We start from the raw sequence: 136,804 nt of genomic DNA, 5'->3' as shown, positions 1-136,804 counted from the left end.
TTTCTGTTATTCAATATCTTGAATTTCTCATCTGTTTGATTATAGAAAAAGATTTGGAGTAGTCATGTTCCTTTTCTACTGTTACATGTTATCACCCCTCCCTTCTTGCAGCATGTTAAGTTTGTTCCTTATGTATATTTTGTAAAATTTATCTTAATTATTTTTATTATAAAATATTGGGTGTGAAATTTGTTTTTTTATCATAAAATGTAAAATTTTTTAATATGTAACCCAGATGAAATAACGATTAAATCCCAAAACCAAATAATCATAAAAATAAATTTTTAATATGAATATTTTGAACTGTAGCTCAGTCAGACTGTTTGCCTAGTGAATATTTTCTCTTTATTATAGTATTTTCCTATATCGGTTTCTTTCAGGATATTTGACTTCATATGTTAGCGTACTTAAATGCCTAAATTTAAAGTTGAGAGATTATTTTTTATTGTTTATTTAACTGTTTTGTTTAATAATTGTTTATATAGAAGATTTTTGTTTAACCTTAAATCCAATGAATAATTATAAATATTGAAAGAAAACTAAATTTATAAAAGCAACTGGTCGCATTAATAAAAAATTAACAATTTTGAACAAGTTACTTAACAAAATAAGCACAGAGTAAATATATCTTATAAAGGCTAATGACATGAAATACCAAGCATTTCTGTAACATAAACTGGGTAGTAACCTAAAATTCACACCTTTTTATAGGAACTCATAATTACCCATTCACATAATAAAATTAGTAATAAAACATTAATAATTAATTATATTTTATACTTACATGTTTAATATTAATACGAGTTAACACATTCTTACTTTAAGAGGATGTATTGTTAAGGATTTAAACTTTTTAATATTATTTACATCGACAAGGAATCCAAGTTATCAATATATTTTCTTAAAATGTTAGGGGAAAGATTTGAGTAGTATTAGCATAATGATATAAAATAGTCTAATTCTTCATACTTTTTATTTAATTATTTTAAAAAATACAGTACATATATTATTTTCCCATGTATATTTGTATTGGTGTGTGAGTGTGTATATATATATGTATGTATGTTTTTATGTGTGTGTGTTAATTAACTGTATCACTTTTTTTCTGGGCAGTAATACTGGAATGGTAACCATAACTGCTTTTCAGAAAAAATGTAAAAGATAAGGGATTTTTTTAATTTATTTTCGATTAGACTATTAAATTTGGCATTGTGGAATTTATGTCTTATAACAGCAAATGACAGTGGAATTCGATTCCACTATTGCCAAAATTATACAAACAATAATTTAATTTGTCATACAGCATGTTATATTTTCTCAAAAATAATATGTACGATTAATTTTCATGTCTTCTACACATAATGAAATACTTACAAGTCAGCAGGTTATTTGGGCCCAGAGGACAGTATTCTCGTCTTCCATAGGTTTTTCAACATTCATAAGTCATCACTAATTTGTAGAGGCCTTTTTTATGCATTATAATCTTTAACTTGTTTCCAGTCAGTTCTTGTTCTCTGCATTGTTCCTCCATTTTCTTGATCTACCTATTTTACTGTAATCATTCTCCTACTGAAGACATTTTTTCTTCCTTATTGCGTGATGGTATTATTGCATCTTATTTAACTAGATTTTATACGGTATCGCCATATTTTAATAGTTCCTTTTGTCCTTTCTTGTATAATTCTTTTTATTAATCCAGACATACTCGGCTTAACACTATCCATTTTCTTTTCTTGGAAATGTGAGATTTCTGCTCATTTGTCATTGCCTACTGGATTATAATTTATAGTATATTCTTTCTTTCCATTTTGCAGTACTCTCTTGCCAAATAAAAAATGATAATACATTTTTTCAATTCTGTCAGTTATTTTATTAGCTATCCTCATGATAAGTGGATTGAAATATATCTAATTTTTTTTTTTACATCGTCTCCCCCCTCACAGAATGACTTCTGTTTTCTGTTTTGTATTAACCCATTCATTCAACTTGTTTCTTCCTATTGTTCTTTCACTCACAGTATTCTGGTATCACTGTCCCTTCCAGTTTTCTCTCTTCAGCATCTATGTAAATAAGTTCAGTCAAGTGCTTTACCTTCACCTTAATAACTTGGGCTGAATACCTGTAATCAATTTGGATTAGTAGGAACTAACTGAGGATCTTATGTAAAATCCTATTGTCACATGAAGAGCTTTTTCATTAATTAATATATTTCTTTACCTAGGTACGGGTTCTTCACATGTCTAATTTTTCAGATATGTTCCTTAGACCCATTTTTATTGAGTCTCTATACCGCTTTAGTCCATAAGGGACTATAAGTCTGATAACTGTTATCAAGTTGTGTTGAAATTAGGCACACTTTTTATTTTTTCACTGTTTCTGTTACTTGAGTTTCATTTCTATTACCTGTTGGTGGTTACAAAATACCATCATTTATAAGATTATTTTTTTAAATTAATTTTGCTTAAATAGATAGGGTGGTTTAATTAAAGGATGATCACCTAATCTGAATGTTTTGTCTTTAACATATTTTCTTATTTAAGCTAACTGCCTATTTTTAACTTAATTTCAGAGAAATACTATTTTATTCAATACCTAAAACTTTATGTTCAGGGAGTTTAAGAACCAATATGTTTTAAAAAAATTGTTTCAATGTACTATTTATGAAAACGTATGATATAAAGGGTTTAATTCCCAAATTTATATTGTATAGAATTTTGTTTTAGAGTTCTTGTACCATACATTTTTCTCCTCAGAAAAAATTCCCTGATTTTTATATAATTTCAAAGTATTAAATATTTTAAAATTATATCTAGTATTCTTGCCTAACTATTCTTATTATTTTTAAGAATAAACTCAATGATTGCAATATTACAATTTACTTTAGTTATTATTATTATTAATATTTTATATAACATAATTTATTGTAAATATAACATATATAGATATGTACGTATGTAATATTATTTTAGTGTTTGTAATTAACATAGCATAATATTTATTATTATTATTATGGTATGATTTTATTAATAATAATGATGATAATAGTAATTATTATTTTAGTTTATTATCGTTCTCTTTTTAACATAAATCAACATGTCATTAGGATATTTGTCATAATTTTTAATCATGTCACAATATTATTATTATTGTTGTTGTATTTATAATTATTGTCTAGTCTGTTTGATTAAATATTGTAATTGAAAAATGATTTAATTATGAATCTTAGATATGTGTATTATTAGTTATTTGATTAAGTTTGTTGCTATTTTATTTATTATTGTTTTTACTAATATAATGAACCTGTCCGTAACAAAAGTTTAAAAAAGTTTTTCTTCATATACTTGTTCAAGAATAAAAATTGTTAATTTTGTTACCTGAGAAAAGAACAGTTTTATTATGTTAAGAGATAATTTTTTATTCCGGCTATAAATCACAAGATGTTATATACAAGTTTACATGTCACAAAAAATTGAATAATGAATAGTGGAAAATAGAAAAAACAATTATAATCGGGTATAAAAAAATTATAAGCCTATGTTAATTTTCATTCAATCTATACTTTCTAGATTCATCTTGATGGTGTTTAGTAACAGCAATTATATTCTTACTATTGACTTGGCAGCAATTTAGTCTTATAGCAGTTGCTTGAAGTAACAACGACATTTTCATTTAAGTCAAAATGACTCCTTTCTGACAATTATATATCATGACCGTTAAACATTGACTATATCATTTTACTTATTAATACTAAATTTGAGTTCATTATATTTATTTCATGAACCATGCCTGGATTGCATTACTATATATATTTATTTCCTAGTAAATGTTTTATAAAATAAATATATAACTTAGACAAAAATAAATAATAGTATTTTAAGGTACACAAAAAAATTGTTTGCAGTTTATTTTTTCTCCTTCTTACAAAATTTTTATGTTAAGCTTAATTAATATCACCAGGAAATTACTACACGCAAAGGAACAAAGAAAGAATTCTAAATACACATATAGTATTCATCTTCTTTACATATTGTATCCATTATTGATTTTGGTGGCCATCCGGACAACTATAACTTTGTCTACAGCTGACCAGAATAAAGATCTAATTAACTGAGAAGAGCACTGCCTTCAATTCTTCAGTCATGAAATTCTCTATCAACCTGGATCTCAGTTTCCTGTGATTTTATTTTGAAGTTTGAGACTGTAACCAATACCTCTCTGGATGTCTCATCACTTGCAGAAAGTAGTCCAGCTTTTTTCCTCTTAACAGTCTTAATTATTTCTGGATTGATATCCAGCCTTTTGAGTACATCCTCATCGTTAACCTTATGATTAATTTTAAGTGATCATTGGTAGACTAACATCTCAAAGGCATCAATCTTATAAACAGCGGTTTTGATAAAGTCCAGGACTCAACACTGTATTACAGCAAGAAGGTATAGTGCTTAATCATTCTCTTCCTCTTCCTAAATATAAATCATGATGGCTAGATAGGACATTCCTCATTATTCTGGTCTTTATTTCTTGGAAGTTATCTCTATAATCATACAAGCAGTATCTCAAGTATACAAAACTAAATACTTATACTGAAGGAATTTTACAAATGTAAAAGCCATCATTGGTATTTTGTTTACTTAGTGCCATGCATTTTATCTTATAAGTGTTCAGTAGTAATCCATTGCAGCCACTCGCATCTTTCCCTGAGTTCAATTTCAACTGAAATCTTAATTTATCAGTCAGTTATACTGTGTCTACACCTTATATTATTACCAATAATAACATTCACTCTGAAACATCATCGACTTTTCCTGATTGTAATATAAGGAGTAGATACTCCACATTAAGTAGAAACCTTAATTGTGGAAAAAGATTTATTCCTTATTATTGGTGTGAATTTGATTTTCATGCTGTATGATAACATTGATGTTTTAGAACTTATGGACTTGCTGTTGATTGAAAGAACACCAATGATCTCAAATATTTTTTTTTTAAATTCAATCTTATACTTTTTAAATATTAATCGATTAATTTCATATGTCTAATCTATCAATTATGTGGTGTGGTAATGTGTGAGAATTTAGTACAGTATAATAAAGTAATATAATGATCCTGTATACATACCACCTACTAAAAATCAAAGGAAGTTCATATAAGAGATCCATTGTGAAGGCATTTAAAAGTTTTTTTTTTACCACTAATAATATCAGGATGCCTCAAAGCTGTACTGGATACCTTTCAGTTTAAAATTTGTTAACATTTTCACAAATAAAATTTTCATAACTTGATTTTTGCCTTTAAAGTTTTAAAATTAATTTTTTCTACTATCCTTTTAGCATCTGTCTGTGGTTCTGTGTTGCTTGCATTTATTTCACATACTTGTTTTTAATTAATAACTTAAAAACAGCTTCTTGAACATCCTTCAGTTGCACTGAATGAATTTTTGATTTGGTTGCACCCAGCCATTTGAATAAACTGTGAAAACTGATTTTTCACCAAAGTGGATATCAGAGATTTTTAAATAATTTTTTTGATTTAATGCCAACCTTTTTCGTTTTACTTTCAGTAGAGGGAATCATTGTATAGTAATCACGTAAAAATCATGCTTTTCTTTAAATGCTAAAACAGCAACTGCATAATTAATAAACTGTGTTTTTTCCTGTTATGTTGTATTGAAATTTCAGGAAAGTGTCATAGTGTGAATTTAAAGTTATAAAATACATCAACTGAAAGGGGTTTAGTTATTATTTTCTTAAGTTATAAGACCCATTTATATTTTTATGATATTTATGTCGGATTAATAAACTTTATTCATACTGATAATTGATCTCAGTCAGTGCCATTATTGCAGGTTTGGAAATTTATTTTGAAATCAGTAATATTGGTTATTCATCTGAAGTGGAAATTGATTTTTCCATCTATGACAAGAGGTATAATTATAATACTGTCATTGAATCAGAATATCATATCTTGGGATTTTATATGAAGATGTTTCTGACTGTATTAATAATTAATGATTTCTATTTTTTTTTTTTGCAATTTCATAAAAGTTTACTAACTAAACAGTTAACTTGCGTTTTCAGTTAAATAAAAAAATCTGTTAGTTTGTTAAACCTGTTTAAAATACTTTTAACCTCATCAAGTATGATGGAGTTAAGTGAATCTTAGTTATGCAAATTTTAAAGAAATAAGATTATTGACTATACTGCATATAAAAATGATGAGGTCTGGCTTCAGAACCTTTTTACTTGTCAGTGCAAAGCCTCTGCTTATTTTAAAACTTTCTTTATATGAATTTTTCAGTCTTCCATATATTTCATAAGATAATTTTGAACTTAATAAAGGTAAAAGTACCCAATTTATACTTATTTTCAAGTAAGGTGTCTGTAAGACTTTGTAGTGTAGAAAGTGCAATTCCAAAACAGAAAATTGCCCCTTTGGAGAGATATTCTTACATTTTTTTTGGCATCAATTTTTAATCCGTTAAATATAAAAAGGTTCAGGAGTTTTAGAAATAAACAAAATTCATTGCAGATACAGTTAAAAAATAATTTTCTACTCATCTTATATCAATAAAGAAGAATGATAAATGAGTAAGTGTGAAGATTTTTCCATAATTACTCATGGAATATTGAGGAAAGTAATCCAGAAAATGTATTAAAATATGTTTGAAGAGATGGTAGATATAGAACCTTTCATGAACTGACAGATTACCAGTCTAGATATATTGCTATTTGTGCCTACATCAAACAGTTTCTTTTACAATGTCAAATAATATAAAATTAACAACTTAATTTCTCTTATGTGTGTGTGTGTGTGTATAATATATATATATATATTATTTAGCCGATAAGGATATTTATTAATTGTTATATTGTTCATAATTTCACTGAAGACAAAAAATTAGTTTTTTTCAAGTAAGAAAATAAATGCAATTGACTAATTAGTATGTAATACTGTATTATCTTTGGGGCACACCCATAAACCAAAAATATCTGTTTGAAAAGACAGCTAAAAATGTGACAGTTCTTTTTCTACTGACAACTGAAAAGTTTCCAAATAACTTACAATTCATATGGTTTATTATTAAATTCAGAAAAGAACAAGCTTTAAAAGAAGTCTTGTATCAATTATTTATAACTTGACTGATAAGTACGTGGTTCTAAATTCAGGCTTCATTTTTCTTTTGAGCTGATTGTAATAGAAAAAAGAAGTTTTATAAAATTTAATCATAAATATTCTTAAGACACTTACATCCCTTTGTATAATCTTTCCATCTTATATCTGTATCAGAACAGTTCTTTTCACTTCTGGTAAATTTATCCTTTTTTCAAGGGATCAGAAAGAAATTCTGCCATAAACAGATTTTAATTCGGATTTATAAACCAATTAGAGCACAATTTTACAGTGCTGTGTAAATGAACTTCATAATTATATCTAACTGCACGAGTTGTTATTTAAATATAAATAAAGATGTTAAAGTGTTTCCAAAATAAAATTAGTTTTAATGAAGTAATTTTCATTGTACCATGTAAAATCATGTTATGTAAAAAACACTAAAATATATATTTAAAAATTTTTTTTTTTTTTAGGTTTTTTGGTCATTTTTACTCTTAAACAAAAGTGATTAAATGATGATTTTTTTTAATTCTGCCTTTTCTTTGCATAGGTTGTAAAGTTGCTAAATTTGGCAAGAGAGTTTGGGAAGAAAAGGATGAGCTATCAGAATCTCTAACAATAAAAAAATACAAAATTTAATAAATATTTTTTTTTATGTTAGACACATTGGAAACATACCTTTTGTTTTTTATCTTTCTTGTACCTTGATAAAACATACATTACAGTGATGCATTTCAGAGCATTTGTTCATCAAACATAGAATTATTTCTCTAAAGGTCGATACAGATCTACAGAAAAATGAATAAATTTGCGTTATATATCCTAAGACTGTCTGCCATAAAGTTAGTTACATTGAATAAAAAATATTCTCTGCCTCTTCATTTTAAATAAATATAATACTGATTTTAAATGCTTGCACGTATGTAATAAAGATTACTACATAAATACTGTAGAAAAATTTTAAACTTACAGAGCTAGTATAAACAAACTTAATCAATGTCCAGTTGATATTGATTAAGATGACATCCTCTTATCATATCTTACGAGAGCCTTTTGTCACAAAACTAAAAAAAAATACATAGCCACATCATCAGTGCTCTCTAGGTGTTTCTAAAGTATGATGTGTTTATTTCAATTTTGGTATGGAACAACCTCCATGGAATAATTGTTTCAAAGTAACTCCAGGCATGTCTGATGACGTTTTTATTATGTAATTATTGTCAGAATTATAAGATAAGTAATAAAAGATCTATAAAAATAAATGAGAAGGTAAATCAACATCTAACTCCACAATGCAAAATATTCTTATTTGAACATTTGACAGGTTTCATTATGTTGTCACTATATCATTATTATTGTTATTATTATTATTTGCTGAATGTACACCTCATAATTTGTAGAAGATTAGATTGTCTATTGGTATATTTTACTATTAAAAATTGTATTTAATTTCTACTGGCCCCAACTGTTCTTTCGTGTGAAAATTTCAGCATAGTTGTACTTATCTTTTAATGCTTAATATTAAAATATTTCAGAAATTATTGTTAACCACTTTTCTTCTGAGAGTATATTACATATTTTTCCAAAACAATTTCTACCTTACAGTTTCTGTTATAAATGAGAGAAAGTTACTATATTTTGATTTGAATATTAATATATGAAGTAATAAAACAAAACTTTTATTTGTAATTGATTTTTTGTATGTTTTTAAATAAGCTCTAACAAAAGTTGCCAGTGCATTCAATAAAAACTGAATATAAAAGATTGTATACTGTGATAAATTTTAATATAAAGGTTTCACAGTAAAAAGCATTGTGGTTAATTCAGTAATTTAAAGATCCATGTTACGCTTCTTTCTTGCCATTAGTTTCATACACTTGATAATGAATATAAGATTCTGTTCTTATTTATACTAATACTCCTCGGTTATATTATTATAATTTTATGTTGTGCATCTATTTCTTTGACAACCTGTTATGTATTTTTTTAAATCTAAAAATGTATTAACTGCATAAATGATTTATTTTATTAGCATTATTGTTTTTACATCAGCAATGCAACAGTTTTGTCGTGGGAATTACAGTTGTTTCTGTGTTGATAATAAAACTAAGTAAAATTAATACTAAATAAGTTTTTTTTTAAGTTTGTTTTGCTTGTTTAAATAGATTATTAAAAACTGTTTATTGTATTTGCTTATTAAAAATAGAACTTTTTCAAAATTTAAAAATATTATTTGTAAATAGATTTACTCTAATTGTTGAGACCTTGTAGACATTTTAAAATATACAAAACCATCTATTAGTAAGTTTACTGCATGGGGAATTTTTAACTAATGAAATTCTAAATATTTATTGACATGCATTATTAAAAAAAAAACTGATGTTGAAAGGAGTACTATATCCTGGAAAAATTGTATGAATTGTTATGAAAAAAATTGTGTATGAATGGGTTAAACTGTATTGCAGGTTATATGATGAATGGAAAACATTTCCTTAGGTGTGCTTAAAAATCTAAATTTTTATTTTAGAAGTTGGCAGGTATAAATTCATATCAAAACAAAAGTCACACACACTTACATCAACTCAAAGCCAGGTCCTAAACATTGTAAATCAAGCATTCAAGGCTGCTGATCGACAGTAAAGTTAACTTAGAAATCTTTTGTTTCATCTTTATAATTTTTAATCTTTTGTTTACATTTACTTTAAAAAAGGAAAAAATTAAATTAAGGTTGGAATCTGTATTGTTTAATGATTTTTTTGCACCTTGACAATTCACAAGATTTTTTAATAACTAAAGTTAGTTATGTTTTCCTAAATGGAATGTAAATAAATTTACACACAATAATAAAGCTCAGGATTTGAAACCACATCGAATAAGAGTTAACAAAAAACATATTAGGGAAAAATTTGTATTAGAATAGTTTTGGTAGAGTGAATTTCAATTAATATTTGTTAATGTTGAAAAACACTGTTATAATATTAAATAAACCATTGAATTCACAATTCCTTGAGTCATAATATTACATCATCCTTGTAAAATATATTTAGATGTAAATCTTTGGCATTAATGATGTAGAAAATTCACTGAAAGCAAATGTGTAGAATGAAATATAGATAGATTGAATGATAGAGAAATAGTCTTAACTGTTGAGCAAATATTGTACAGGGCAATCAAATCTTATAAAAATGTAAATAGAATGTATGGAGTAGTAATTAATAAAAAAAAGAAAAATTATTTTAAAAACTACTAAATAAGTGTATTCTGTGAAAATTAATAAACATGATGATGTGTTTCGTAGAACATGAGTTGTTTTATACTGTTTTATTGATTTTTTTTCAGTTTTATAGTTGAAAGTTCATTTATATATCTTGCTATGAATGTAAGTGTTTTATAAATATAATATCAATAAAAATCTGTGCAGAATTATTAATTACAGGAATTTATAACTTAACACAGTTCTGCTTTGTAATTTCAATCCTACTGCTATTCTATAATATTATAACTTTTAATTATTTGAATTTTTCCAGGTTTTTCGTGAGATTTAGTCAGACGGCCTTCCTGAAGTTCACTTACAAGTTGCCTGTAAGAAATGCTGTAAACAGATCACATCCATCATCAATAAATGATCCTTGATCCTATAATGGTGACTAATATTTGAGCAATGTTTCGTAGTACCAACTTACACAGGTTTAAATATTTAGCATTGTTAACAACTAAATAACTCTTATAGATAAAAGTACATATCACAGCGCTTTGTTAAATCATTTTATTGCACAATATGACACTACTATTAAGTTCTTCAATGCTTTGCGTGTACCTGCATTAGGGATCAGGGAAATTATGGCGATCATTTGCAAAGGTTTTTGTGTAAAAAAAGTTGCTTTCAATTTGGCTATCTTGTATTTTTCCCCTTGAATTGTATATTTGTAATAAACTTGTGATAATTTTTCTTTGATTATTACCATTAAAATACAAATTAGATGATTGGGTACTTATGTCAAAAATATTCAGAGATTCAACAGTCAGTGCTACCCGGTTATATATACCACAGCTAAAGAGGAACATGACAAGACCGATAATATAACAGTGGATGACTTCGCCTGCCATTTAAATGATTTTTCTCATTTTGTAATGAATAAATATACATTATTTTTTAATGTTAAATTTCAGATGCTGCTTGGAAATGTTATACCTCAAATCACTTTTAGATTAAAAAAAGATTAAATCTCTTTTTATAAATTAATTTCTAATTCTTGTGTAATCATAAATAATTTTTTGTGAAGTCTGTTATTGAGTTGGGCTGTTTGTCAAGTGTTACTTAGACAAGATCTAGACTATTCATTATGATTGAAATAATCACATTATGACTGCCTTCATTTAGAAATAATTGTACCATCTGGAGATTCATGATTTGAAATTTTATCATTTTAGAATTTGCATGAACTTCTACAAAAATTATTTTCTATTTTTACATACATTACTGACTAAGTGTGCCTTTTATTTTAACAAAGTAAAAATTATTTTTAAAAAAGCGAAAAGAAGACTTATTGCATAACACTACATGAAATCAATTGTACCAAAATTGACCTGATATGGGGTGGAATGTTGAAAAGTACATTACTGGCTTTGTTCAGGTATATGACAATGCCACTATTGACAAATGTAGTATTATTGTTCTTCACATAAATAAATAAATATTGCAGTCAGACCTGAAACTTCATATGTATGATAAAGAGACTAGAATTTATATTATATTGCCTGAGAGGTTACTCTATTATTTGCTACAGGGGTACACGGAAAACACTGAAAAACTACAATTGATGGATTTGGCAATGAAGTGTATCTCTTCATTTAATACTCAATCAAGCCTGTAATTTTCAATGATCTCTTGTAACTTGTCTCAAATTTACTAAAAATGGAATTGAAAGCATAATAAGGTCCTTTCTTGTATGCCCAAGTTTTGCACAGAGTTAAATAGAATTAGTTCTATTACCTTGCTTAATGGAACAGAGCAGAATGCAAGGGTAGCAGGGGATAAATATCCTTCTGTTTATTGCAGAACCTAGACAACAGTCCGTTGCTGATGGGTCTTTCTTATTATTGGGCGGTTATTGCTTGTTTAATGTTTTTGGTTATGGATGGAATTGTGGATTGCGTTCCAGTCCTTATAGATCAGTTTGAGATCATTACTTGGGTTAACCTTGGGAGACTGGCTGCATCTTTCTCCCAGCGCAATTCCCCTTCAGTCCATCCACTGAAGGCCTTTCAGTCTAGCAGGAATGGGCCTGGTGGGACCCTCATTTTTGGAGGATACTCCATTCGCCGGTAGACCAAAATTATAAGATGGAGGAAAGCAGGATGGTTGTGAATTTAGGTTTTCTTACCATCTTCTTCATTTTGCACCAGTTTAATGGAGATGAATAGCAAATAAGTTACTTTTTTATAGCAAAGAGGCTTGCATCCACTTCTGTAAACCTATGCATTTGCTGCGATTAATAGTAAGAATACTGGTTGACATCTACAGACAAGTGTAAAAGTTTGTATGCTACAATGCAGAGCAATGATTCTCAAAACTTTGGACTGCAACCTGTAAGGCAAGTGTTGAATAGTTGTGCAGTTCAGCACAATAGGTGAAAATTTTGTCTGATGACCTTTGTATTCTGAATCTGTAATTATTGCAAAGTTACTGTGAATCCTGTACCATAGATGATTACTGCAACCAGTTGTGAGAAGAACTTAAAAGTAGACTATATTTTTTTTTGTTTTCTTACATTATATGATTCAGCATCATTAGAATGTATTGTACTATAAATGATGTATGTTACATACTCTTGTATCATTTTTGTTAACCAATTGTGTTAGAAGGGAGAATGATAAAAAATGGTATTTCAGTTTTTGTAAATTTTTCATTTGGAAAAGCTAATTCTAAATATATGAATATGCTATTAGAAACTTCTTAAATCTTTCTATTATAATCTGTAATTTGTTACTGACCTCAAACAGTTGAAAATTTTTTTGTGTAAGATTTTGATTAAAATTTAGATAAGCGTACAATAAGAAAAATGCCCTAGTATGCAAAGAAAGCCGCTCACAAGAAAATTGTAAGGGTGAAACCCTGCGTTTTGATAAAAATAAAAAACGGAATTTACAGAAGAAAAATAAATTTGTAACCGATTTGTGTAAGCAATATTTAACTTACAACGGGAACTTCATCCACGCAATAAAAAAAATATCATCGAAATCGGCGCATTTAGTGAAAAGTAACCCTTAAAACGGACATTAAAAAATATTATTGTTATATGCATTATTAAAATACCCAATTATTTAGGTATTTACTTTGTTACGATAATATTAACCGTAATAATGCAAGGATCGAATTAAAAAAAGCCCTCCTTTTATTGAAGTTCTGGTAACAAAGAGCAAAAGAACAGTCGACGTAATACTTTTTAAACAAAAATTTTCCAAATAAGAAATAATAATTTTCTGATAAATTAAGTTATTGCATTTCCTTTTAAACTATTTAATTTATGAAACTTAAATCTTTAAACATGGATGCAAGATTATGATACTGAAAAGGAATCCGCGAAACTTGTAGGATCGAACAGATGGAAAAAGGTTGAATTTGAAAACTCCGGGTCTGATCGTAGAACGACTTTCATACTCGACAAGTGACTCGTGTTTTGTGGGTGACCTTGTTCGCCAAAGGTAATCTCGTATATTTGTACCTTTTTCCATTTGTTTATGTCGTTGAATAATACCTTATTTAAAAAAGAATATCATCTTTCTACTTGACAGAGTGAAGAACCATGTGACCCTGAGGCAGCTCTTAATCTCGCTTAACCTCTATTCATGATCGTGGTCGACTAATAATAACTATTAATAGCATATGAAATAGTCGATTCAGTTTTTTACATAAACTCATCTATTGTATTGCAATATAATCAATTGGTAATGTATGTTTCTCTGATAGAAAGAATTGGCTTCTATCCTGTATCACTCGTTCTAGTTTCTTTTTGTGGGGCCTCCTAAACTTTGTAAAACTACTCTCCGCACTAAAGATAATATTGCATCTTTATAAAAAAAATAATAACAATAAATCCGCAGTTAAATTATTATTGGCCTAAAAAAATTATTTAGCGGTTCTTTTTTTTAATTTATACATCCACAAATTAGAAACGGATTAAGATAAAAATATAAAATTTTATGTTCTTGTTTGTCAAAACATTCTTTACGTCTCTCAAACACAGTCTCCCGCTGGAGACTGTTATGTTTATGGCGGGTCCGGTCTTCGGGTGTCGTAGAGGAGAGGGAGTTTTATTCGATGATAGCCCGACATTACTATCTACGCAGGCGGATGATGTCTGTTTGAAATTTCCCCGCCTTCGACGTAAAAAAAATTAAGAGTAGGAAAATAAAAATAATTTTTTCAGTTCTTTAAGTTTTGACTTTTTTGAGGACAGATTGAAATTAAACTTTAAGAACTGAAAAAACTGTATTTTTTAATGTTTATTGTAGGTTTTAAGTTAGTTCTGCCTTTTTTTTTTTTTTTTTTTTTTTTTTTTTTTATGTTATTAAAATACGGACAGGCGTTCAATACATCCTGCTCGAATGGAAAAAATCCCTTTCGGCACGCCGGAAAACGGAGGTAGATTTTTCACCGTTGTTAAGTAGGGGATAAAAACGATTTCCACCTTACAGTTAAGAAAAACTTCAAATTTACTCGATGCAGTAATGGTTGCGTGTGAAAAAAGTTTCACATATTTAGCATACGACAAGCTCCATCTTACAGTTCCAGCAACGTTTTGGTCATCCCTTGCCGTTAGGTTTGGTCATATCAAAAACTGATTCCGACAATCGTTTTAGGTAATGTTTAGAGGACTGACGACCACTTTAAACCGATTCGATACTGTGTCTATTAAGATAAGTAGCATTTTTTTTGTCTTCAAAACCCCATTTTTCCCATCCCCTGGGCCAGTGGTTGGTGATATCAAAACACTTTATTTACATAAGTTTTAGGTCCTTGTCTAAAGAATAGTAGGAAGATTAAACGAATTCTATATTTTACTTAATAAGAAAGTTATGGGGATATTTTGTTTTTTCGAAAAAGCCCCACCACCATGGTCCGAGTTTGGTCGTTAACGAACTCTACCTAGATTTTGAGACGAGTTATTTATAAGGAAGAATTTGAAAGTGTTGGCGCAAAATTACGGCAGTTATCGTGTCCACAAGAAAGTGAAATATATAAATAAACTTTTGAGCTGACGGTGGTTTTGGGATCTGGGGGATGTGAAACGCGAAGATATGTCGAAATTTTCCGGAAGTCGAATCATGGTACCATTAAAATAGGTAGTTTTCTTATGAAATCTATCTAAAGCCATTCGCAAGAAGCGCTAAGATAGTCCTAATAAAAATTAGGTAGGCACTACGGACTTGGGAGAAAGGACGAAAAGATATACGGTCAAGCTCGAGTTTAAGATCTCTGAATGCAATAATGTTTTTTTTTATCATCCCAAGTCTTCCAGTTAAAAATTTCGCCCGAATATGCTTTGAATATTAGAAGATGACATCAGATTATGTTTAATTACGCTGTAACAATTCAATAGAAACCAATGATGACATCAAGCGATGAAGAGTATCTTAAAATCGTATGTAACGACTATATAATTTCTCATTTAAAAATCTTATACTAAATTTGTATAGGAAAATTTACATTAGGACCACCAAAGGAACTTTCTGTAAAATATAAAAAAATAATCAAAATCAGCCTATTTAGTAAAGAGTAACGTTTGAGTGTACGTTAAAAAATTATGCATATATATATTAATTTATTTAGATTAAATTTTTTATAGTCCATTTTTTCCTCTGTACGTTAAATAACTATATATAATATAACATAATAATAATTTTTCAGCCTCTGTAAAGTACAGAATTAGAGAACGCTCGTACCTTTATTTTTTAAGTTCATAGAAACGTTTTTGGGCCCAAGCCCATCTTCAGTGATATTTTTATTTAAATAAATTCTTCTTTGTTTACACTTACACATTAATTTGAGCTTTTTACATTTTATTTTGTAAAAATTGTTTGTGAACAAAATTGAAAAATTTCAGAACAAATATTTGTTCAGCCAAGAGAATGAAAAAGTATTGCATCATTCATTTTCATTCTCTTGACTGAACAAATATTTGTTCTGAAATTTTTCAATTTTGTTCACAAACAATTTTTACAAAATAAAATGTAAAAAGCTAAAATTAATGTGTAAATGTAAACAAAGAAGAATTTATTTAAATAAAAATATCACTGAAGATGGGCTTGGGCCCGAAAACGTTTTTATGAACTTAAAAAAGTAAAGGTAAGAGCGTTCTCTAATTCTGTACTTTGTGGAGGCTAAAAAAATATTATGTTATATATATTGAATGGAGATCTTCCTTCTCTTTTTGAATTCATTTAAAAATAAATTAAAATCCAGTGGTGTTCTATGACGTTGCACTGGATCAGAAAACTGTTATAATTTTTTAATATTGTTTGTTAATTCTAAATACATTTATATTTTTCATTTACTCGTTTATTATAAATAATTTATAATCTCACCTTAATAGATAAAGAAATTTATATATATAGCAACTTAAGATGCTAATTTACCCTTTCTTTCTTTTTCCTGTTTAGCCTCCGGTAACTACCGTTTAGATAATACTTCAGAGGATGATATGTATGAGTGTAAATGAAGTGTAGTCTTGTACATACTCAGTTCGACTATTCCTGAGATGTGTGGTTAATTGAAACCCAACCATCAAAGAACACCGGTATCCACGATCTAGTATTCAAATCCGTGTAAAAATAATTGGCTTTACTAGGACTTGAACGCTGGAACTCTCGACTTCCAAATCAGCTGATTTGGGAAGACGCGTTCACCACTAGACCAATCCGATGGGTTGCTAATTTACCCTATACTTCAACTTTTTTACCCCTCCCCTCGCTCATGTATAGCAGTGTACAGTCGCCGCCAAGTAACTGCGAGCTTGGAGTGGCGATTATTACTACCCAACGTAGAAACATGTTCCTCGCTCTTAGTAATCCCCCTTACCAAATTGTTATATTTTTAACAAATGAATGCAACAACTTTGAAAAGAAATACAGTCGGCTAATTCTTTACTGCACATTGCAAACTAATAACGGATGACAAAATATTATCTATTACTAATTACACGGTAAATATTGATATAGACGGTTATTACTGTAACTTTAATTACTTACTGGAAAATTAATTATCAGTTTAATTCATTTTCCTTATTAAGCATGACTTGTGAAGGTTATTATTATTCTTAAGAATGGTTATATAATTTTTGGGAGCGATTTGTGACTCTTGTCAGATGTCTATAACCATTACGATTGTGATACTAAACCTTTATGCGATTTTACTTTACATATTTTCGTTGAACCCACCTTATCAGAGCTATTTATTCGACGATTAAAAATCCAATACTTAAAGATTTATGGAAAATTATTATAAAAAAGAAAACTTCGGGAAGCTGGTAACACCCTTTTTACTTTGTATTCGTACGGTGAAAATAGCTGGAAAAAAATTGCTTTATAAGCATAGATTTAACATGATCACTGGTATTAACTAACAAAAAATCAAAACTAGAAACACTACCACCAACTTCAGAAATAGATGTACGACTGAGTGTGTTTTTTTTTAAATAGTCAAATTTTATTTGGAAATTAAAATTTTATCTGTGGTCTGAGATAGAATAAAACCAGTAGTTTTTTTCACCCTATAAAAAACAATTCTATACCTACACCTGAAGAAATTTTAAATTCACTGTCTTGCGGTTAATCTGGACAGTATCAATAAAATGTAATAATCGCAGAGAAGGTTTAAAATGCACAAGCATCTGAATATCTGAAAAAATTTCAAGGAACGAAATTTTCGGTTGTGAAAAGGAATGTTTCTTGAAGCTGAATATCAAAGATTCCGATTTTCTTACAGGTAGCGCCATTCAACGGCTAATAGGAAGTTAAATGTTGAATGAATTTTAAAATTGATAATAGTGACAGTTATCAAATTCCGATTTGACATCAGATTTTAATTCATAGACTTCCAAAACATTATAGCTACCTCGATATTAGATAGATTTTTATGACGTTAACGTAACAATTGATAGTTGTTAACTATCAAACTCTTGTTTTGATTCCATATTTCATCTTCAACGAATCAAAAAAAACAAAAAACATGGGGATATAAATCTTTATTAATTTTAATTAAGCCGAAAAAAATTTCTCTGCTGTGTTAAGTATTTATATTTTATAATCGTATACTTCTCGACATTTAATAACATTGAAAATATATCTATGCATTTAACTCATTTTTTCCAATGTAATTGTGGATAAAGGTGAGATATTTTGTTAAGAGTGATATATATATATTACGTAAAGCACATTCAAATTAAAAATAATTTTAAAATTGTTAAATATTTTAACAGTGTGAAAAGAACTAAACTTCATCAATCCTTCTGTCATGAAATGTCACAACCAGTTAGGTTTTCTAATTTGAATTGTTCTGGTTAAGAATTCTCGTTAACGCTCAGTACTTTTTTATTGTTTGTGTTATACGTAAACAAATCTTTTAGGAGATTCATTTTCACCAAACATGAATATTTTTTAAGTTATATGCAAATTTATTTTTCAAGTTTACGCAAATTTTAATTAACTAGTGAGTTTGCTTCTTGTTTTAATTAATCTTTTTGGCTATTTTTCCTGTACTGTTAATGCAGTCGGTATCTATCTGTATTATTTATTTATTATTTAAGTGAAAAAAAAATGTAAATTACGGTTGATGCGTATTAAGAATAATTAATCATAATTCTATCAGACAGAGAACAGTAACATTATTTAGTAGAACCGAACTGAAAAGATTAAACATGTTACGTTTAATAAATGTAATGTATTACAAAAACCTACTGTTCGTTCTTATAAATTATATTTTAACTGTTTTCTGACATAAGCACAAAAGATTCATTGTTAGTTTATTTTAAAATTAACTTCAAGCTGTAATGTTCGTTGCCAATAAAGAATACTTAAAGTAATTTTACAATAATACAATTAAATCAATAAAAGTGAAAACAATTATTATAAATTACGATTTCCCAGTTACGATGTATAAAATAACTACTGACAAACGCGATTTATAGAGAGCGTATTGCAGTGTAATAGTCCCTGCAGTAGTACTTGTATTTTCTTTTACGGTAAACGCCGCGTCCGTTTTTACATTAGTTTTTTCTACAATCCTTCACATGATACTCGTTATTAAAACTGTAAATTGTTTTAGTTCAAATATAAATCTTAAAACGGTTAAGCTGAATTCGGTACAAAACGTTTTTTCTTTATTGACAAACCTAAAATTCTATTATCTTCACTGATTTACATTCACAAAAAACTGCCAACTTTTTCTACTATTATTTGCAATTTTCTTCTTCTTTATCTTCCCGTAGTAGTAGTAATTGATTAACGAATGTTAACAAAAATTACTTTATGTGTTTTATATAGAAATAATTGGATTTTTTTTATTAACCATTTTTTTTCATAAAATTACAATAGTTCAAACAAAAACGTCTTCTTATAATGAGATGGAATCTTTATTTAGTGTATATGAACAGAGTGTTTCACGAAGTTCTCCCGCAACTTTCATAACCTATTCTGCTCGTGAAAATAATGGAAAAAGTTCATATAAGCATATGTCCTAAAATGCTTCGTTTGCTTACGGCCAATGAAAGATTTCGTTCGAATATCAGCCACCCCAGTAAATGAGGTTGAAATAAAATTTTTAGAACGTTAATTGAGAGGCAGAATTAGTGATTTATTGTGGTTTTTGACCTGAAAAATCGAATAAAATAGGTCCCAGAACCGTTGCAGTAGGGTTTGAGAAATCGTAGTGAAAACCAATAAACAGGGGTAAAAAACTGTTTTTATTTATTTATTTTTTTATGAACATAACTTTGTTAAATGGATAATAAATACATAAAACTTTTAAAAAAGACCTGTAGAAAATTTAATTTTGAACAAAATGGTGTAAGATAAGTTGAATAAAACAAAGAAAAGTAAGAAAAATTCTAATTTTATTTATAAACAATACACTAGACCAAAGTGCATTATACATACCAGTTTATAATATATGTTCAAAACTGAGCCCGCCGTTTTCAACAAATTTCTTCGCTCGCTTCTGTACTGCTTTTGTTGCTATTTTTAGTTCTTCAGGAGTGTCCTTAATTCGCTCATCCGCATCCATAATGCGGGCGATTAATTCCTCACAAGAATGTATTTTTGTTTTGTATAAAATATTTTTCATCCATCCCCAGACGCAAAAATCTAAAGGTTTTAGATCAGGTGATCTAGGTGGCCAGAATGTGGATCTCACGACCGATCCATTTCTCAGGGAAATGACGATTTAAGCGAGTGGAATCGGCACAAGAGAAGTGGGGAAGCGCCCCATTGTGCAAGAAGTATACTTTGCGTCTCAGCGCTAGAGGAACATCTTCAAGCAACTGCGGCAATTCTTCTTGAAGAAAGTGTAAGTACACCTCAGCATTAAAGCGGCCAGGTATTATGAACGGTTCAAACAGCTGTTTGTGAAGAAGGCCGTACCATACATTGACGCTAAATCGGTGTTGAGAATTGCTTTCCACCGTTTCATGAGGATTTACTTCTGTCCATGTATGCTCATTGCGTAAATTGTTGACGCCATCTTGAGTGAAATTTTCCTCGTCTATAAACAAAATATACTTGTAGAGTTGTCGATTTGTATTCCACCAATTACAAAACTCCAAAAGAGCCGTCTCCTGGGTGTAGATGTTGTAATGGCTGTTTTATAATAAGGATAAAACTTGTTTATGTGTCCTCCAAACCATCGAATACGAAACTCCGATCTGCTTAGAAAGACGTCGTGTGCTACTCCTGGAATGCATTTAACTGCATCGGTAATAGATTTCATTAATAACAGCTTCGTATTGGACAGATCGTTCCTAGTTGGTACGAATAATAGGTATTGAACCTCTTTCCCGAACATTGCGAAAAGTTGCACTAATTGTTTCGGGATGTGGAATTCTGCAATTCGGAAAACGTATTCCACATTCTATTGCAGCAGCTGTAGCATTACGATTATACACACTCAAAATGAATATCACATCAGCGTATTCTTCTGTTTTAAATAAGTACGGCATTACTTCAATGGTAAACCGATTATGTTCAAACTAAAATTGTCAGAAAACCTTCGCTAATGACAGCACAGTTCACAATACCCGATATACTTAATGTACCTTACAAAATGATTTAAACACTAATGCAGTATTGCGCATTGTTGATCAGCTACTGTTATTTTATTGCCAACTTGAAATAATAATTTTTCAAATAATTTATTGTATTTCCGTCATCAACAAAAATTATTATCTAAGTAATTTTTATTTTACAATTGTGTAATTTTCAGTTTTTTTCAACAAAAGAAAATTTGGTTTTTGTTTGAGATAGATAAATACGTTTCTGACAAATTTAGTAGTTACACACTGATTCTAAATAAAATTAAAATTTTTCTAATTTTTCTTTGTTTTATTCTATTTATCTTGCACCATTCTGTTCAGAATTAAATTCGCTACAAGTTTTGTTTAAAAGTTTCGTCTTTTACCCGTTTAACAAAATTATTTACGTCAAACATAAAAAACAGGGGTTTTTACCCTAGATTTGTTTCAAAACTACTGCAGATACGGTTCTGGGACCTGTTTTATTCGATTTTCACATTAAACGGTCTTTATTCCCATTTGAAACAAGCAAAAAGATGTGCATAAAAAATATAATCATAAGAAATCAGATGGGATTCTCGGACCTATTTTATTCGATTTTCAGCTTAAAAACCTTAAGAAATCATCAATAATTCTTCCCCTTAATCAACATCCTAAAAATTTCAGTACGATCTCATTTCAGCGGGTTAAGCTGAAATCCGAGAGAAATTTTTACTAGCCGTAACTTGCAAACGAAACATTTTAGGGCTTATATTTTTATGGTTTTTTCCATTATTTAACGAATAAAATATGTTATGAAAGCCGGGGAGAATTTTGTGATACAGTTTGTAGGTATATATATATTTTACAGAGTTTGCTTATTTTAGATTAAGATCAGATGTTTTACTGATTTCATTTTGAATTTTAATTTTTGATGATCAGGTAAACGATTTTTTGATTGAAGTTAAAAAAAGAAAACGATGATTTTTTTACGAAAATTTAAGCTAATAATAACTAAACTTCCGTGAAATATTTGAGTTTTTGTATAATTGTTTAAAAGCACAACGCGTGAAATAAATTATGAGAAAATAATTTTGTTTTCCCATAATACTTTAATCTTCACAGAAATTAAGAGTTTTTTCTTAACAGTATTTTACATAAAGCTAAATGAACATGAAATCAATGTATCTTTAATCTTTCCATAATTTTTTCTTAGTAAAGAAATCGTTTTTACGGTTAAATTAATTTCGTTGTGTACTTTCAAAATTATCTACGCTAAACGGCGATGATTGAATAATGTTACTGACAATGCTTGAAAAAGGGTAGCTTTAACTTAGCCTGAATATGTTGCATCGTTACTGAAGCTAATCCGCTCGTAAATGAATAAGTACTCACAGTTCTTATCCCACAATAGGTAAAAAATGACGACTGAATTGACACTAGAGATTCTTTTTAATTTCTCGCCTGCATGTCCATTGATGCATAAGGAAAGTATTAGTGGTCGGCCAAAATTTTGGGAATCGGGGTTTTTGCAAACGTCAATGTTTGCAAAACGTCTGCGAAGCGAGAACTGACCGCCTTGTTATTAATAAATAATAATGATTAAGGTCATTAACTACTTACTTTTAAAGTCCAATGCCTACTTATGCTTACAAAATACTTACTTATCTAATAAATAATATTAAAAAGTTTTATTTTCATTTATTTTATTTAATTAAATGCCTCTAAATATTGTTTGATTTTTGTATTCATAAAAGCTGAATACTACTAGTAATATTTAGAATTTTTATTTAAAATTAAATAAATATTACTCAACAACTTAATTTTATTGTATTATTTCATTTAAGACATTTTTTAAACGTAAGGGACAGTGCCGGGAAAGGTTAGCAATCTTTTGCCGGTTTCTTTTTACTTCAGTTGAAAGAATAATAAGAAAATTCAAAAACTAGAATTTGGCAAAGTAAAAATATTTTTTTTAATGTTCGTAATGTATAAATTTATTATTAATATTATTATTACTTTACTTTCCTTAAGACATAGGCGGTACCAATTTTCATCGGAATTAAAAAAAAAACTGCGTTTGGTAAATGAAGAGAATTGAAGGATTTTCTTACTCCTTAGCAACTGTTTGTGGTAACTGATTTTATGAATTTCTATAAATATTTTCGGGTTAAAGTTAAAACTCAATACTAGATAAATTCACATCTTTGCCGATAAGTAGAAGTCTATAATTCGTTTCAATATATCGGCTAAAAATCGAGGGTAATAAAAAACAACTTAGCTCAGTTTCATTCCCATTTGAAACACGCAAAAAGATGTACATAAAAAAATATATCATCTATCTTTCTAATTTTTTTTCTTCTATTGAGATCTCTTTTAACCAACATTCAGGTAACAGCTATAATAAAGTCGGGTGTTTAAAAAAATAGTTTTGTTATTTCAGATTAGGTGTTTAGGAAAACGTGTATAATACTTTTTAATTACTCGTATTATTACGGTAACGAATTAGTTAAGTTAGATTAATAAGCATAACAAATAGGTAATTTTAAAAATATTTAATTCAGATTTCATTAATCAAATAATGTTAGGTTCATAAACAGAAAAGTGACTGGGAAATGAGAAAAGGTCACCCGCGATGGTTCACTACTATATTCAAGTTGTAATTGAAGTCGTAATTGTAATATTGACGAGTTGGTGTTATTGTTTTAAAATGGCTCTTACATTTTTAATGATAATATCATTTCTTAGTGATGGATTGGCGAATCGAGAATTCATTAAATACCCGATAATAACACGATAAATTGTTGAAAAACAGGCCAGATTGTCTCCTCAGATCACACTAAAAAAAAAAACAAAAACAAAACGTCTTCACATGAATGTACCCTAAGGATTTTGGATTTGAAGAGCAGTAGTTTCCGGGCTGGTTTTATTCCCTTTGTTACTGAGTTTTCCTATTTAGAAAAAAAATGTTTTGCAGATATAAAATTATTACACATTTTCAACGCCCGAATGTTGATAAGACTGGAGATCTTCTGATAAAAGACTTATGTTGAAGAAGGTCCGCTCTGTGTTTCTATTTATTTTATTTCCGTTTACGTTAGTAAATTATAAATGTGTTAGTATAGAGTAGATTATATTTATACACTCATCAATAATTCTTTTGTACATTTTCTTATCGCTGTTAGATAAGTAATGTTTGTTATGCGTCTAAACACAGTTAAGTAAACTACACTAATATTTTTAGTAAATACAAACTAAAACTGAAAATAGAATGGGCTAGAGATTATTATTTATATAACTCATCAATATTGTTATTTTTCTGAATATTGAAAATTCCTATCCGACCTTAATTTTGAAAAAATGTAGTTTTGTAAAAAGTAAGAGTATTAAAATAGCCTAGCCTAACTCGGCGTGCCTCTATTTTTACAGGTTTCCTTTCGCCAATTCCCCTTCCACACAGCGGCCTTGGAAAGGTATTATTGTTTTCCTGGCTAGTTATTACACGGAATTAGCGTTCAGAAACTTTATTATATTCAACATGTTGGAATGACTTTCAGTGTTTATTCGCTTGATGGCAAAAATTCTATCCTATAAGGTTAGAAACCTTATAGTTCAGGACCTATTTTGTTTTCAACTACCCAAAACTGATGGGAAAATTTATAATTCAGAGTACAGCTGCCCCAGATTACAGTCTCCACAAACATATTATCTTTAATTACAACGAGGCTTTGGAAAAACATAATGCGAGAAACTTTGTGTCGGACATTTCTTGTCGCTTTCGAAACCTTCGGTCAAGTCAGTTTGCACCTTTCCACGTGGAAACGTAGACCGAAAAAAATATTTTTTTTCAGCCAAAGTAATATAAAACATAAGAACTTAAAAAAAAGTTATATCACAGCATACGTCTGGACGAAAGAAGAGAGTAGACTATTACTCAGAATTTGTTTTTTACTTGTAAAAAGAGATCTTAAATTAAAAGGATTTTTTGATTCGATTTGTGTTGAAATTCATGTAACCGTTAACAAAATCGGGCTATACCTACACCCTACCTTGGCGCAGTCCCAAAAAACGTTTTTCACTAAAGTAGCCATTCCACCTCAAAAATTATGCATTCCACTATTTATGCAGATGGGTGAAATGTACAGATAGACTTCCACAGTTTGTATCAGAAACATTTAAAGACGCAAATCCCAATAAGGTTTTATTCAATAAAAAGGTAGCTTGAACAGGACAATGATGAGGACTTTTTCTCATCAGGTGGTGCTATCCAAAAACATTTTTGAAAAGTGACAGTACATATGATGTATACGAAACCTACAATTTAGGCTTCGGAACCGAAAAAACTTTAAGTTTATCCCGACTAAACTTAAAAATTTGTGGTAGGATCTCCAAATTATAGTTAAAATTAGCAGGGTCGTAGCTATAAAGAAGTATTTCTGTTAAATAATAAAAAGTAACAATCCTTATGATCAAAGTTACCAAATGAAACCTAGAAGCGATTTTATTAAAGTTAGTGTACAAGCCAAGCCTTGCAGGCGTAAACCCTGCAAATTTTAATACCTATAGATTGAGACCTTGGAGAACTAAGTAAATAGAATATTAATTTATTGATCATTTTAATGAATGTTTCTACAGAGTTCAAACAAAATTAAAAGGAAGGAAAGGAACGTGGATTCTGGAGTTCATCCCTATTCCTGAAGGATTGTTAAGGATAATCTTTGTTCCTCACTATCCGCAACTGATATGAACGTTAACTTTTCCCCAGAGAATTTCTTGCACGTATAAACAACTTTCTTCCTCTTATATTCCTTCTCGGATTCTGTAGGGGGCGCCGATCGCAAAGTTTTACTCAAAAAGTAGATAGCCTCGCACAAAAATAAATACAAGGAGCTTTTTCGTTCTCAACCTTTTGAAACTGACAGGAAAAAACAAAAACGAATATTCTCTGTATTGTTAATGAAATCGGGCAATGTCACCTGCAAGAAGGCTAAAAAGTGTTTTCAGAACGAAGTGATTTTATCAAGTTACTGTTCAAGCATTTGAATGAAAATGAGAGAATTTACACCAACTGGGGTTAAACTGTTGATGGGCTCAACCCCTAACAAATATTTAGGAAATTGTTAGACATTAGGAAACGAACAATTAGAACCATTTTTGTTCCCGTCATCCAGACCAACGGGAACATTTATTAATTCGAAGACTGATCCCATACAGTATTACAGTAACTACAGAAATTCTTCTGCACGTAGAAAACGTCTCGTAGCGAAAAATTCGTTGAACTGTTTCGTGTTCTATTTGCTGTGCGTTGTGTTAGTACATATCTTAATGCTCTCATTATTGTTGGCTAAATCGAGCGAATCCGTCGAGGAAAGCTTAACTACAAAAAATAAATTTTTCATCTAAGGGATCAAATACTTTTAACACAAAACTATAACATGACAACTTGTTTTACTTTGTGAAGATTTTTAACAATCATTCCTTAAAGTGAGTTCTTTGAACTGAAAGACAGTAAGTTTTTTTTTCTTTTCACGATTTAAACCCCAAGGGGTTATTTAAAACCTCCCTAAAATATAAGGAAAGTACAAGTAACATTTTTGTAAAAATTGTAATATTCTAGGTATAGAATATGTAGCCTAATTCAGGCTACACTGTATTTTGCGAAAGGGTATAATCTCATCAGAACTCTTTTCACTGAAGTAGCGTACATTTTAGTATACCTAGGAAGAACCTCAGACCGAAAAATATGGTACACTGCCTTCTTTCAGATACAATCAATATCTTAGTACGGTAGGGAAAGTCGGGGTAAGCCTCAAGCACGATTTATTGAGAAAAAGAGTAAGGACGAATTGAGGAAATCCCGATAACATCTATCGACCGCTAGTCACCTTGTAAATTCTGTTGACGAATTGTACGGTCTACGTAATAAATTCTAAAAACGTAAATCCCCGTAAATTGTTATGCAAAGAGATAAACAGCGACCACGGAGTGCAAATACGATGAGAATCTTTTTGATATGTAATAGGAAAAACAAAAGAACAAATTTCAAACGTTTTCGTACGGGGAAGCACAGTATCAAAAACGTTTCAAGTAATGTTAAGTGAGTATAATAGATATAAATTCTAAAACATAAAGAGGCGGTTATTGCTTGAAAACGATATGTCCTTTATTAGATAACATTTTAATTTGCAATGAGTGTATACTTTTAATGACATTTACGCAGTGCCTCCTAAAGAACATAAAGAATTTCAAGGCATTTCTACAAGTGAAAATAAAGAAAAATTCACACAAACACGGTCTGTGAACATTTCGTGTTTGAACTGTAGCTTACGTAAACGTTTTTTCTGACTTCTGCTCCAAGTATGAAGCCATATTGAAAATCTTAGAACATAAATTCAGGAGTAAATTTAATGGTTTCATTAGATTTTCAGCTGGAAAATTACAGCACAGTATTTTTCTGCTACGCTTCCGTCTGTTTTGTTTTTAATAAATCTAAAATTTCTTCTTCACGTCCAGAGTTGACGTAACTTACATAAATTTCTCAGAATTAAATTCTTTATAAAATTATAATATAAATTTTGTATATCATTTTATTCTATGTAATGTTTTTCTTTACTTTGACTTGTAGAACATGTCCCAAAATTCTTTTCGTTTGTAGTTAGGTATTTTATATTTTGTAATTCTGTACTTCAAAACTGAGTAAAACTAACGTAAAATCGTTAAAATCACTATCTTGCTATTAAGTTGTCAATCTCTACAATTGCATCGTAAAAAGGTTTACGCGCTTTATAAAAATTCTACAAATAATTTTAGGGAAGCATAAATAAGGTTGCGTGGACGAATACTAATAAAGACTATTATGAAACCCACTTCCTTAATTAATTAAGGAAATAGATTTTGTATTTTCCTTATTTAATTACCTGGAATCGAACGACTTTCTTCTATCACCTCTTTAGTTTAAATTTTGATCAAACAATCAAATTCATAGTTTCACATCCGTCTTCATGTTTTCATTTCGTTCTTAAGCGAAATTTATTTTTTCCTTAAATTTGTTTCGATTAAATAATTTTCTTTCTTATTTTAAAAACGAAACTAAAGATATTAATTAATATTCAGGAATAATTGCACTCATTAAAAAGAAAAAATATTCATAACGGTGTTCGTACAGGCATACAAATGCAAGTTCGATGTACGTAAGATTATGTTATTGTAATTTTGAATGATAATGAATATTAATAAACCGTATAAAAGTTAAATTGTGTAGACGCGATAATAAAAATAAATAAATTTCAAGTATAACAAAGTTTGTGAATTGATGTCCGGCCCGAAAAATAAAAAAGCAGTCTACTTTCTTATATTCAGGCATCAACAGATTATATAACTTGTAGCGATTTACCGGCGAATACAGCTAGAATAGTTATTTTATAGGGAAAAGTATGGTGATCGTTCAAAAATGGGGTATCGGGGTTTTTTTTTGCAGATGTATACATTTTAGAGTCCAACTAGTTCATTTAGACCAAAATATGGTTATGGTATGTGTATCGCACTGCTTTTGGCCTTATGTGGCAGGATTGACTGAACCGATTTTCTTCAAATTTAGCCCAAATATTTCTATATACGGAGTCATGTTAATTATCTGATCATGTTAATTTTTTTCAAAATTCGTTCAGGGGTGTGAGGATATCGCGAAAAAAAATTTCAATTTTTTTCAGACACTTTAGAAAAAAAAGCTTTAAATTTTTTTACATTACATTTATAAATATAAAAAAAATCTTTTAAAAAATCAACTTCCACAATATTAAAATTGAAATAAATATTTTTCAATTTTTTTTTTATTTCGCTCTATCTCCCTTCGGTTTTAAATTTACATTTTTTTGGTTATTTTATACATTATATATAGGACCATAAAAAAATGTCTACAATTTTCCAAAATTATATACTCCGGGGACCTTAAACACAGAAAAGTCTTTCCGAAAATTTTTACTTTCTTGTTTTCGCCTTAGAGGGTATTAGATTTAGAGAAAACTGTACTTAAGCAAATTCGTTCGGCTTAACGTATATATGAATGTTTTTAGACAAAAATTATTAAAATTTATTCCCCGTTTCTAAATAACATAATATTTTGTTTCTTATCTCTAACTCAATTTTTACTATTAAAGAGAAACAAAATATTTTTCTTTGCAATTTTAAGGCCAATTAAAATTTAAGTAGTTTTGGTTCCTATAATTTACTCCGGACCTAAAATAAGAAGGAATTTTTTTCAATTACTATTATAAAAGTTATACTCTATTTTTTCAATATTTTTAAACCAATTCTTTTTTATTTTATTTTTTTTTAAGGTTCACTTTCTAAAAAAAAACTTTACTAAACTGTTCCCACAGAGTAAGAGAGCCCCGAAAATTAAAAATACTTTTATTTGAAATCTAGAAATCGTATTTTTATAATTATTATAATCAATTAAAAAAACCATCGATATGGGGGCCCAAAAATTTGAAAAAAAATCGGAAATTTTTTTGTTACTTATATTTTAACGTTTATTATAAAAATAAAATTTCATAATTTACTTTTAATGATTAATTTGCAAAAACCTCCCGGCTTCGCCGGGAAGGTTCACACTTATACTTTTCTGCATTCAAATGGTATAATATTTAGTCAAATCTTGCTAATAAAAGAGTATTCAGAATATTTTTATTTCAAATATAAATATTACGTTTCACAATATCATAAACATGATCGCCAAGAATATTCTTCAATAGTTATATATTTATTTAATACCGATCATTCGGTATACGAATAGTTGGTTGTTAGTACCGATGGTTATATTAGTAATATAGTGCGTGTTGTTACTGCACGTGCATGTAGTTAACACGTTCGTGCAGTTTCATCGGTAGGTTATTTTACGATATATGAACAATGGTGGTTGAATTCCTTACTGTTTTACTTTTAACGCTGACGTTAGCATTAAAGTCGACATTATTCTATCCACTACTTATGCGGTTTGAACTCCAGTTAACAACGTAATTATTAACGGGTGGGGATGAGTATTTTGCACTGTACGGAATAAAATGTGAATAAACGTATTTCATAAAATTTAAGTTTCCTTTTTACTCTGCTTACAGAACATATTCTTTTCGATAAAAATGAAACAAATCGGTCGGTCATACATTTAACTCAATTTCTATCTTCGGGATACAGAGTGACCGAAATGATTTCCAAAACCCTTAATCGTGATCAAAATACAGCGTGCATCTTTAAAAATTGCAATGGAGTTTGACCCTGACCTGGCGATGGTTTAAATTGATTTTTTTTTAGGATGTATTAAACAAGAAAGGGGAAAAGATTAAACCGTTTTTAATTTTTAACATATTGTGTAGGGTTTTAAATAAAGCAATTTAAAAAAAATTAACAACAGAATTTGGAACAAATTTTTTTAGCGATGTGTTTAAAATTTTTATCGGGATCTTCCTTGCGTAAGGATGCTTAGTAAGATACTAAAAATGTGTTTTCGATCGGTCAGGTTCTGTAAAATGTTTAATGGAGATATTAATAGCGCCTGGTAGACGTACTAATGCGATCAAATTCTGCAACCGAGCGAAACTGAGTACAGATAAAACTACAACAAATCACGAATAATAATAAGAATTTTTTTTGGAATTCACTTTTAGGCAGAAGGTTGGATAAAGCGATATTTTCTATAAAATTGCATTCCCTTACTTCCTTAGTAAGACTGCAATGGGAGTGTTAAGTTGCTTATAAACGTTATGTGTACGGAATCTAACACACACACACAAAACAGGATAATTTTTCTTCGACACTTAAGTTTGAACTACATCCATAATTTTAACTAGTAAAGATTCTTTCTGGTAATTCCTTTAGTCATTATCCTAGATCTTGTCATTTAAAAAGCGAGAAATATATATCTTCCTTTCTTGGATGTTGAAGGAACTGATAATATATTTCGATGTAAAGGACAGATGCTTGTGAAGTATCAGGACCGCTACTTTGAACTAAATTGCCATAAAAACCAGATCCTTCGAACGACTTAACGTAACAGTTCCCTCAAGCTCAAAGAAAAATCTTTTGAAGGCTGGAATGGAAGCCTAATGAAGCACAAGGATTACGAAGAAACGGGAGAAGTTGCAGTACGTGTTTTAAAAAAGTGAAATGTTCCTTCTTTCAAAAAAGGAAGTTTTAAGCTTAATTCTAAACTTGACTTAAAGATTAGGACCGCGAAGTCAAATTATTCCATTGAAGTTCCATTGAGTAAAATTACTTCCCAATTGTCCAAATTAAAAAGACTTTTCCCTTGTCTATAACAGTATTTCCAGTTATAATCATAAATAACAAATGTCCTAATGATTTTTTTAAACAAAAAAAAATCATTTAAATGTTTTTTTTTACAGAATTTTCTGTGAAAATATTACAAGAAAAACTGATTATTAAACATCTATTGAAAAAACAACCTTGTTTAGTCACCCACCATCACTGGCCTACATGTAAAACAATTACAGTTTCATTGGCGTAAATTAATTTTTTTATTGTAACATGGCAAAAAGCAAACGAATTAAAATCAGAAAAAACGTGTAATAAAGCAGGTTTAGTACTTTAATTTTTTAAGTATTGTAAATATATAAATCACATTCATATTCTTTTTTTTGTACCAGTAACCAGAATTTTGTAGATACATCCTGGCATTGTTAAAAACACGTATTTCGTTACGTTCGAATCACAGTAGGCATTGCTATTCTTTTGCGATATCTCGCTCTATAACCTAATTGCGAGTCCGATTGGACGCGGTAAATTATTGCGGGAATGTTCATTCTTCTCCTATGGAATTCTGTGTGATTCGTTTTGTGAATGGAAACTATTTTTAAAATATCAATTTTTTTTTACTTTCGATATAAATTTTGGTAAAAATTAAATATTCTGTGGCAATAATTTATTTTTATACATTTTTGGTGTCTAGAATCTATTTTAATGGATTAATTATTATTTTAATATTAAGATCCATAAGCTTTTCGTGACATCTAGATAAATTTACTTTAAAACTTAATTACATTTCTTTATTGATATTTACGAAAATATAATATTTTTGAATTAGTAATTTTGGATAATTTTGCTTACGTTTAGATCATTTTAATCAAGGTCCGTCAAATTTAATTTAATTTAATTTAATAGTATTTTATAGGTCGACAAGTTCATTCTTTGCTTTTCCTAGACAAAACTTATTGTAAGTTTGTATTTCCGAAGTAAGTCTTTAAATACCTTTCTGTGAAATAAAGTTTTATGTTGTTACAGCGATGATATTGAAAACAATTTTTTCCAAATGATTTAAACAAATAACACAACATATTGTTAAAAAATACTGACATAGTCGAGACAATTTGAAGGAAAGAGAAGTTAGTGTAAAAGGTTCTTGTGAAGAAAAGGACGATGGAAGTACATTCTCTGTAGTGGCTAAACCAGAAACATAAAATCAAAGATCGGATTATATGAATGAGATAACTGTAAATTTAGAATGTAGGATAATCTGTCGAAGCTAAGAAATAGGCAGAAAATAAGGAATGGAGAAGTACATTAACTAGTCGAATGACTAGACAAAAAAAGACCTTTAATTGATTAATGAACGATGTGGTCAGTGAAATTCTACTTTACTGGCTACGACACAAAGAAACTATACAGTATGAAAAGATCACAATATGTGAAACGGATAATATATGAGGGTATAGAGTGTTAAGTACCTTGAGGCTGGGAATGGTAAAGAATAAAAAGGATGAAGTGCATCAACCAGTCAGTCATACGACTGATGATAGAAACAGAAGGAAAAAAGTAAACTTTATACTTTCCAATTACAACAAAGATGAGGGCCTAAAAAGGTAATTTTACGAAATTATCACTTTGTTCATCAGGTTACCGGGCATAAATAATTTGACTTGTAGCTTCAGTCAGATTTTAAAAGTTTATTAGGTTTTATGATTCAACTTCGCGAAATAATTTATCATCTAAATTAATACGTTCAATTTCATTCCTGAAAATATTTTAAAAACCGCAAAAATAAAATAAAAAATATATTTTTTGTTAATGGTGTACGACAGCTCTTGAAAATGCAGGCAGAAATAACGGAACATGAAGTTGACAACAGTAGTCTTGATCTGTGCCGGTGACTACTTCCAAAAGATTTTTCTCACTTTTGAAGGAGTAGGGGAAATTTTTACCTGTTTTCCGTTAAAAACACAATTTCTTTTTGGGTCATGTCATAGAACTTATTTATAAGCTACTTTTCCAGGACTACTATTTGTAGTAACATTAAAAAAAACTGTTTTATGTATTTTAAAAACTTGTTCGGTCGAGGTCATGAGATCAGTGTTTTTACTTTCCTCCTCGTTAGAGTATGTAAATTTTTTCCTTGTTGAAACGATTCAATAGATAAAAATCACTTTGAAACAAACGGGCAAATAATAAAAAAATATAAATAAATGGGTCCGGAGTCGAGGCAAAATCTAATTAGGTAAGGGATCTGAGTTCTTTAGTTACCGGTTCAGATTCATCTGATTTCTACGAATAGAAATCACTAGTACTTATTCGCAACGCAACGCAGCTCTGCCTTTATGAACACTGAATAAAATCTCTGCCGAACTGAAATTATTGTTGTCCACGTTAGATTGCGCTTCAAATAAGATTACCGGCTGGCACAATAATGAATGTGGCAACATAGCAACTTCGATAACGGTGTCTAGTCTGCGCTGTCTTCCAGTGAACAGCTGTATCATCACCTTCTTGTGTGTGTGTGTTATAGCCGCCGCTGCGTGTAAGGTCTTGCCCTACTCGTTCGGCCAGTCGATGCTGCGGCCGCGTTTAGTGTCTTGAGTAATTTTATTACTGTTTCGTCAAGATATAAGCTTTATTGTGTTTAGTGCGAAAAGGTTGTATAGAAAAATAGTTTTTAAGAATTAAATTATTTAAACAGAGATGGTAAATGCAGTTAATCCGTAAGAATCGGTTTTATGTATGTATTTAACATTCTTTTGTCATCTAACGTTAAACGGATTTGTTTCAAAAGTTTGCGGATGTTTAAAATGTGACGATGAGGTCACTCGTGGTTAGTTTTATTTTGTACTTTAGATTTTCATTGTTCTCTTTCAGAAAATTTTGTTGACTGTTCGTGTTTGAATAAACTGATAACGCCTGATATCTTTTGAATGACAATGCGTGTGTGCTAAGGTGCGGTCGGGCTTGACAACCGCGTTATTTTTGTCATTCGTTGTTGTTGAACTGGTTTCTCATGCGTCGGATTGCATTCCAATGTTTGTGCTGTTACCGAGTTGAAATGCAGAATTCAAAGGCTTTTTCTTACAGTTTTGTTTAGTTTTGGTCATTATAATTTTTTTTACAATGATGAAATTTAAATCCTTGTTTCGTAGAGGACATGCAGGTTCTTCGTCTAGTACTGTCAAGCGTCCACTCCGTGGGGAAAACAGTAGCAGCCATATTGGTGTATCAGCTGTTTCGAACAATAACGAATCCTTAATGCGGCCGGCGGCGTCTGTTTGCAGTCTGGACACTAAACATCACAAAATTAATTCGTTATCGCCGCAGAAACGAAAGCCTCGACCGTCTGGTGTTGCTGCGGATTCAAACTCTTTAAAAAAAATGGATGATGATGCCTTTAAAATACAGCGAGAACAGGCTGCTCAGGATAAAAAAACCGAATTGGAGGAAGAGCTTGTACGATGTCAGTGTGAAATTGAAACCCTACGAATGGAACTCGCCAAAATGAAAAAGGTATCTGTTGTTAATAGTATTATTAGTATTGAACATTAAAGTAGGCTAATGTCGCACTTGTTCATAGAATTTTTTACTAGGTTACTTATTGATTTGTAAAGGCTGTTTATGTTTTTATTTATTATTTTTTTATTGTTGTTAGTTTACTTAGAGAGTCAAATTTGTTTTTATCATTACATAGCTTTCTATTTTTAAGATTGAGATAATGTCAGTGCAATATTTTTAAAACCCTAACCTATATTATTGTTGTTTTAAAGCTATTGCTTCTGCATTGAGATGAATCTTTCTCGGTTAATGAAGTAGATTTATTTTGGTTTTATGGCTTCTTTGTAGTTATAATTTATTTTATATTTATGGTTTTCATAATAAAATGTTCACAGTATGTATTATTTGTTATTTTGAAACTTGCTTCTTGGGTTTAGTCTATCTAATATTTACAATAACAGTGAATTACTGTAATTTCTTTCTTATTAAATGTTCGGTTTCATGTTGTTGGTGTATTACTTTATAGTGAATTTTAGTGACAGTTTGTTGATAAATGTTTTTATTTCTGTTTGTAATAAATAGTTTTGTTTATAATATTGGCTTGCTTTGTTGGTTGAATTTAAATTAAAATTTTTGTGTTTGTAGAAAGGTTTGTTGTTTGTATTAGATGAGTTTGGATGTTTATTTTAATGTAAGTTTTGAATTTATTGTAATGTATTGTTCATATTAGCAGAGGATGAGTTTTAAATTTGCTAGAAAAAGAAGATATACCTTGATAAGAGTATAAGTGTGATTATTGGTTTTGAATGAATATTAGGTTTTGTGTGTTTATAGATTTGAGATCAAGTGCAAGAGCATTTATAATCATAATCTTATCCTGGAAAAAACTAACTTAAGTGCTATAACAAAGTTCTCTGTATAACTTTTTTTATTGAAGAAATTAAATTCAGAAGTCTGCTAGTAATTGTATCAGTTGAATAAAATATTTTACTTAAGTTTATTTATACTGGGGGTTACAAATTATATACTGGGGTATAGATTCAAAAGAGGATATACAAAGACTAATTTTTGTTTGAGATTATTAAATGTATGATTAATTATTTATAATTTATCATAAAGTGTTATTGACTAAACTCAACACTTTTGATAGCAACACAACACTTATATTTCACTAGATTATAACTAGTGATACTAAATAATTGTATTTATTAGTAGATAGCAATATTGTTTGGTTTATTTAAGTTGGTTCATTTATTACAGAGATATTCAATATGCCCAAGCCTAGTATTTATTTGTTAAAAAGATTTGAGGTTATGTTCTGGTTTAAACTGTTTTTGTTTCATCTGTTTTATATTGTTTGGCTTAGATAAAAATACCTTTTTATTTTTTTTGTTGCTTTTTTTGGCCAACATTTTATGCATTGATTGTTTTTTGTTTGACTTTTAAAATGAAGGATACTGTTCCGATTAAGAATTGTGAATTTTGTGGGATACTGGTTATAGAGGTCTACAATATAATGTATTGCATATTTTTTTTCCTGATTCTTGTTCATTACTTATATGAGACCAATTAATGTAAACAGAATGTTGTATAAAAAAACAAAACATTATAAATCAATTTAGTGAATCTATAGGAATTTGGTTCCAGAATCTTTTTTGAACAGTATGATGTTGATTCTTGTCATTGGTATTGCATGTCATTTGTTGTTAATGGCACTTGTTTTAAAGCAGTTAGAATTCCTATTTTAAACTACAGTTACTTCACTGAATACTATATTGGGAAAAACAGATACACACTTACCTACGGGTTTAAAATACATGTAAACGCTACATACAACATTAAATGCAATCTTTGTAACCATGTCATAGAAACAACACATATATAAAAAAAAAATTGTAATATAAAAACTTTACAATTACTTCATAAAATTCATATACCTAACTCACTTGAACTGTGTAAAATCTATAAATGGTTTGATAAAAAAACGGTGTGCTATATGAACAACACACCTTTGCCCATGTAACAAACTGATTTTCTAACCACTCCATGAAAATTTCCATCAATAACAATGCCATCTGCACCACTATTGAGGAAGTAGTTGTGAACAGATCTAGAAGAATATTTCCTTTTATTTAGAAAGTGAAGTTAATTATAATGTATTAAAAATCTTGTTTTTGATTGAATTAAGATCGTTTCATAGTATAGAATCTATAAGAAGCAGCCAAAATTAATGTAGAATAGAAAGTAATGAAGAAGTTCATCAAACCAGTTCAGTTAATGATACAAAAAGGCTGACTACATGCTATTTTTTTATTCCTGTTTTGATTTTAAAATGATGTTGATATATTCTCAAGCCTTTAATTGCACCATTTTTATTCTGTACAGTGTAGTTATGTATCTTATATTCCTTCTTCTTGTGACATATGTATAGTGTTTCTGGAAAAGAATTATCCATAACAGTTTAAAAGTCCAGTTGATAATAAAGCAGAGGGTAGTGGATTGCATTCGTAATGGGAATTTCATTGCTATTAGGCATGTAGAAAAAAATTATTTTTTCGTGCAGTTATTTAGAATATGGTAAATAACTTTTATGATTTTATTTCATGGAGCATGTTTATTCTTAATTTTTTGAACAGTATTTATTTAATGATAAACATATTAACGTATATGCTTCCTCTCCAAAAATGATAAAAAATGAAAATATTATAATTCCTGTTTGTTTTAGATTTTCTGTTTACAAAAGAAGTTTAAAAACTATTTAACCCGGTATTAATTTTTTTTTAAGTATTTTTTTATTTAATCTATTATGGTTATTGATATTAGTATTTTAATTAAATAAGCCTTTCATTATTTTCATTAAAATTGTATTATATACAAGTTTCTTTTTTAATGATGTTCTAATTAATTAACTTATTTAATTAATATTTAGTATTATCTTCTTTTTATGTATTTATACACCAAGTTAGAGGTGGGTAGTATGTGTACATTCTAGGTAGACTGCTGTGGTTGTGTTCTTGTAATTCAGGAAGAGCTGCTTTGATTTTCATTAAATAGATATCAAATAATTCACCTCGATGAAGTAAGAAAGAGTACATGGTGATTAGAAAGAAAAAAAGATGTATGATGACCATTTTTTTTAAGAGTGGAATTCCAAAAATGGTTTGAGTTTTAAACTGATTTGGTATTTCAAAGCTCAATTTCATTATCACATAAAATTTCTTGAAAGAGGATTTGAAAAATGTACGCCTACTGCATGATGAATTTTACTGAATTGTTATGAATGAAACACATTTAAAAGTTAAAAAATATTTAGTGGAATAATTGTGAAACTGTTACCAGAAGTGATTACTGTTACTTAAAGATCGTTTAATAAACAAATATGTGAATTAATTTGAAGACTGTAATTTAAAATGAATAAAGTTAAATAGCAAAAGATTTTTAGTAAAATACTTTGAAATAAGTACTGAAAATAAAGCAAAAGAAAAATATATCCTGTTGTATAAATTAAATTGCATAATAACATAATTTGCTGAACAAAATTATTATTTCATTTGCACTTCAGATATAGTTTTTTTATACCTCTTACAGAATATGCCTTTACAGACTGTGGTTTTGGTATACACAATTGTAAATATAATGTAAAACTAATAATTAGTTTCTTTCCGTAGTTATTTGTAAATTATCCTTTACTATATGACACAGAATTAATGGAAAATCCGTACATTGCATCTGCTTTGCAGATGATATTGTGGTACTGATGGAATCAGCAAGAGGAATGGAGATTATTTTTAAATTATGTATCTAAACTACTAATAAAACTTAAACTGAAAATTAATAAGGAGAAGACAAAGATTATGATTGTAGGAAAAACAAAGGAAGGTACAAAGGTTGATATTAAATTAAACGGTACTGTTGTAGAGAAGGTTGACAATTTTTCTTATTTGGGAAGCATCGTCACTAGCAATAATAAATGTGCCACAAAAGTAAAAAGAAGAATAGCGCTGGCAAAATGAGCTTTCCAGGATAAAAAGAATATACAGTTCGCTAAAACTTATGTCTGGAGTGTTGTAACTTATTGGTGTGAAACATGGATGCTTGGGAAAGCAGAAAAACGAAGACTGGAAGCAATAAAAATGTGGTTTTGGAGGAGAATAACAAGAACAAGCTGGGTGCATTGGAGAAGAAATGATCAAGTGTTAGCAGAAGTGAGTGAGAGGAGGTCTTTGCTAAATGTTATATGAAGAAGAAGAAGAGCGAAATTGATAGGACATGTAATGTGACATGACCAGTTCTTAACGAATAAATTTGAGGGAAGGTTTTGGGTAAAAAACCTAGAGTTAGACCAAGAGCAACCATCATCAATAATGTTAAAGAAGAGATGGGCCTTGGTTCATATAATGACTTGAAGAGAGAGTTGGAGATGAGAGTGACATGGCTAAATCGACAAGGCGTAGCCTTTGGTGAATGATGATGATGATATGACACATAAAAATACAGTCTGCATAGTTGCTCAGTAGTCTTGATTATTTAAGTAATGTCAGTTACATAAATTCAATGCTTGAGTTTGAAAATAAACATCTAACAACACATTATGCGGCTAAAATTTTTGAGCCATATAATCATTTTTATACTAGTATACTTAAAAATGTAACGTAATGTATACTTTAAAAGTGTGAGTTTTATACAAATTAGAGTTTATTTGTAAAAGAATTAAAATAGCATAATGGAGAGTTATATGCAAGGAAAATTAACTAAGGGATGGTTGTTAGACTGTGGCTAGTCTTACTTTTGTTTATAGTGTCTTGCTATTGTTAGTGTTGCAAAAATTTGATCATCTAATGGATTAACTGGCTTTCTTTTAAATACATTTTGAAAAATTGGCTAGCATACATTTATTAGTTCTAATTAATTTGAGTAAATATAAACTGTTGAGTTTAACAGACAAATTGTTTTATAATTTAGTTGTATATATTAGATTCATATAAAGTACTTTTTTGAATTTATTTATATAAAATAAAACATTTTATTTTACATTAGGTAAAAACGCATAAAACTATTTATAAATTTTATATTTACTTAATTATATTTCAAGACATCAATTTTATTAAAGATTACTATTATGTAAATTTACAATTTCATTAATAAAATTTGTTAGAAATATTTTGATCTAATAGAGGTAAAAAAAAATAGTAACTGAAGACAGTTTAATGCTCATGTGATATAGAACTTTGTGTGGGAGGTTGATGTTTGTAGTCTGGCTAATACAAGCGGCAATGTTGGCTTGTTTCAGCTTATGAACTGAACATACAAATTGGTGTATCTTTATTTCAGGTACTTCCTACTTGTAATTCCCTTTTGTTTTTCCAAATTCCTAAGTTTTTCTTTCCAAAGCCCAGACAGAGCAAAATCTTATTGGAAAATGAAAATAATTACAAAGATTATAATGTATTCTAAATACATAGATTAAGATCTTTGATTTGCTACTTCATTAAAGAGTCTTAAAGACAGATTTTATTTGTGAATAAAAATCAGTAATTTTTATTCAAAAATAAAATGCTCGTTTTTCTTATTTTTTTACTTTTATTGATATTTTCTAAGGTTTGAAATTCAATGAGAGAAGAAAGAGTTCTGCAGTCGTGATGCTTATAGGTTCATTTTTATGAAATATGTTACCTTTCAGCTCAGAACAGAAACTTTTAAAATTAAGTTGGTTGCAGCTGGCTGGGACACCCATATAGCAACACATTTGTCTTTGTCAAATATTTTTCCTTAACTTATATTGAAATTTTGAATTAAATATACAAGTTCGAGTATTGGTGTTCATAGTAAAAATGTTAGCATTTTAAAAGTGTAATTATAAAGAAAGAAGATATTTGCTAGTGTGTAGATTAACATTTTAAAAAAAATAATTTTTTTTTGAAACTTTAGTGTGGCATCAAATCAAATATCTTAATTTGTGTATTTAGAATATATCACAATCTTTGTAATTATTTTAATTTTATAGCTGATGTAGTATACAAAATAAACAAATATTTGTTTAAATGTAGTAAAAAAATTGTGTCTTCTCCAAAGAAATTCATCACCCCAAAAAATTAGGAAAGTTTTTCTTAACATCAGAGTAAATTTTTTCCATCAGGGATTTAAATGGGAAAGGTCAGTTTCCTTGGCAGCTTGATTGTGAGTGACCTAATTGATTTAATGAAGGTCCCAGATGTGATTTCTGGATTGACCTGGCATCTTTTTATTGCACAGCTATCATTCACATAAAATGTACATAAAAGTACATGTACATGTACATAAAAGTACCTAGGTAAAATGTAATCAAATCTACATTTTTGATTCTGTGTTCCAGGCTAAATAGCAACTCAGTTAATTTGCATATATATGTGAAATAATTACGTTTTAAAAATACTGAACACCAGATGCAGTGTAATAAGTAAACACACTTAATGTAGCATTTTCAAGAAGTCTTGTCACTAAAATTATTATAAAAAAAATTTGTTGCTAAAAGGGGGTGTTAGGAAAAGGGCAATTGGTTGAGTTTTTAATAGGAAATTTTAATTTTCTTTGTTTTTATTACAAGTTTGTATTTTAAAATAATTTTATGTTGACAGTGAAAGAATTCCTCAAAAACACTACATTGTTCTTTCTTACCTCATTATATTGTAAATTGTGTTTAATATTTTTAATGCATTATAAAAAAATTAATTTAAATGTCAGGAAAACATTTTTGAAAGTGTATTTGGAGCGTAGCTTTATGTGGAAGTGAAACTTGGATGATTGGAGTACCTGAGAAGAAAAGATTCGAAGCTTTTGAAATGTGGTGCTATAGGAGAAAGTTAAAAATCAGATGGGTGGATAAAGTGATAAATGAAGAGGTGTTGCAGCAAATTGATGAAGAAAGAAGCATTTGGAAAATATAGTTAAGAGACACACTTATAGGCCACATATTAAGGCATCCTGGAATAGTCGCTTTAATATTGGAGGGTCAGGTAGAAGGAAAAAATTTGACAGGCAGGCATTGTTTGGAATATGTGAAACAAAGAAGGATGTAGGGGGTATATCGAAATGAAATGACGGGGACTAGGTAGGGAATCTTGGAGAGCTGCATCAAACCAGTCAAATGACTGAAGACAAAAAAAAGCATAATATTACTATTTTAATATAGTGGTATAATTTTTCATAAATTATTAACATTATTATATAATTGTTTAGTTAGTTATATAAAAGAAAGCAACAGTCGCTATATTTTCCTGGAACTGAAAATTAGAAGTGAAATTTTGAAAACTGGCTTCTTGAACGATTTCAGGGTTTGACACTTAATATTGAGTAATAAAATTGAAAATTTTGGATGTATTAAATGATACATTTTTTAGGAGGGAGTGTGAATATTTTCCAAACAATGATTATTTTATCTTTACGATGATGGAACTTCTTGTTTCTGAAGTATGCATATGTAATAATTATAGTACTTTGGTGAGAGCTTGATTTTAGCAACTTTGCTTAAATTTATCACAAAATATTTGTGAGTTATGGGTAAAGTACTTAAAGGTAAAAAAAATTTCCAAATGTATATGATAAGCAATTATACTATTTATACCAACATCTTACTGATTTCCTTTATTCTTTGCGAACAACAAATTTGTGAATCCAGTTTAATAGTTTGCAATTTTATGCTGCTTAAGATATCTAAAACAATTTAAGATCAATTGGTCATATTTAATCATGCATTGAATCTTAAAGTAGCTGTTTATCATTAAATCTTCTTCCTTGCATTGCAGAACTCTTCCTATCAACCATTTGTCTCTTTTTTAATACCATATAAACTGCATTGTCTTGATTAGATTGGTTTTCATGTTCTTATTTTTATACAAATGCTTGGTTTGTGGTATGCATTTTCTTTTTGCATCCTTTATACAAAAAAAAAAAAAAAACAACAGTTCTTTGGTGCAAACATTGCCATTTTTTTCTGCCTTTTTTCGTAACTGTGTTTTAATCCATTTCTTATGATACACATTATTTAAAACTTTCTTTTAATTGCAAGTTTTCATCATATACTTTAATCTTACTAATTAATTTAATTTTTTAATTTTCTTTACAGGAACATTCCAAGGATGAAGCAGCAGTACAAAGTAGTTCTCAGTCGCAGTTAAATGAAGATGCTTACAAGGAGCAGCATCAGTTAATTGGTCTGAATGTTACTTCCAATTCAGCAGCATGTACTATGCTTCCTACTCAACAGCAGTTACCCCTGGTATGTCGATCAAACTACATTGTTCAACTTAAAAGAGGCCCCATCACTTAATCTAGTCTATAAATAATAGTTTATGCAAACGCTTACATAATAATTTATGGAAGTTGTTGAAAATGATGTCCTTCCACTTCTATGCACTTGTCAACATGTTTGACCATGTTCCTGGCTACTTTTGTTAGCTATACCCTGTCTATATCCTGGATGGCATTGATAATGTTTTTCTTAAATTCCTGCAGGGTGTGTGGATTGCACCTATAAACAATTCCTCTTAAGTAACCCCACAGAAATAAGCCTGGACTAGTCAGATCAGGGATCTTGGTGGCCACAATCCTTTAGAAATGATTCTTCCACTGAAAAAATTCTGTAGTTTCTCCCTAGTAGAGCAAGCTGTATGGCAAGTGGCACTGTTCTGTTGCAACCGGCATTCACACTCGTCCTCTGCAGTAAGGCTATGAACTGTTGGATAATTTCTTGGTAGACAGCAGCATTCACAGTTTTTTATTTTTTTAAAAACAAGGGTCCTGTTATTTGTCGCGTGGAAACCACATACCATATGCCTATTTTTTGTGGGTATAGGGGAGATTCAAAGAGAATGTGCAGGTTTTCAGTACCCCAGATCTGGTAGTTCTGACTATTAACATACTCACCAAGGTGAAAACATGCTTCATCTTTGAAAAAATACTTAATTAAAATGCCAGTGGTGCCTCTAATAAGTTCTTGAATCATTGACAGTAGTGAACCCTTTTAGCATAATCAGTATTAGTTAGATCATAGAAAACCTGCATTCAATAAGCATAACATTTTAGGATTCTCCTCACTGCAGTGTTGGCTGAGCTTAGTTAAATGTTCTTTTCCCGGCTTAGTCTCTGCAAAGTTTTATGAGGAGATTTTGTAACTTCTGCCTTAATGTCCTGCATGACCTTTTTTCTTTTTCCTGTTTAGCCTCTGGGAATTAACATTCAGAGGATGAATGGATGATATGTACGAGTGTAAATAAAGTGTAGTTTTTTACGTTCTCAGTTCGACCATTCCTGAGATGTGTGGTTAATTGAAACTCAACCACCAAAGAACACCAGTATCCACAATCTAGTATTCAAATACATATAAAAGTAACTGCCTTTACTAGGACTTACTAGGACTTGAACGCTGGAACTCTGGACTTCCAAATCAGCTGATTTGGGAAGACACGTTCACCACTAGATGAACGCAATGGGTTGTCCTGCATGATCTGCATTGTTAGAACTGACCTGTGTCTGGCATATTGGCAGAATTCTAGTGTCACACTGAACCTGTTTCACAAAAGTTTTTAACTAACTTCTGAATGAAATTTTTCACTGGGGCTTCCTTTTCAAATTTCTCCTTGAACTTTCACAGACACACAACATGAGACTTCATCTTTAAATAAGTTTCCATCGTGAATTCACATTCTTCAACAGTTAACCGCATTTTAACAAATAACGCACAATTATGCAATCTTGTTCAAAAGCCGGTACTCGACTCAGACTGGCAGTACTCAAATGTACAGACAATAAACAGTCCACCCCATTCCACCACCAGTATATCAACATCTTCCACATTATTTTACCATCTCGCATCAATATATGCATTTTAACAAAAATATGTATTTAATATAAACTACTGAATGGTGGGGGACTCTTTTAAGTTGAACATCCTGTATTATAACATTTTTAATTTTGTAAGATGTCTTTGTTGGTCAACGGTGAGGACTATATGAAAGTTAATTTTTTAATGATATCAAAATTAATGAGCATTTTTATGTACACCACAGTGATTTTGATTGCTTTTGCAGAGTCTTTTTTTGTAACGCTAATCCTGTTTTATACTACAATTCCAATTGAAATTATTACTTGTGGTTTATTTTGGCCAGGAAGACACATTTTTAGGATGTGGTTAAAAATTGTATTAAATTTTAATTATTTATTTATTTATTTAGTATACTGTATTTTAGTGTGTAAATTTCAGCCAAATGTGTTCAGATGTTTTTTTGTAGAATATCTTGGTTTTGTATGTCATTATATTGCGATTTTTGTATGAAGTAATTTGGTTATGCTAGTGTAGGATGCTGTTTTTATGATGTTTATTGTATCTTTGAAGATATAACCAACTGTCTAGAATTTAATGTAATTTAAGTGTAGTATATTTATATCTTGAGCATTGTGTTTGCTTTGTGAGTGTGTTTTTTGTACAACAGGTTTTTCTGAAAGGTACAGTGATTAATTTTTATGAGTTAAAAGAAAATTTAATTCATGGCATAAATTAATATTAATCTCATTTCTAACTTGTATGTCCTGAATTTTATAACTAGTTTAGCAAATTGCATTCTAGCAGCAGTATATAATTATCTAAAACATTAATTTTTTACATTGCTTTAGTTTTTTTTTCAATGCTAAGTACTTTTACAGAGATCTTTACATCATTCTGCTTTATCAAAATGTTTTCTTATAAAATTTATTTATTATTGTAAATAATAGTTTTATTAAATCACTAGCAGACCCGGCAACGCTTATCTGTTGCTAGATTGGAGTATATATATAAAACGAACACAATTGAAAGTTTGATAAAACTTTAACAAAATGAACATTATGGAACTTACAAAATCTACCCTTTTCCCCTTTCCTTGTCCCCATTAACATTTTTACCATATTCCTATTTTCTCTCCCCCATTTCCCCTTCCCTACCCCTTTCACAGTTTCCCCTGTTCCTCTACTTCCCTTCCCTGATTTATCTTTCCACTATTTCCATTTCCCCCATCCTCTTTTTCCCTTTTCTTTTTCCTTCCCCCTTTCCATTTCTATTATTTCCCTTTCTCTTTTTACCTTCTTCCTTTTACCTTTTTTGATTTTTCTCTTTCTCCCTTTTTCCCTGCATTTAAATCGGTCCAGTAGTTTTTTTTAGTCTATAGTGGACACACATATCAGAAACATTGAAATGGAATCATTAAATATTTAGAATAGCGTGTGTGCTTTTACATCCAACAGTTAGTGCTGTTTTTTTTTTAAAAAAAGCATGTTTTTACCTGTCACAGGTATGACATCTTAGGTATATAAATAGTAGGTATATTAAAACACGTACGTATTCGAATGCAACATTGTGTAAAAATTTCAAAGCAATTGGTGAAGAACTTTCAGAGATTTAAGATTTTGAACAAACAAACATTTACATTTTTATTTATGTAGATCTGTATATAAAACTTCTGATATAGCACAGATCTCTCCTGAAGTTCTTATTACAGAAGTAAAAACAAATATAATTGGTTAAAAGAATGTATTTATGTTGTTAGTGTGCTATATTCTTTCCTTTTGTTATTGCTATTTTTCGTTTATTGTTTATAGAAGCGATTCATTGACGACTGTATATATTAGTGTGATCTTTTCATTTTGAGTTCTTCAGGTTACAGATAAAGTTGGTCTTAAATACATTTTTATTTCTACTTTAATGTAATGTGTAACAACATTGTGGAACATTGAAGTTGCTTTACTGTGAAAATGGCCAGTAATATTTTCATCAAATTTTTTGTAAAATGTAATTTAATGTAATTGCTGTTTTCTTTTGTGCGGTGGACCATAGTATTAACAACTACTTAGATATTCTACTATCAGACAAAAAAAGAATTGCATTTTTAAACACTTTATGACATAAATCAAAATATTCAACAATAATATACTTGATGAATATGCTTTAAATTTAGTAAAGTTTACAACTGTATTCTCAATAAAGTTTCTCTTTTTAATAGCAAATTAAAAAAAACTGCCAGCAATAAATTTTGTTCAAAGTACATTGCAAACCTGCAGAGCTAGTATCAACAAGAGAGGTTGTTGAGAGTATTAAAAGTGTTTTGTAATTTAAAAAAATATATGTATATATATTTTGTATATAAATATTTGTATATATCTATATAGATCTATTTTATTTTTGTACTTACATGGCTGTCAAAAGACTACACTATTATGATGCATTTTGCATTAAAGTCACTTTGTTACAGTTTACATCCTGAAGGTTGTTTTTTTCCAGTGAGTCGGAGGATCCCCATTTATGGGCAAAGTTTCGGGCTCGCTAACAGGTTCTGCAAGGTGTTATAAGAAGTGTATGTGTGTCTGCGCCCTACAACTAAACCTCCTATCTCACCATCATATCTCTCGGGGCCGATCATATCTCTAGGTCTTTGTATGGTTAGTCTACGGTCCTAACCTTGGTCTCCTTGCAGCGAATAATACTGCAGACTAAACCAGCGATAGATTCTCGGGATCTCTCGTCCTGTAGCATCTTCCATATGATGCTGTCTGGTGTTAGTGTACCTAAGTGTCGAAGGTTGCTTCTTAGGGTTTCCATCTCAGACAGTGAAAGACTGTGTGTTCGGTGTCATCGAGATCACCACAGTATATGCACGAGTCTTCTTCCGATCTGTGCAGGTACTTACAGAAACAGCCGTGGCTCGTCAAGAATTGACTGAGCTGGTAACCGAGCTCACCAAACCCCCTCAGGAAACACGGCCTAAGCTCTCTAATCAGGTGACGAATCCATGCTCCAGTCACGGCCGCATTCCAGCATGCTTACCATCGTTGTAGGAGGTGGTCATATGCCTCTCCTCTATTAGTGTTGGAATACGTTTCACATCACATCTTGGTGAGCAGATCGATGGGTGGTGTACCTGCCAAAATAAATGCTGCCTCTGCAGAGACAGTTCTGTACGCAGAATATACCCTTAGCACCATGGGTTTCTGGACACTTTCCAGCAGGCATCTGTTCCTTGCCACACTCAAGGCTTTATGCCAAATAGGAATCCCATATAGCAGAATTGAGTCATATACATGTGAGTAAATCCTGCATTTGGAGGATTTGGGCCCTCCATTGTTGCCAAGCAGTTTACTCAGGCCCGGGACGATCCTCTCCACCCGCCTAGCGACTTGACCAATGTGTACTGTGAAGGAACGCTGCTGGTCAAGCCAGAATCCCAGATATTTCACTTCATTCTCAGGAACCACAGGATGTCCATTAACCATGAAACATATCGGCTTCAGCCGCCTTCTGCCAGCCATTACTACCACTTTGGTCTTCAAGAGGGCCAAGCTAAGGCCCTGTTTTGCAAGCCACTTGTCAGCTATGACCATTGCTCTATTCACCTTCATGACTACATTTGCCTCACTCCTGGCGACAATGACTAACGCCAGGTCGTTGGCAAGTGCAATGGGACAGACACCCTCCAGGTATGACAGACCCAACACACCGTTATATACGAGGCTCCACAGAGTAGGCCCAACAGCTAAGCCCTGCAGAACCTCGCATTGAACATCAAAAAACATCTTTTGCTTGTCCAACTCATAGACCACTTCCCTGTGTTGAAAATACCGTTGCAATATCCTCCTAAGGTAAGGTGATATTCCTTTGTTCTTAAGCGCCTCAAAAATGGCCATCCAACTCAGAGTTAAAAGCATTTTGGATGTCCAGGAGGATCACCGCAGGAATTTTCTGGACTGCCAAGTTCCGTTTGCCGCCCGCTTCGCCAAGCACATGATGTGATTGGCGGCAATCATAGAACAACCCGATTTGAATCCATATTGTCTTTCATTCAGGTCACCTCTGGCTTCCAACTCTAGCTGTAGCTTCTTGACCAGTAGCCTCTCAAACAACTTAGAAAAGTTGTTAAGCAGGCACAGCAGTCTGTAGGAGGCAGGGTCCTCAAGGCCACCAGATTTCTTGATGAAGGTGAGTCTTGAGAATTTCCACTCTCGAGGTATGTAGTCATATGCTAACATATGATTCATCGCATCCAAGATGGGAGTGGGTGCAACCCTGGCCACGATTCCAACCACCTAGACTGGAATTCTGCCTGGCCTCACAAGGCAGCAGTTCATGGAGTTAAAAAGAGGAAGCTTGTCTGCAACAATTTCCTCACAAGGGGGGTCGACTGCTCTAGAGCAAGGTACTCATGAGGTCCGTCACTTGTACCGCTGTGAGCGAAGGGAGATGATGTCCAAGATGCCCCATGATGATTCTGAAGCCATCCCTCTACAAGTTACGATCAATCTTGTTACACAGTAATCTCCATGCGTCTTGTTTTGGTCCTCTTGTTTGTTTATTTATAATGACATCAGCTGGCCATATATTCATCTTGAGCACAGTTGATATAATTTAATTGATCACGTCTGGCTGCTCTCTGGTATGCTTGGCGCAGGGCTTGGAATCTCCTAAGCGTCTTCAACTGAGGAGACCACCAGTATGAACTGTGGTTAGTAGTGCAAGATACCGTAACCCCAGCCCCTTGCACTCTTACAAAACGACCTCTGAAAGGACCCGCGGTGTCGAACACTGGTAAGACTTTCTGCCATGGATTCCTCGAGTCTGATGCAGCCAGGTTTCGAGACTCTCTTGGGTACTTGGATGGTGCCTGAAAGCTCGATCTGAATAAGTAAGTGGTCACTTAAACTCTTCGCATCCAAGGTCTGCCAAGAGGTAAAGGAATCAACAAGTGAGGAGCTCATGATGGTTAAGTCTAAGCAGGATTGAGCATTTCTCCTACAGAAGGTATATTCATCAATGTTGACACATCAGATCATGCGCATTGACCAGCTAACTAAGGTGAGCACCAAGGAGATTTCGCTGCATGCCTGCCAGGCTAGAAGATTTGGCATTAAAGTCACCCATAATGAGGAGCCTCCGCCCTTGGAAGCCAGCCACGTGATCAAACAGTAGATTTAGGAAATTCAGATAAACTTCCATATCACTATTGGGGGAGTGGTAGCATGAAAAGATTACCACTTCCCCCAGACTGGCCTATACAAAGCCCTTGCCCCGTCTGGAATCAACCAGCGAGATGCTCACCGCTGGATATTCTAGGCAGGAGTTGATAACTGTTGATGAGCCATTTGTCCCCAGAGACAAATGGCTCATCAACAGTTATCTGTGATGAGCTCATATACTGGCTATCTGTGAGCACAACAGGGGTTGTGCTCACAGATAGCCAGTTAATCAGCTCCAAGCTGCTGGGACAACTGTCAAGAATTGTCGATGACCTGTTGACACCAATTAGCATTGAGTTGGAGTATCCTCATGCTTGTTTAGTACAGGTGCCATTCAGTGACCTGTGGTCCTACGAACCGCACCATATACAAGAGATGCTTTCTCTACACTGTTGTCTCCGGTGCCCGGCTTGCTGCAGGTGAAGCACAGGCCAGAACGGTCGGTACCAGAGCATCAGCATGAAAAATGACCTCCCAGCACCTTTAGCATCTGATTTCCTCCTCTCATATGATGGCCTGACACTGCACCTACCCGATGCGTACCCTTTTTTCGATTAGTTTCCGGGCTGCACGTAGAGGCATAATCAAGGTGGCCTTCTGAGTAGCACTGAAGGTAGTGCGCAGGGAAGTTAGCCTAACCTCCTCGCCCGCTCCCAGAATAGCCATAGTACAATCCTTCACCATTTGCTTGTCGGTTGTGAATGTCTATGTCACTAACATGGACCACTGTGTGCTGATTAGATAAGTAAATATCTAAAAATCTTTATTGAAGCTTACATACTTATTAGTCTGTATGTCCTCTGTTGGTCTCACTTGCACTCATTAATATTATGTAATGAGATCTTAACGATGTCTGAAACAGCCTTGTGTTGAATTCTAAGTCATTTAACACTGCTGAGGTGAGCAAAGTTGCCTGAGGTTATTTATTTTTATTTCTCTCTTGGATTGCAATACTGCTGCGTTACAATCTTAATACTGCATGGATGATAATGAATCATCTTTGCTGCTGTGTGAACTCATTTTCTGCTTTAGTGTCACTTTTGGGCTATCTTATTTCCAATTAATAAACATTACATTATTTTCATTATCCCTAAATGTTTTGGCATGAGTCTGATCTGAGTTTGGTCGCTTGAGGGTGGGTCAGATTTATTGAATTATCATTTGCTTAGTTAGCCATCATTTACTGAAACATGCAACAGTAATTGTGTGTGTCTGTTAGTTATAGAATATAATATTACCATGACAGTATTGCTTGTCATTGGTATTGTAGATCCAGCAGTGTTTATTCTAAATGTTGCCTATTCTATAGTTTGTATATTTTGAGGTATGGTAGATTGTTAACCGATTCAGTCTGACTGATATAGTTAAAAAAAGTTTGTTAAATTGATAGGTTACTTTCAAAAAATAAGTGCAACAAGAAGCAATGTTTAATAAATTTCTAGCTCAGAAGTAAATTATAATTCAGCCGATGAAAGAACAGGTATTATGTTGTAACACTGAACTGCCAGCAAGTGAAGAAATGGTTGTGTTTGGTCCAGTGCATTGCATTCTGTAATTTTTAAATTAATTTCACTTATTTCCTGTTAATTCATCAACTTTTAATTAAGAAAGTAATTGCTAAAATAAATTAATTCAGTTTTCATATTTGGATATTATCTTATTCCGAAGCTATATATTTTTTTGTGAAGTAATATTATAAAATCATTGAAAATTAATAAATTTTTTTTTTTTTTTTTAGTAAAACTAACATTTAATATAACATAGAGGAATATTACACAAAACATGATCTTCCATTTGAATGATATGCATAATTATATTTCTTTTATTGTATAAAACTATGGTGTATGAAAAACTAAAATATTTGGATGCAACAGAGTAAGTTAATTTATTTATTTGCTTGACAATCGAAACAAAAAATAACTTTATAGATGTAGCTTTGTCTTATAAATAACTGTTATTTAAATAGAAATGTTATTAAATTCCTTTTTTTTGTTGTTGTAATATTGAGTATACGAGGACTGTAAATAAAGAAATAAGACTGGTTCAGAAAAACTTATTATTTTCAATCCTGTTATACATAGACTCTTATCACCTTTGAAACAGTTCTCTTGGGAAGCCACGCAACACTTCAAATGGTTTTCCCACCATTTATAGCAGTGCTGGAACTCAGAAACCAAATATCCTTCAGATGGTCGGTTACATTTTTTTTCATGTTTAGTACTGTTCCAAAATGGTGTCCTTTGAGGTGTTTTTTTTAGTCGGGAACAGGAAAACATTGCAGGGATTCAAGTCAGGTAAATAAGGTGGTTGAAGAACTACAGGAATGTTTTTTGTTGTTAAAAACTCATTAACTGAGAGTGCAGTGTGACAAGGTGCATTGTCATGATGCAGCATCCAGTTGTCTTTGATGGCTGGTCTCATGCAGGCAACTCTTTTCCACAGTCTTTCAAGAATTTCTTGGTAAACATGTTGATTTATAGTCTGTCCTGTAAAACTCCTTATGGACAATGCTATTACTATCGAAGAAACTAATTAGCATGGTTTTCAGTTTTGATTTGCTCATTTTTTGCTTTTTTATGATGTGGTGAGTTTGAAGTGTGCCACTCCTTGGTCTGGCGTTTTGTTTCTGGGTCATAGTTAGATTCATCACCAGTAATAATATTTTTTAGAAAATCAGGATCAGTCCCAATTAGCCTTAGAAGAACACGGCACACTTCCACCCTGTTATTTTTCTATTCAACAGTGAGGTTTTTTGGGACCAGTTTTGCACAAACATTTTTCATGTCCAATTCGTTTGTCAAAATTTGATGGACTGTGGTGCGGTTCAAATTCAATTGTTCTGCAATCATTCTGACAGTTAATTGCCAGTTGTACCGTATCAAGTCTCTGATTTGCTTAACATTGTCACTTTTTGACGTTAACTGTTTTCCAGAGCATGGATCGTCCGCAACTGATTTCCATCCAACTGAAAATGCTTTAAACTACCTAAAAACTTGGCTCCTGACCGAGCATTATCTCCATATGCCCTTTTCAGTTTTGAAAAAGTTTCAGTAGCATCTCACAGAGTTAAACACAAAATGTGATTGCACAACATTGCTCATAATTAGTATCACTCATTTTTGTAATGCACAACAAAAACTCGTTTCACAAAACGTTTGTTTACATCTCACATGACAACAATAGACTAAAAATATTAATACCTAATGCAAATCAGCTGTTCATATAACCATACGTTTACAAGTAACGTTACAGTGTTGCTACTTTGGCTGCCAAAAAAGCTAGTCTCATTACTTTATTTGCAGACCTCGCGTGTTATAGAAAACAAATGGATATTTTAACGCAAGGATAATTCATAGTATGATTACTCATAATGAAATTATTTTTATATGATTAACAGGGTTCTCAAATTATTATTATGTAAGTTAGTGAAACTACTTAAAAAAAAATTGTTGAAAAGTCCATATTATGCAACAAATATAACAGTAGCAAATTGGATTCTCTTTTAATTAAAATTGTTTTTCTTGTTTTGAAGTTTTACTCCAATCAGCAAACACATTTATCAAAATTAGAATTAAGGGTTGCAGTTGAGCATTACAATAGTGTAGACGTGTTGGCACTCTTACTGGTGGGTGATTGGGAGTGGTATCATCAATTGATATTGACATCCATTGAGCTGATTTAAACTTACTTTCGAAATGGCACTGGATATGACTGAACATACATACTAAAACTGAATGTGTAGAGAAAGTTTTGTGTTTAATTTTAACAAAATATTATTAACTATTGTCTTCATGCTTTTTATTTAAAGTTTTAAAATCGTAAAATTTTATCAGTAGAAATAACAAAACAAACTTTTTGTTGATTTTTAAAATTATAATGATCATATGTAACCCTAAAAATTTAAAATAACTAGTAAATAATATACTGATTTATTAACTTTCTGTTACATAACTATGTTTTAGTACAGTTCTTATGTAGTTTTATTGAACAGCATGACAAAACCTGTGTTATTACTTACAATAATATAATTTTAAAGTATTATTACACCTCAAAATTATTAGGTATGTAATGATTCAGTTGTAAATACTGGAGGTTTTTCTTTCAAAAAATCTTTTGAAACTAATTAGTACCATCTTCTTCAGCAGAGTTACCATATTAATGCTTAACAATAATATCTTAAAATGTTAGAATACCCTTAATTATGCAATCAAATTTATATTTGATTTGTGTTATTAGTTTGTCTAAGTAATATTTGTCCAGTTTGTCTAATGTAATATTTAGTACACTCACTGCACTTTATTATGTATGTTATGTTACTGTTCATCTTGTGTATTTTGTTGTTTAAAAAGTGACATAGAAGCCTTCTTTCCTGAAAATGTTGGTAGTGTTGTATGATTGTTGGTTGGTATATATTAGTGGTCTAGCACTAGGCATGATTTTTTTTTGTTTTAGATGAGTCTGAGAAATGCCATTTATGCACCCCCCATAAATGGGGGAGTGTCGGACTCGCACGGGTTCGGCTAGATGTTATTAAAAGCCTATGTGTACCTGCTCCCTACCGACTAAAACTCATATCTCACCTTTTCTCCTCCTCCGGGGTCGGTCCTGCAGTTTAAGCATTGCGCGGGCCCAGGAGATGCCTTTAGGGTCCAGGGGTCCAGAGACCCATGCTTCATCACCGTCGCCCATCCGCACAAGTGCAGATGCACGACGGCTCCACAGGGGGCTGTCCTTCGCCCCTTCACCTTCAAGTCACTTTCCTCGCCTGAGTCTCAGGTCTTGTGTATGGAACTCTGATTCCTTGCTGGTGATCTTCAGTCCTTTTACTGATCTGGGTCCTGAATCAGGCTCTATCCCATTCTCTAGCTTCTCTCGCTTTAGTTTTCAGGATTCTAGTAGCTAGGTGTACTACCTTGTCCCATTCCGTTCTTCCTGTCAACATGTACAGAACTGTTTCTTCCAGAGAAAGCTAGCTTAGCCCGACATCTTGTCTTACCACATCCCATCGCTGGCATTGGTAGATGGTGTGCTCAACGGTATCCTCAAGATCGCAGTACCTGCGTAGAGGAGACACTCTCCTGCCAAATTGATGCAGGTAGGCTTCAAATTCATCATGTCCAGAAAGGAGCTGGGTTATATAGAAACCTACCTCACCCAGTCCTCTCTGCACCCACACATCTATTCTAGGAATTAATTTACGTGTCCATACACTTGTAGGTGAGGTGTTCCAGGCTTCCTGCCATTCGGCCAGAAGCAAGTCCTTAGACTCAGTCTTAGTCATACCAAGATAAACCCGCCGGAGCATCAGTGCACGCAGCCGCGCTGGGGGAATCCCGGAGATGACCTCAATAGCGTTTCGCGAAACCGTCCGGTATGCGGCCGCAATCTTCAAGCGCAGCACGTCTTTGAAGTGATGATACTTTATCTGCATTCCTTTTCTTTTCAAGGGCCTCTACCCATGCAGGGATGGCATAAAATATGATAGAAGAAGCCACTGTCAGTATTACATGTCGTCTAGAAGCACGAGGACCTCTGTGGTTTACTGAGATTATTAACAACTGTCTCCGCACATGCCAAGGTCTGCTGAAGGTGGACGTTGTACTTTCGGCTCCTCTCCAACCACACACCGAGGTACTTAACGCACCCCGACGTGGGAATACTGGTCTCAGCAACATTAATTTGCATTTCTCGCAAACTTCTCCTGACCAACACTACTACGAAGGTTTTATTAGGTGCTAACTGTAGTCCTCTCACCTCAAGCCAACAACTTATTCGCCAGACTGTATTATTGGCTACCTCCTCCACTTCTGCTTCAGTGTGTCCGGCCATGCGGAGGGCCAAATCATCTGCATATGCAACAAGTTCAACGTCCTCATCAAACTCAAGTTTCAAAAGCGAGGTCCCACAGGAGTGGGTCGAGAACTGACACCTGTGGAACCTCACTAAACACGTCAAAACCAACTCACCATCTTCTGTGGGGGTTTTAAGCCTTCTGCAATGTAGGTAACTGTTAATTATGCCAAGGAGATACTCGCTTATATTCTTCTCTCTCAGGACATCAATAATCGTCAGCCACTGGAGACTACCAAAGGCGTTCCTGATATCTAGGAGGACCACTAATGGGATCCTCCGTCGACGCCCAGGGCCACTACTTCGATCTCTAGCCCATTCAGTTACACGTTTCAATGCGTCAATTGTGGACTTCCCTCTAACAAAGCCATATTGATCAGGTGAAATCCCACCCTTCGTTTCCACCTCGCACCAGAACCTATCAGCGATCAGTCTCTTCAACAGCTTACCCATGGTGCTGAGCAAGCATATTGGACGATATGAGACACCACTCCCAAGCATGTCTCTTTTCTTTGGCACCAGGATCAACCGCACTTCCTTCCAACAAGAAGGAAAGCGACAGCTCTCCAAAGCTGTATTATAGGCGCTCAATATGACCCAAGGATGTCTTGTCACCATTAATTTAATGAGCAATCCAGGGACCTCATCCAACCTCGGACTCTTATCTGCACTAATTCGCTTGGCCACCAGTCTCAGCTCCTCAATGGAGAATCTTTGCTCATGCTCCGGGGCTATCTCATTCCACGCGCCTTCAGCTACTGGGAACAGCTCCTTGACAACCCGAAGTGTTGTCTCTTGAGATAGACGGGGTATGGGAGCGCCAAATTTGTTCATGACAATTTTATATGCACCCCCCCCCCACCACAAGTATTAACGTCCAGGTCTGCTACCAGCTCCGCCCAGGCTTTCACCTTGGCCTCCTTAATGGCCGCACAAAGGGACTTTCTTGCTTGTCGGTATGCAACAAGTAACTCGTCTACATCATTAGAAGCTTTCCTTGTTGCTCTCTGAAGTTTCCTTCTAGCAGCGATTGTAGCTGCTCTCCTGGTAGCAATCTCATCTTTTCTCTTTGCCGGCTCCTCAGGTCGTCCACCTCGACTGTATTCATCACACAGTACCTCCATAAGCCCTTCAGGTGTGATCGTCCAAGCAGGGTCCAACCGATCAGCCACTCTGTCCACAATATGTTTGGCCTGAAGTTCTGAGGGCCGCCACCTTTAACTACGGACAGGAGTTCCCGACTTTCCACACTCTACCGTGAACATAATAGCCAAGTGGTCACTCGCCAGCTCTTCCTCAGAAATCCGCCAGTCCTTGATCCAATGGGCAATCCCATCAGAGGATGCGGTAACATACACAACCGAGCCTCGCCCCCTCCCAACGAAGGTGGGCGAGGACCCAATATTATGCGTCACAAGGCCAGCCGCATTAAACATAGCAGCAAGTATGTAACCTCTTGGAGTAGATCTCATACCGCCTAACTTTCGACTTTCGGAGTTATAATCTTCAGTAAGTACCACAGGTTTCCTAGAACTGTGTATACAGGTCTCCAAGTCATCAATAAATTGCTGAAACCTCTCATTTCCAGAATTTGGGGAGATGTAGCCTGAGACTAGGCTAAAGTCCGCAAGCTCTACCATCACAAAACTATTACATCTAGTAATACGAGATGTCGCATATCTACCGGACACATTGAGAATCGCCGCATCAGAATCTATGTCCACTATCCATGGTAGTGCAGCCACTCTTCTCACATTGGGTTCAGACACCGTAAGGAAATCAACATCTTCGTCTAACGCTGACCTCCAAATGAGATCGTGAGCTATTGTACTGCTGTTGGTGTTGATCTGCATTATTTTCATTTGCGAGAGTGCCGGCAGTCCCTACTCCCAATCCAATGTCTGACCACACCACAAGCAACACATCTGGAGGGCGCAGAGCAATTCACTTTTTGATGAGCCTGACCACCGAAATTATAGCAATTATTACTCCTGTCAGGCCCTTTGCACAGGCGATGTGGCCACCCTCCCAGCATCGGTAGCAATGGGTAGAAGGCCTCCGCAAATCACCTCGGCAGGACTGCCAGCCCACCAGGATACAGGAGCCGGCAGTCAGTTTGGCTGCCTCAGCAGATGACAGCATGCCAAAGGTCTCAATGAGGCAACCCTCACAGTAGTCACCACCCAATTTCTTATTCACGGCCAACAGTACTTCCTCTTCAGTCGCCTCAGCGTCCAAATCTTTTACGTGCACTATCGCCCTCCTGGTTGAGAGTCCTTTATCAATGAACTTGTCGTCACGAGTCTGAGCAGCAATCTTTTCCTTAAGTGGTAAAATGTATTCATATGGGGGGTAAAATATGCGGTCGGGTATGGATCGCGTAGATCCAAGAGGGATTTGGGATTGGGGGTACAGATATGGAGTTATAAGGAAAAGAAGTTCCCCGGCCAAATCAGTAACGCTGTGGGACTTAGAAAAAATTCTGTACTCACCAGCTCAGGAAATTTTTCAAAGTACAGTTTAACTTAGATTATAGTTTTTTAATGTATGTGAGAAATTTATGTCATCATTGTATGTTTCCTTTGCACAGGAGTATGATGTCATTGACATAGTGATACCAGTATCTTGTCTGTTCAGAATACACAAATGCTTTTGAAGTGATGTAGAAATATTTCAGCCACTCACATTAAACTCAATAATGCTGTAACTTGAAAATGAAGCATTTCTAGGCGATTGCTTATTGAAATTCTTTATTTTCACTTGAAGAACATATCCTGAATTCTTTTGTTTCCTTAGGCCATTGGCATCCTTACTTCATATATTAAGATATTCCAGGTGTTGTGAAAGTTTCAGGTTGTAAGGGAATTTTCTTTTTCATATTGCTTTTGAATTTTTTATTTGTATAATATTTGATTGTTAAGATTGGGTTGATTGGTTGAACAGATCTTTGTTTAACAAAGAGTTAGCTGTTTGTATTTTGTACTGAGGGTGTTGATTATTTGCTGTAATATCTTCCTTCCTGATTGTTAGATGCATTATCCTTTATACAATGCAGAAGTGAGAATAACAAATACTAAAATACAAATTTATTATATTTTAACCATTTCAATGGTATATATTATAGATATGGGTTTTACTTCTACAATAAAATCAATATTTTCGATATAGTATTTAAAGATTATCATTGTTTTATTTTGAAATTACTTTAATAAATTAATAGTTTTTGAGATTATTTAAAAACTTATAGCTAAATTTGTATCATAAAGTTTCTGTATGTATTTAAAAAAATTTAGGATCCAGTTGAAACTCCTGATTGGGATAAACATTCCAGTAGCAGTCTTAGTGAGGTTTCTGTTGCTTGCCTTCAAGACAGAATTATGCAAATGGAAGAAACTCATTATAGGTAATTACTTTTATTCATTATACTATTTCTTATTGTTAAATTATAGTAATTTAATCGTGGTATGTATCAAGTTTTTGATAACTAACATTTTAAGACTATTGTTCATTTATTTTTTTTTTGTTACATTTATATATAGTTTTCACAATTATGTAGGTATTTTATTCCTTAGTTGGTGTTTTGTATTTGTTTAGTAAGCAGTTTTAATTAGAAAAATTTGTTTTTTGTGTAAATGTTAATATTTTTAAGGGAATTGTACTTTTTCCTGCAGCAGTATTAATGTATTGTATTAAATTTATATATTTGGATATTTTAGAATTTAATTCATCTAAAGTTTAATAATTTAACTTACAATTTATATTTAACTCTAAAATTAACATAATTTAATGTATAATATTAGTTTGAGAAAACTATAAATGTGTTATGATAATTATTTTATTAAGTACAATAGTAAACAGATATCTTGTACAGCTGGTCTTAAATACCTGCAATGAATTTGCAAAATGGAATGAATTGAGGGAATTTTATGTGGCTTCTTTGTCAGTTTAAAGCGAAGGTATTAAAAAAATTTTAATCTGTTGATCTGTTAATGCCGATTACAGGAAAACTTACATTTTTATATCTTATATGATTTTGATATCAATATGCCCTTTGAGATGACATTTATATCTGTAGTAAATTTAATTTTTCTTGACAGTATATGAAAAACTGAGTATTATTTTACACTATGTATTTTAATAATAACAGTGGTAGTAGTATTGTTTTTTTTTTTATTGTTATTGATCTATTTTGTTGATGGTCACCTGATTGCACCTTGGGGATGTATTATGATCTGAAAAATTAATTTTTGATAAATGCTTTAAATAACTGTTATTTTAAGTCATTTGAAAGTGAATGTTTATATGACCTGTTGACATTGAAATGTTATCTACATTTTAAATGTTGACATTTTTATTGTTATAAGTAAAAATTATTATTTAAGTTTAAATAAATTAACAATTAATATAATCCACTTTACCAGCACGTTGATACGTTCTCTAGATCGCTTACTTTGATGGCTTACTTTGAAGCTATCATCAGGAGTTAAAATTAATGCATTAAAGTCGGAGTTTAAAAATAATAGTTAAATTTTTAAAATTAATTTGTATTAAAAAATAAATTTATTATATAGTAATTATTATTGCCGCCTTGTTATGCAATAATTATTGATGTCTGTAAACATAGTCTTTATCTACTGCTACTTCTACCTCATGATTACATTTGGTTGCCCTGATTTCTTCCTCTGGCTGCAGATATAGTTGAAGTTGAAGGAAATTTGTAAGGAGATTCAGTACAAATTGCTGGAGGTACTAAATATATTGATAGAATAACAGTTAAAAAATAGTTATATTGATAGAATAACAGTTAAAAAATAGTTATATTGATAGACATGTTAACAAATGAAGGATACCTGCTACTGACATTGTTTGGCCAGGCTGCAATGAATAGAGTGTCTGTGAGCCTAGTTTTTTTTTAAACATTTTCAGGAATTTTTTGGTTGCACCTTGTAGAAAGAGCACACTGTAAATAATTTATTACACTAAATTTGTATCTATCTCCTATAACTGAATAAGAAAATATAATTTGGATGTACATTAGTGTATATTTGTTTATTTTTATGACTTTATATGTCGCAGTCCGCTTTGTTAGCATCTGATGACTAAAAATAAAGATTTGGGGTGGTATTTTAAAAAAGAAAAATTCCTGAATAACTTAACACTTGCACATTGGCTGGTTAAAGTGTCGCCAAACAAATGGCAGGTTTTCAGAATTAATTCAGTAAATTTGGGCAAGGTCAATGAAATTAAGTTAGATTAATGGAGTAGGAATTGAAAAAGTCTTGAAGTGTTAAGTTTGTTACGTGCTTCTTCTGTTTATATGTGAAAAATAGACACAAAGGAAAAGAGAAAAATAAAGACTAGAGAGATATGAAGTAGCTTGAGGAAATTAAATATATGACAAATAAAGTAAAAAGTAAAGATATGAGAAAATGAAAAGTGAAAATAGAAGCTTAATCAGAATAATTCATAATAGATAAGCTAATTGGCTGGAAGATTTCATGAAAGAAGGATGCTTAAAATAATTCTAGAAAGTGCAAAAAGAGAGGCTGGAAAAAAATAAAAATGATGGACTATCTAAACACAAATGGGAACTAACAGAATCATAAAAATTTAGCTATGAATAGATGAATATGGAGGTGGACATGGATCAAAGGGACTTACCTCAGGTCAGCTAATGTGCTTGTATCGAATATAATAATTGAATAATTGTGTAAAGAAATAATGAAATGGTAATGTGTAAATAAATAAACCAAGTCAATAAAAAATAGAGTCTTGGTTAGATCTAATGAGAGTTCAGCGATTCTATTATAAATATAATTTGTTTCTGTTTTTGTGTACTTAAAAACTAGTTTTTTTGTATGAACAGTACAAATGAAGAACTTCAGGCCACTCTTCAGGAACTAGCAGATCTTCAGACACAGCTTACCGAACTTCAGACAGATAATGAACGATTAGGTGAAGAAAAAGGTGTATTGTTAGAAAGCCTTTGTAGACAGACTGAGAGGTTAGAAGATGCTAGGACTAAGGTGGACACATTACAAGGCCTTCTTTTAGAGAATCCTGCAGGCTGCCCAGCCAGTAGTTCTGAACGTGAACAGAAGTTAGTGGAATTGCTTAAGGTAATTTTAACTGTATGATAATTATTTTTTTTAATTCCATCATAACATTTTTATTGTTACACAATTGTTGATGGTGTATTTTCTGTGCTGAATATATTCTGTTTCTGTTCTCTAGTTCAGATAACACTTTTAACATGCATGTAAAGTTTTCAGATTAACATTTATTTTCTGAATAAATACATTTTTTCAGAAAGAAATTTATTTTGGTAGAAATACATGCCTACACCTTGTGCAGGTGATGTATAATACATAAAATTATTTGTTTCTGAAGTATATATTCTGGTAACTATGCTTATGTCTATGCCTTCTCCTATTGTAAAAGTTAGCTACTTTATTATAATTTTATATTGTAAGATATGTGAATGTGTTATATACGAGGGTGGGGTGAAAAGTTCTAGGCCCCACAGAGAGATGGCATTAGTACACTTAATTTCTCAATGGCGTTGCATTAGTTCACTATAAGAGTTTCAAGTTGCTGCATCACTTAATATAGTATTTGCAATCCATCAAAGTGGAGAATTAGGGGGATTTTGGAAAATGAAAGAAATAGAAATTTGTACAGTGAATAAATACTTATTTCTGAAAGGCTTAAGTGCAAAGGAAATTAAAGAAGATCTTGATATGACATTGTGGGACTCTTCTCCATCAAATATAACTGTTAATGCTGGGTCGCAGAGTTTAAAATGGGTCAATCACGCACTAGCGATGAACCACTCTGTGGATGCCCTTCTGAAGTGACTATGCCAGAAATGGTAGAAAAAGTGCATAAAATCATTTTGGCAGATCGATGAGTGACATGAATGCGTTAGCAGTCTGTAGGCATGTCAACAGAACATGTATGCAGTGATTTGTATGAATATTTGGGCATGAACAAGCTGTGCACTAGATAAGTACTTTTTTTGTTCACACCTGACCAAAACAGTGCCAGAAAAAACATCTCAAGCAATTGTCTTGAGCTCTTTCGATGCAGTCTAGAGGAATTTTTACATCGATTTAAATCAACGACTGAACCGGCATAAGCACTCTTGTGGAATGCTGGACTAAGTGTATAGACTTTATTTAATGTATACCAATGATCAACTTATCTTCCCTGAGGCTGAGCATTTCCTGTATGCGGACGACATTGCCTTGGCTGTTCAAGACCGAACTTTTCCAGAAGTTGAGAAGAGACTTACTGCAGCCCTAAATGGTTTAACTGAGTATTATAAAACAAACTCCTTAACACCAAAAACAATGAAAACAATTGTATGCACCTTCCATCTGAAAACCAGGAAAGCAAAAAGATGATTGAATGTTACATGGAACGATCAGCAGCTGGAACACTCAGAAGCGCCAAAGTACCTTGGAGTTATATTAGACAGATCACTTACATATAGGGCTCAATGTTGAAAGTAAATACGAGGAACAATCTCCTGAGGAAACTCTGAAGCAATAAGTGGGATGCTAAGCCAACTGTCCTGTTGACGACAGCTAGAGCTTTGTTCTATTCAACAAGCGAATATGCATGTCCTGTGTGGAACAGATCAACACACACCAAAAAGGTTGATATAGCGCTGAACGAGACCTGTAGTTTAATAACGGGATGTATGAAACCCACTCCTATTGCAAAGTTGCACCGAGCGGCGGGCATGGAGGAACCTGGAATACGTTGAGCTGAAGCCGAGTACATTGAACGGTTCAGACAATCTTTCGATACACGACATACAATGTACCAGATGGAATGACCACCCCCTCCAAGACTGAAATCGAGAAAGGGATTTTTGAACTCTACATCTATTGAGCTTCCTGCATGGTTCCCAAAAGGGCCCCAACACCTCCAGGACATGACCTGGACTGACAAATGTGGGTGACTTTAAACCGGCTTCGAACTGGGGTTGCGCCAACCAGAGTTAACCACGCTAGATGGCATCAAATAGAGCCTAACGACCTGAACTGTGAGTGCGGTGAGATTCAGGACTCTAAACATCTCCTAAAGTGCACCTTCTGCCCAACCAAATGCACACTAGAAGATCTGTGGCAAGGAAATGCTTCTGGTGTTTTCGGTGGCACAGTACTGGTCGCAAAGGTTTTAATGTCTCATCACTTGGACACGAAAAAGTAAAGTAAGTATTTAATGTGACTATTTGGAAAAAGTAATCAAAATCTACCCAGATAAATGTTTTTCTTTTTATCTAGGCCTGGAACTTTTCACCCCACCCTCGTAAGTGTAAGCCTATTTTTATCTTTAACATTAAAAAGCCTACCACTCATAATAAGCTTCAACTGCTCATGCATTTAATGCGTGAAAGAAATCAGAAAATTTAAAATTGCTATTCTGTAAGAAAAATCTATTTGAATTATTTTAATTTTAATACTTTTTTCTGCTATGGCAGATATTTTATCTATAAAATTTAATTAAATTTATGTATATAAATTTAATTATTAACATTTAATAAATTTTTTTGTTATTTAAATCAACACTTTTTGTTATAGATATTCTAAATTAACTATGTGAAATGATTTCTAATCTCTTAAAGTAATGATAAAAATTTGGTGAAATAAGGTATCAGAGTGGATGTAACTTAACTTAACTAAAAAAAATAAATTGCTGAGAAAGTGAAATAACTTTAAAAAAAGGGGTCCAAAAAAATGTGCTCACTGTTTGTAATTAAATAATATCTAAACAAAAAGACTTACACTCACTAATCGAATGTGTAATATAGTGTAAGGTGTTAAATTTGGTGTGGTAGGCAGAGCTGGTAATTTATGCCGCACATGCGCAGGTGGTTGGTGGTGGAACAAGCCAATCTTATTAGCCAGTGCAGCAGAAGACAGTCGAGTAACAGCAGTAGCTGAGGTTTGCTTATAGTTTGTTAAATGCAAGGCTGTACTGAAGTGGTACTGGAAGTACGTGAACATTCATGAGGTACAATGGCAGAGAGAGTTTGGAACACTGCCACCAGCATGTTGAACAACTGCTCCCATTTGCGATAAATTCTAAGCCAATGGACTGTTAAAGATGTGCACAAGGAAAGATCACTGCAAAAATCAGTGAACCAGGAAGCATGTGAACATTGGGTGAGCTGGTCAAGTAAGACACATTCTGAAGAGTGCAAAGTGGAAAGTGTACATTCCAAGACTACTACACGCAATGAATGAGGATGACCCAGATCAAAAGATGGAGTACTGTGAATGGTTTCAGCACATGGTTGGCAAGGATGAAGAATTTGCAGAGAAGTTTGTGTGCACTGACGAGGCGCAATTCAAACGTAATGGTACTGTGAGCTGTCAGAATTGTGTCTACTGGTCTCCTGAAAGTTCTCACGCTCCTGTGGGCAGGGCAGTGAATCTACCAGGTGTTGCTGTGTGGTGTGGTATATCGTGGGTGGTTTTATTGGTCCCTCTTCTTCGAGGGTGCTGTAACAGGTGAGGCGTATCTTGATATGCTTCAGACAAAGAGTTTGCCTGCCATCCAAAACCTGTATGGTGATGAACTTTTTTATGTGCAACAAGATGGCAGAACCCCACCTCACTACCATCAAGATGTCAGGTTGTACCTCGATAAAACTACCTGGACTGTGGGTGGGTCAAAGAGGTGATGTTGAGTACCCACCTTGGTTTCCTGATATGACACCTCTGGACTTCTACTTTTGGGGGACCGTCAAGAATGATGTGTATCTACAAAAACCAGCATAAATCGAGCTACATGAAAAAATCATAGAGTCAGGTGCTGCCATTACACCAGATACACTAACAGCCGTATATTGGCACCATGGGTGTTGTATAGAAGCTGCTGGTTACTTCGAATTCATACCATAATCCTCTCTCACTGCCAAAAATTGTCATGTAGAGTCAGATTTGTCACGAGGTATGGACTAGTAAACAGTGAGTACATTTTTTTGTACCCCTCTGTATATATTTAAAAAAAATCCTTACATAAATAAGAAAAATTTTGTGATACTAATAAGAATTATTTATTTGGATTTTTAAACACTAAGGTACCTAAAAAAATTAAAAAAGTAAACATTGTTATGTTTAATGCATAGAAAATTACTTTCTTTCATATATGGTGTAATTTTAATCTTTCTATATTATTATGTATACTGTATATAAATAATACAATCTACATTTTGTTGTTAAACATAGATATTATTATTTATATTATATAAATACATAATTTTAAATTTTATTGTTAAACATAGATAACAAAATAATATTACTTTTATCTTGTAAATCTAATGTAGGCCATCAAAAACCTCATTGGTTATAAATAACATTTATATTCAGGTTATTATTATTATTATTATTGAGATTCCATTCCCATCCTGATAAAATGTAATCTTTACAAGGCAATACTTGAAAATTCACATTATATATTAATTTAAATATGTATAAAATATGGATTATGTACAAAAAAAGTAAAAAAAAAAGTTAAATATATATGTAACAACATATAAGGAATATATTTATTCAAGAATTAATCAACATTTATTACCTGAATTCTATATTAGAATTTATTAAATAAAATAAAAAAGGAAATAATTTCGTAAGTAAATAATAAAAATAAAAATAATTGAAACAAATTTCACTTGTTAAAATATTGATGAAAATTCACAATTTTTATAAAAGAGTACAAAAAATTGAAAATAAACTGCTCTGTTATAATAGAAGTTATTTTGAGTGCTACATTGTGATAATGAAGCATTAAATATTTCTTGGGTCATGCAACGGTCAATAGAAATATTCTAGACTGCACCGGTTTGATTTCAGACAGTGCACTCACTACCTATGCCACCTGCATACATATGAGTGTAGGTGCAAACATATAAAAATTATGGGCTTTCTAGGCCACTAAGCCCACAGTGGGCATAATTTAAAGTTTCCCTCCTGACTGAGATTAATTCAAATTTTTCATGCTGAAAAATTTTCATTGAAAGTTTTCTTTCAATTAAATTTGTTATATCTTTCTCTATTTTCTCTGCTTTAATGTCTGTGTATAGCTCAAGTCATTATTTAAACATCTCTTAGTACCTATGGATCAGAGACTAATAAGTATTTTTTTACTCCTTTTTTAAGTCAAATAATACTGTTTGTAGGTAGTTAATCTTTTAGTCTCGTTTTATTTTTCGTTTATTTTTGATGTGAAATTTTTTGCTTAGAGTGGCCAAGAAGAGAGGGAAGCCTTGCTTTTAAAACAGGAAGAACTAGGGAATGAAGTAAGTGAGTTGCGTAGGGTAGGGGAAATGATGCGACAGGAATCCCTTCGACTCACTGAACGTGTGCGTTTATTGGAATCAACTGTTGATGCTACTCATGCTGAACGTAATCAGCTTGATCTTGAGTTGGCTCGAGCTAAAGAAGAAAGTTCATCTCGTCAAATTGAAATCAGCCGATTAACTACACTACTTGATAATGCACGCGCTAAGGTATATACAAGTATATCTATTTGTAATATTTTATGCAATGTGATTATCCTAATGTTTTTACAAATTTAATGCATCCTTGGTTTTTACAAGAAATTTCAAACTTCAAATACTTGCTTAATAAACAACTAAAATCTAATTCACTCACGATGACTCAAGCATGATATAAAAAGAAAAGTCAGAAGATAAGATTCCCAAGTGTATGCTTTTTTTAATATTTAATTTTACTAAATGACAACATGCTTTAAAAAAAAAAAAACATGCATATTAATATTTTTCAATATACAGTAGCATGCAGAGTAATCTGTATACAAGGAATTTTTATATTATCCCATTATCATAACCATTAACCATTATCCATTCATCATAAATGGTTGTGAATGATGTTGATTGTGCTAGGTATAAGAGTAAAATTTTCTTTAAAATTTTTCAGTTTTATCTGGTGAATCCTGCACAAATCCACATTAATTAAAGGAACAAGATATACTTGGGTGGAAGGATATCTGCTTTTTTCTATTTAAAAAACTTGGCTTGATGAATTTATGATATTTTTGCTCTTGTTGAACAGTCATTTAACAATTTAAAGAATTAAGAACTAATAAATTAAGAATTAATAAATAAAGAATTAAACTAATAAATTAAGAATTAATAAATAAAGAATTAAACTAATAAATTAAGAATTAATAAATAAAGAATTAAACTAATAAATTAAGAATTAATAAATAGAGAATTAAGAACAAACTTAACAATCAGAAGAAGTTCAAGTTCATGATTTATGACTGGATCTCATTATTTTGCTTAAAAAACTAATTAATTGATTGAATTTTTACTTGCGTACAAAATGAGATTGTAATAGCCATTGTAACTGCCTAGAACTTGGGTTTGATAGATCTACCTAAAAGTCAAAATCTGAACTATGTATCAGATAAGAATCATCTCCCTTCCTACAGTATGTTATTGGTAATTAAATAGAAAATTGTATTTTCTGACTTTCCCTTGTACATATATTCTTTTTTTTCACTAGCCACACTCATTATATTTAAGTGGTAAGCAAGTAAGGCATTTAATAATTGGTAGTCTCATATTAGGTAATTAAATGTGCACTGTTAATTAAAGCTAAAAACAATTGTTGCAGGGTGATAGAGTAAGGGTGTTATTCACAATAGTGATTGGTATGTTTTGCCTTGTTAAAAAAATTTTGTATCTCTTGTTTTAAGAAATACTCAAAATGTAAAAAATTTAGTTGATAAAGTGGATTTTTATTATTTAGATTTTTAAATGAAAATGCTTGGATTGAATTTTTTACTATCTAAGTAGTAAGTTTACTTACTAAGTTTGCTTTGAAGATGTGTGGTCATATTGTGACTTTTTATTTTAATTTAAGGTTAAAATAAAATTAATGCACAATTTTGATATAATTCAGGCTAATTTAAAAAAAAATTACTTTGCCAACAGATTGATGAACTGGAGGCTGCTAGAGATAAATTAGGGGATAAATCTGAATTGGATGAACTGTTAGATAATGCAAGAAAAGAGAAAGATTTATTAGAAGTTCAAGCAGCATCGTTACAAGAACAGCTTGCTCGTAGTCAGTGTGAAGTTGCTAAGCTAAAGGAGCAAGTATCTATTCTTCAAGAGGAATGTAAGGTATGTATATATAGTATGTGTATACAATATACATAATATATACAGTATATATATAAATGTACTAAGCATGATTACATTCATGGTGATACTTTTTTGCACAACTTGTGTTGTTGTTTTGTTGCTGTTTTCGTCATTTGTTAAATATTACTTATGACGCCTGTGTTACTATTATAATATCAGCAGGAGAATTTAGTGCTTAAAAAAAGGCCTAAAAACTGAAGCTTTGAATAAATTAATGATTTCAAGGGCATGCTGTAATTTCTTAAGAAAAACATACTGTAATAACGTTTATTTCATTTATTAATATACTCTGTTTTTTTTTTTTTTGTAAAATTAACAAATATTTATGTCTGAAAAACTTTCACCAAAGCTTTGGTGGATAAGCTTTATTTTGCAGGTTCATCTTATCACTTTACCTTTACTATAGTAATAAAAAAATTCCCTTATTTTTGCTTTATTTTATTTCTTTCTTTAATATAGAAAAGAAACTTAAGTACTTCCCTTCCTGTAAAAGAATGTTTAAATAAAAAAAGAATTATTAAATTTAAAAAACTGAATTGCAAAATTTTTGTGAACTGGTGTAATCACTGTGACAGTGTTTATAACTTGTGTATCGTAATACTTTAAATTGCATTCTTGATCATGGGAACAAAAAATAAAACAATTTCTATATTTTTTGTATAATTAATTAGCATATGTATCTAGATATTTCTTGAATATTGTTTTTAATTATACCTCTCCAGGATAACGTACAAACTGGTTAATGCACCTTAAAAAAATTGGGAGTTTACTTTTATTTTTTGAAAGTAAAGATACGTAGGTTAGAAAATGTTTTAAAACGTGTTAGCACTTTAAATTACATTATAATATCCTGAGAAGATCCTTTCAGTTATCGTGTGACACAGTCAGCATGGATCTTAATACAACTGGTAAGTGTGGGAAAATATTCTTGATTCTGATATATTAGAAGTTTCCTACCTGCTCTCTTATTTATATAATCACTGCCCATTAGAACATTGTCATTGTTGTTTTGGAAAGTTTTTCCAGTTGAGTGATCTTTTATTTTTATGAACAGTTGATATTTATTAAGTGCGAGTTCTGGTTAGTATGAAGGATGAGGTAAAACTTCACACTTAAATTCTGCATTGGCTTCCTTCTAATGTAAACAATATGTGGAAGGTTATCATGCAACTGGCAAACTTCTTGAATCACCATTCTTAATAATTTTATATTGCTTCTGTCTCTGCTAAGCAGAAACAATGCGTAGTTTCCTCAACAGAATGGGTATCCCAACTTGTTACTCTACACTATATGTTCGGCTTATTGAAGAAGGGAGCAGAAAACCATTTCACTTCTCACTTTCCCTTGTAAGCCGAGGTATAGTGCAGGATACTTGTTACTGATTGATACTAGTTCACTGATGGTGAATGTGTGTTATGCTTTAACTTCACATCATTGTTTGCCAACATTTTACTTATTTTAATATCTTTACTGTAAATGAAAACAGGTTGGTGATGGATTTCACCTGCAGTCATCTTTTGGAAAAAAATTTGATGACTGAGAATATACCTCACATTTAGTGGGATTTGAGATTAATACTTGGCAATTTTATGTACAGATCCTATTGAACATCAATAATGTTATTGAGGCCTGGTAAATCCTGTTCATCATTTGAACCAGGTAGACATGATTGCAAATCTTGTCATTGCTAATCATGTAGAAGTTTACATGATGTCTAATGAATTGTTTTCTGTTCATAAAGAAAAAAAATTGTTTAACCAGTAAATTATATCTATTACAGGTTACACGAAATAATGCTAAATCTGCATTAAGTGATTTAGAGTATGAATGTCAAAAAGGTAGAGAAGAACGAGGAAGGTTGGCCGCTGATCTCCAGGCTTTACAAGTGAGTTGTACTCTATACTTCTTGATTATAATAAAATATAATGAGAATAGTAATAGGAGGATGATTGAAAATAATTCAATTTCAAAATTATAATTTAGTTTAAGAATTGAGAACAAAGATATATTTGTGTATATACAATACATCCATAAATAATGTTGGGGTTTTAGTCATAGTTTTGGAACAGGGACCACAGACATGAAGTATACATCAAAATGAGGGGAAACTGTCCTAGTTTTTGTTATGTAAGTAAATAAGTTCTTGTACCAGCTCATGCTTACTGCATTACAATGTCAGTAGCTATATGAAGCTCATTAGTTACTATTATTATGGTGCAGAGGATGGTTCAATGTGTTTTATGGCTTACTAAGTTTAAGTCGGTTACTTGTTATCTGTGAAAACTACCATGTGATTGATGAAGAACCACCACAATACAGAAATAACTTTCACTGATTGGACAAACAACTCAGAGAAACAAGCAGCCTACTGAAGCAGTCATGTCCAGAATGACCATCATTGTTAGACACTGATGGTCATTCTGGACATGACTGTTGAAGCTGTGCGTACAAGTTACTTGCATAACCTGAAAAAATTAGTAAAGAAGTGTTTTGTATGTAGAGTTAGGTGTTCAAAAAATGATTGTTCACAACATTTTTAAAAAACAAATTTTACTGGTTATAGAATTCAGATGTTTCATCAAATTTAGCCTGGACAAAATTAAGTGATTCGAATTCACTATAGACATTCTGGTTCGGTTAGATCATGATAGGGGATTTTTAAACAAGCTTATTTTCAGTGATGAAGCTATGTTTCATGTCCCGGGACAAGTATACCAGTGTAGTGTTCAAATATAGGGTACTGAATTTCTACATGTCATTGTGGAATCTCAAAATGACAGACCAGAAGTTAATGTATGATGTGCAATCGGTCAAGACAGAGTTATATTGGTCTGTTCTTTTTTGCTAAAATATAACAGGAAACACCCTCCTAAATATGTTAAAAGAGATATGTTTGGGGTATACCCAAAATACCAGAGAATTCCGTTTTTCAGTTAGACAGAGCTCTTTCATATTTTACCACATTTGTGTAGGATTACCTAAATGGAGCGTTTGATGGGTCAGATGAGAATCTTCCAGATTATCAGGATAATCCACGGTCCCCTATGTATGTTTATTTTTAGTATCATGTATAGACGTAAGAGTTGTTTGTTCAAATAAGAAGTTTGGACTATTTAAAAGAACAGATCGCTGTAGCTGATCGTCTGTCATACTGGATGTTTTCTTTCATGTTTGGGAAGAGGTTGAAATCATCTTGATGTCTGAATGGCAACTAAAAGAATACATATCAAAATTTACTGAACATTAGATTCTTGAAGAGTGTTTTCTTTATTTTGACATATACTTCATTTTATGGTTTATTCCAAATTATTAATGGAACCCTACTTATTTTATGGACATGATGTATTTTTCTTTATACAATCAATCAAGTTAGTTATAATTAAACAATGAAGTTATAATTAATGTAGAAATCGGTAGTTAATTAATAATCTAAAATTTCCTAATTTACTGAATTACATTATTTATTGCACTGATCTTATTTTTCCAAGTAAAGTTATATACAAAGGGAGCCATTATGTCATGAAGTTATTTTATTTTTGCTATTTCATTTCTGTCCTGAATTAACACTTGAAATGTAACTAACTCTATAATAATATCTGTTTATTTATGACAACTAATAGTATCCAGTATTCTTACATGTGTACACAATTTTATATTAAGTTGTATCCAGCTAACAGAATTTCATTTATATTACAGGATTTCTTCTAAAATATTACTGTTAAAGGTTTGGTAGGAATCTTCTCTATTTTAGAATTTGATGCAAGCTTTAAATTTACTATTAAGGAAACTTTCCAGGGCTGAAAGCTTTATGCTTACTTTTGCCATGGCCTGCCATAGTGACTACATCATTAAAATGATGACATTGAATCTGAGAGTTTCTGCTGATTTATTCATTCAAACTTTGTGCATGAATGATACGTATGATAAAATTATGTTTTTAACGTAGTTAATTTATATTAATTTTTTAGGAGACAAGTTCAGAATTACAAGTACAGTCACAGTGTCACCTAGATGATAAACGTCAGCTTGAGTCACTTTTAACTGAAACTCAAAAACATTTGGGCGAGTGTGCAAGATCTTTAGCTAATACTGAAAAATTACTTGCTGAAGAAAAAAATCTTAGAACCAAAGAGGTATATGATTATAAAATTTATTTAAGATTCCATAAAATTATTTATTTTAATTTACCTTATTTTCTGTTTTGGTGTCATTTTAATGTTAACTGATTGTGTGTTGAAAAAAATTCTTCAAAGTATTCCTCCAGATGGGTAATTTTGACTGAAAATTAAAAAATTTTTTTACCAACCCTCTATAAAAGCCCAACAGTCAAAAATATAATTATTTGTCTTTTACTATTTATAAATTAATATTCCTGTATAGAATGTTGTTAACTTATAACTACTTTTTATACATAATGTTTTCTTTTAAATTGAAGAAAATTTTTAAAGAACGCGAAATCATGTGAATCTTTGTAGATGCTTATAACTGAATCGCATTACACATATTTTAATACAGAGGTCATAAAAATTATATACGAATAGGAGATGAAAGGAATTTGTGGCAAAACCTTGTAAAAAGACAAACTAGGTTGTTGGGCTATGTACATCAAGATGTTTGTTTGGTGATGGAAAGTAAAGATTGTAGAAGATTGAACTATATTAATTAGATAATTGTGGATGATAGTATGTAGTAAATATGTTGAGGTTAATAGATTAGCACCGAATAGAGGTAAATTAAGAAAACCATATAACCAGTCAATTGAGTAAACAAAAAACTTTTATCTTACTCTAAAATTATTTATTAAAACAATGAAGGAAGAGCGCTAATACTTTAATGATCTTTCATTTAATTTTGATAATGTAACAATTGCGTTTTGGTCATAAGTCAGATATATTTTTAATTATGGAGTAGTCCAAAACATCATTAACGTACCAAAACAATATTAATGTAATGCACTTTCAAATAATCTGTAAGTTACTGCTATCTAGTATTAGAAATAATAACTAAAAATATATTTCTACTTGTTTATAAGAACTGATTATTTAAAGTTCATGAATCCTTTTTTATAGTAAATATAATAACTTGAGTGAAGCTGCATTGCATCAGTTAGGAACAGATGCAGTTGTCACTGTAACTGTGCTCTCATTACGTACACACTGTGCTTTCATTATGTAAAGTGTTAAAGTTAACTGCTGGCTGCTTATGATTTTATATAAATTCAGAAACATTACACCTATCACATATTGTGCTTTGTTCATGCATTCATTGTATTATATAATGATAGCAATGATCCTTCTTTCTTTTTCCTGTTTAGCCTCCGGTAACTACCGTTTAGATAATTCTTCAGAGGATGAATGAGGATGATATGTATGAGTGTAAATGAAGTGTAGTCTTGTACATTCTCAGTTCGATCATACCTGAGATGTGTGGTTAATTGAAACCCAACCACCAAAGAACACCGGTATCCACGATCTAGTACTCAAATCCGTGTAAAAATAACTGCCTTTACTAGGACTTGAACGTTGGAACTCTCGACTTCCAAGTCAGCTGATTTGGGAAGACGCGTTCACCACTAGACCAACCTGGTGGTCAGCAATGATCCTTCTAAACGTATTTTAGTTTTTGTTTTCTTCTTCTTTTTTTTAGAATGAAGAATGGGAACAGTTCCAGTCAGATTTACTGATGACAGTGCGTGTAGCTAATGAATTTAAGACTGAGGCACAGCATGAATTAGAAAGACTTGTCATAGAAAATAAACAACTACGTGACAAAAATAGAACCCTTAATGCCCAGCTGGAAAAATTAAAATGTAAGTCTACTTTAATTTGTTAATTATATTTTTTTCAGTAACAGTGCTCATTTGATTTTTCAACTTGGCCAACTTTGCCAGTTGTGTTAGAATAAAATTTTAACTTGTCAGCTATGGAGTTGAAATTAAGTTGATCTAGTAACAGGATTTTATTATCCTTTATGAAATAATTACATTTATATTTTTTTTATGAATATATCCTTAGAAATCATGAACCTTATGCAACTTCAGCAGACTACAGAATGAATCCTGAAATGGGTCAATAGACCTTACAGTAGTTTTTGATGGTGCTGACTAATTAATGGGTGGTGTGGCTTGTCAGAAGTTTGAATGGATGCTTGGAATATCATAAGTTTAAATTTGAACATAGGCTAGGTAATTTAAAACAAAAAGTGGATAGATTAAGGCTAGATATAGTTATAAGTATTAAGGTAAGGTTGAAAAACGTTTTGGTTAGCGACCAGTAGCGAACCAGTAGGAATGCAGGTGTGAAATAACAAGATGGGTATTGGACCATGTTTAGGCTGTTAGAAGATTCACAGTAAGGTAATTATTTTAAACTGAATAGCTTCAAAGTATTAACTGGTGACAATACTGCAAGTTTATGTATCTATCTCTTGAACAGACATTGGAAATTATCATGATTATGAGGATTATTTATTAAAACAATGAAGGTAGAGCACTAATACTTAAATGATCTTTCACTTAATTTTGATAATGTAACAATTGCCTTTTGGTCATAAGTCAGATATATTTTAGGAGGACTATTAGTTGATGAGACTGTTGGAGAATTTATTTAGAGGACTAGACTATTAGGACTAGTCCAAGGTAGGATTTTAGAGTAGGTCAAAGAATGAAGTAAACTTTCAATTTTTTTTTACAAAGTATAAAAAAAAATTTGGAGAAGGTATGAGATAGATTATTAAACAAAGATAAAGATTTCAAAACCCACTTATATTAATTATAAAATTTATCCAGGAGCTGCGATTGTTTCAGTCTGGTGTTGATGAAATGTGGGTTGTAGCTTGTTAAAAAATAAAGAAGAAACTGAGAACAAAGAGATGGGACTAGGCAGACTAAAAGAGAATGATGTGATGTTAAAATTTGAACAGGTTCAGGTTTATTAATCACTATAAAAGTAGATTTAGTAGAAAATTAATATGTAAATTTAAAAAAGAAGATAATTAAAGCAGGAGAGGAAATTTTAGGTGGAAAGATAACTAAGAAGACTAGAATGAGAAGTGGAAAGTGGCCAAGATGAAAACCGGTTTCAGTTCAGGAAAAATCTGGAGATGTGAGAAGTAGTTTTAGCTTTCAGGAATAGTTTTGAAGTCAAGTTGAAGGTAAACAAAGGTAACTACATCATATTTGTAGCTTTTTAAAAAAAACATTTAATGATACAGAATGGAGTAAAATATTAATGTTTAAGATTATAAAAAAAATACAATTAAAATGAGAGAAAAAGAGTATCTATAGTCTTTACTAGAATTAGGTGATTGTAATAAAAGTAGAAATTGAGGGTAACAAGCTGCAGTGAATAAAGATTGGGAAAAGAATATTGTGATTTTGTTAAATAAATGTATTTATAATATTGTAATATATTGTCACATTTCACTGTCAGAAAGTTTCTAAAATCGTAACATAATGAAATGACAATCAAGATCTTAAACAGAGTATCAGTTGCACATATAAACAATGATTAGACTGATGTAGATGACAACCCAGATATGACAGCCTTTGAAAATTGTATCATTTCTTTATAAAAAAAAAAAATAGTGAAGTGAAAATAGTGATGAAGTTTAAAATTCTTATTTAAATATGTTGACAAGAGATGGCAGCTTTAATCAATACAGTTACTGCATACTTAATAGGATAATGGGTAAAGCAAAAGTTGAACATTCCATCAGAGGGCCTTATTTTAATGGAAATATGCAATTGTACTGGTCAGATTTTTAGTATTTAAACATTCAATAAGGTTATTTTGTTATCTTTCTATAAGTTTACAGAGCTTTTCTGCTAATGCTGCTTGCATTGTTCAGTGAAAATTAAGTTTTTTAATATATGAAAATACTTAGAAAACAGTTTCAGCTGTTTATTCTTTCTGAAAAGTATACTAGTGTCAAAAATTAAAATAGTTCGAAATTCTATCATTATAAATGTGTTCATAAATATTCAATTGTTTTTGTAACTTTTATGAATAATGATTGTAAAGTGGTGGTGAGAATAGTTAACTATCCTTTATAGCTGATTTACCAGGTATTGGAGCTTTAAATTGGGGAATTATTCTATCCAAACCTAGTGTATGCAAAGGTTGAATTATACAACAAAAAGGTTAAACTGCTTTATCAAAGATATAAACTTAATCCAGTTTATTTGAATTTTATTTATGTCTGGTCATCACAAGTGGTGTTTACTGCATAATATTAAAATCATTGGTTTTATTATTATTTTTTAGTTACTGCTGAGAAGCCACAAGTTGTTTCTGAAAACAGTGCTGCCATGCTTTCATTGCGGTGTGAAGTATCCCAAGAAATGTGCAGAAGACATAAAATTAGCAGACAAGACAGTCGACTTTCTGTCAAATCGCTTATTGAAAGCATTGAAAATGCTACCAAACAAGCAAAAACTGGTAAGGACTATACACCAAACAAGTCCTTGGTAAAGATTATAATATATTCTTTTTTTTAATATTGGTCTGATACATTTTTTTATTAAATACATTTGTTTCTTTATTATTTTTTTAAAGACATCTAAAGCGTGATGATTTTAAAACTTTTCTTTAAGTTTTAATTATATAGAACTGATTAGTTTTATTTTTATCATGGTAAATATCTTTCTAAGGCAATTAATGTATTCTGTTTTCCTTTATTACCTGTGGAAAGTGGATGAAATGTGAAGTTTAGAGATGAAAAGTGAATACTCAAGGTTATTATTAAAGACACTATTTTAGATATTTTCCTATCATGTAATTTAAAAGATGTTGCTTATTTAGAATATTACTTCAGATATTTTTGACAATTGCAGGATACTTAATGTGCTGTACAGTTTACATTTACTAACTTGATGTAATTACATGAGAAGATTTCACTTTTACTTGGGTCTTTGTAAAATTTTGATTTATATCAGAAAATTTAGAACCTGATTTTATTCTAGTTGTAAAATCAATTTATAAAGTATTCATTTGTCTTTTTGAAACACTTCTTGTGCATTACATATACTGGGTGTATCATTAAGTTCTTTCAGGACTTTCATAACATATTCTACTTGTGAAAATAATGGAAAAAGTTCATATAATCATATGTCCCAAAATGCTTCATTTGTGGGTTACGACTAGTGAATTATTTCTCTTGGATTTCAGTTACCTCGGTGAAATAAGGTTCTACTGAAATTTTTAGGACATTACTTAAGGGGCAGAATTAGTGATTTCTTATGGTTTTGACACGAAAAATCGAATAAAATAGGTCCCAGAAATGTATATGCAGTAGTGTCTGAGAAATCTGGGGGTGAAAACCATTAAATAGAGGGTAAAAACCCTGTTTTTGTTTTTGTTTTATGTACAGTAACTTTGTTAAATGGATAATAAATGCATAAAACTTTTAAAGAAAACTTGAAGAGAACTTAATCCTGAACAAATAGGTCTAAGATAAGTTGAATAAAACAAAGAAAAGTTATAAATGTTCAAATTTTATTAGAAACAGTACACTAAACTAAAGTGTGTTATATGTACCAGTTTATAATAAATGTTCAGAAATTTTCAACATATTTCTTAGCATGCTTCTGTATTGCTTTTGTTGCTCTTTTTAGTTCTTCAGGGGTGCCCTTAAGTTGCTCAACCACATCCATAATGCAGACAATTAATTCCTCATGAGAATGTATTTTTGTTTTCTATACATAATTTTCCATCCTTCCCCAGACGCAAAAATCTAAATGTGTTAGATCAGGGGATCTTGGCGGCCAGGAATGTGGACCTCCATGATCGATCCATTTCTCAGGGAAATGTTGATTTAAGTGAATGGAAACGGCACATGAAAAGTGGGGATGTGTGTTATCATGCTGGAAGTATACTTTGCATCTTAGTGCTAGAGGAACATCTTCAAGCAGCTGCAGTAATTCTTTTTGAAAAAAGTGCAACTGGATCTCAGCATCTAACTGGCCAGGTAACATGAATGGTCCAGATAGCTGATTGTGAAGAAGGCTGCACTGTACATTGACACTAAATCAGTGTTGAAAATTGCCTTCTACCATTTCATGAGAATTTACTTCTGTCCATTGATGCTCATTGCATAAATTGTTGATGCCATCTCGAGTGAAATTTGCCTTGTCGGTAAATAAAACATGATTGTAGAGTTGTCGATTTGTATTCCACCAGTTGCTGAACTCTAAGCAAAGCAGACTGTCTCCTGGGTGTAGATGTTGAGCTGGCTGTTTATGATAAGGATAAAACTTGTTTTGTTTAAGTGTTCTCCAAACTGTCGAATATGAAACTCCATTTCACTTAAAAAGACCTCATGTACTGATGCCTGGACTGTACTGGAATGCATCAATAATAATTTCATCAATAACAGTTTTGTGTTGGACAGATCGTTTGTAGCTGATATGAATTCCAGGTAGTAAACCTGTTTCCCAAAGATTGGGAAAAGTTGTGCTAATTGTTTTGGGATCTGGAATTCCGCTGTTTAGGAAAGTATTTCATATTCAGCTGTATTATTACCATTACACACACCCAAAATGAATGGCATATCAGCGTATTCCTGTGTTGTAAATAAGTATGGCATTTCTTCAATGGCAGACCAATCATGTTCACTCTAAAATTCACAGAAAACCTTCACCAACAACAGCACAGTTCACAGTAATGATTTAAATGCTAATACATTTTTGCACATTGTTGATCACCTGTTGTTAATTTATAGCCAACTTGGAAATAATAATTTTTCAAATAATTTATTATATTTCTGTTATTAATAAAAAATTATTATGTAAGTAATTTTTATTTTATAATTATTGTGTTATTTCCAGTTTTTTTCTAACTTTTCTTTGTTTTATTCAACTTATCTTACACCATTTTGTTTAGAATTAAATTCTCTACAAGTTTTGTTTAAAAGTTTGTGTTTATTATTATTCATTTCAAATATAAAAAACTGGTTTTTTACCCCAAGTAATTGGTTTTCATCATAGTTTTCTTCAAAACTACTGCAGATAAAATTCTGGGACTTAATTTATTTGATTTTTAGGTCAAAAACCATATGAAAGCACTAATTCTGCCCCTTAATTTCAGTACGACCTCACTTCAGTGGGTAGCCGAAATCTGAGTGAAATTTTTCACTAGCCATAACTCGCAAACAAAGCAATTTATAGGACATTTGTTTGTATGTACTTTTTCAATTATTTTCATGTGTAGAATAGGTTATGAAATTTCCAGGAGAATTTTGTGATGCACCTGTGTAGCAATAAGTCCTGCGTAAATCACATCGATTCATTTTATTATTTTGTATATTTATTTTTCTTTTGTAATTTTAATTTGCCAAAAATTATGCAATATAGAAATTACTAAATTTATTCAGCTCCTTGTGAACAGCATAATTATTAGTTTAGGTTGTATATAAACTTTTAACAATGATTTTATGTCAGTTCTAGAAATTGTTTTTAAAATTAAAACTTGCACTTGTGTTAGATTTAAAAAATTACACTAATTTGTTTGTTTCAAGATCTATGGTTTAAAATTTTGTTTGTTTTTTAAATTTAAAAAAATTTACTTCTTTGTTGTGAGATTATTTGCCCAATAAAAAAAAAATGGATCTCTTTCTGTTGTCCAAGTTCCTGGTATGTTCATTTGATAACAATTTCCAAAACTAATAAACAGCCAAGTATCTACTTATTAGCCTGGAGTCATAGATTATTGTTGCTTGGATAACCAGAGCATCAGTTATTCATTACTTCATTAGCATTTCATGCTAATATTTTGTTTCGTAGTTTGATGGATAAATATTATGTTTAGGGTCAGCTGTTAGCAGAAGTAGTTCAACATCTAGTATCAGCAGTATTGCAAGTATGAGTGGATGTCTCGGTACTGCTGTCACGTCTTCAGTCACTACAGGTCAGCAGCAGCCGCCAACTGCTTCCACTCCCACATCGCCATTATGTGATACTGAATTTAAAACTCCTTTACCTCTTAGAGATAGAGATCAGCAACTTGGAGGAAATAAACATCAGCTGAAGAGGACACTTCTTTCTGGTGAGATTATCTCCTTGGCAATATTCATAGAGAGTATTATAGAAATTTTGTTGGTAGGTATGTGTACTGTTTCAGGTATTCCTTATTCTTTAGCAGAATTAAAAAAAAGAGAAATGTTACATTGTTGATGCACCTAGTGCTAGTCAGGTTTTACATAAATAATTGTACAGTATTTTTAAGAACTGAAATTAATAAATTATTTTTATGGAATTCTTCAACACTTCCTCATACTGCATCTTTTAGCAACAAAAACCCAAATTATTATTCTATTAATGTTTATGCAAATCGTATATATAAATAAACTGAGAAAAAAGAATGCTCTTTACAATGAAATTTTATTCATAGTATTAGGAACTGTTAACATACTATTTCAATAAAAAAAATAATTGCTTTTTGTCTGTTGTAAAAAAAATCTTCAAAAAGTAAATTTAGAAAATTTTGTTTATAAACTCCTCCAGGACTTCTCTTTCAAAATAGTATATGATATTCATGTGGTTTTAGGCAATAAGGTTTAAGCAACTGTTTGCTGGTGCAGCTGATACACTGGTTGAATTAAGTTTATAGACCAGTTTGTAGAACAGTCTAATCCATTTATATCTGAAGGGCTGAATTAGTTGTATTTAAAAGAAAAAAGCTCTTTAAAAATAAAGTTAAAAAATTTACAGTTGTGCTATAAGTAGCCAAAAAATTAACAAGAAATTGTGAACTGCAATACATTTCTAATGTTTTTCTTTGATAAAGTATTATAACACATCAAGATAAAATCTTTGACTGCGGGCTTAAAGAAAAATGTACAAGGAGAAGGAATTAACTTCTTATCAGCCTTTTGGACTGTTGTATTTTGAATGCTCACATACACACACACACCTTCGGCTTCAGGAATTACATCCTATTCATTTTAATAATTTCCACTTTTACTTTTATTTCAGGTATTTTATTGTAACACATATAGGGCAATTAAATATTTATTATATTTTCATTCTTTTAATATTTTTATTAAGTGTGATGGATACTTAATGTAGTTATTTCAGTATTTTTGTAATTAACAATTTTTAATTAATTATTTTGAACTGGATAAAATATCTTAAAAAATAAAATTTTTTAAAGAGAATTAAGAGCAATAACAAAACCCTAAGAAATAAATAGACTATCTAGGTTCAGTTGGTTCATCTGTTTACAAAAAAAATACTTTGGCAATTGCTACCAGCCCATCAAAATACAATGAAGAAATGAATCTCCACAATTCATAAAGATATTGATACTTTCTATTTTATTTTTGAATTATGAACAGTAATTAAGGTGATTTTATCGAAAATTGCCTGTGTGGATGTTAGTAATGAATACTGAAAGTATTAAGATTTTTTTTTATATATTAAATATTTTAATCATAGTACTTTGGTTATAGTATATTGTTGCAATAAATACCTTGACTGTGATCTGTGTCTGTTTTGTGTTTAGATACACTAGATACTGTAAAAGGTAATAAATCTGCTGGTGCTGAAGATTCAGCTGCAACTATATTATCATCAAGAGGGATGGAATTTGCCCGAAGAAACAGTTGTAATGATTTAAGTATGTTATTTATTTGTTTGTTTAGGTTCACATAGACTTTTTCTGTTTAAATAACTTATTGAGTCATACGTAATACATATATATGTATATAAATTTTATACCACTCTTTTCAGTTGTAATACTTCATTTTTGTAAATCCACTTTTTATAGTTCTAAAAAACAATATAACTTTTTACTCCTTGTCAATAATGAAGTAATTTCTCATATTAAATGACAATTTTCCTTACAATGAAATGCTACTAGAAACGCTCTTAATGGTTAGTTTCTATTATTGCTGTTCCTGGTAAATGAAAATTAGTGTAAGTTCTTACATTAATGAATGGTGTTTGGTGTGTATTTGACAGTCGGTAATTATTCAGCATCATTGGAAATGATTTCTAGATTACAAGTCATTGTTGTTTATAGTTTAGGTCATATATATTCGTATATCATTGGTGACATTTTGCGTCATTTTTTTTTACAGTGAATTTTTGTGAACGGTAAATAAATAAAATAATTCATCACAAATTTGTTAAAAGTTATCTTGTTTTTCAATAGTTTTTTTCTTAGGGTGCTGTTAGCACAGTGTCAGTTCCACCTCGCATAACATGTGTCATTGCATTAGAAGGCTTTGTTATATGTCATATCTGGTTTTTGCTGTTGTTAAATTAATTTTCTTCCATGTGGTTAATAGGTATTTATTTTAAGTCTTGGTTGCAGGATCATGCATAAAAATGTATTTCATATATTTTCAAACACTTTTTTTTGTTGCAAGTGCTTTTTTTAAATTTTAATTTGGATGGTAGCTTCTTTTTATTGTTAAAATTATTTAAAAGATAATGATCTCTAGGAAGACTGGAGGTTCTCATATTTGTGTGGAAGGTGACACACAATTTCATAAATACATGTTTGTTTGTTTGCATGCTTATGCTTATATCATTAATACATGATTTTTAAAGTTTGTATTGTATATTTATTGATATATATATATATATATATATATATATATATATATATATATAGTTTTGATCTTTGATTATAACTGATATTAAAAATAATAAGTAAGATAATGTTGTGGCTAATAACTTTTAGATCTGTTAGATAGACTTTTACTATGTTCAGATGCAAACAAATTTTTTCTCAGTTTTTTAAATTAAATATTATTACTGCATTATAAATAATGTAAAGTAAAAACATTTTTTAATGTAAGCTGCAGTTAAAACTAAGTCTTAAAGCTGAACTCGAAATTGAAAGACATCTGTCCATTAGTTTCTTCTGTTTTAGATCTCTGTTTGTTGATATGTTTATCAGTATATTTGCATTGATAATTAATAAAATAGAGTGAAATAAATATATACTTTCTTTTTTTTAAATTAAAAATGTCCACTCTTATTTTATTGATTATCAAAATTAATATCAGATGTTTCCTACTACGTGTGTAATATTTGTAGTAAAAGGAAAGATTATCATTGAGATTTGGTTAAAATTAAAATGTCTCCAAGTTTGAGTATAGAATCTAATGAAATTTTTTTCACCTTATTTGAAGTATGGAAGGGTAGCTTTCAAAGAGAGTGATTGTTTATCAGAATTTTCATATGAAAATATAGTTGGGTCACATCATAACTTGTTTTAAAAAAAAACATTTTCAATAAAATTTATTTTAATTTTTAGCCATTTCAAAAGGGTAGCTTGAAATGGCTAAACTTAAAGCTTAAAATGTGCACCTGTTATTTTGATAATTATTATCAAGTAAAAATAGTATAAAATAATTGTTATTATTGCATTATTTAAATCTGAATTAAGTTTATAATGTTCTATTAAATAATGTTATTTTTTTCCTGTGAAATTCAGAATTTTGAAAATATTTGTTCATAGCTTAAAATCTTTACAGCAACAGAATTCATTTTAAAGAACTTGTGCAACCTAGTTATGTTCATATTCAACTTAATTTTTGTTCTCATTGTTTTGGAAAATATTGTCAAAAGCTATTTTTAAAACCAGGTATCACCAGTTGTGCAAAACTATACTGTAATGTATGATTTATCTGTATGATCATTTTACTCAATTTTTAATATATTTAATTGCTTATCATGTGTTCAATTTTTGTATTCATTCATTAATTGTTATATGTTAGGTATATTTCATAAGAAAGCTACCTATTGTAATGGGTACCATGATTCGACTTCTGGAAAATTTTGACATATCTTCGCGTTTCACATACCCCAGACCCCAAAATGACTGTCAGTTCAAAAGTTTATAAATACATTTATATATATATATATATATATTTCACTTTCTTGTGGACACAGTAACTGCCGTAATTTTGCGCCAATCAATTTCAAACTGATACATAAAATATAACGACCCTAAATCTTGGTCAAGTTTGTTAATGGACCAAATCGGTCCATGGGGGTGGAACTGGGGGGCTTTTTTGAAAAAACAAAATATCGCTGTAAGTTTCTTATTAAATTCATTTAAAGCTCCTACTATTCTTTGGATAAGGGCCTAAAACTTATCTGAGTAAAGTGTTTTTGATATCATCAACCATTGGCCCAAGGGGTGGAAAAAATGGGTTTCCAAAAACAAACAAAAATCATACCTTCCTTAATAGGCACAGTATCGAATTGGTTTAAAGTGGTTGTTAGTCCTCTAAACATTACCTTATGACCAACCCTTACGGCAAGGGATGACCAAAATGTTGCTGGAATTGTTAGAAGATGGTGCTTGTCATATGCTAAACATGTGAAACTTTTTTTCACATGCAAACATTATCGTATTGAGTAAATTTAAAGTTTTTGTTAACTTTTAGGTGGAAATCTTTTTTATCCCCTACTTAGCACTGGTGAAATCTACCTCCGCCTTCCGGCGTGCTGAAAGGGATTTTTTTCATTTGTTAATTGTATTTTATAGTAGAAGAATTAAAAATAAATGAAAGGATATGTTAATGGTTGAACTTGAAAAATATCAACATAAATAAATATACAAATAAATAAAAGTTAGATCCAGTAACAGAAATGTTAATAATGGAAAAAACTGTGACTTAAAGATTGTTTTGAAAAATTTTATAAAAAAAACAAGGTAAAAAATTAAGAAAAAAATTTAATTGCGTAAACAAAATATCTCTTTGTTAGTAGTGAACATAGGTAGTACACTGTAACCTGAACAATCATCGTTAGGTATGGGAACAGAAAATTTTAGTTGTATGTTTGTTGCATTCATTCAGCTATCTCATATAAGTTGCATGAACACACTGATTGTGTTAAAAGTGGTTCTAGTTTTGTTTAGTACTAATGTCTCTAATGTATGTATTTATCATACTTTCTTTTTAAAATACTTTGCCAGTAAGTGACTGAATGAATATTCATTTTTTTTAGGTGAGAGGAAAGATCCACTGTCTGCTCTTGTAAAAAATGGAGGTTCAAAACGTAATGCATTGTTAAAGTGGTGTCAAACTAAAACCGTTGGATACCGTAACATAGATATAACTAACTTCAGCAGTTCGTGGAATGATGGCATGGCGTTATGTGCTTTATTGCATTCTTATCTTCCAGATAAAGTTCCTTATGATTCTTTAATACCAAGTGAAAAGAAAAGAAATTTTACTATTGCATTTGCTGCTGCTGAGTCTGTTGGTATTCCAACTGCTTTGGTTAGTATGCATATTATTCATTGGTTCTAGTTGTATGTTTATAATCTTAGTCATAATTTAAATGCAAAATTCTACTTATTTAGATTTTTTTAAACATTAATTTGCTTTTCTATTCTTTTGTGTATTGTAATTTAGAGCTTGTGTGGTTTTTTTTTAACTTTCTGTCATACAAGTACATTTTCATATGATGAACTGTGAACATCTGGTGTAGTGAGTTCACCTTGTAACTATTTACAGGTAAAAGCTATTTCATTTGCTTTCTGGTACAGAATAAAACTTTTATCAAAAGTGTAAATAGTACAGTGACTCTCATGTTTCTTTTGGCCCTTTTGTGTTAAATTCATGAAAATAATGGAAAATGTTCATATATAACCATATGTCCTAAAATGCTTTGTGAGTTACAGCTATTGAAATATTTCACTTGGATTTCAGCTACCCAGGTAAATGAGGTTGTACTGAAATTTCTAGGATGTTGATTAAGAGGCAGAATTAGTGATTTCTTATTATTTTTGACCCAAAAATTCAAATAAAATAAGGCCCAGAACTGTATCTGCAGTAGTTGTTGAAAAATTTGGAGTGAAAACCAATAAATTGAGGTAAAAATCCCTGTTTTTTGTGTAACTTGTTGAATAATTTTGTAGAATAACGTTGTTAAATGGGTAATAAACACATAAACCTTTAAGCAGAATTTGTAGAGAATTTAATTCTGAACAAAATGTTATAAGATAAGTTGAATAAAACAAAGAGAAATTAGAAAAATTTGAATTTTATTTAGAAACAATACACTCGATCAAGGTGCGTTATACATACCAGTTTATAATAAATGTTCAAAAATTTTCAATGTACTTCTTGGCATGCTTCTTTATTGCTTTTGTTGCTCTTTTTAGTGCTTCAGGGCTGTCCTTAAGTTGCTCAGCCGCATCCATAATGCGGACAATTCTTCATGAGAATGTATTTTTGTTTTGCACACAATAGATTTCATCCATCCTCATATGAAAAAATCTAAAGGTGTTAGATCAAGTGATCTTGGTGGCCAGAAATGTGGACCTCCACCACTGCTTGCCTTTCTGGTACTTTTTATTGATGCAGGTTATTCAAATTCTTCTTTCGATTTTCTAGTCTGTCTGTCTTTGTTCATTCAAGTGTAAGAGTGTTTCTGCTGCACAAGTGGCTTCTGGTTTTATAACTGTGTTGTAGTGCCTTATTTCTGCGTTTATTGATAAGCATTTTTTGTTGTAAATGTACCAGGTTAATTTTTGAGCTTTAGCTAGTTTTTTCTTCTTATTTGGATTGAGTTTTTTCGTTTAGGTTGTTTGTTACTGTTTCTCGTAGGTATTAAAATTGTTAGTCCTTTTTTGATCTCAAATGGTTCCGAGAGCTCACCTCTTAATTTTACTTTCAACTTAGTGTTTGTGAGGGTCAGTTTTATCACGTTTGTTAATATGGTATGTAGTCCAAGGTGTCTTAGAATTTTTAGTAGGGACTCTCTGTGGATGCATTTATTAGCTTTCTTGAAATCTACAAATGTTATCACAATGTCTGTTTCTTTTCCTGTTATAATCCATTATTAGCTTGAGAATCATGTTGTGCTCTGGACAGCTTCTCCAGGGTCCAAAACCTCCTTGATATTCTCCTAGTTCTTTCTCGAGTTGTGAACCAATCCTGTTGAGGATGATTCTTGAAAGAATTGTAATTGTTAGGGTCTGTTTTGTTCCCTTTTTTATGTAGCGGATGGATGAGGGCTGTCATCCAGTGCCTTTGTAGTTCTTTGATCCAGATGTTGACAAGCTGTTGGTGCAGGGCAATTTAGCTAGGATTTCCACATTGTCTTTATTATTATGGGCCAGTTTATCATTTTCATTTAGTAGGGTTGGGGGTTTGTATTTTTTAAGTTGATTTCTAAGGTTTTGTAGTAGTCTTTTGACTCTTTTGTTAGATTCTTCTGTTGACTTCAATGTGTCTTTATGGTGTTGTCCTTTTATTCTCCTTAGGTTTTGGGTCATTTGTTTACTTTGTTTTACTAGATTTTGGAAGGATTTTTCTGAATTTTGGGGTTGGTGAAATAGCCATGCTTGATGTCTTTTCTCCACTTTTTCATCACATTTACTGTTCCACCATTGATGTTTTTTACAGGATTTTATTGGGGCTAATTCTTCTACGATTTGTTTAAGGTTGTTGACTAGATCGTAGCGTTTACCTGCGATTGTTATTTTTTCGCTTGCCTTTTGGTAATTTTCATTCTTTGATTAGTTAGTTAGGGTCAATTCTTCTTTAAGTTTAGGGGGTTGGTTTTGTTGCTTTCTTTGGGGAGTAAATTTAACTTTAATTTTGACTTCATATTGGTCTGAGCCTGTGGCTACTCCTCGGAGGACTTTTATGTTAAAATCTCCTTGCGGTGGTGTTTGTCCATGAAGACATGGCCTAGTTACATTTCTGCTTTAGTGTAATTGGAGTGTTTCCAGGTTTTGAGTTTTGAGGGCTTCTCTTGAAATATGTGGATTTTGAGATAAGGTTTAATTTCTGCAGAGATTGACGAGTCTGACCAATTTTGTTTGTTTTCTTTTGAGTGGGCCATTTTCCGATGATGTCACGGTATCTTCTTTCTCTGCCTAGTTGAGCATTGAAGTCTCTGATTAATTGTTTAACATGGTTTTTGGGGATGTTGTTTGTAGTCAGGTCGAGTAGATCCCAGAACTTTTCTGTTTCTTTATAGTCTTATGGAAAGTTATTTTTATTACTAGTGGGTGCATGGTATATTTTAGTATAACTGGCCTGTTTTTCATACAGTTTAAAGAAATAAGAAATTTGATTGATGCAGTGCATGCATACTACCAACAAGTTTCTTCTCTTTCACATTTACCAATTTTTTCTGAATCTGCTGCAAATGTAATGCAGTTTTCCCTTTTAGTTTTCTGCCTGCAAAATGTCTTTCAATAAGTCTGTTGTTAGATGTTTTATAATGAATTCAATATCTTATTTCCTTTAGCAAGGAATGCTTTCCATTATTCTGTTGTAGAATTTTCCAAAATGCATTTTCTTCTCAACTTTATTCTTTGTTGTTCTATATAAATAAAATTTAATTGATACTCATATTGAAAATATGAAAGAATAACCTCTTCCACCACTTTGTTTTTTCTTGAAGGAATAATAACAAACTATTTCTTCAGTTCTTTCTACCTCTGTTCTAAAAAATGGGAAATAAATTTTCTGTCTAAATAAATTATAATCTAAAACCCTGTTTCACAACTGTTTTCCTAATATCACAAGCATACATTGTAACTTGTGATAAATTTTTTTTACATGTTGTTAGTATTATAATATCCCTAGTAGTAGCCTTCAGTTTAATATAAAGAAGATAAGCTTTTCCTCATTTACAATTTGTTTTTGTGTACTTTTTATGACAGTGCTCTTTAGGAGATCATTTCTGTTGATCATGCATGTATGAGGGTTATTTTTTTTTCAAGGTCCGATCAGTCACGAAATAAAAACTTGTGCATATGTGTTGCGCAGCGTCTCTAGTATGGCCTTCAATCACTTCGTTTAGTTCTGAACATGCAGCTAGCACATAACCATGTCTACAACAATAGCATCTCCCGCCAAGTGTGAAGTGCGGTAATTCAATTTCTTCAGGCTGAGGGGTGTAATGCAGCTGAAATTCATTGACGAATAAGTAATGTGTACGGTGAAACTTCAATGAGTGGCAGCAAAGTGCGACAATGATGCAGGAACTTTAAAGCAGGATGTGCAGATGTTCATGATGCAGGCGGTCAGGGAAGGAAGTGAGTGTCAACCAATGATCTCGTTGAGCGAGTGGATGAAGAAATTCGATAAAATTGTCGGTTCACAATTTCTGTATTGAGTGATTTGTTTCCTGAAATTTCAAGGTCAGTCTCTAAACCATTGTGAGTCAGAGACTTCAGTACCGCTAACTGTATGCGAGATGGGTTCCCAAGATGCTGTCCGACCATCACAAAACAATGAGAATGGATGCCTCCCTAACGTTTCTCCAGTGCTATCACAATGAAGGAGAAGATTTTTTGAACAAAATTGTCACAGGGGACGAGACATGGGTTCATTTTGAAACTGAAGAAACAAAAGAACAATCCAAACAGTGGATGCATTCTCATTCTCCCAGTAAACCAAACAAGTTCAAGCAAACCTTCTCCATGGCTGAAAACACAGGCGGCTCCATTCTATGACGAGGGTATTAGAAAGTTGGTACCACACTACGACAGATGTCTAAATCGGAGTGGCAACTATGTAGAGAAATAGCGTAACTATGTAAGTACTTGTTACAAATAAAAAAATTTTTATTTTCACTGTGGTTTTAATTTCGTGACCGATTGGACCTTGAAAAAGAAATAACCCTCGTACTTCTAGAACAATCCAAAGAACAAAGAACAATCCAAACAGTGGATGCATTCTCATTCTCCCAGTAAACCAAAGAAAAGGTCCAAAGGTCCGATTGGACCTTGAAAAAGAAATAACCCTCGTACTTCTAGAACAATCCAAAGAACAAAGAACAATCCAAACAGTGGATGCATTCTCATTCTCCCAGTAAACCAAAGAAGTTCAAGCAAACCTTCTCCATGGCTGAAAACACAGGCGGCTCCATTCTATGACGAGGGTATTAGAAAGTTGGTACCACACTACGACAGGTGTCTAAATCGGAGTGGCAACTATGTAGAGAAATAGCGTAACTATGTAAGTACTTGTTACAAATAAAAAAAATTTTATTTTCACTGTGGTTTTAATTTCGTGACCGATTGGACCTTGAAAAAGAAATAACCCTCGTACTTCTAGCATGTAGTTTCTTCTGCCAAAAAAAATACAGAAAGCAATTGTTCTATAACATCTGTCCACAAAATTTGTTTGGTCTTTTATGAAGATAGTTTTTATTAATCTGGCTATCAATGGGATGATTCCAGACCTTAATTATATTTTTCCAATATACCTTTAGTTTACACAGTATATTGTGTAAACTTTTAAATGTAGTACACTTTGTAAACATATTCTTCCAGTTTTTGATGCCATATATTTCTGTTTTTTTCAAAGATCAAAGTAAATGCTGTTTTCAAAAACATAATTTCAATTGCTAATAAGTTTTACAGCATGTAGAAAATGCCAGAAAGAATGATTCTTTCATATGGTCAGAAAAGGAGCTCAGTTTGAGAAAAGGGTCATGATTTGACTGGTGTCTTGAAATGCATTTTTTCATTGACATGTAGATCGGGTAAAGTTGCTTTAAATTGATATCTGGTCATTACTGATGATTGAAATGGTGGCATTTACAAATTAATTTAAAACCCAATAATCATTTATACTTGGTCTCTTTACATTGCATGTATGTAAAGTAATAGAAAAAAACATATACATCTCATTTAGTGTGACGTTGTGCCACTTGTTCAATAAATTGTGTGGTTTTAATTCATTTTTTTGCTCAGCTAATCACTATACACCCTGCACATTAATATTTTTTTTAATCCTAATAATTTTTATGACATAATTAGAAAAAGGGTTGAATGCTATGTGAAGACTTGTATAATGGAGCGATAACCCCACAGATCTTTTCAAGTATTGGTAAATCAGGTGTATGGTCTTTTGGATTCTGACCTAGATCATTATTTTTAGTTTTAGTAGGACAGTTATTTCTTTAATGGGTAGCTACTAATGGAAAAGGCCTAACTATTTTTGAATTTGCAGTTACACTCCAAAAAGGGTGTTTTGTATAATTATTTTCAGTTAGAGAGAGTTTTTCCTCCTCCTCTTCATTGTCTACGAAGAAGGATGAAGAAACGGTTAAGAAGTAATAGAATAATAATTGCCACAAAATTTGTAACTAAATTACATTTTAGAGCTTGTGATATAAGTAAAATAATTTTATGTATTCCTGCAAATATGAGACCGTATCTTCAAATGTTGAAATATCTTGCTGTGGATTTCGGTCATTTAATTCTCCTTTTTACTCTGGTCAGAAATGTACAGATTCATTAATTATTTATTAACCTAACTGTGAGTTGGAAAACTTTTATTCATTTTTTAAAAAAAGTCCATAAACTTACGTGCTGTAAATATTAACGGTTGGAAAACACACATTCTGCACTGTCATTTTGTGTTGTTGATATATTGTATATTTAAATTCGAATTATTATATTTTAAGGCATTAAATATGTTGTAAAATGATTACTATAAAAACTGAAACCCAGTACAGATTCATTCATTTTTTTTGTGTTTTTAAATATTATCCGAGTGAGACTTGGAAATAAACCACTGGGCCTCAAATGTAGCCTGAGATACACTCAAGCTATTAGGTTTTGGTGTTTTAAAACAAAAGATGAATCTTATTATGTTTCTGTTCCTTAATGTGATCTATACATTAAGTAAGAAGTAAAATAGACACTCGGTAAATGTTTTGATTTTATAGTGTTACTTCACTGATAATTATGGAATATACTGCCTGGTACAGAATATATGTAGTACATTTGCATACTTGAGTTTATGTATGTAAATGAACCTTAACTTTTCATGTATTATAGATTTGAATGTATGTTTACCAATATTGAAGAAGATATGTTAAAGAAGATGGAAATCTTATTTACGATAAGTAGCTGTCTCATTGCTAAATTTAGAAATTCTGAAAATAATAAATAAAAATATTATGATACAATAATAAAACTGGCGATGAGTGTATGGAAGATAGATATAATGTGACAGTCTTATCTTTCTCATACTGACCTAAAATAGTGATTAACTTGCACAGATGGTCAGGTGATTCAGTAGTATTTATTTGTATTTGCATTATAGGAAAATTCAACACATGTTCATATTTATTCTTTATGTTTAATTTTCCTTTTAATTTTTTAAATTTAGTTAATGAGTATTTTATTATTTTTTTTGTGCTATTAGCGATAACCGATTCAAATAATTGTCTAACTTAAATTTAAATAAATAATAAGAATAAAAAAAAAATTTATTCATAATTATTGGTACCTTTGTGGGGTGGGGTATCTGTCTGGCTTTAAACTTTAGTGGATTTCTGGAAAATGAGTAATGTTTTTCTAAACAGTTTTGCTGTGGATTTATAAAATGGGGTTAGCTCCAGACATTTTTTAAAGGTCTTTGTGTCCAATTATAAATTTTATATTGTATTTTATTTCACCAATAATTTTTATTTATTTTTAGAGCATAACTGATATGATTCAACAAGAGCGACCTGACTGGCAGCATGTTATGGGCTATATTACAGCAATATACAAGCATTTTGAAACAGGTTAATATGTATAACATATATATTATTCATCTGTGATGTCTACTTTATACTGTATTATTGACTGTTTATGTTATTGTTAAACTGATTTTTAAATCTCATTTTTATAATTATATAAAACAATTTTGTGAAAATATTACTGGCAGCTATAATTTAGTAATCTTGCAATTTAAATTATGTAGTTTTAATGCTAGAATTCCAGCGAATCCATTTCCAGAGGTTGTTTATGATACAATTTGTGATAACATTTTTAAGATTTACAGTTTTATTTATTAGGTATAATGCAGATTTTTTAAAGTATCAAGTTCATCTGCTGTTTGATCGGAACATCTGGAACAATATTTTCCTCGATTAGGTATTAGTATCATTAACTGTCATCTCTGGGAAACAGTAATTTTATTATTTTTTATGTCAGCTGTTCTGTAGTGTAATAAAGCTAAGTTTGTAAGCCCATTCTCTTAACATATTTCTAAACAATAATTGTATTCACCCATAAAATATGCATGAGTATAGAGTTAATTACATACTTGTCTGTATATAATGTGGCCCAGCTTGTGTAAGATGTGTACCCAATAATGGACTTAGTTTTAGAAAGAAGATATTAGCACATCCCATAACAAATTTTTTTCCATTATTCATGCGTATCAGAAATAATTTATGTATGTTTTTTATTTACATATTTTTGATATGCGATTAAAAAAGGAAAAGTTTAGTAATTTTTTTTTAATATTGCAGGCATGATAAGTGTTGTAAATGTTCACATTGCCTATCCATTTATCCTACTTTTTGCCTAAAGAGATTATAGTAAAATCCATGTCTTATGCAGCAGTAATTAATGGTAATGCAAAAAAAGTTATTAGGAAGAATTGGTGAAACAAAATTATGAAGCTTATGTGTGTTGTGGGTTGCTGATTTGTATTCTAATTTTTGTTCAAATACAAGGCTGGTTGAAATAGTAATGAGTACAGCCTAAAAAAAAACATTATTCTGAATCTACGTACTCGTTTTCAAAATAGTCTACCTTGAGTGCATCACACTGCTTCCAGCGCTTGATCCAATTTTCATACATGAAATCCAGACCGTCTTTCAAAAGCAATTTGTATTTCGATTTTACATATGTTTACAACTTATGTAAAAGACAAAAGATTTTTTTTTTTGATTTCCCATCATCTGGGGTGCATTTATTATTTGTTGCTCGCATAGCAATCTCTGCCATTGTCAGTAAGTATATGTTTCTGGTGATAAACGAGCATAAATATGTTATCAAATACATTTCACACGTAAAATAGGAATTATCTCTCATTGACATATGATACATTTGATCAGATAGATATATTTCATACATAAAATAGGATTGTCTCTCATCGAATAAGTAGTATGGAAAAGAGATTTTAATGTTAAATGACAAAGTACTATATGAGGATATCTCTTACTTTTAGTGAACCGTATTTGGTGGTTTTAATTTTATAATCGATTAAGTTATACTATTTCATACTGTGGAGGAAATAAGTTTGAAAAAAAAAGAATAATATTTGAGTTTAATTTTTCACTTGCTTGATTTTTTAGGTTCAGCGTAAAATAATATCGGTTGAAGTTGGATTCATGACATAACACAAGATATTAGTTTATATTTCTTCTAGTAGAACTTGTTTATAGTAGATAATTTAGTATTCATTCACGTTCGATTCAGTCTACCAAACGTATAAATATATTTAAGTAAATAAGTGTAAAGTTTCTTTTAGTTTTGTTAACTGCATGTACTCTGCTGGGGTAGAAATCCCCATTTATTAATCATATTTCCTGAATTAATATTGGTTTTACACGAAAGAGGTGGTGCACGTCATATACAGACAAATATTTTATTTGCACTTTTATACAACTTATATATCTATCTCTTTATTTAATTAAACCAAAGAGTAAAATTTACATTTATGTATAGATTGTTTTTATTGAAAAAGGATGTAAGAGAGTGTATGAGATTGTAATGAAGTTTTATCTTTATTTTGTTAATGTATATTTGTGTATAATTATTCTTAAGTATATAATATTTATTTTTTTTGTCTGTAATATTATAATTATCTTTTTTTTATAAGAACAGTGTAATTTACTTGTATTTAATTGTACCATAATGTCATCGATATCTGTTATAATTGTGATTATTAGAAAGAACATTATTATGTTTAGTGCCTTAAAGTTGTCACCACTTCTGGTGAAGAAGACTGAGGCGCTGGTTTTTTAAAAATATTTAGCTTGAAGGTAAGATATTAGATTCATATCTTGCATTATTCCTTCTGAGTTTTCAACTTCTGGTTCCTGTCACATGGGCCTTAATCGTATGATGTATGTGTAGTGCATTTTTTTTAATAAGAACTAAAAAAAATTGATGAAATATGTATTACTGTAAAAGACTAAGATGTGAGAAATGTAATCGTTAAAGTTAAAATGGTAAATTGATTGTGTTTGCTCTATCTGTTTATCATATTTGTATTTTCGAGTTACTTTTCTTAAATAAGAGAATCCGGTTAGTTATTTGATAACTATTCTTATATGTTCTACCTGTTACTAGTACAGTAATCTTTAGAATAGTTAGGTTATGTAAAAAAAAATTCAGATATTTTTATGTAGTTACCTTTTTAAATGCTGCCTGAAATGGTATAATATATTTTGGTATTGATATTGGTTATTGTGAGAAAGTCTGTTTACTGCCTCAGTTGACCAAATGACCACTAATGTCATTTGTTCTATATTGTCACTGTTATGAAGCTTACATCTGCTTCTAAGAAAGAAATCATTGAGAAGGTCTTTCTAAAATATTTCACTGTTATTTGTTAATTAAATGACAAAGTGTGAACATTTGATGTGATGAAATCTGAATAATAAATCATTTTGGATCTTTATTCATGTATTACTTAATTATTGTAAAGTGGAAAGCAAAGTTAGATTATCTTTTTTGGGTTGTTAGTACATAATCATTTTCACATTCCTGCTTTGTAAATTATTCTCCGTCCCCATTTCATTATTAGATGGTCTGGAATCAAACTTGTTTTTTAGAACTCGGTTAGTGGTATTCAGTGAATTTTTAGTTGATATTGTGTTTAAAATGAAATTTATAATAAAAAAATTCTACTTATTGTGTAGTGAGAAGGATTGTTTGATTCCTGAATATTTATGAAGTGAGACCTGTTAAAATTTATTGTGAATTAAAGCTGGTATATGATGACATGGGATTGAATGAAAGACTTGAAATTATCAATTGAATTGCAGAATACAGGAAGACATACATGAGTCATTTGATCTATTGATGAATCTCCCTTTATTCTAAAATAATTATAACTTGTGTCGAATGCATGTCTGTCTTCCAAGAATTTGTTCACAAAGTGCTTCCATGCCTTTCGTTATGAATTATTACCATCTAGTGTATCTCATTAATCACATATTAAATGCTACTCAGTTGTTTCAGAAATTGAAATGTTTCCATAAAAGAAATATAATACAGGATTATTTTAACTAGATGCCTCCTTTAGTAATTTAAGAAACCAATATAGTACTTCATTTAGCTGTACTTATTTTGTGTTTTTGTGAATTATGTTCATGAAGTTTCATGATTGCCAATGTGACCGAATTGAATTACAAAAAGATTTGTGGTAAATCCTTTTCAAATTCAAGAAGACAACTGTTGAGATTCGCCGACTGTGTAGGTCAGACTCAAACGTACTGGTAATGTAAGTGTTTAAAAAATACATTGGAGTGTATGAATGTTCTGGGCGCCCTTCAACTGACATCACTGATGTGAATGTTGCCAGAGTTCTTATAAAGATTAGTGAAGATCATCATCATGAAGTATTGTTTGCTAAAGCTTCATAAACAGCTAACAGTTGAAGAACTTATTAGATGATTTTTTCAAAATTTGGAATGCAGCATATTACAGCAAAATTTAAGCTCACCTTACAATTGATCCAGAAGAACTTTCTGTTTGTGTGTGCAGAGAGCCCAAATGAGCATAACTATTTTTCCCAATCTTCTGTCATATGTTACCTAGTTCCTTGAGATTTTTTCAGTTCTTCAAAATGTAAATGAAGCTCAAGGGGCAAGATATTTGACATGGTGAAGTAGATTCAAGAGTTATCGCAGGATGTGCTGAAGTTATTGACCGGAAATGACTTCCAGCTGTGTTTCTGGGTTCTACAATTGTACTGGGACCTGTTTATTATACAAAATGTAATTACTTTTAATGAAATAGTCAATTATATTTTTTGTACGTATAATTTTTAATAAAGAAATTCAGTAATTTTTGAATAACATCTCTGATGTTTGGTTTGCTTGGCATTTCTCCTGCCACCACCCAATTCGATTGCCCTAAAGCATAAGACCAAATGTCTGTCCACAAATGGCTACCAAGCCATGAAACAGTTTAGCAACCAGTGTCCTAACTAGCTCCTAGAGCTAACCCAAAATCGTGAGCGGAATAATCATGGTACCATACACCACTCGCTTGCATGTCCCACCACCCACCTGTCATATATCACTAAAATGAGTAGGTGCACCTCGTCAACTACTAAAACATATATGACTATCAATAATTAATTTATCTTGTCAAATTCAGCAATTTGCTGCCACGCCTAGGCCGCTGAATGCCAGCAAAAGTACCTGTCCACCATTAAAGCGCTTGGAGCCTTAATCTGGCTGGTAGCCAGCCATATCTCTCGGTTAGCTTACTATAGCAGCATGGTAGGAGTCTTTTCCCTTAGGTCTCATCTCTGATGTTGTCATTCATTTTCAGTGAGTAAAAATTTCAACCCATTTTTTTTCATTTATTTCATATCTGACTGGATTCCTTTGGACCCTAATTTGCAGTGACAAACTTTAGCAGTTTTCCTTTTTGGGTGTTTATGGATGAAATAACGCTTCTCTTGTACAGTTTGTAGGATTTTATATTATATTGGTGTGTTGGGCACCAGTGTCTGGCGCTGATTTTCTCATTTGTACCATGAATCAGGATTTTTATGTTTGTGTTATATCATGTATCTTTTTAACCTCTTGTAAATGTAATTGGCCAGCAGTAAATCATTAATTAATATAATTCAGTCAGATTGGTGTGTTTTATCAAACAGAAATTAAAAATATACTTTTAAGTGAATCTTTTTATGTCTTAATTTTTATGTAATATTTTATTTTTTACTCTGTTTTTGTTTTTTCACTATTCTATCACAGTAATTAATATAATAATAATTAATTACTGTTGCAGTTTTAAAATGTAAAAAAAGAATGCTGTTTTTGTATAAACTAAATATAGTGAGAATATCTATTAATGTTACCACTATATTTATATTTCCATACAGCTATAGTTTATATATTTAGAATATTATGGATAGTATGGGTGAAAAAAGTTAAAATATGAGTACTGTTATAAAAAAAAACTGTAAAAACATTACTAAAAATAACCTAAACCATATTTTATATATATATATATATATATATAAAACTATACATTTATATATTTTTACATTAGTAATTTTTATTGCTTCCTGACAATACCCAAAAAGTAAACACTCAAATTTCTTATAGATTAGAAAAACTTATAATTTTAACAGTAAAATACAACTATGAACTTAATGAAATAGATTGAAAATTAATGCTTGATCGGACTGAAATGCACTATTTTAATAACACATGTTGCGCCAGGCACTGATGACTAGCATAAAAATACATTGCCTACTGTTAATTTTCAATGTTTGTTTCTCTTGTTTGGCATGACAGGAAAAAATAATTTTATTAACATGTTTAATGAAATTAATTAGAGACTGATACCAATAGTGTACAATTCTAGACCATTGAAAAAAGGTAGATAGACTGGTTGGATTTATTGATCGGGAAGTGTGAATAATCTACATGCTAGGAATGTACAAACAGTTGTGAATCAATGAAATAAAGATGTAATATTAATATGTAAATTAAGTAGCAGTGCAATAGAAACTGTTATTGGATTTTTTACAATCTTTTTTTCAAGACATAGATAATTTGTTTGTTCATGGCATAGATATACATGTGCTTGTATATTGAAGTAGCTCAAATGAAAGTATACTCTCTCACGTCAGACAGTCCCACTCAGCAACTGTAGGATTTTAACAATTATTTATTTTCTGTTCTTTATTTTATTAATATTAAAAAAAAAATTAATTAAATTTATAAATGTGTTTACTTACCTCTTAGAAAAAACACTACACAGATTTTTCAGATCTTTTCATTAGAAAAATAATTATAAAAAATAAATAAAATAGACAAATTCATAAAAAAAAAGGAGAAAATATTTATTTCTTACGTTTCATTCACATATCTGATTGCCAGTAACCAGCAGTGGTGATGGTGATACCTTGCAAAATGGAGAAAGACATGTTGTTCTTTGGAGACAGTCTTTCATATGAGTTCTATAAAAAATAATTCCAGATATTTTCACCTGCATTTGACTATTCAGTTGAAAACAACTTGAGAAGATGTGTTGAGCAATTGGTACTGTGCCACCATTTCACAGACGCAGTATTGTTCTGTTTGTGGTGAGAATTTGCTAACCAGTTACCTACTTGCAATTCATTTTAATATGACATATATAAGTATTGTGCTGTCAACAAATAGAATTTTATTAAGTATCATATTTGGTGATCTTTGCATTTTCTTCAACTCCTATATATCTTGTTGAAGGAGAAGGATGTCTCACTTACTCAGTAGAGAGGAAATCCCTTATTTTAAATATTGTTGTATATAAAAATTATGAAAAAGATGTAGCAGATGTTTACAGTATGATAGCTAACCAAGCAGTGATAAATTATTCCAGCAGAGTAGGATAATTTAGAAGCAGGAAACCCTGTTTTACACTGTAATCTTACATTTACATAATAACCATCTAATCAAGTCAATGAAAATAAAACTGGAAACATTTTCTCATATACTTTTATTAATTTCAAATTCACGATAGAATATTCATTTTTGTTATCTGTGAAAAAGTCATAAAAATTTAGATGGCATACCTTTAACAGATTACTAAAAATTTAAATGAAAAAGTTATTAAAAATATAGTACTTCATTGTTTAAAAATGTATACTCAAAATTTGTCATTATTTATGATGGAAAAGATAATGTTGGCTAATTAGTGACTTCATATATATTTTTTCCTCAGCAATTGTTGGTTTAAATTTTACAATTTATAAAATTTTGGTATCTCTTATGTCAACATCAGTCATACCGACTTCTCTTCAGCAATTTTCTTAATAACGATTCATTAATAAGCATTTTCTCCTCAACTTCTTGTTGACATTTTATCATATCAACATCAGTCTATACTTTTGTCATATCTACATGTGTATCACATTACAACTTTTAATCATTTTGTACACAGGATATGATGTTAACTCTGATTCTCCATTATAAAGTGTAACAAAATTGCTGAACAAAACAACACAATTTACTTGCTCAGTTGACTCAAATCTAAACTGTATATCCCCAATATGCTTGTACATGTAAATGATAAAAAAATAAATAAATAAAAAATAAAGTTACAATAGTTTTTGTTTATAGACATTTTCATTGTGGAAAATAAAAAATTACAACACTTTTTGATAAACTTCTTATATTTTGTGTGCCAATTTTATTTAACTCTGAAAAAAATAGTGAGAAACAACTTTACTTGTTTCATACTTTCCTTGTAGATAGCATACATTTTAATCTTGAACATGGCTAAGCCATTTTTGGGTATGACTTGGCCTTATGTTGAGTTACCTTAGAATATTATGGATATGGCACTAAATTTTGTTGTTTTTTTAATGGTTATCGATATTTGGAAGGGTGTTTTTAAAATCATTTACAGATGTCAAAATTATTATATCTTGTTGCTATCCTTTAAAAAGTGACAGTCAGTGTTTTTATTTAAGAGGTAATGTTTTTTATGTCATTGTTCCTAGATATGATCATTACTATTTTTACGTTTCAGCAAATTGCAGATTCTTCTTTCTGTATTTTAAGTGACTAAGATATCTTTGATGAAATATGAATTCATACATCTTGGCTCATCATCTATTGATTAACAAAACATATATAAAATTAGATGTATGATCTAAAATGTCTCATATTACTTTCATCTGATGATGATTATAATATGAAATGCTTAGAGGAAATTAAACCAAATCAGAGTTCAATATAGAAAATTAAGTGTTTATATTTAAATTGATAATCAAAAGTAAATATGACCGTTAATAAATAGTGCTTATAGAATAAGAAAATTGTTAATTTTGTATTTATAAGCTTTCAGTTATTTGGAGCTAGTTTTGAAGGATATAAGGGCTCAGTAATTCTAGCTGAAGTATAATAGATTGGAGTGAAATGTAGCTTAATATATGTTAAAGATACCAGATAGACATTCAGTTTCTTGAGATTTATGTTAAGTAAACAGTTGTGTTAAACTTTTTAGACATTCTAAAGTGCATCCTTTTTAATTGATTTAAAAAGTATGTTCTAGGTTAGATTTCTGGTAATACATTTGTTTGTAATCTCTTGTAACTTTAACAATTAATTGATTTACATGAAGCTGCTTTAGTTTTGTATGAATCAGAATAGGTTTTAAATGTAGTCATTTTACCTGGCTTTACCAGTGCCATGCAAAAAATCAAAACAATAATATTTTGGCTTGAAAACCAGCTTAACAGTTTGTGACATTTTTTTTTTTAGTTGACTGCTTAAATTTTAACACTAGAAGTTGATGCAGAATGATCTTATTGTATGTAAAGCCATAAAACTATGTTTTGTATAAAAGAACAGTCTTTTGTATATAATTCTATAGAAAGTGGAATAATCATTTTGTATTGTCTTCAGAAATGAAGTGACTAGTTTTAAACTACTAAATATTGAAGAATGGTTCAGTTCTCATATGTAAGTAATTGATATGTTAGATCTGGATTTTGTTTTATTTAAAGAAATATCTTTATGTTGTTTTTTGATTTGTTCAGTGACTTTTTAAATCTGTTTTTATAAGTTAAATAATAAAAAGTGTATGTCTAAAACTACTGTTTTAAATATGTTTATACAGTGTTCATGTGACAGATGACTTCTTATGATGTAGATTCTTAGAATTACGGCATTAATTGTATTAAAACTTTTGTAAAGTATAAAATATACAATAGAAAATCATTTTTAGGCATAATACTGTTAATACAAATCGATGTGTTTGTCACTATATTATATTAGATGGCGGTATATCCAATTTTAAACATAAACTACCATGTAAACAAAATTCTGCGTAGTAAAAGAAAAACATAAGTACATTTACTAAACTATAACTACAAGGTGTGGCTATAAAATAATGATTGATTTTTTTTGCTTCCCTGTAACATAGTTAACAACAAGTAGGCTGCTGGGGCATTTATCTGTGGTCTCCCTTCTATTACTGTTAAATTTCCAAACACCAACAATTATGCAGTAGCCTTTCTTCGAAGTGGACCTATCTTCTAACTTCTGTTAGAATAATGTTAAATGTTAACATTGAGCATTGTGTCGATGTGAAATTTCTTATAAAACTTAACAAAAACTGTTTATTAAAGGAAGGTTACAGTCATGAGTATCTCAGTTTTTCAAATGAGTTAAAAAATCTTAATGAGAGTAGACAAATGATTAGAGCTAATCTGCACCCTGGTCATTCTTGTACATTAAAAACCGATTTTAATGTTAACAAATTAGAATTATCTGAAAAAAATTATCTGTGCATCTGAGCAGTTGCTGAATTGGCCAACATCAGTTAAGAAATTGTTTAACAGATAGTATACAATCATTTTAATATGAAGAATGCACATGAATATGCTTCTGGACAGAAGATTCAAAGAAACATTTGTGTTTATATTCTCAAAAATTTTAAAATGACAATTTTTTTTTTAAACTAACTGTCATCATTTTTTTTATATTTGATTCAGAAACTAGGCAATAATCCATGCTTTATAGAATCCCAGTTTACCAAGACAAAAGAAAGCAGCACAGAGTAGCAAGTCAAATTCAATGCAGTGATAATTGGTTTTTTTATGGATTTTTCATGGTGATTGGGTACCTAAAAGTCAAACTTTTAAATTAAGTCTCACATAAAGAGATCTTGGAAACCCTTCATGAATAGGTAAGAAGAAAAATAGCTGAAATATGAAAAAAAAAACAGCTCATAGATTTTTTACTAAGACAGCTCAATATGTTTTTAGGGAAGCACGGAATCCTCATACTGAAACATGTACTGTGCTCATATGATCTAGCCACATGTGATGTTTTTTATGCTCGAAGATTAAATATGGATTAAAAGGTATCTGTTTTGAGTCTACAGATATATACAGTGAAGATAAAAGTGATAAAGTTCATTCATGAATTATCCAAAGATGACATGTAACATTGCACTGGAAGATTTGCATAGAGTGATGTATATATTGAGCGGGTGGGTACATTGCAGAGGATAATATCTCCTTGTGCATTTTGTATATTAAAAAATTTTGAAACTTCATTTATTTTGTAGCTGTGTCTCTTGTAACATCTGCTAGTAATAATATAACTAATACATTGTAATAAAACTGTCTCATGACAGGTGTGTTTATAACTTCGATAGAATGACATGGAATTGTTACAACCTGTTGACTCTGCTGGAATAACTACTAATAGCCACATTAAAGATGTACTCTAAAAAATATCAAAGAATTATATTACTAGTTTATTTACTTACTGCTTAATACTGTTTTATTTATTTTCTTTTTGTTTAGTGCTTTTGCAGTTATATCTGATTCATAACAACATGTATTGGATTAAAACTATATGAAAATTGAGAGATACGTTTGCCATCTTGGTCACAATAAAAAGGTTTATTAAAAAAAAAATATATATATTTTTAATACATTCTAATGAAGTAGAGTTGTTTGTAAAAATTCTTAACAAACATAATAAACAAAACATATATTAAGTTTTAAGTAAACATAATTAATTTTTATAAATAATTATATTCTGATGGTAGGGTGGCATTTCATTAGATTATTTGACTAGTATACTTGGCTTACCTGTTTAGGATTAAAATAAGCTCAATTATTCATTAAATTCTTGGTACTTCTCATGTTATTTGAAAATATGTACTAAGATGTTTCTGTTCAGATAATTTTAATCATCTTTGTTTGTGTATTTTTGATCTACTAATTATTTATTAAAAAAATTTGTTGAACAGCATGACAAGCTGCTGAAAGTGAGTGATATAACTTTTAATAATATCTAAGTACTGATAAAAGTTGTATGGTCTAGTTTGTTGCATTAGACCATATTGGTTGGATGATATGGAAGTTCAATAATTTCAAAATTGATTAAATATGGTTTACTTGATATTTTTTCCTTTTATATTTATTTATATATAAGAAGTATATTTTTTTACATCTGTGTTCTCATTATGTATTGATTTTACTATGACTGGTGTTTTTGTTGTTAATCTTTAATTTAAAATTCAGATAATAATTCTGTAAATATGATTTTTTTTCAGATATATATTTTATGATAAATATATACATAAATGCAATCGTAATGTAAAATTACCTTTTACATAATTATAATGCAGTCAACTGATTTTCTCTTGTAATGAGTTATGCAGCTGTGTTTTTGTTAATGAGAAAGAATATAAAACACTGATCAACTATGTTTAATGAATTGATCTCATTTAGAAGATAAATTATTTTCTAAATATTATTTATCTTTAATAACAACCGCTTTTTGCAGTTTCAAAATGGAAAAAAGAGATATTATGTTGTTGGAGCCACTGTTAAGTGATTAAAAATTAATCAAAATATTGGAAAAAGCCTTAACCATTAACACCCTTCGAATCATGAGTAATGCTATTCTAAGTTTGTACAAATATATTTCATTGGAGCTATAATGTTTTGGTTATGTAGTATTTGAGCTGATGTATGTGTAGTTACAATAAATTTAAAAGGATAATAATAATAAAAAAGTAAAGTAATTCTTTACTAAGAGTTTTTCAAACATATTTGAAAAATTTTACAGTCCTCTTTTAATTTCACCTACCAGCTCTACTTGTGTGCTCTTCTTTGTCTATAAGCTTTGTTATTGCCACACGTATTTTGTAAATTTTTTGTTTTTAATAAGTACTACTGTGTATGAATTATGTTGATACTCTACTTCTGTTTTTTCTGATGCAAAAATTCATGTGAATTGTTAACTTTGTCTCATTCCCTGACATTACATTAACACATATGTTCTCAAAAAGTGCCTGTGATGTAATAATACTTTCTTTAGTTTTGACCGTTATTGATGACAGACTGTACATACGTGATTGCTATTTCTGTCATTGTTCATGTAGAAATGATTATTGTCTTCTTTTTAGTGTTCCAATATTATAAGTTAATATTTATTTAAATTATACTAGATACTGATAATTAATTGTCTAGAGCGTAATATGAAAAAAATTCTTTTACCAGCAAGGGGTTAATTTTCATGATCTTACAGTCATTGAAAATTAATCGTGAACAATAAACAGTTGACTGTATCTGTAATATTAAATTTCATAGACTTTCAAATGTGTACAGTTACATTTTGTGGTGATTTATATTGAATTTATGAAGTTGAAGTTAAGTTTAAATATTTACTTTTTTCATGGCTTGTAATCTTGTCTGTTTTTACTAAAGTCTGGTACAATTGCTTTAACTCCTGATGTAATATTTTATGAAAACAATATTTTTCTATTTTTATTGTGATGTAATGTTAATTACAAGATAAAAGTTGTTTTTTATAATAATGTTTTATGTCCTGCACCTTTTACATTATAGATTGAATGGTCATCGTAACGAATATTTAAAAATGTTTTTACCATTTATAGTTTGCACTGATATTTGACTAATATGTAGTCATGCTACTTTTTAAATTATATGAATATGCCTTTATTTGTGGCCTTAATAGGAAATTTATCAACTTTATCAATTTTGTTACTGCCATTGATTATTCATTACTACAAAATTATTATATTTTACTAAGAAAAATCATGTACATTCTCAAATGATTTTTTCTAAATATTCTTAGCCTTCTGATAGGATTTAAATTTATGTTACTGACCTAAGTTTCCGTTCATAAAATTTATAAGTAGTTGTGTTTTTTGTATGTAGTTGAGATTGTGCAGTCCAGTTGAGTTTTTTTTTTATTCTTGGTGAAGTAACCAGATGTGTAGTTAACTAATTCTATTAAACCAGTTAGGTTTAATAGAATTAGTTATGATATTACTTTCCTAAAGATAAGATAAACTGATGATACGTGAGTATAGTTCTTTAAGAGTGATTTTTATACTTGGTATTACTTCTTAAAGTTCCCATCCAATTATAAGACCTGCATTTTGTGAAGCATTAGGTGTTATGCTCTCTGATGTATTTTAGGACATCTAATGAAAGAAAACATACCTTTAATTGAGTTTTTGAAATATACTTCTGGAAATTACTGAAGATTTCATGCCTAAAGAACCTAACTTTTACTGTATTTATCTGTTTTTGGAAATTTAGTATTTAAAACCTATAAGAGAATATTATAAACATTAATGTTCTCAAATATATTTTTGATGGCCAGTTCCAAGTGGTGGTCATTTAAAACAAAAATTGTTATTTCAGCTCATAGTGAGAAAAAGAATGTATTTTTTTCTTTGAACTATGCATAACACTATTACAGCTATAGAGTTTCATAGTTTTAATTAACAGAAAGGAAAAGTGAATGTAAATACAATTTTGTTTTCTCTAAACAGGTGATGGTACTATCTTGTTTTATTATCATTCAATGCTGTTAATTCTTTAAGTCAGGAAACCATTAATTAGTTTTCTAAACGCTGAAATGTTTGGTAGAGTTTTATGAAAAAATCATAACTTTACACCATCACAGATTAATTTATTATGGATTATAAATTTTAGATGTTTTCTCTGTCAATTAATTGAACTTAAGTCATAGAGGATCAGGTTGTTTATTAACACTTTAAAAGCTTCCAGATTTCAAAATATTCCAGCTTAGGTGTATGTTTATGATTTTCTTATTAAAAAAAGTCAAATACTTTTACATTTCTGGGGAAATGTTTATTTTGTTTCTGAAAATAAATTTTTGCTAAGTACCTGATTGTTACCCAAGTTGGTTTTTACGATAGAAGTAACTTATCATCTTGTTATCAAATAACGATAGAAAGAACTTTTCATCCCTTTCGAATGGCTATTTCATACTGGCAGCATATTTATTAGATCTAACTTTTTTCTTATAGACTTCATTTTCAGCTGATATAATTAAGGCATTTATTGCTTTGGTGAAAGAATATAACGCTCAGAAATTAGCAGGTGGGCCTCAAATTACAGAGATATTTGCGGGTAAATTTTGTTATGTTATTTATAATGGATATTATGGACCATGCCACCTAGAAAGAAAAATCATTATTTGGTGTGACATCTGAAAAAAGTTGGCCCTTTATAACTAAATGTTTATGTTTATATATCATAACCTCTGTTTTTCTCAAACATGGACGAACTTGATAATGGTAATGATACTGAAGTAATTTCCTTCACATAAATAACTTCTTTGCAGTGTTTTTGAAAAAATGTATAGTGTATAATATTATTGTGGTTTAGTTTTTTAAAGAAAGAAGTGAAAAAATGTTTTTGACTTCTGCCGTAGTTAATTCGGTTGTGGATTATTAGATCTCAGTATATACCTTTCTATGTTTATTATTTGTTTTCTTGCTTTCACAAGTGGTTGTTAGAAATAGACTTGTTTAGACTCAAATTTTCTGCATACAGATAATTTTTTTATGGCTTAATCATTCAAATGCTTATGTTTATGTATTGCATTATTCAAATTTTATTAATCTCCCTATTTTCCTTAGTTTAAAAAAGAAAATCATTTAAGCCAGGTTTACTCTTGTATGTAATGAACAAATGGTTAGTTATATTTATATTGGTCTATTTCACTTCATCTTTTTATTGCAGGTAGCTTGATGTTGCCTTGACATTTTGTTTATTATGTAATCTATCTAGATATTAACAGTATGTGTTTTGTTATAATTCCGTAGATTGTGAAAGAGTTTTGAGCAGATTCTCATTTTCTGCTGACCTGAGGAGGTTTGATCTCTTTTCATTGTCAGCTACTTTCTGCTGCTATATTCCTCCTCCTGCTTCATATAAATAATGTGTTTGTGTGTGTTTCAGCTGAAAACTGGTATTGATTTTTAAAACTCTTCCATTATCTATCTCTGTAATTTATTATAATAGCAATAGCTATTGGAAACTGTACTGTACAATTACACTTTTCTCATTGCACATTATTTTTAAAAAAGCTGGTTTTGGCATAATTACTGATAGGCAGTTTTTGGTGCTCTATGACCCAGAGTTAATTTTATGTGGATTTTAGTGGTTGTGTACCATACACTCGTCACAGTCTTCGGGGCTCATTTAATAATGATTGACAATAACTATATGGTCACTTGAATCTTGACAAGACTAACTGGAAAACTCTTAACTGGTTTATTATTCAGCCCTATAAACTTTTATTACTTGTTAACAGCCATTTTTTTTGTTTTACCACATCCTTTCATACATCTTACAGTTTTTCTTAACAAAATCATAAACACAAATCATGGTATTAAGAATATCCAAGTTTTTGTATATATTGTTAAAGAATATTCTGGTATACATTTTAAAGCTATCAGTTGCTTGATTCTACTTATTGAGAATTTTAATATTCTATTTACAATTTAAACATTTACACTAAATGCTAAATTCTAATTAACAACAAAATTTGGCCCACTGAACCTAGGAGCTATATGTACCCTGTTGCTTCACAAAGAAGCAGTTTGGCTCTCCTGTAGGTCTCAACTAAATAAAAATACACCAAGTATCCTGCATCTCTCCAAATTATTTCACATTTTAATCAGTATATTTTTACTATTATTTTGTTGTATTGTTTTCCAATAATGGGTAACTCCATTATTAAACCTTGTTTTTACTGTCTTGTGTAGTTATGTTAAAGTGTAAATGCTTGTCTTTTCATAATGTAAAATATTCTTTTCTATCAAAGTACTCTCTTCAGTGTTTTTCTGCCCTCTCCTTTCCTTATGCTTCATTCCTTCTTCCTGAATAATTATGATAAAAACTATGTCATCTATTACCTGGCTACATCTGTGATGTTATTTAGCACTCGACAAGGTAGCTATGTCTTCATTGAAGTAAAGTTGGATGGTGACTGGCTGTGGGATCATTTAAGAGGATATATACAAAAAGTAGTCTAGCGGCTAAAATGTCTCCTGTTTGCGGTGGGTGTCCTAATCCTTTTAAAATCTAAGTGTAACCGTGTTGAGGAGCACTCATTCTTACTGTCCTTTTTATTTCTTGATACTATATTTAAATTCTAGTAAAGTATCTTCCTCTAATACATCCTCAATTATTTCCAGTCCATTTAGTATTTAAGGTTTACTGTGAACTACAAACACAAACTACTTATTTAATATATTTACTATTGTTTTTTTATGACCGATTTATAAAAAATTAAAATTTATTGGGTAGTGGAACCTACTTAGAGCAAAATATGAAACGGATTCATAAACATCGCATGAAAAAATAAACCTAAATTATAAAACTTTAAAACATTTATAACAAGTACCATGTATTACTGTTTTTGTTCAAATCTTTTGGCTAATTAATGCCCGGTTTATACTTTTATTTAGTTATTATGTTTTCTTTATATAAGCTGTTAGAAATAAAATTAATGAGCATAAAAATAAGTAAATTCTAGATAGTCAAGAGATACAGTAGTACATTCCATTAATTAGTTATTGTTATGAGGTATTTCATTTTTATTTTTAAAAATAGGTTCCATGGTGTGTGTGTGTATATATGTGCATGTGTGTGCAGTCAAACTTTCATAAACCAGAAATCTAACCTAAAAATTGTTTTTAAAAAGTTTGTTATTTAGAGATAACAAATATTTTTAATATCTATGAACTGTTTGTTTTGGGATGGAATTATTCAGCCTGTTAGTGGAATTTTATTTCTTGAATCATATGACTCCTCTTTAAATTTGCTTGGTAGTATTTCTGATCTGAAAGTCATGATGAAATTATTTTATTATAAATTTTTATTCTTTTTCTGTAATGAACATAAAAGAGAAACGTTTATTTTTTTTTGTCTTCAGTCATTTGACTAGTTTGATGCAGCTCTCCAAGATTCCCTATCTAGTGGTAGTCGTTTCATTTCAGTATACCCCCTACATCCTATATACCTAACAGTTTGTTTTACATATTCCAAACGTTGCCTGCCTGCACAATTTTTTCCTTCTACCTGTCTCTCCAATATTAAAGCAACTATTCCAGGATGCCTTAATATGTGGCCTATAAGTCTGTCTCTTCTTTTAACTATATTTTTCCAAATGCTTCTTTCTTCATTGATTTGCCGCAATACCTCTTCATTTGTCACTTTATCCACCCATCTAATTTTTAACATTCTCCTATAGCACCACATTTCAAAAGCTTCTAATCTTTTCTTCTCAGGTAATCCGATCGTCCAAGTTTCACTTCCATGTAAAGCTACGCTCCAAACATATACTTGCAAAAATGTTTTCCTGATATTTAAATTAATTTTTGATGTAAACAAATTATATTTCTGACTGAAGGCTCGTTTTGCCTGTGCTATTCTGCGTTCTATATTGCTCCTGCTTCGTCCATCTTTAGTAATTCTACTTCCCAAATAACAAAATTCTTCTACCTCCATGATCTTTTCTCTTCCTATTTTTACATTCAGTGGTCATTCTCCGTTATTTCTACATTTCATTACTTTCATTTTGTTCTTTTTTATTTTCATGTGGTAGTTCTTGTGTAGGACTTCATCCATGCTGTTCATTATTCCTTCTAAATCCTTTTTACACTCAGCTAAAATTACTATATCATCATTAACTGCTAGTGCTAGTTCTATGTAAAGATTAAAAAGTAATGGAGATAGGGAACATCCTTGTCTGATTCACTTTCTTATTACAGCTTCTTTCTTATGTTCTTCAATTATTACTGTTGCTGTTTGGTTCCTGTAATTGTTAGCGATCATTCTTCTATCTGTGTATTTGAATCCTAATTTTTTTTAAATGCTGAACATTTTATTCCAATCTACGTTATCGAATGCCTTTTCTAGGTCTATAAATGCCAAGTATGTTGGTTTGTTTTTCTTTAATCTTCCTTCTACTATTAATCTGAGCACTAAAATTGCTTCCATTATTCCTATACTTTTCCTGAAATCAAATTGGTCTTCCCCTAATACTTCTTCCACTCTCCTTTTAATTCTTCTGTACAGAATTATAGTTAAGATTTTTGATGCACGGCTAGTTAAGTTAATTGTTTTGTATTCTTCACATTTATCTGCTCCTGCTTTCTTTGGTATCATGACTATTACACTCTTTTTGAAGTCTGACGGAACTTCCCCTTTTTCATAAATATTACATACCAGTTTGCATAATCTATCAATCGCTTCCTCATCTGTACTGTGCAGTAATTATACAGGCATTCTGTCTATTCTAGGGGCCTTTCTGCCATTCAAATCTTTTAATGCTCTCTTAAATTCAGATCTCAGTATTGTTTCTCCCCTTTCATCCTCTTTGACTTCCTCTATAATACTAGTTTCTAATTAATTTCCTCCGTATAACTACTCAATATATTCCACCCACCTATCGACTTTGCCTTTCATATTATAAATTGGTGTACCATCTTTGTTTAACACATTATTAGATTTTAATTTATGTACCCCAAAATTTTCCTTAACTTTCCTGTATGCTTCGTCTATTTTACCAATGTTCATTTCTCTTTTCACTTCGGAACACTTTTCTTTAATCCACTCTTCTTTTGCTAATTTGCACTTCCTGTTTATAATATTTCTTAATTATCGATAGTTCTTTTTAGTTTCTTCATTACTAACATTCTTATATTTTTTACGTTCATCCATCAGCTGCAATATATCGTCTGAAATCTAAGGCTTTCTACCAGTTCTCTTTGTTTTGCCTAAGTTCACTTCTGCTGATTTAAGAATTTCTTTTTTAACATTCTCCCATTCTTCTACATTTTCTACCATATCTTTTTTACTCAGACCTCTTGCGATGTCCTCCTCAAAAATCTTCTTTACCCCCTTTTCCTTAATCTTCTCTAAATTCCACCGATTCATCTGACACATTTTCTTCAGGTTTTTAAATCCCAATCTACATTTCATTATCACTAAATTATGGTCACTATCAATGGCTGCTCCAGGGTAAGTTTTGCAATCAACGAGTTGATTTCTAAATCTTTGCTTAACCATAATATAATCTATCTGATACCTTGCAGTATCACCTGGCTTTTTCCATGTTTATTAAAGAAATTTAATAAATTAAAAATTTACTTAATTCTTATAAGGAATAATTTTTGTGAACAAAACTTTACATAAACTTACATGATTAGAGTAGGTTGCTTTTTAAGTAATTTTGATATATATGTATTTTTTTTTTAGAGAAATTTTGATTGTTGATTTTTGCTAGACTTTCATGTTTTTGCCTAAACATAATTTGATAGTCTTTAATGGCAGTGAATAACTTAGCTACTGAAAAAATGGAAAAAATTGTCCAAAATTTTAATGCGATATGAGTTCGGTTAATGTCCTGTTGCAGTAGGTTTTTTTTGTCTTGCCTTACTGATTTGTAGTTATTGTAGTTGTCAAAACATGTACAAAACCTTGAAGAATGAAATATTTCGCATGTATAAAATACATATTACGTTTCAAGACCAAAAAACATATAATGGTAATGATTGAAAATTCTCTTAAGTAATAGGAAATTTTATGGCTCACAAAAAAAAATTGTTTAAAGGGTTGTGGTTTATGGAAGTTTTACTGCTTGTATTCTATACACAAGATATGTTGATTTTTTTTGTAGTGTTCAATAAGAATGAGGGTGTCAGTTTGAAAAAAATGATTCAATAGCAAGAATAATTATAAACTGTATGAAAAATATTGAATGTCATCTCTAAAAATAAAAATTGATAATTTACAATAGTTGGGTGCATATAAATTAATTTTCTTCAATGTTTATTGTAAAATCAAAAGTGTGATCATTCTGAATCATTGCTCTGTTTAGTGTGTTTGATTTAAATCTTGATGTTTATAAATAATGAGTACACCTAAGCAGTATGTATATATGCGATTTAGCAATTGCTTATATTTTTATTATATTTTAATAGTGTTTATTTAAATGCAGATTATTTTATATATAAATTGTGTTTATTACTGGTAAAAGAAATTCATGGTGAAAAAGGAAATAAGTGATTGCAAGAATCGATATTCATAATATAATTTTTTTTTCTTTATAAGTAACAATTTATTTAAAAATGTATTTCATTAGAAGCCTGTATTTCAGTTTGGTAATGATGCTATTGTATAATTGTGTCTCAGTAGAACTCCATTAATCTGAACTTAATGATTATTTGGACTGAAAAAAAATGATAGAAATAATTATATTGTAATGTAGAGATGATATTGTAACTATAATGATGTAATTATTATGAAATTATAATGTAGTATAGTAATCAAAAGTAAAATATATGACATAGAAGAGTGAGGATAATGTTATAAAAAGTGATTGGCAGATAAGACGACTGGTATTTTTTTTCTTCTAGAATTTGGATTTCATAGTATTTTTCTTTTACATAACTCTATTGCTTGTAGTTGTTATGGAAATAACAGTGTCAGTCTACTTTATTTCATACATTATTAATATAGATGAAATATTTTCTTATTTTATATCGTGTTTTAGGCATTAAAAAATTAACCCATGCATTAAGTATTATTTCCAGAAGTATAAGTTTTTTTTTTTTAATTAGATCAGATCTGAAAAGTCAAGATTAATGGAGTTCTACTATATTTTTTGGCATCTTGTTTTACAATAATAACCAACAGATGAAAGTATATGTTTAAAAAATTTACTGTTGTTAAAATATGTGTTTTACATTAAAAACTGTTATTGTATCGATGAAAAATATGAATGATTAACTTAAGCGCAAAGGATTTTTATTATATTAATGTATATTTAATTTATATTTGTTCCTTATTCATATTTATATGTTAGCTTATTCACTGTTTTAAAGAACTGTACTGTGTATATTAAGTTTTTTTTTATGAAATTTTATTTTCATTGTAAATATATACATATATGTAAGGATTGAAGATTATCATTATTATTACTGTTATGAGTCAATTAATTTTGCCATGACTCTTCAAAATGATGTAATTTATTTCAGTAGATTGCTTAGTGTTTTTTTTTTTGGTTTTTTACTTTAAATGTACATAAGCTTTTTTGTTCCTACTTTATTTTATACAAAGTAAAGACCAATATATTTTTAATAAAAATGTTGTAATGAAATAAGAATTATTTTGCTGTCAATATCCCTGTGAAGTTTAGTCATTACTGTTGTTTTGGCCTAATATTGTATTTTTTTTAATACAGTATTTTTATTTAAGACTGAAATTGTAAATTGTATTGTTTTATGTGGGTGCTTCTTTTGTTGTCAGTTATAAAAATAACACTTCTTTATCTTTCAACATTAAAAATCAGACTGATTTATTATTGTAGTATATTGTAAGTATCGAATTTATTAGTTATTATTATTTTTTTTTATTTCTGTAAATGATTTATTAAGATTTGTTTTAAAAATTGTTATATTTTCAGAAAATAAAATGAATTTGTTTTTTCTAATCTTAGCTAGCCTAGCGTATATTTATTTAGATATTTGTTTTGTTTACGCGTTGAAACTCTTTATACTTATGATGTAAATTTTCACTATAATAAAATTTTACAGTTCAATTTATATTTGCAGGACATGTGAAGGAATGCTGCATTCGATCAAAAAAAAGGAAGGTGCGTGCAGAGATATCAAGTCCTGAACATAGTCATTAAAAACAGTTGATGATATTTACAGGTTACAGATCACAGGTTACAGGTTAAACACAGTTACAGGTCTCTGTAACTATTTAGGTTGCTAGAAATTTTGAGTGAATGTGTTGTTTCTGATTAAGATTGCAAATTGTATCCCCCCCTTACATTCTGAGCATTTCACAAAACCTGAAACTTCTCAGCAAGTAGTATCTTGAAAATATGGAGTGTAAGACTGGAGTGAATGTATGTGTGTGAAAGTAGACTTTAAACAACAGTTTGGATGTCAGTGTAAATTTACAGAATATCTATGAACTGCAGAAAATTGTCAGGAACAGAATTTTTTTTTTTTTGCTTACATATTGAAAGGTGACATGCTTATTGCCCTTTACATCTTTTAGTCTTTCACAAATTTGGAAAAAAAATTGTGTATCTTAAACAAAGACTAATTTTTTTTTTTTTAAATCATTCATACAGATCTAAGGCAAATTTACTTATTCATCTACATTTACTTATTCCATCTAAACATTTTATTAAACTGGTTAAATTCAGATTAAATGCGAATATGTAAAAATATATATTAAGATAAAGGATTATTTTGTTGGCCACAAATATAAGACTGAATTCTTATGAAGAACGTAATTTCTCCAACCATCAGAACGTAACTAATAATTTCATTATATTCATAAGACTTGTGTAGTAGTTGACTTAGGCAGCTCCATAATTATCATTGCAGAAAAATGACTTTGAATCACTACTTGTATAACAAATATGGTATCATAGCAATTGTTCCTGTAACCAGTGAAATAGCAAAAGATGTCAAATTGTTCTTGACTAACCTATGTCAGATGCTTGAGGTACCATTTTGGCATGATTAGTTAGATACTTTTGCTCAGTCTGAAAGCAGAATTTCTCAAAAATGGTTAAAATTGTTTTTATAAAATTTTAATATTTGTTATGTAGAATATTTTATTTTACACTAGAAGAACATTTTAGCACCTGTAAGCAATTTTTTGAAGTTGTTTTAAAAATAATTATTATTTTATAAATAAAATAATTTAAAAATCATTACAAAAGTGAATATATATATATCCATGAAATATGTGGTATGTGAATGTGCACAAGTGTACACAAACACAAATATATAGACTCTGCAGAATAACCAAGGGAGTTTCATTTTTTTCTTCAGAAACTGAGTATTTTCAATAAAATTCCAGTTTTTTTTTTTAATTCAAGACATTTGAAATTGTTTGTGGTATGTCCAGTTTTTTTTTAATTCAAGATATTTGAAATTGTTTGTGGTATGCCTAAACAGAAGTTAAAAGTCAGTATAAAGTAGTGACTTTTAATGTATCACTTCTGTCACATCCTCTATGAATTAAATTTACTGATGTAGGGCAGTTTGGATATGATAGAAATATCATCTTGAAAGCAACTACCTTTGTATGTGTCAGCCCTCTAGTTTAACATGTCTCAATTATAACGAATTAATCCTACACAAGTCAATTCAGTTAAGGAACTTTTGACATGCTCTGAACATCTTTTCTTTGGAAGTGAGTGATTGAAAAATATCTTTAATTACAGATGCTGTGGAATTCTGTAAACATTCTAAAACATTAAATAAGAATTTAAACGGACATTTCTTACCCTAGTTTAAACACATTGGAGTGAGATTGCAGAACTACTAACAACTTGGGTAGTACTTATTAAAGAACTTATAAAGTATACTTGTTTATTGAATCATTCCAGCTTGTTCATTCAAGATATATAAATAAGTAATAGTTTCCCAACAGTATGTTAAGGCACTTAAACAAAGTTTTTGTGTAATCTATTGATCAATTTCATTAGTTTTCTTTTAGCATAATTCGCTCATGACTCATAGCTGTGTGATTTCATTGTATGTACAATTTTGATCATACTCTGGTGTGTTGATATTACCAGATGCTCTGGAACAATGGCTAATTACAAAAGGTATCATTAATCTGATGTAAAAATTATAATGGTCACATGTGTTCAGAAAATTTGGTCGGATTATGTAGTCAACTTGGTTATACAATTTCTAAGCTAATACTGCTTTAAGCATGTAGCTGATCATTCGGCCTAGAAATTTGTGTTGATAGGACTACATGTGTCATATAAACAAAATTATTGCTCCTTTAAAAGTTTTATTTTGGAAAGAAGTTTTTTTTTAATTTTGAGTTTGTTGTCTGATGAAAAACTGATCATAAACCTGCAGCAGATGAGGCATTCATTTTCAGGACAGCAGTAAAGCAAAAACAGATGTTGAATAGTGCATTATCAACTTCAGTTTTTGTAGTACCCTTGCCATTCCACTCACTTTCTAGTCTATTGCAGTTTTTTGACTAAATATTTTGTCCAATAATAATTATTATTTATATATATTTCTGATTATAATCAGAAATGCATCAAAAAATTCTTTACCCTTTTTTTCTTTATCATTAAGCTTATAATTGTGAAAAAAGCGATTTCTCCTTGATACCAAAGGTAATATAAAACAGTAATTTTCTTTAAGGGCTGTTCCAAAATTATCTTCTAAATACCCTGTTAATAATGTTGCAGGAATGGATATGTAGAAACATTACAAAAAAATTATGGAATGTTGGGAAAGGTTTTGAAATTAGATAAAATAAAATAAGTTCTGAACAATACATAAATACTTAAAATAAATACTGAAAAATACATAAATACTGAACAATACTTTAGGTGAATGTTTGAAACTGGCTTTACTAAAATTTATTTTTTATTGATAATGAATGCTTTAAATGTAAGTGTTTAAATTATGGGCTAAGACTTTATTTGCTTCATGTTTTGTCACATTTGTTACTACTATGGCTTCATTCGGCCTACATGCATGTTTAGATATCATTTATCTGAATCATTGTTATGTCGTTGGCAGTCGGTGTATTTTATTATTTTCGTTTAATAGAAATGTATTAATAGTTCTTCATTAGATAAAACAATTTATCAGTTAAACTGATCATTGTAGTTATTGTGCATACGTACAACTACAGAGTGAAATAATTATTTAGAAAGAGATTGTTTATCGAATACATAATTATGTAATATAATCTACATATCATCGGTAATCAATTAATTGATATATGACTATCAATTGTTTAGAAGTTAAATGGCGAATGCTTTGTTAATTTGGGCCCAGAATTGATTTTACTTTTACTTTTTGAAAAAAATTTCTATTAAATTGTGAGGAAATTTATCTGTTATATGTTCATATAATCTTCAACGTATTTTGACTATTAAATTAAAAGTAAAATTAAAAAAAAATGAAGTTATTTTATTTAAAATGCAATTAATTACAAATTTTTACATGTATTTATTTTAATCTAATTATCTATTTTACAGTATACAATTATGCAAAAAATGTGAATATAGGGTAGTTTGATCATGAAAAGAGATTGGCATTTAACAAATAACAGATTAAATACCAATTATATTGGTTACACAGATAAGCTAATTTAAATTCCTTGTCACATCTCTGTGTGCATGAAATTATTATAAATTGTATATACATATTTTAACTGAAAATGAAATTAATACCATTCTATTTCCTGTATTTTAAAATTGTCAAATATGGGAAACTGCATATATACGAGGTGCGACAATAAAGTAATGAGACTGATGTGAAAAAAAAGTTGCTTACCGTTTTAGTCATGTTTAGTGTTGTCTCCTTCAAAGTAGTTCCTCTCTGATTGCACACACTTATTCCAGCGCTTCTGCCATTGATGGTAACATTTCTGGAACTCATCTTCTGTAATATCCTTCAAGACCCTCGTCACAGATTTTTGGGCATCTTGTGTTGTTTGAAAATGGTGTCCCTTGACCGCCATTTTGATTCTTGGAAATAGAAAAAAGTCACACGGTGCGATATCTGGTGAATAAGGTGGCTGTGGTAGTACTGAAATTTGTTTTGAGGTTAAAAATTGCTGTACTGACAGAGCAGTATGGGATGGCGCATTATTGTGATGCAGAATCCAATTATCAGCAATGTTGGCACGGACACGAAGAACTCGTTTACGAAGTCTTTCTAAAATTTCTTTGTAGAAATATTGGTTAACTGTTTGTCCAGGAGGCACCCACTCTTTATGAACAATTCCCTTGGAATCAAAGAAGCACACAAACATGCATTTCACTTTTGACTTTGACATGCAAGCTTTTTCTGGTCTGGGTGATCCCTTTGAGCACCATTGTGAACTTTGGCGTTTTGTCTCTGGATCGTATTGAAAAAACCAACCTTCATCACCAGTGATAACACGGCTCAACGAATCTGGATTGATTTCCGTTTGCTCTAAAAGATCGGCTGCCACATTTTTCCGTGTTTCTCGCTGTTGTGTGAGATTTTTGGGAACCATTTTTGCACAAATCTTTCTCATACCAAGATCTTCAGTTAATATTAGACGAACCGTTTCTCGATTGATGTTGAGTTCTTCTGCAATCATTTTCACGGATAATCTTCAATCAGATCATACGATTTCACGCACCCTGGTCAAGTTGACATCTGTCCGTGAGGTTGATGGTCGTCCACTGCGGTCTTCATCTTCAACATTCGTTCTGCCTTCACTAAAAATTTTATGCCACTGAAAAACTTGAGCTCTTGACATAACCTCCTCTCCAAAAGCCTTCTGAAGCTTACCATAAGTTGTCGCGTTTTCATCCGATTTAACGCAAAAAGAAATGGCTTACCGTTGCGCAATATTTTGCGGTTTAATTTCTGTGACGAGAGACACAAACACATGTTCACTTATTACAGCACAACTCACGACTGAGCAGTTGCATCAATGTGCCGCTTGGACTAGAAGTAGCTTATAGACCAAGGTCAAAGATGGTGTGCCTACGCAAGCTGCAGGGTTGCCATATCTTGCAAAGAAAAATCAGTCTCATTACTTTATTGTCGCATCTCGTATGCATATGGGACTGTTCTGCTATATCTTCTGTGAAAAATTTTCATCCATCTTTTTGAATGAACTAGTATACTGTATAATATGTATGTGTCCGAAGGGGGGCAACTGTCCCCCTTCCAAGATGAAAAAAATTTTAAAAAATAAAATAAAAAACTTAAAAATAACAAATTTTTGAAAAATTTAAAATTAAACACCATTTTGAAAGAAACTAATTACAAAATAAAAACTTCCCACTATCTGTGAGAAGATTTAAAAACTACTGTTACACACCGGCGCCATCTTACGTATGGCAACAAGAGTTTTCTAGAATACTCTCGTCTCATTTCATGATCCAACAGGAATATTGCAGAAGCTATTTACCGAGTATGTAATTGCGCACATAGTTTTGGTTACTCAGTGCAGTGGTCACCTGCCATCCACTTCATTAAAATGAATGGATGGATATTAGAACATTTTTTTCTAAGTAGCCTGCTGTGATGTTTATTACATGCTTTTATTTAATTTGCAATGTATGTGCCATAAATTTACATAAGCATGGTTCTTGCTTTAAAAGCAATTAACCTAAAATTTATTGTTCTTCATTATTTTGTTATCTTTCTATGCTTGCAAGTGTTATGCCACTATGGATTCTTTTGGATCTTTGAACATAAAATAGTTTTGTACTGAATTTTATAGTTTTTGTTAAATTCTAAATGATCGGTACATTTGATGAACAATTAAAAATAATTCAAAACATGCCTAATAACCAACATTGCTTTTGGCGATTGCCCAGTTATTATATCAGTAAAATCAACTCGTTTCTAGTTTGTCTTGAATTCATCAGTAAAGAAAAGGAAACATTTAACTACCTTGTGACAAATTTATGATTATGATATGGATAAATGGAAATATCTGTTTTGAGTTCCTGAGTCAAAAAAACTTTTTTTTTTAAATGTCTGATAACTTTCTATTGATGATTCTTCCATATGTTTTTAATGTTATAATGATAAGTCATGTTTAATGATAAGCTCAACTAGTATAGTCATATGCCTTATAAAACTCAATTTTGATAAAAATGTTGGTTAAAACCTTCCTTGTCAAACAAACCAATGCAGTGAGATGCCAAGTTCACATTCATATCGACATTTGATCAAACTAAATTAATTTTTTTTTGCACTGAACTTGACAAAAAAAAATATACCTGCAGCAGTGTTGAGAATGAGGACAAGGAAGTACAACCACCCTCTGCTTCAAACACTTCGACTGCAGGGCCTTCTTCTAAAGTTCAAACAAATGTGCAACACAGTGAAAGTGGAAATGAAGACAACGGTTGTCATAAAGAGGATATTTGAAAATTCATCGGTTTAGCGAGCACTATGCTAGTTGATAAGAAAAATCATTTCTTGGAAAATGTGTGGATACATTTAAAGAACTACGATTTTGCAGCAGGTGCCAAACATATCAAGAGGAAATTCAATCACTAGTTGCTGGATGCTTATTCACCATGGCCTGCTTACTCAAGTCATCTCAAAAGTGCTTTTTATTATGTGTTGTTTCCACCATCAGCCAGAACAATGATAGTTGGTTGGGGTTCTTCTTCTACCAGACCTTTCACTAATAGAAGGGCGTACACGATTATTGCGAAGCAAATGTACAGTCTCAGGTACATCAGACTACAATGGAATCTGCAAAATCATTTATGGAGGACACTCCAGTGGACATTCAACTTCACCAGTCTTCACAAAAATTAATAGAAAAAACAAAAGAGTACTGTCTTTCATTGTTTATGTATTTTTTCTGACACACATGATTTATCTGTCAGAAGCAAAAATCTGTGTGAAGGCATATTTGTCGATTTATGTAATTTACACATTGAAGGAAGTTATTCACAACTATAAGACAATTTTGAGCATAGACCGAAAATCGTATCATAGCAGTTACCTTCTATCTAAAATGAAATAATTGATCTATGTGGCACCACAATCAGGGAACGCATTGTCAGGGTTAAAAAAGCTTGCGTTTATAGCATTTTGGGTGATAAAACCACTCATATTTCTGGCAAAGAACAGCTGTCTATTGGATTATGTTTCTTTGATAAAAAGACCAAGAAAACTGAAGAAGAATTTTTAGGTTTTGTAGAGCTTGAAGGACTTACTGCCATCATTATTGGTAAGGCTGTTGAAGATTTTGTGACAGACTTAAACCTAGACCCTGATAAGTATGTTGGGTTAGGCTTCAATGGATGTTCCACCATATCTGGGAAAGAAGGATGTGTGCAGGTGATCTTAAGGCAAAAGTAAAAAAAAAAAGCCTTCTTCCATTGCTCTTCTCACAAGCTCAACCTTGTCATGAACTACTTAAACATTATCCTAGAAATTAAAAACTGCGTTGGAACTGTCAAGGTGGTAATCAAATTTTTTTGCAAGTCTGTTTTATGATGCAAGCGTATTGCTAGCATTCCTAAATTGTGTGAGACTAGGTGTTCAGAGAAATACAAGAACATCAGTGTTTTTAAGGATCACTTTGTTGATATTGTTAATGCATTAAAGATGGTAGCTGAAGAGAGAACTGCAATAACTAGTAAAATTGTTTATCAACTGCATGTAGCTGCATGCAAATCTTCATTTACTGTGTCAGTAGCATTAATTGCTAAGTATTCTGCTAGACTGAAACCGGTAGCAAATCCACTCTAATTTGAAGACACGACATAGTCAAAGCCAACCAGCACATTCAAACTGTACTACTTCTGTAAGAGATTATTCTAAACATTAATGCTTTTAAATATATTTCTGATGGCCAGTTTCAAATGGCGGTCATTTAAGAAAAAAAAAAACTATTGTTATAATTGTTTTAGTGAGTAAAACTGAGTAAAAACATAGCTGTATAATAAACAACTAATTGTGGCTTTAGAAAAATAAAAACTTGAGGTTTATAAGGAAAATAATATGTAGATCATGATGCTGACTATCAGTTTATGTTAAGTTTGTTACCAGAATTTAAAAAAATGAAAATTGCCCAGTGAATAAAAGTGCAGTAAGTGTTACTGGAGGAACAATAGCAGTAACCAGTCTCCAAATGGATCTGAACATCTTTGCCTTCAGTGTCATCCACGGGAATGCCTTCTTGTAGTTCTTCATTATTAAGTTTTTCACACAACCCAGGTATGCAAAATCAGCAAGAAATGTCCAAGTCTACAGGAAATTCCATTGATTACCATATAAATTACCCTAAGACTAATGACTAAGCTGAACAACTTAATTTTTCTTTTATAATTACATCAAAATATGTGTTTAATTAATTAATTTTGTCCATAAAACAATTACTTTTATATTATTATTTCCATTTAAAAAATTTCCATTAAAAGCAGGTATTGTAGTGTAATTGAACCAAAAGATTCTTTAAAACTTTTTTTTAAATCCACTTTTAAAAAGAAGTAAATTATAGTTAACTTAATTTTTTAAGATACGATTACTTTACTTAAAAAGATTTAAGATCAACTTACCTTAACATGACTTAATTTCTGTGAGACTTAAATGCAGGTCTGGAAGTTACATTGTTTTTACATGACTGCCCAAAAAGAAGTGTAATGTATTAAGGATGTACTTATGTATGTATGTTTGTTCCACTGTAGCAGCTCAGTGGCTGAACCGATTTTGATGTATGACCTGCATTGGGATCCTTATGTTACAATTTATATCATTAATCCAACATTCTTTTTCATTTTCTACTAATGATAAATGAAGTATCTGACTGTCCAAAAAACATGTAGTTGTCAAGTTCATTTTGTAGGCAGCTACAAATTGAACTGTATTAGTATGTTGAACATAGAATTAACTTTGAACCGATGTGGCCACAATTACTCAAATACCGGGTTGTATGATTTTGAATGACTGAATATTTTAAAAAATATGTGTACAGTGTAACCATAGCCTTAGAAAACGTACAAATTTTAATTTCAGTGGATGGTGTGATCTTAAAATTTTAAATGAAAAATGTGTTAGGAGGATTATTCATTGAGATAATTGTTTTGAATATAATGTTTATTTCTATCTGTAGGGTTCAGTGATATTATTTTTTTACAATTTGAAAAAACTATTATATGAAAACTATCATATAATAAAACTAAAACTATTATATACTAAAACTAAAACTATTATATGAAAAAACTATCAAGGGAGGCAAAGGTTTTGGATTATTATGGTTAGGTTAGTATAAAAGTAGTGAAGAATACAGTAAAGCTGTTATTTTCACAGACAATATATTTATGCGTTTAAAGTTTGTTGACCAGTACATGTTTAATGTATGTTTCCCAGTAAAAGACAAAATTAAGGGGAAATAATTAGTTTAACAGTATGACAAAATATGACCAATTAAACTTTTGGTCATTTTAAAGGGAGATAAATGTAATATAGTAGACGATAAAAAAAGGTTTAAAAAAGAGACTTCAAATTAAAAATAAATTAAATAAAATTAAAAAGTAAATTATAAAAATGGCAAAAAAATTGGTCTGTGAATACATCTGAATTGCTAAAAATAGTACTAATTAGTAGTAGTAATAAAAATAGTAAACTAATTGGAAATAGATTTGGTCATTAAGTATCTGTTCTTTTTGAATTTTTGGTGATTTATATATTTAGAAATCTCTTGTATCAACCTTTACTGGAAAAGTTAATTAGAATAATTTTTTTTTTATAAAAGCCGGTACAATTATGTATGTACACTTATGGGAAAATAAAGTGCGTAATTTGAATAAAGTCTTCATGTACTTATCTTTAGGTAAATGTACCTTAAATCTATCTTAAATATTTTCTTCTGGCTGGACTAATACTGTCAAGCTTAGTTTCATTATTGCAGTCAAACTGCAGCTTGAGGTTTTGCAGTCACTATATTTATTGTAGAAACTCTTGCCCAGTATATCATAGCTTATTGCAGTGTGTGTTAAATGTTGTAAATGTATTGGTCATTTTAATTGATGTGTCATTGAGGTTTTTGAGTTCATTTTTAATAATATTAGTTAAAAGTTGTATCCTGCTGAGATTTAAAATTATTTTTTTTCTCGTTTGACTTCAGATTAATGTATTCTTATTTTTCTACTGTATCCATTATTCACATAAGTGTGTTTTACTAAATTGAGTTAATCTTGAGAGCTTAGCGGTATTGTATAAAATCTATGTATGAATGGATTATAAAGGGCCACTTTTTGTGATTGAAGCTGGTGAGATTTAGTATATATAGTTACATCTGTTGATGATTTCCTATTTATTTGTAAGTAAATAAATCTGAATAATTAAATAAATAAGTAATTCTTTCAAAGATTGAGAAAATGTATGCAGTTGTATTCTGTTTCCAATGTGAATATAATTTACAAGTGTACTAGTCTTGGATTTAATTAAAAGTTCAGCTTGTCTAAATAAATCATAAAAAATGATATGAATATCAACTATGTAATGTGAATAAGAGATTATGAAGTTTGTTGGTGCTTGACTAGAAATATCTATTTTCACGATATTATCAAGGTAAATTTCAGGAAGTTATTTATTTGTTGGAAAGGATTTTTTTGTTTTATAACAATACTATAAGGATAATATTTATGCTATTTTTGCTACTCTAAAATTGTGCCTTCCAATTTTTTTCTAAAAGTCATTAGTGTATGTAATACACAAATATTTGTATACAATTTGGTAACGTCAAAGTTAGCTGTTTTGCAGTTGAGTAAAATTTTTATTTTGAATTTTTTTATACCTTCATATCTTTTGTTTGAGGCCAGTGACCTCAGGAGTTTGTGTGTGCATTGACTTAGAATAAAATTCCACATTTATTGATGGCTTAATTTAATTCTCTTGTATATTTTCTTGCGGGTCACTTTTACAATTTTGATGTTATTATTGTCAAAAAAATGCTAATTATGGTATTAGCGAGTTAAAATAAATACATTATTTATTTTTCCATGAGTTCAGATAATATTACAGATATGGAAACAAAAAAAAAGTATTTACTTTGCTTATTTCTGTTCTGTTATGAGATTTTGAATAATTCTATTGCTTGGCATATCAGAAACAGATGAGGTGTCAAAGTCCAAAAAGGGAAGTAAATAATATTTACTGTAGAATAATGAAATATTTGCAAATGAATAATGTTCAGAAAGAAAAAAGAATGTTATGAAAATTTGATTTTAAACATTACTGTATTTGTAATATAATGTAGCTCTGTGAATTTCACACAATTCTTGGTGAATTTTGAAAACATATCTATTGTGTTGAAAAATAAATTGTACATTGAATTTTTTATTGCAGTGATTGTTACTTATTGATGCAGAAAAAGAAGATACACGCAGATTACTGAAAAAATTAACCAATTAAAGTTACTGCACATGCCTTATTGGATTTGCTGTCGCCATTCTTTTTGTATTATTATTATTATTATTATTATCAACCTGTCTTTATTTTTATTGTATTTTTTACTAAATCTTTCATGAATAAGTGTATTGTTAAATGCTTTTTTCTTTATGTTTCTGAAAGAAAATAAGATTAATCATTCCCCTGTAAATTATTAGCATAATATAATGCTTCTTAGGCTTCTGTTTCAAAAGTAGGTGCAATCCTGTAATTGTGCTAGTAACAATGGCTGTTATTGCTGACAAGTATAATTCATTTGTGAAGCATATTGATCTGGCTGATCAATTAATTTTATAGTATATGTTAATTGGTAACCGATTAAGCTCAACAGAGCTTTGATATTTGCAAGTTCTACAGATTCAACATATAGCTGATTAACAGCGAGTTGCAATTATTAATTACCGATTACCATTTAGAAAAATCAGTAAGGTGAAATTCATATTAAATGTTTTTGAAGACTAACACCAGCTTTCAGCGTGTGGTTAGCAGTTCCTTTTTTATTATTCATATTCAATGAATTTACTGTTGTACATTCCAGCTAGGCTTTTTATACAGTTGATAGTATGTATGTATAAGATCAGTTTGAGCCAACCTTTAAAGTTGATAAGTAATTGCCTAAAATAGTTATTAATTGAAAATCAGTAACTTAATATCTTGAAAAGATTATGGAGTTAAATTTAAGTCATTGTATAATTTTTTTGAATGGATGTTGAGAAAGTTGGAGATGGCAAGTAGGTATTAAAACTAAATAAACATATTATCTTTTAAAATGATGACTTACCAGTGTTAGAACCAAAAATCGATCTGGTTGGTTCTAAAGACTACTTTGATCTTTTCATCTTAGCCTTTTCTCAATACATAGATAATGTTATTCAATAAAAAATGCTTTATACCTTGGTTCCTATAGTACTTCCAGATTGCTGTAACATTCATTTGAGATTTTGCGATTAGGATATGTAGAGATGATAATTATCTTGTTTACAGGTATAAATGATCTGCTGTTTTCTTTAATAGCGAGGGATAAAAAAATCATTTAACTCAGCCAGATTAAAATGTGAGTATCAGGTTGTGTGTGACTTAGATCACTCTTTAAATCAATAGTAATGTTAATGTTAAACATTTTTGCACTTTTTAGGTGAAAGTAATACTTAAAATGTTGAATTATAATGTTTATTTACTGGAAAATAGAATGCTTTAGATATGTAAGTTCTTATTATTGAGTGAGACAAATAAACTTGTATTCAGTTGCATGATACTTAGGTAATTATATCACATGGTACTCATAAGTACAATGAATTAATGAGACTGAAGTTTTTGGAAGAGACATAGTTAGTGATGAAGTACTTGTTGGTTATAGGCCTCAATAAAGTAATGAATTCAAAACCACTTCTTTTAGATAGTAGAAGAAAATTAAAATATAAAGAGTTTCATGAATATATAAAAATTACTCTATGTCCACTTATTAAAATATGCATACCCAATCGCTATATACATTGAAATACAAATATTCAATTTTTTAATTATAAATTATTAAAACACACTTGAGATTATGTACGTATAATAAGCAAGTCATAGAATGTTATTGTTTTTTGGTCAAGTGATGCAAACCATTCTCCACTCAGTGAATAATGCATTATTGCATTTCATTTCATGTGGTTGTTTATTCAGAAGTGAGATAAAAGTAATTATGTATGTATAACAGATAAACATCATTTATAAAAGCTTAGTTTTAACGTTGGCAATAGTTTAGTCATGGATTTGTTTGTTTTTCCTTTAAAGTTTTTATAGCCTACAATGATTTATATCTTTTTACATAAATTATTAAATTCATTATACTTGTTTAAAAAAAAAAATGTTAAAAAGAGAAAAAACATAATGTTTTTATAGGTATGCCAAAAATACACACCGTATGAATATTATATAAAAATGAGTATAACCAATTAAAAATGTATTTATTGAAACCGATATGAGTTAATGAAAAGTAGTTAATGTTTTTAGTTTTCTTTGATGTGAGCATGAGGAATGATTCATCTCAGCTCTAAAAAAAAAAAAAAACAGGTCAGAAAACTAGGCTTGCAGCAGCCAGTCAGTCAAGGGACAAGTGCTATGTCTTACTGGTTTTGTTTTATGACTGAACAAATATTTAATTGTCATGAAGCTTTACTTTTCACATTAATGAATTAAAAACAAATGTTGTTAAACAATGTTTTTCACCATTGTTGAAAACATGCTGTTTCGAAACAGCATGCTGTATGGAGGAGTATGTTCTCATATTATCTCATTCCAAATTTGTTTGTTAATAATTAGAATAAAAATATCCTGATCAGATTTTCTTTTAAAACCAACAGTATGATTTAATGTAAAAAGAGGTTTTGACTGGTTCTATGGTAATGTAGACAGAGAGAAACAACCACGTGGATGCATACCAACATTTTTAACTGGAAGTCAAGAAGTCCCATGAGTTGATGAGGCAATTAATAAAGATAGGAATTTCCCATAGGTTGTGTTATACTGTACAACATGGATTAAAACTGAAATCATATCCTTTGTTGTTGATTTTGAAATAAAAGAAGATTAATGAAAATAAGTCCATCGCCATCAGGTTAATGAGGGAGATGTCTTGACCCATTTCCTTTTATCCCAACCGGTGAAGCCGAGTTCTACTTTATGGAGTTGTTAGATGAGTTCAATGTAATATTGGGCTAAAGAATGTAAATCTGTAGGATACATGACACAGAAGCAAAAAACTCACGTGAATTCTAACAGAAAACACTTCTTAGCTTAAAAGTTAATGTTTGATATGCATTTTCTTGATTTTATCTCATTAGTCATATTTTCTTTATGGTGTCGTAGGCAAGATAGTAAACTACCCAGATCTACCCTGTCTGGTAGATTGCTCTTTCTCACAATCATGCTTTTACCTTATCCTTGGTGTTTTCTTCCCCATTATCCATTCTATGATGCAGATCTGACCCTATTAGGTTCTCCATGCTTAGGGTGCTGGGTCCTGAAGGGCCGGTGTGTCCTTGCTATGCAGTAGGGATTTGTCTGTGGACTGACTTGGGAATTAATTTTCTTGTCTGTTGGCTCCATAGTCATCATAATGGCTGAAGTGCCTGTCAGGTTTAAGCCAGAGCTGATAATATCTCCTTAAAAATCTCTTTTCTTTGTCGGACATCTATGTACAGACTTTTGAAAGATTTTGTAAGCCAGTTAAATCGTATGGATGAGACTTGGTACGTATCTGAATATTACCTATTTCTCCCTGATTTATGACTGTGTGACTTTCAGCACTGGGGCTTTCTCAAAAGTAAAATTTTACTGGAAAAACTCCACAATATTGAAAGACTTGAAAACTAATGTATGATAAAACATTGCCGACATTACAGTCATTGAAGTGGGAATATGTTCTTGTATGTGAAAATATGCAGTGTTGATAGTGCTAAATGATTCTAACTTAGACTTCAAAGTAATGGTAAAATTTTAAATAAAAATGAAATTTATTTATAAAATCATATCAGTAAGTAACCTTTTTCTTTAATAATTTTTTGCTTATAATGAAATTTAAGTTATTACTGAATAAAAATGTACTGTGAGTTTGGGCTGGTTTTATCTGTATTACTCAAGTGATGAGGGACATACTTCTACAAGTTTATTGTATAATTTATAAAACCTCATGTAGTGAAAACTTACGAAGACTACACACACGCTATTCATTTTTGTAAATATGCACCATTTTACAATTTTCTTTAATGCAGAATTCATTAATATTAATATTAGTGTTTTGTTAAGTTTAATGTGTTTTGACATGACTTAACTAAGTCTAGTCATTAAAGAAAGGATAGATTAGATTAAAATTAAGTTATTTAATTTTGTAATCAAGTTATCTAATTTTTTAACCTTTTAAGTACTACTGTCACGAGTATGTTATGGCACCTTGATGCACTCATACGACTACTATCGCGTATACTTGTTTTTGATCTTTCCTGGCCTAGTACTATCAGCGTGTTAACGAAATCAGTATAATTATTGGTCTACCAGTTACTTCACTCTATTGACTTTTTTTTGTCTTCAGTTATTTGACTGGTTTGATGCAGCTCTCCAAAATTCTTTATATAGTGCTAGTCGTTTCATTTTGGTATACCTCCTACATCCTACATCCCTAACAATTTGTTTTAGCTATTCAAAATGTCTACATACACAATTTTTCCCATCTACCTATCCCTCCAATATCAAAGCAACTATTCCAGGATGCGTTAATATGGCTTATAAGTCTGTCTCTCCTTTTTACTATATTTTTCCAAATGCTTCTTTCTTCATAAATTTGTCGCAACACCTGTTCATTTGTCACTTTATCCACCCATTTGATTTTTAACATTCTCCTATAGCACCACATTTCAAAAGCTTCTTATCTTTTCTTCTCAGGTACTTGATCATCCAAATTTCATTTTCATATAAAGCTACGCTCCAAACATATACTTCCAAAAATGTTTTCCTGACATTTAAATTTATTTTTGACGTAAGCAAATTATATTTCTGACTGAAAGCTTGTTTCGCTTGTGCTGTTCAGCATTTTATAATGCTCCTGCTTCATCCACCTTTAGTAATTTCTCTTCCCAAATAACAGAATTCTTCTATCCGTAATTTTTTCTCTTTCTATTTTTATATTCAGTAGTCTGTCTACATTATTTCTACATTTCATTACTTTTGTTTTGTTCTTGTTTATTTTCATGTGGTAGTTTTTGTGTAGGACTTCCATGCCAAACATCCATGCCATTCATTGTTTCTTCTAAATCTTTTTTATTCTCAGCTAAAATTATTATATCATCAGCAACTCATACCATCTTTATCTTTTCGCCTTGCACTGTTACTTCGGATCTAAATTGTTCTTTAACATCATTAACTGCTAGTTCTTTGTAAAGATTAAAAAATAATGGTGATAGGGAACATCCTTGTTGGACTCCCTTTTTTTTTATTATGGTTCTTTCTTATGTTCTTCGATTATTACTGTTACAGTGTGGTTCCTGTAAATGTTAGCAATTGTTCTTCTGTCTCTATAATTGAGCCCTAAATTTTTTAAACATTTTATTTCAGTCAATGTTATCAAATGCTTTTTGTAAGTCTATAAATGTCATGTATGTTGGTTTGTTTTTCTTTAATCTTCTTTCTATTATTAATCTGAGTGCTAAGATTGCTTCCCTTGTCCCTATACCTTTCCTGAAACCAAATTGGTCTTCTCCTAACACTTCTTCCGCTCTTATCTCAATTCTTCTGTACAGTATTCTAGTTAAGATTTTTGATGCTTGAGTAGTTAACCTAATTGTTCTGTGTTCTTCACATTTATCTGCTGCTTTCTTTGGTATCATGACAATAATACTCTTTTTGAAGTCTGACGGAACTCCCCCTTTTTTGTAAATATTACACATCAGTTTGTATATCGCTTCCTCACCAGCACTGTGCAGTAATTCTGCAGGTATCCCGTCTATCCCAGGAGACTTTCTGCCATTCGAATCTTTTAATTCTCTATTAAATTGAGATCTCATTATTGTATCTCCCTTTTCATCCTCTTCAACTTTCTCTTCTTCCTCTATAACCAGTTTGTAATTCATTTTCTCGGTATAACTCTTTAATATATTCCACCCACCTATCGATTTTTTCTTTCATATTATAAATCGGTGTACCATCTTTATTTAACACACTGTTAGGTTTTAATTTATGTACCACAAAGTTCTCCTTTACTTTCCTGTATGCTCCTATTTTACCAATTATCATTTCTCTTTCCACTTCTGAACACATTTCTTTAATCCACTCTTCTTTAGCTAATTTGTACTTCCTGTTTATAGTATTTCTTAAGGGTCGATAGTTCCTTTTACCTTCTTCATCACTAGCATTCTTATACTTTCTATGTTCATCCATCAGTTGCAATATATCCTCTGATATCCAAGGTTTTCTGCCAGTTCTCTTTTTTCCACCTAAGTTTGCTTCTGCTGATTTAAGCATTTTCTTTTTAAGATTCTCCCATTCTTCTTCTATATTTTTACCTTATTGCTTTTACTCAGACCTCTTGCTATGTCCTCAAAAATCTTCTTTAACTTCAAGCTTCTCTAAATTCCATCGATTCATCTGACTCTTCAGGTTTTTAAACCCCAATCTACATTTCATTATCACTAAATTATGGTCTCTATCAATGTCTGTTCCAGGATGTGTTTTGAAGTCAAGGAGTTGATTTCTGAATCTTTGTTTAACCATGATATAATCTACCTGATACGTTGCAATATCATCAGGCTTTTTCCATGTTTATATTCTTCTATTATAATTTTTAAAGTGGTATTGGCAATTACTAAATTATACTTTGTGCAAAACTCAATAAGTTGGGCCCCTCTTTTATTCCTTTTGCCTAGCCCGTATTCACCCACAATATATTTCCTTCCTCGCCTTTTCCAATGCTTGCCTCTCAGTTTCCAGTTATTATTAAATTTTCATCCCTTTTTTGTGTTTAATTGCTTTGTCAATTTCTTTGTATACACATTCTACCTCATTATTATCATGGGCACTTATAGGCATATAGACATTAACAATCGTTGTCAGTTTAGGTTTTTTCATTTTATTCTTATTACAATGATTCTATCGCTAAGCTTTTTGAATACTTTATTCTCTTCCCTATCTTCTTGTTCATTTTGAAACGTACTCCTGCCTGCCCTTTATTTAATGCTGAGTTAATTATTCTAAAATCACCTGACCAAAAGTAGTTTTCCTCTTTCCACCAAACCTCGCTAATTCCTACTACATCTACATTTAACCTACCCATTTCCCTCTTTAAATTTTCTACCAACCTTTTTAAAACTTCTAACATTCCACGCTCTGACTTGTAGAATACTATTTTTTAATTTTCTGGCAACCCCTTCCTTATTAGTCTCCACCCAGAGATCTGAATGGGGGACTAGTTTAGCTCCAGAATATTTTACCAAGGAAGAATATTTTACCTCCTTCTTTGTTACATGAAAATGCAGAGAGAACTACATTTTCTGGGAAAAAAAACAGCCTTAGTTTTCCATTGCTTTTAGCTGTGCAGTACTCACAAGATTGAGTGTTGTTGATATGGCCATTTAAGTCCTGACCTATGCCGTTAACAACTACTGAAAGAGCTACTGCCCTCTTTCAGGAATTCCATAGTCTGGTTCTCAACAGATACCTCTCCGCGATATGGTTGCACCTTCGGTCCAGCTACTCTGTATCACTGAGCACTCAAGCCCCCTCACCATCGGTAAGGTCTCATGATTCATAAAGGGAGATTGGCTTTATAAGTAACTATTTTTACTATTGATATCTTTATCTAATGCTGAAATAAAGGGCGAAGATAATCATATTACCAGCCACTAACCTCAACTCATATGGAATGGCGGGAACATGTACTCATATGTTACAGTTTGTAGACAATACCCAGTACAAATTTTTTTTCACTTATTTCTAAACGTTATTGTGATAATTTAACGAATGCACATGAAATTTGTGAAATATTATTAGATTTGCAATTGGATGGTGAGTTTAGCAATAATGATCTAAATATTGAAAATCTGCATACTTTTTTAGCTCCCAACAAGACTAGAAGAAGACCATTGTGTTGTTTATAGTGCAGTTCAATCTTCCAGACAACAATGTTTACAAAAAAAATTAAAGATAACTTGACTGATGATGGTACAGTGTAACTTTCACAAAAAAACATTCTTAGGAAAAAACGTAAGATGACTGACAAGAAAAACCAAAATAAAGAGCCTCTGAAAAAAACAAAAATTAAGAAAGTCATCTACTTTACTGTGGTCTGGGGTAACTTTTGAACCTTAATCCATTTGGCAATTAAGATTCTGTTGTCAAAATTGATATCCCAAATGATACAGATTGTGCAGGTTATTTTAAAATTTTTTTGACGGACAAAATTGTTGAAATAATAGCAGTTGAAACTAGCAGGTATAATTATGCAATTGAAGCCATAAAACTTGCTCCCAATTGTACTTTTAGAAGGTGGACAAATACAAATGTAAGTGAACTATGTACATTTATAGCTGTATCAATGCTTATGGCCAGGAATAAAAAAATAACAAGAAAGAATACCGGTCAACAAACTCCTATCTTTTCAGAAATCATGGCTAGAGATAGACATAAATTTACTAAGTATGTTACAGTTTTCTAATAATAAAGAACAGCTTTTTTGGGCTCGTATTTTTTAAATTTCAACCATTCTCAAAGAACTAAAACACAACTTTTCTGCTGTTTTCTATCCATTCCAAGATTTAGTTTTAGATGAATTACTAGTGCTGTTCAAAGGGTATCTTGCTTTCAAACACTATATAAAAACAAAACACTCTCATTTTGGCATAAAAATGTTTGTTTTGTGTAACTAAGAGAGAGGGTATGTGCTTGATTTCATTATATATACTGGTAAGGATACTGAAATCAACAGTGTGCCTGAACCAGGTATAGTGGCTTTTCAATCTTTATAAGGCCACACACTGTATACTGACAGCTGGTATACCAGTCTGAGAGGTGAGAGAGTTACGAGGTCTGTTTGTAATATAATGATTGTGAATTGGTTAGACAAAAAGTAAGCAACAATGCTCTCTACACTTTACAAAGATGAAATTAAAACAACCATAAAAAAAGATCACATAACAAAGAATAAAAAAATAAGCAACATGCATAGTTGATTATAATGGGAAGATGGGGGCAGTAGATCAAAGCGATGTGATTACTTGGAATGTATTCGCAAAACACTAAAATGGACAAAAAAGTTTTTTTTAAATTTCATTGATAGTGTTGCTGAATGCCCATGCCTTGTACATGGTAAATATATCTAAACACCTTAACTGACTTACAACTAGAAGTCATTCAACAACTTCTTGTACAGCAAGGATTTTTCAGCGTGGCATTCATCATCTAAAGAGCCACCACTTGGACTAACTGAGAGACATTTTCCTTCTCTTGTGCCAGGCTCCAAATAGAAAAAATGCGAAGAGAAAATGCCATGATGTTTGTACACATCCTGAAAAACATGAAGAAAAGAAAAGTCTAGATATATGTGTACTCAATGTGATGTAGAGTTGTGTGTAGTACCATGTTTTGGTATTTGTTACACAAATTCAAAATTTTGAATTTAAAAAGTCTCAATTTTTTATTTTATTATTTTTTTGTAAGAAATATTAGTGTTTTATAAGTTTTATCAGTGTTAAAATATCATTAGTGTTGTAAATAATAGTATTAATTTTTTTTAATTGGCTTTTAATGTAATTTTATATAAATAAATTTACATAGAAATATTCTTCATGTAGAAATATAAAATCATTACACAAATGAAAGTGAAAATGAATCAACAGAAGGAGGAATACAGGTCTATCATAGGCGAGTCAAAAAAACCTAGTCTGTACATGCTGACTCCAGATAAATAGCTTAGTACTTAAAAGGTTAAATATACACTACATTTGATATGTAATAACTGCAACCAATCTTGACTAATTTAGTCTGATTTCATTCTAGTCTTGTCTTGTTACATTTTACTTAAAAAATAATATCAGTATCGATGTATTGTATTTGTTTCATAGAAAAAAGTTTAGATCAGGTATATCTACAATCTAAAAGAATAACAGCATAAAATGTTAGGTAGTAAGGCACTTTGTAGTTAACAGTGGCACAATTAATGAAATTCAAGAACTGGAAGATGTTTGTAATTAAAACAAAATGTTTTGATCAAATTAAAAATGTCTTATATAGCTGTAGATCTTTTATTTCTGGTTGAGGGGGCTGGTTGAATGGTTTTAGTACATTCTGATATTTCCACATCCCACACAAGTTTGTGGATG

The 136,804-nt window shown here is 30.7% G+C and overlaps 1 protein-coding gene across 1 annotated transcript; it reads left to right on the top strand.

The window, feature by feature from the left end:
• The first annotated feature begins 34,172 nt into the window (after positions 1-34,172).
• spdi (sperm antigen with calponin homology and coiled-coil domains split discs) lies at positions 34,173-127,995 on the top strand. Its single transcript, XM_075363309.1, has 16 exons — positions 34,173-35,156; positions 43,243-43,395; positions 59,297-59,406; positions 61,870-62,122; positions 67,261-67,527; positions 68,980-69,171; positions 70,973-71,077; positions 73,161-73,325; positions 74,839-75,001; positions 77,457-77,630; positions 80,997-81,233; positions 82,692-82,805; positions 86,159-86,433; positions 93,616-93,703; positions 115,587-115,627; positions 127,938-127,995. The coding sequence occupies exons 1-16, from the start codon at positions 34,767-34,769 to the stop codon at positions 127,941-127,943; spliced, it is 2,733 nt and encodes a 910-aa protein (XP_075219424.1). The 5' UTR covers positions 34,173-34,766; the 3' UTR covers positions 127,944-127,995.
• Positions 127,996-136,804: the final 8,809 nt, after the last annotated feature.

Source organism: Lycorma delicatula, chromosome 4, assembly GCF_047948215.1.
Source record: "Lycorma delicatula isolate Av1 chromosome 4, ASM4794821v1, whole genome shotgun sequence".
NCBI classification, from domain to species: Eukaryota; Metazoa; Arthropoda; class Insecta; order Hemiptera; family Fulgoridae; genus Lycorma; species Lycorma delicatula.
Note: the sequence above shows the minus strand (reverse complement) of the source record. Positions and strands in the feature narration are given on the sequence as shown.

What these genes read in the sequence shown, in the direction of transcription:
- spdi (XM_075363309.1), top strand. Translation starts at nt 34,767, where the DNA reads ATGATGAAATTTAAATCCTTGTTTCGTAGAGGACATGCAGGTTCTTCG. An exon ending in GAAGAGGACACTTCTTTCTG is followed by an intron (nt 81,234 to 82,691) that starts GTGAGATTATCT and finishes TTTTGTGTTTAG; the next exon opens with ATACACTAGATACTGTAAAA. An exon ending in ATACAAGCATTTTGAAACAG is followed by an intron (nt 93,704 to 115,586) that starts GTTAATATGTAT and finishes TTATATTTGCAG; the next exon opens with GACATGTGAAGGAATGCTGC.